Source organism: Phaeoacremonium minimum (assembly GCF_000392275.1).
Source record: "Phaeoacremonium minimum UCRPA7 unplaced genomic scaffold PA7_03_scaffold_454, whole genome shotgun sequence".
In the NCBI taxonomy this organism is placed as follows: domain Eukaryota; kingdom Fungi; phylum Ascomycota; class Sordariomycetes; order Togniniales; family Togniniaceae; genus Phaeoacremonium; species Phaeoacremonium minimum.
The window spans coordinates 1-112,531 of record NW_006921356.1 but is presented as its reverse complement, the minus strand read 5'-3'; the positions used below and the strand labels follow the sequence as shown (position 1 = coordinate 112,531).

General features: G+C 51.8%; 27 protein-coding genes across 27 annotated transcripts; 13 read left to right on the top strand and 14 right to left on the bottom strand.

Annotated features, from left to right (window-relative positions):
• Window positions 1-10,317: 10,317 nt before the first annotated feature.
• Window positions 10,318-10,608, top strand: UCRPA7_6151 (hypothetical protein; the record flags this gene model as incomplete). Its single annotated transcript, XM_007918691.1, has 1 exon — window positions 10,318-10,608. The coding sequence occupies one exon, from the start codon at window positions 10,318-10,320 to the stop codon at window positions 10,606-10,608; it is 291 nt and encodes a 96-aa protein (XP_007916882.1).
• Window positions 10,609-12,211: 1,603 nt separating this feature from the next.
• On the bottom strand, window positions 12,212-13,057 carry UCRPA7_6150 (hypothetical protein; the record flags this gene model as incomplete). Its single annotated transcript, XM_007918690.1, has 1 exon — window positions 12,212-13,057. One exon carries the CDS (start codon window positions 13,055-13,057, stop codon window positions 12,212-12,214), a length of 846 nt encoding a protein of 281 aa, XP_007916881.1.
• Window positions 13,058-13,936: 879 nt separating this feature from the next.
• Window positions 13,937-15,999, bottom strand: UCRPA7_6149 (putative heat shock protein ssb1 protein; the record flags this gene model as incomplete). The annotated part of the gene is made up of 4 exons (XM_007918689.1): window positions 13,937-15,394; window positions 15,453-15,618; window positions 15,676-15,853; window positions 15,957-15,999. The coding sequence occupies 4 exons, from the start codon at window positions 15,997-15,999 to the stop codon at window positions 13,937-13,939; spliced, it is 1,845 nt and encodes a 614-aa protein (XP_007916880.1).
• Window positions 16,000-16,743: 744 nt separating this feature from the next.
• On the bottom strand, window positions 16,744-19,430 carry UCRPA7_6148 (putative bromodomain containing protein; the record flags this gene model as incomplete). Its single annotated transcript, XM_007918688.1, has 7 exons — window positions 16,744-17,168; window positions 17,222-17,280; window positions 17,671-17,744; window positions 17,794-18,055; window positions 18,105-18,791; window positions 18,969-19,060; window positions 19,341-19,430. 7 exons carry the CDS (start codon window positions 19,428-19,430, stop codon window positions 16,744-16,746), a joined length of 1,689 nt encoding a protein of 562 aa, XP_007916879.1.
• A 1,104-nt stretch (window positions 19,431-20,534) lies between these two features.
• On the top strand, window positions 20,535-21,014 carry UCRPA7_6147 (putative cyclin-dependent kinase regulatory subunit protein; the record flags this gene model as incomplete). The annotated part of the gene is made up of 3 exons (XM_007918687.1): window positions 20,535-20,653; window positions 20,712-20,856; window positions 20,913-21,014. The coding sequence occupies 3 exons, from the start codon at window positions 20,535-20,537 to the stop codon at window positions 21,012-21,014; spliced, it is 366 nt and encodes a 121-aa protein (XP_007916878.1).
• Window positions 21,015-22,928: 1,914 nt separating this feature from the next.
• UCRPA7_6146 (putative endoplasmic oxidoreductin-1 protein) lies at window positions 22,929-24,803 on the top strand (the record flags this gene model as incomplete). Its single annotated transcript, XM_007918686.1, has 2 exons — window positions 22,929-24,637; window positions 24,695-24,803. 2 exons carry the CDS (start codon window positions 22,929-22,931, stop codon window positions 24,801-24,803), a joined length of 1,818 nt encoding a protein of 605 aa, XP_007916877.1.
• Window positions 24,804-25,010: 207 nt separating this feature from the next.
• Window positions 25,011-26,051, bottom strand: UCRPA7_6145 (hypothetical protein; the record flags this gene model as incomplete). The annotated part of the gene is made up of 1 exon (XM_007918685.1): window positions 25,011-26,051. The coding sequence occupies one exon, from the start codon at window positions 26,049-26,051 to the stop codon at window positions 25,011-25,013; it is 1,041 nt and encodes a 346-aa protein (XP_007916876.1).
• A 2,370-nt stretch (window positions 26,052-28,421) lies between these two features.
• Window positions 28,422-29,251, top strand: UCRPA7_6144 (putative protein kinase protein; the record flags this gene model as incomplete). Its single annotated transcript, XM_007918684.1, has 2 exons — window positions 28,422-28,835; window positions 28,892-29,251. The coding sequence occupies 2 exons, from the start codon at window positions 28,422-28,424 to the stop codon at window positions 29,249-29,251; spliced, it is 774 nt and encodes a 257-aa protein (XP_007916875.1).
• A 599-nt stretch (window positions 29,252-29,850) lies between these two features.
• Window positions 29,851-30,737, bottom strand: UCRPA7_6143 (putative methyltransferase type 11 protein; the record flags this gene model as incomplete). Its single annotated transcript, XM_007918683.1, has 3 exons — window positions 29,851-30,407; window positions 30,518-30,650; window positions 30,711-30,737. 3 exons carry the CDS (start codon window positions 30,735-30,737, stop codon window positions 29,851-29,853), a joined length of 717 nt encoding a protein of 238 aa, XP_007916874.1.
• A 630-nt stretch (window positions 30,738-31,367) lies between these two features.
• Window positions 31,368-33,183, bottom strand: UCRPA7_6142 (putative amidase protein; the record flags this gene model as incomplete). Its single annotated transcript, XM_007918682.1, has 3 exons — window positions 31,368-31,628; window positions 31,683-33,066; window positions 33,143-33,183. 3 exons carry the CDS (start codon window positions 33,181-33,183, stop codon window positions 31,368-31,370), a joined length of 1,686 nt encoding a protein of 561 aa, XP_007916873.1.
• A 2,385-nt stretch (window positions 33,184-35,568) lies between these two features.
• Window positions 35,569-36,435, top strand: UCRPA7_6141 (hypothetical protein; the record flags this gene model as incomplete). Its single annotated transcript, XM_007918681.1, has 1 exon — window positions 35,569-36,435. One exon carries the CDS (start codon window positions 35,569-35,571, stop codon window positions 36,433-36,435), a length of 867 nt encoding a protein of 288 aa, XP_007916872.1.
• Window positions 36,436-37,027: 592 nt separating this feature from the next.
• On the top strand, window positions 37,028-38,532 carry UCRPA7_6140 (putative duf1776-domain-containing protein; the record flags this gene model as incomplete). The annotated part of the gene is made up of 2 exons (XM_007918680.1): window positions 37,028-37,060; window positions 37,117-38,532. 2 exons carry the CDS (start codon window positions 37,028-37,030, stop codon window positions 38,530-38,532), a joined length of 1,449 nt encoding a protein of 482 aa, XP_007916871.1.
• Window positions 38,533-38,774: 242 nt separating this feature from the next.
• On the bottom strand, window positions 38,775-39,581 carry UCRPA7_6139 (putative mrna 3 -end-processing protein yth-1 protein; the record flags this gene model as incomplete). The annotated part of the gene is made up of 1 exon (XM_007918679.1): window positions 38,775-39,581. One exon carries the CDS (start codon window positions 39,579-39,581, stop codon window positions 38,775-38,777), a length of 807 nt encoding a protein of 268 aa, XP_007916870.1.
• Window positions 39,582-40,327: 746 nt separating this feature from the next.
• UCRPA7_6138 (putative thioredoxin reductase protein) lies at window positions 40,328-41,458 on the top strand (the record flags this gene model as incomplete). The annotated part of the gene is made up of 3 exons (XM_007918678.1): window positions 40,328-40,346; window positions 40,434-41,315; window positions 41,367-41,458. 3 exons carry the CDS (start codon window positions 40,328-40,330, stop codon window positions 41,456-41,458), a joined length of 993 nt encoding a protein of 330 aa, XP_007916869.1.
• A 669-nt stretch (window positions 41,459-42,127) lies between these two features.
• On the top strand, window positions 42,128-42,537 carry UCRPA7_6137 (hypothetical protein; the record flags this gene model as incomplete). The annotated part of the gene is made up of 3 exons (XM_007918677.1): window positions 42,128-42,184; window positions 42,242-42,303; window positions 42,393-42,537. 3 exons carry the CDS (start codon window positions 42,128-42,130, stop codon window positions 42,535-42,537), a joined length of 264 nt encoding a protein of 87 aa, XP_007916868.1.
• A 795-nt stretch (window positions 42,538-43,332) lies between these two features.
• Window positions 43,333-44,233, top strand: UCRPA7_6136 (hypothetical protein; the record flags this gene model as incomplete). Its single annotated transcript, XM_007918676.1, has 3 exons — window positions 43,333-43,386; window positions 43,442-43,503; window positions 43,582-44,233. 3 exons carry the CDS (start codon window positions 43,333-43,335, stop codon window positions 44,231-44,233), a joined length of 768 nt encoding a protein of 255 aa, XP_007916867.1.
• A 370-nt stretch (window positions 44,234-44,603) lies between these two features.
• On the bottom strand, window positions 44,604-47,787 carry UCRPA7_6135 (putative importin-beta domain-containing protein; the record flags this gene model as incomplete). Its single annotated transcript, XM_007918675.1, has 2 exons — window positions 44,604-47,561; window positions 47,623-47,787. The coding sequence occupies 2 exons, from the start codon at window positions 47,785-47,787 to the stop codon at window positions 44,604-44,606; spliced, it is 3,123 nt and encodes a 1,040-aa protein (XP_007916866.1).
• Window positions 47,788-59,491: 11,704 nt separating this feature from the next.
• On the top strand, window positions 59,492-61,523 carry UCRPA7_6134 (hypothetical protein; the record flags this gene model as incomplete). The annotated part of the gene is made up of 4 exons (XM_007918674.1): window positions 59,492-59,898; window positions 59,998-60,071; window positions 60,686-60,863; window positions 60,935-61,523. 4 exons carry the CDS (start codon window positions 59,492-59,494, stop codon window positions 61,521-61,523), a joined length of 1,248 nt encoding a protein of 415 aa, XP_007916865.1.
• A 5,394-nt stretch (window positions 61,524-66,917) lies between these two features.
• On the top strand, window positions 66,918-67,768 carry UCRPA7_6133 (putative adenine phosphoribosyltransferase protein; the record flags this gene model as incomplete). Its single annotated transcript, XM_007918673.1, has 2 exons — window positions 66,918-67,443; window positions 67,620-67,768. The coding sequence occupies 2 exons, from the start codon at window positions 66,918-66,920 to the stop codon at window positions 67,766-67,768; spliced, it is 675 nt and encodes a 224-aa protein (XP_007916864.1).
• Window positions 67,769-68,479: 711 nt separating this feature from the next.
• On the bottom strand, window positions 68,480-71,167 carry UCRPA7_6132 (putative glycoside hydrolase family 47 protein; the record flags this gene model as incomplete). Its single annotated transcript, XM_007918672.1, has 1 exon — window positions 68,480-71,167. One exon carries the CDS (start codon window positions 71,165-71,167, stop codon window positions 68,480-68,482), a length of 2,688 nt encoding a protein of 895 aa, XP_007916863.1.
• A 20,199-nt stretch (window positions 71,168-91,366) lies between these two features.
• UCRPA7_6131 (putative salicylaldehyde dehydrogenase protein) lies at window positions 91,367-92,083 on the top strand (the record flags this gene model as incomplete). The annotated part of the gene is made up of 1 exon (XM_007918671.1): window positions 91,367-92,083. The coding sequence occupies one exon, from the start codon at window positions 91,367-91,369 to the stop codon at window positions 92,081-92,083; it is 717 nt and encodes a 238-aa protein (XP_007916862.1).
• Window positions 92,084-96,780: 4,697 nt separating this feature from the next.
• On the bottom strand, window positions 96,781-97,600 carry UCRPA7_6130 (putative heterokaryon incompatibility protein; the record flags this gene model as incomplete). Its single annotated transcript, XM_007918670.1, has 2 exons — window positions 96,781-96,792; window positions 96,908-97,600. The coding sequence occupies 2 exons, from the start codon at window positions 97,598-97,600 to the stop codon at window positions 96,781-96,783; spliced, it is 705 nt and encodes a 234-aa protein (XP_007916861.1).
• Window positions 97,601-98,331: 731 nt separating this feature from the next.
• UCRPA7_6129 (putative duf1772 domain containing protein) lies at window positions 98,332-98,826 on the bottom strand (the record flags this gene model as incomplete). The annotated part of the gene is made up of 1 exon (XM_007918669.1): window positions 98,332-98,826. One exon carries the CDS (start codon window positions 98,824-98,826, stop codon window positions 98,332-98,334), a length of 495 nt encoding a protein of 164 aa, XP_007916860.1.
• Window positions 98,827-99,204: 378 nt separating this feature from the next.
• On the bottom strand, window positions 99,205-101,517 carry UCRPA7_6128 (putative nucleolar complex protein 2 protein; the record flags this gene model as incomplete). Its single annotated transcript, XM_007918668.1, has 1 exon — window positions 99,205-101,517. One exon carries the CDS (start codon window positions 101,515-101,517, stop codon window positions 99,205-99,207), a length of 2,313 nt encoding a protein of 770 aa, XP_007916859.1.
• A 272-nt stretch (window positions 101,518-101,789) lies between these two features.
• On the top strand, window positions 101,790-102,649 carry UCRPA7_6127 (putative vacuolar protein sorting-associated protein 28 protein; the record flags this gene model as incomplete). Its single annotated transcript, XM_007918667.1, has 3 exons — window positions 101,790-101,801; window positions 101,964-102,200; window positions 102,260-102,649. The coding sequence occupies 3 exons, from the start codon at window positions 101,790-101,792 to the stop codon at window positions 102,647-102,649; spliced, it is 639 nt and encodes a 212-aa protein (XP_007916858.1).
• An 84-nt stretch (window positions 102,650-102,733) lies between these two features.
• UCRPA7_6126 (putative mitochondrial inheritance component mdm12 protein) lies at window positions 102,734-104,059 on the bottom strand (the record flags this gene model as incomplete). The annotated part of the gene is made up of 1 exon (XM_007918666.1): window positions 102,734-104,059. One exon carries the CDS (start codon window positions 104,057-104,059, stop codon window positions 102,734-102,736), a length of 1,326 nt encoding a protein of 441 aa, XP_007916857.1.
• A 488-nt stretch (window positions 104,060-104,547) lies between these two features.
• UCRPA7_6125 (putative 1-phosphatidylinositol-3-phosphate 5-kinase fab1 protein) lies at window positions 104,548-109,359 on the bottom strand (the record flags this gene model as incomplete). The annotated part of the gene is made up of 3 exons (XM_007918665.1): window positions 104,548-104,886; window positions 104,938-106,427; window positions 106,950-109,359. 3 exons carry the CDS (start codon window positions 109,357-109,359, stop codon window positions 104,548-104,550), a joined length of 4,239 nt encoding a protein of 1,412 aa, XP_007916856.1.
• Between the last annotated feature and the right edge of the window lie 3,172 nt (window positions 109,360-112,531).

Sequence of the window (112,531 nt, the reverse complement as noted above, 5' to 3'; positions counted from 1 at the left end):
TCCAGGACTAGACGACAAGGAGAAACGAAAAGAAAACCCAAAAAGACAAAAAGTTAAAGGATCAGAGAAACTGATTTTGTACAATTAGCGAAGCTAGCAGCAGCATGAGGGGCATTGGTTTGGTGGACAGTTGACAGTTACACCGATGCAGTACGGCAATGGAGCCATCGCAGAACCAGAATGAAATGTGGTTAATTTGTAAGAGAAGAGACCAACTTATTCGTTCATGGTGATGCAATATGCCTTTCGTTTCCGGATTTCGCCGTGTCCCTGTCGTGTTTCTCCAGACTCTACGAGTACGAGACCCAAGTGGGTTTCTTTACCTACCTGCCTAAACATCGTAAAAGGGGAAAGAGGTAGAAAAAAAGGAGGCGTAACGCAGTTCTGGCTTGGACATGTATTTTGATGTACAAATATGTCTTGAGTACATGGTGGTCACCCTTGAAGAAGGCTTAGATCTGGTTCTAGGTATAATTGAAGTACCAAATGAGTTAAACGGCAGCAGTCCAATAGCCTAGTGGGAAACATCATGACTTGGAAGATGCTAGTTCAACGCGTCGACCTGCTATGCCTCGTAATTCAGCCTAACGTATACGGGCGAATTGCCTGAGCCGCTCACGATGACCGTATGAAGCCATACGGCCGGCTTGCAATGGCAGTTGGTACCCCTCGAGCTCGGCAGAGGTGGCCGCATTGGGGGCGGCCTTGATGCGGCCACCAACACTTCAAAACCGCGATCACGAATCTCGCCGCAGCTGCCTGCCTGCCTGCCTGCCTGCCGGATGGCTGTGCTACTTGGTGACTCTGTAGGAGAAGCGCATCCGCCCGGCCCTTTTGACGAGGTCCAGGCAGGCAGGGAACAAGACATTTGCAGATGCAGTTGGGATGTGGTAATGGGACTCACTAGTCAGCGTGGCCTGCATTAACGAGTTCTTTGAAGTCACACGCAACGCTCGCTCTTCGAACAGGCGCGATACTCTGTTCGTGCGAAGAGGCGTTGAGCCCTGCCCGTGTGCGGCGGCCCCATTGGAGGTTATCCCTGCGATTAGCCGCCCGGCTGTGATGCCCGCGATCTGCACCCTGGCGTGTGTGGGCGGGATGCTTGCCGTGCGCCAGGGCCGCGGCCCCCCTTTCACTAAGCCCTTTTCCTTCCCCTTGCTAAACTCCGTGGTCGACGACATGTTCAGCTAGAGGCATCTCTGATAACCTGTGCCACTAAGATGCACGGGATCAACGGGCGCGCACTGGCTATCTTCCGTTGACGGAGAAGTGATTCGCCTGGTTGCGATGGTGTGAAAGCCTTGATACCTGGATAGGGGCCGAAAAAGAGAGAAACAAGGTGACAGAGTTGGGCCATTTCAATCCTGATATCTTGGCTTAACTGTTGGCAACTAAGTAGCTTCACTGATGGTGTTCTCGGTGGATCATCGTCGGGGTGAATGATGTTCATGCCTCACCGCGGCTATCCCGCTGCACAAGGAAGGCAATCGACGCATGGCGTTCATCTTGACGTATTTCGACTACTCCAACCGAACAGGGCTAGGCATGTGGACACAGACATCCGCAGAAGCGGCGTTTGTAGTACACATGTTTAACCTTCTTTGCGGCTTTTACCACCCTACGCCAACAATACGACGTTGTGTTATGTCGCTCTTGGGCATGAACGGCGTGATCTAGGCGTTATCGAACTTCGTCAAACGGCCAATTGCAGGATCAATGCAGCCGTCGTTGGACACCACCCTCGTACATCTTGCCTGCCGAGCCCGGGCTCAGTCCAAAAGGGGCCTGGCGACTATGTCTCTCGTTGCTACTCTCCTTGTGTCAACGAGATGGGGCATGGGTTGACAGCTGTCTTCTTGGGGCGCACAAGGTTACCTGCATCAGTCTCGTACACCGTGACATAGCTTATGCATGTTGGCATTTCTTGTTATTTCAACATCACATCGTGGAAGCGCAGCCGAGAGAGCAACAGGGGGCTACTCTAGGCAAAACTGGCCGGTAAGTAATGTTGAAGTCAGGATCCTAATGTAGGTACCTGCCTGGATACGGCATCGGTGGTAGTATCTGCAGAAAGAGCTATCTCGTCACAATCTAGTAAGTTAGACGAGATTTGTGTTGCCTTGAAGGAATCCCGCAGTGTCTAGCTCATACAGGTTTCGATGCTCCGGGTTGTCCGGGCTGAAGATGGCAGATACAAGTCGTCTTCATCTGTGATCCTCCTCCCCAACCGCATCACCTACACGACTGAGGTTGGTAGCCCTATAGTAGGACGGCCGCTTGTTGTTTCTGGAGGACTCAGTGAAGGCTTGGACTCTGCCGTTAGGAGCTACAGTCATGTGATGAGCCCATCATGCGAGTTAATCGCATTAATTGGTCGTTTAGACAGAGCCTCTTTCATTTTCTCACAAACATTTATCTCGAGCTTGAAGAAATGGAACTGTCTCAGTGATATTTCGTCTCTTTCAGGGACAGGGAAGTCCATGTCAATGCGGCCCGTCTAGGGATAGTCCCGTATGTGATCTAATTTTCAGGGGGGGACAGACTTCCGCCTTATGGGGAAACCCAGCACACGTAATGCACACAGCAACTGACTTGCATGGGGTGTTAGCTATCAGTAATGCTAATGAAAGTTCTCCCTCAACAAAGCAGCTTTAACATGCATCTGACCCTGAATAAGTGACGAAAGGGGGAGATAACTTACGCTATGTCTTTCGCCTAGTGTCTTTACGACTTGGGACCTCGAACGACTATCCACTCTCCAAGTGCTTCAGTGTGACAATAAAGAGCTAGGATTTACTTAAGTCACGGTCTAAGGCTGCCAACCCTTGTCCGGGTCACAGTGAGGCTTCGAGTTACGCTACCTTGTTGGTGTTGGCGGGCCGCCCCCAGCGTGGCCATCCACGCCGTACTTTGAATCATTAGTACAGCTCGACTAATTGCGGGCCGTGATATCACTTGCAGGTTGGAACCGATCATTGGACATATTGAGGACATCTAGGCTGAGGGATTCAGCCTATCCGATATTGGCTGAGTGAAGTTGGTCGGTAATCACTTGTGGGATCTGTAACCACAATTGAATCGCGGCGGACGCAGACACTATCTGCGAGTCCAAATCTGGATTGAAGCATTCATATGAATTTGGGAAAAGAATCAAGGGCGAAGAATGGGGCTTTGCTTGAACAATTGATTTGTATGCCTTGTTAAAAGGAGTGATAACAAGATCCGCGCAGCTGAATAGAGAAGAACACTCTACAATAAATCGAAATGAACACAATCCACCCATATAACTGTCGTACAGATTCCTTTGATGCAACGGGTTCAACAAATGAACGTATGAGCCTACTCATAAAACCGAACTGTTGGCCCAGGCCTCCTCCAAGTCAGACCAACAGCGACCGCAGTTTGTAAGACATGCCACCAGGCCCCACCCTCGCCGCTCACACCAACTACCTATCGCGATACCTAGGTACGTAGAAATGATCAAGACCTCTATGAGGTATACTGAAGTACGAGTGGTGTGCCACGGAGCTGTCGAGACTTCGGTTTTGATTCAAGAAGGTCTGTTCGCCATGTTCTGTGATCAGCTTGAACTCCTGACTAACGGAGGAATAAGAAAGAGATATATACGAGAATTGCCTTACCAACATTGCTTTACTTTTTTGTATGATACTGCTGATGGTCCGGGTAGGGGCACATATTCGTAAGGACGTTATAATTAGTCGGTGCGGCTGGCCTGGGGCAAACTTCCAGATGGCCAGCACGAACAGCCAACCACCTCTCTGGGGGCTCTATGTAACCGCATGCCCAGGCAGTCGCATACCAAAGACACATGTTGAATTGTGGTGTTGGATATTCTCGTGATCTTGTATTAAGGACGTTGTCGATAAGACGCGTGCGGTCTATATCCTGCTCGTGCACGGAATGCCAGCTGGTGTGTAGATTGTATGAAAAATTTATTTGATTGGAGAAACAGCTTTTTCGTGACCTCAAGTCAGAGGAGCAGTGTAAATCAAAGTCTCTCAGTATTGCGCGAAGGATGCCCTTTATATAGACATCGTTATACGTGGAAGACGTGATTCTTTCAACGGAGAAGTCACAGCGTGTTCGTAATGCACACTAAACTCACCAATCTCCAATTTGGAACTAGAAAGATGTTGGTTGGACACAAACTAGTAGTCATTTGTGCGGTTGGTTGCGCGTCCGTTTTGATTTGAGTAACTGGAGATTGTGACGACTAGGTCAAGCATGCGTCCTTTAGGTAACGTGAGGCAGCCTGCATCATGGGCAAGGCGAGTGAGTACTTAGGAAGTACATGAATTGTCTGATGTGCTGATGTGCATTGAGGACTCTCACCACTGTATAATTAGGAAGTCGTCGCCGATGGGGCGGGATAGATGCAGGTGGTGCGGAGCTAATGTGATGAAATGACCTTCAGATGCTAATCTTCCACATCCAACAAGCATATGCAAATAGAGCAAGTCATGGGGTGTTTCGAGGAAAGGCTTTTAACACTGGAGAATGGTGCCTGTAAGTCCTTACGTCCGACATCCCCTTGCTCCAACACACCATGTTCAACTGTCCTCGAGGCGGCATCTGTCTTTGATAGGCTCTCTGCAGTGCTATCTACCGTGATGGGTGGCGTTTTAGGCGTTGTTGATTCACGCAGAGAGATGCAAAGACAGTGTTTTCGTATTGATTGGACGAGCGCTGTGGAAGTCTCGTCGCCTTTTCCTGCCTCATAGCACACAGTCTACCGCTTTCGGCTGGAAAGCGTCGCCTGTTCACACCCTCAACTTCATCCGCAACGGTCATGGGCCACCAACTAGGTCACTTGATGATGTGACTCCAGAAAGTGCCGTGAGGTCTTGATGTGCTGAAGCCGAAAATTGAGTATACATGTGAGTGGGTTCAGGGGACATGAACACAAGAGGGGGAATCAGCGCGGAAAGTTGCTCCGGCGTGATTTGACCACGAAATACAGATCAATGCATATCCTGCTTGTACTCTTGGACTAGGAACCCCTCAATTTCCAGATCGCAAAGATATCGCACTCTGGCATATCCCTAGGCGGTATAGAATAGGGGTTAACCAATTCAAGGCTTCGGCATGCTCCCAGGTGCGACCCCAACAGCTTGGACACACATGCTGAGATTAAACGGTGGAAGACATACAGTAATCTTGAAATATCTTCCAATATCTGATATTCGTGGCTTAGAGAATACGTGTGCATCCGTCTGACGCATCAAGTACTTCCCGCAGGGGCCCTCGTGTGATAAGAATGCATGAAAATTGATAGCACCCTGAAGAATGGTCTCGAAAGCGTTCCAACGGAGTTGTGAGCATCAGTGACCACAATCCTACCCTCATACCCGTGACCTTTTCTCAAGTTGGACCTTGCCTGAAGGGTGATAAACGAGCTATGATAGCTACCTGTTCACCGACTAAGGAAAACAAAGAAGTCAGTATTTATGCCACAGTCTTCTCACATGTGTGCATGAATATAGAAAGGAAGTAATTGATCTCGTGATCAAGGTGCGGCGATGGTTTACGCATGGTGAGCATCTGTGAGCCGCCGCATACACGCATGCTCCGCTCATAGCGAGAGATCTGTCCTAGAATCAAACTCAGATCATACAAGTTTCACAGACGATCATGAGTCAGAATGGGAACTGGGGCGCATAGATAGCGATACCTGCGTAAATTGGGAACAATACGGTCTTGGTTCTGATCAAGGCGAATCGCCGCCTGACTGTCAACCCTGCCAAAAACCGTTGGATTCGCCAGAAGGGGGTTATGTATCGAAGACTTGTTTTTGGGCAGTCTGATTACAGGTTGAATCAGACTCATAAGTCAGATTAGGATGACTAGTTGCCAGACTAATCACCAACATGGCCCTTTGTGTACCGAAACAATGGTACGGAAATGATGAATTTGGTGACGTCTGGCAGAAGGGTAATCGATATTGGTTTGACCAGGGTACCATTATCTACTCAACGAGGGATTACTACCTTGATAGAAGGTGAGAATACAAGGTAATAGACCGAATCTTCGAGATTTTGATGTGTATTGCAACTCTCAACATTTGTTATATCCTCTCAGCTAGGAAAAAAGACCGTCAGAATTGTCGTGGCCGTACTCATGGAAACGCAGATCGAGAGATTTGTACCTACCAACGCCACTAAGTGGACAAGTCCAGGCGAGGAGTGTTCTGGTCTCATATTGTGGCGCCCGAAGATCGCAGCTAGATCTCCCATCATCTCTTCCCGCTTCCATGATAGCCATCTATTCGATTCGCCTTACTATTACTTACATCTGTCCTAATGTTATGAAATTCCTTTTCTGGATCTCCATCTATCTAAGCTTTCAGGAAGACTGAAACCACGGAACACTATAATCAGAATGCAAGGAAAACGTTCTTCCCTCATTAACACTTTGGGCACGGATAATTGGCGTCAGTAACTTATTGCTAATACATTCTGGCTATGCTCTATTACTTTACGAGCAATCAAGGCACTACATCTTTCTTCGAGGCAGACAGGGGGCCATGGGGCTCTGTAGGCTGCCAACTACCCGGTACGACCAACACGCCTCTCATGCGGCCGTTCAGGCGGCCATCCCCTCCTCGGCTGTCCCCGTCCGGCATTCAGCTTCATGTCACCACCTGTGACTAGATTTCCCTGATGTCTCTATGCTTTCGCATCATATTACGAATGGTTTACGTGTTGGTGTTTCTCCTCTTGCACGTTGGGCTAGCTGATGCCTCCTTGATTGCAATTTAGCCCTGCCATGCTCACTTAGATTCGCCTTACTGCAAGCCCGACATTACCAGCCTTGGTAGCTCCACATTCTATGGCACCTTCTTGTCATCTATGCCAGAGGAGTCATTCGAAGGCTGTCTCCGCTTAAGCCTATACCTAGCTGTCAACGGCCTTGGTTCCACTACTGTTGATTTTCCCACGACCTTGGCTTGACTAGGCTTTCCGGGCATATATCCCCAACATCTTATAGGCTGGTTTGACGGCAATAACCTTGAATACGGATACAACGTGCAACCTACTTTGGTAAGGCCGAGAGTGAAACCGTTAATGAGACGTTTTTGTTGTGCGCCTCGGTTGAAACAGACACGAGTGATCCTCTAGTTGTGACTTGCTGACATGGTTCAAAGCGTTCTACACAGACTCCGAAGTTGATGCTATTGAACAATGGCCTGAGCGCCTAAGCCTTCCCTATCGTGGCGTCACAACCGTATCTTTCGGTAATTTGCGCGAGAATACTTTACAGTGAAGCTCTGATTACTGACCATGGGAATCAGCCAAGTTGTCGAAAGCACCAGGACTTTGCATAGATCATGATGAGAAATCATTACCGAGTTTCCCAATGCCAGGGTTGGGGCGTTAACGAGACGCCTCTTGAGCATCGCCCTGCGTCAAGCGACAACTCCAGCCAATCACAGGCCGCTGTCAACCGCCCCCGGATTCTCTCCCACCCATTCTTGGATCGGATACATAGTAAGCTTCACCTTCACGGCCGGCGATTCTTTTGTTCAATAGGTCTTGATGTGGATCTCGCAAGCTCTTGACAGGACTTCCCGTGTGTTCAGCTTGTTAGAACTCGGCTTACTTCCGCGGTAAGCCCCTGTCGAGAATCCCATATGCTAGCATTTCCACGTCGACATGGTATCATTGTAGGCAAAGATATGCCCTTGAGCTGCCTAAATACTCTTGGAGACATATCCCCGTCATGACAGAGCACTTTAACCCATGAAACCCACCCAGATACCAGTCTGAGATCCCGGCCGCAGTAGTATTAGCAGCAAAGGCTAAGCATGGATTCTGCAACTCGATTCACATCTGGGCCTGACACCTTGTCCACCGCCTCTATACTTTCAATATGCAGCATGTCTGCCGCCCCAAGACGGACCGGCTCTCCTGGAATCAATGAGGTGGAGACAGGGGCCTCAGTGAATTGCTGGACGCAACACCTGCCTGAGCTGGTGGGTGCCCCCTCGTCACCCTCCCTTACCCACAGGCAGCTCACCGACCACATTGCCAACAAACGAACCTCCTCCAGTCAACCATCCGGTACCGATATTAGCGGGATATTTCCTTCTTGTCTGAAAGGAAATGACCCGCTGATCGTACATCATGTCCCACTTTGGACACTCTTGTTATGCCGTCTCATCACAGTGACCCAACTTGCAGACCGCCAACTTCTCCAAAACATGCCCATCGTCTAGATGCCCGAATGGAGCATCTCATCAGCTGCTCTCCGCCATGAAGTCTCCCTGAAGTACTCATCTTGTGCAGCATCTCCCTGCAGAGTTGTGACCGGAGACCGTGCATGAGCGTTCTTGGTGAAAACCCATGCTCCACGCTGCGGTGAAGAGATTGCACGGGTGTGCTGGCAAACATGCTAATCTCGAGACGGATCTGTCCATGATGCTAGTCAGTGGATGCGACGGCCCGCGAGAAACTGCCTCGGGCGGGACAGTGCCACAGGAGAACCATGGCCATCCACTCTTTCACGATTTTGAACCTCGGAGAGCGGAGCGAGTCCGATGAGTATTCATCACCAATCAACTCCATGCACAGACAGGCAGAACTACTGCGATCCGCACCGTAGGCAACCAAAGTGACTTTGTCTTCTTGAGTTAAGAAATCACCTGTCGTATGGCTCTGTGACTGACGAGACTTTCACAGACACGGGCGCCAGATGTTCGATGAAACATCTGAAAGACGTCATCAGATTTGACGGCTCTCTAGGTGTTGATATCTCCTCCCGAAAGTATGGACCACAATGATTCCACGTCGGTCGCCGGGTTGAAGACATTGAAATCATACTCGTGGGTGAGATTGGCTTGTACTGTGTTCATGTATGATTGTGGCGGCAATACAAGCTTACTCTTTCTGTATAGCTGCCTATGTTGGATAGCAATACTCCTTCGCCAGGGTAATGAATGGCAGTTCCGCACCGACAGCATTACCTCCTCAACGAGAGGTTACCACCATTGTAGAAGTTGAAAGACCTGGAGTAATAAACAGAACCTTCGAGATCTGATGGAGTGTTACGACTTGTAATATTGAGTATCTTCACCCTTTAATAGATAAGGTTTGATATCCTGGCGGAGAAGTAGATGTCAGTAATCTGGTCATTTGCAATTCTCTACTAAGGGCAAGCGTCAAAATCGCAAAGCGCACGAACGATCTCGTGCTCTTCAGCCCTCTGGGTCCGCCACCAATGCAGCATCATGGGAGTGTCCGTGCCGCCAGAAACCTCCTCTGGTAGAGTTTCCACCTTACGAAGGTAAAATGCGCCGTGCGGCTAGCCTCGGTCTGCGACAACAGGCACATATAGACCTCCGAATAAGACGATTATGCGCCATGGTGTTAAGATTGGAGAAACCTGAACAGATGCTGCGGAGAGCTCCCCCGCACTCCACATGTCATGGTGTGTGTGCCTGATTGTGGTGTGGTATGCTCTTCGTTGTATCTGTCGACGAGGTAGCTCCCGAGAAATCCTCTTGTGCTTCCCGGACCACCCAATCAACGTTTCCCGAGGCCCGAAGGGACCCTGGAAAACCGCGTCCTGTGGACGGCCCCGGGTTTGGCACGGAGCCGCAGGCGGTCCCCACAGTCTCCGTCGATATCAAAGTGAATCTCTTGTTGATGCTTCATTTGACACCTCTTCCATCGTGAGATGGCGTTGCTTGCTTCCCAGCTGTCGCACAAATGACACTCGGTTTTGACACGCCGCTTGCACCCCGCGGACAGCGCGGATAGCAAAGGCATTTCTTACTCACGGGACCTTTTCTTTTTCGTCCTAACCAATGGCAGCCCCACGTGCGAGGTGCCGGGGGGCTGTACCTGATAGAAGAGTACAACTCCAATCACGGAGGTGCAATCCCCACCATGTCTGGGTCGCTAGGTCATATCATGGTACATTCCCTGAAACTGGCGCGGCCAGCGGCTCAGGGATATTGGGGTCGTCACACATGTGAAATTGTAAATCGAAACTTGGAGGGGGGCCAGGTCTCATGTTATTGCAGCCCAGTAGGCTGGCGTCTAGGCTCGGGTGGAACCGACGCTTGGGATGAGTACGACTGCTCTTCTTGGAAGTTTATAAGCACGCTTCTTCCTCTCCCATGTCTGACTCGCTCCTTGGTTCTCTGTCTTATTACATCAAACGGCTTCCTCGGATCACTTATTCTCTGGCTATCCAGAAAGTGTTATATTCCCATCTTCATCTTACAAGTCTCAACCAAACCTTGTGCTTGACTTAGACAACTCTCCACTCTACAAACGAACAACCAAAGCCAATATGTCGTCTACTGCAACAACTCCAAGCGTCGAGGAGCTCCGTGAGCTCGATGTTCGTGCTCAGGCTTTCATCCCCGAGGCCGCTGAGCACACACCTCACACCTTCCTGTCTCTGGCGCCTCTCACATCAAACTCCTACCCCAAGGCGCCTCAGCCGACCAAGCGACGCACCTCCTCTCAGAGCAGCAACGGAGGTGCAGCACGGATGCGCGTCCTGAAGCTCGCTCCCGTTCACTACGGCGAGCACGCTGGTGATCACAAGGGCGACTGGCACGAGGTTGCCATCGAGTAGAACACACCTCGATGAATAATCACGATATCAAAGGCTGGCGTGCAAAGGGACACTTCATTTCTGCTGCAGGGTTGTGTTACTTATTACGATGCGACGAACCGAAAAGTGACAAAATACCACCACAACGTTATCTTTATTTCACGTTATGAACGGATATGGCGAATATCAGCTTTATTGGTGAACAGGAGTTACGAAGCAAATTGGGAGAAAGGTATGAACGGATAACTATAGACGGAACAGAGCCAAGCTCGGCTGAAACGGCGCAATGATTATCACTTTTTTGCTTTTCTATTTCGAGGACTATCAATAGTATGCTCTGAGACGTATTGTACAAGGAATCAATCTATCTACAAGTTGCCAAGAGCCTTTGCGAAGTTGCCGTGCGACCGTGTACCTTTGTGGATGTGCGGTGTGAATGAGATCGTCGGTGGCACTGGAGACTGGCTGACGCGGTTTGAAACTGTCTATCAAGGTTATCAATTGTGGAATTCCACTGACAAATGACGAATGGATAATAATTCAGCAACCAGGCAGATGCTGGGTCAAAACGCCTGTGAAATTACACACTGATTCAGTTGAGAGGGGAAACCGATTTCCACCCGTAGCCTTCTCTCCTTTTGCCCGGCTTAGAAGTCGTCTTAGTGAGATCCGTGAGATCCCGCGCTCCCAAGCTAAGTTTACAAGCGCAGAAATCCAAAAGCATCTGCAGGAGAGCAGAATGCATGTGTACAAATGCAAAAATTCATGATGCCCAGCTTGACCAGTAAAGTGCGAAATGCACCCATCTATGCATTAGCTCGGCCGTTTGATAGGGAGCCTTCGGATGCAAGATGGATGCACTTGTATCTGGAGAGCCACGGCACACTTCTCAGCCCTCTTTGAGCTCTGGATGCACCTGCCTAAAACAGTTGCCCAAATTATTCTTGTCATCTCTTCTAATACATGTGAAGAGGCAACCTAATTATCGTGAAAAGTCTTTTGCGAGCCCGATGCTGTAGTGAAGCTTGTGTTGAGCTGGCAGCATCCGCAGACAGGGGAGTCGTTGCTGTGAATCTTGCCAAGTAATGATCGGCTGTCATAGCGGCGATCGTCCATAGCGCCAGATATGTTTGAGAATGTAAAGATAGCGACGAGACATCTCAAAACAATAGCGGAGTATATTTCTAGGGGAAATGTTTTTTTAGGAGAACGACACCCGGATCTCTCTTCCGGAACTTTGATGCCCCACTATTGGAGATGGTATCCAAGAAGCCTAGAGCGACTCCAAATGCCACCCCAGGACTGAGAGCTGGAGAACTTCTCTGGGATGCAATGACAGACATTGTCTAGAACTTCATAGACCGTATGTCGAGAGCAAACAGCAGTCTCTCGAGCCATCTCGTCCGGGGCTTGCCCCCATGAATCGAGCCAGCCAGTTTGCGGGGCGACCCGGGGACTCGGTGGTCTGATATAATGCACCACACCCCAGATCGCAGCACCACGGCTTTCAACGGCAGATGGCCGTCGTAGTGAGATGCTCGTAGTTGCTCCTGCTGACGCGTGGCAACATTGTCTGTACGTGCCCAGACACAGGTCCAATGGGACCTAGCAGACGTAGACGCGTCTAGTCCCCAACTTCGAAAATGCGCAACTGGTCGCCTATCTCTCCGTACTGTGCTATTAGCTGGCCGACGTCAACGTCAAGCATCTCGTCCTCGGAGGCTCCCCGGCGCCCGACTGCACCCCACGTGCTTAGGCAAGGCTGCTCGTGCCCACGTGAGTTGCACGGCTTCGCATGTAGCGAGCACCACAGCCTCCAGTGCCGGGCGGCGGAGACAGCGACCCCGGCCCGCTCCAGATCCGGGTCGGTGAGCAGGCGCATCAGCTCAATGAATGGCCTGCTCTGGGCTAGATAGGCCGGTGACGGGTCTGTCACGCCGACTGTTGATGCGTGTAGATTCCAGCTACTGCTGAACGGCGGCGCGAAGTGAAACTCGAGGATGCGCAGGTTGCCGTTGAGAATCATGTCGAACAGCGCCGGGGCGACGTCCGTCTGAAACTGCCCACTCAGCCGCCGTAGATGGAGCACGGCGTGCCGGATGCGCCGCCTTGATGGCCTGAATGCCTCGGCGGCGAGCAGGCCGGCCGTAGGATCCAGCAACTGCGAGCCCTTGTTGCGGCGGCCAACGGCATGGAGATGAAAGACGTTTTGGCCGAAGTAGATCGCCGATGCCTCACGGTAGAACTGGAGGTTCACGAGGAATAAATCCAGCACATACTGGATGATCGTGGGCGCCCTGGGCTCATACCACTCGGCCCACGCGCTGAGCGGCTGGGGCTTGTCTGCATCGCGATCAGAGGCGGCGTGGCCAACTTCGATGCCTTTGGGATAGATGCATAGATACTGGAGGATCTGTTCACGAATCTCTGGCGGTAGATCGAAGAAGTAGGAGAATGTGCAAAGTGACATGATTTACTCTGATCGATGTGAATTGGGCCAGAAATGGCAGCTAATGGTCTCTGGAAAATAGACCATCCGTTCTTGAAAGACGATGTGATGCCGATGCCGGTCAGACAGCCAATGCGTACGGTAATTGGTGTTGTAGAGTGAGAGTTAAGCAGAGTGGCAAGACTGCACGTCCTAACGCTGTATTGGGATTCGCCCAAGCCACGGAAACTGACCCATTTTTGCCAGCGACGACAAACTTACACCGACAATTAACAACTTCATATTCCATTCACGTAGAACTGCGGCTCAATTACTCAACTTCGAGACAACCTCAATGATTAATGATTCATCAACTAACATGATGGCCCTGGATTCGCGAAGGATGCCCAAGGCACTTCAGACACTCATCACAATGCAGCAATTTTTCAATGTTACAACACAGCATATCACAATAGCAACAAGATAAAAAAGATGTCTTGGCAACTTCCTTTATTCAGACCAGTATACCATTTTGAGGGCCGTCCTCCCTACCTAGTCTACATGCATTGCGCCGAGTGGGTTTCGTGTGTAGGGAGTGAGAGCAGGAGAGAGATCGTGGGTGAGGGCGGAATTAGGAGAGAAAGGAAGCAATGCATCGTCAATCTTGGGGATTCTGTCCCCTCCATGTCGTGACTGCCAAGTGAACAAACGATAAGAAGAAATGACCAAAGACAACCAGCCAGTTTCAAGTCCAGCTGCCTCCAACTTTTTAGGTCCCAGATCACACTGCGTCATGATGCGTTTCGTTTCCTGGCAATTCAAACCAGTCATGCCAAAATCATTTCGTAGGCTGTTCAGACTACATCGTGATTCGTCGATGGAAATGGTCGATGACAGCAAGCAAACTCAAGAAGAGCTCGCTTATCTTGAGGACATGGCCTTGGTTACAAGTCTCTTGAGGGCCAGCTCCTTCTTCTTCAAGTCATCAGCGCTGGACTCCTCGAGCTCAAGCTGGGACATGGCATCGCTGAGAGTCTGCTCAATCTTCTCCTTCTGTCCGCGCTTAAGCTTGAGGGACAGAGTCGGGTCGGAGATAATCTCCTCGACACGGGAGATGTAGGATTCAAGCTGCTGCTTGGCCTCGAATCTCTTGCTGAAGGCCTCATCGTTGGTCTTGAACTTCTCGGCATCGCTGATCATGTTCTCAATCTCGCTGGATGAGAGCTTGCCAACAGAATTGCTAATGGTGATGTTGGCGCTGCGGCCAGAGGTCTTCTCAGTGGCAGTGACCTTGAGGATACCGTTGACGTCGACCTCGAAGACGACCTCAAGAACGGGCTCACCAGCCTTCATGGGAGGAATGGGAGCAAGAGTGAACTCTCCCAGAGAGGTGTTGTCCTCGCAGTTGACACGCTCACCCTGGTAAACGGGGAACTGGACGGTCTGCTGGTTATCAGCGACGGTGGTAAAGGTTCGTTTTTTCAGGGTCGGCACTGTCTGCCCACGAGCAACGACAGGGGCGAAGATGTTGCCCTCCATGGCGACACCAAGAGACAGAGGAACGACATCCAAGAGAAGGAGGTCAGAGGTGTCGGCAGAGGTGGCCTTTCCGGAGAGGATACCGGCCTGGACGGCGGCACCGTAGGCAACAGCCTCATCGGGGTTAATGCTCTTCTCGAGCTTCTTGCCATCGAAGAAGTCGCTCAGAAGCTTCTGGATCTTGGGGATACGGGTGGAACCACCAACGAGCACAATCTCGTCAACTGCGCTCTTCTCGATGCTAGCATCCTTAAGAACCTGCTCAACGGGGTTGATGGTGCCAGCGAAGGCCTTCTGGTTGAGGTCCTCGAAACGGGCACGAGTGACAGAGATGTTGAAGTCCTCGCCATCGAAGAGGGAGTCAATCTCGATCTGAGCCTGAGCACCGCTGGAGAGGGTACGCTTGGCACGCTCGCAAGCAGTTCGGAGTCTTCGCAGAGCACGGGCATCTCCGCTGAGATCCTTCTTGGTCTTCCTGGTGAACTCCTTCTTGCAGTAGTCCAGCAGGTTAGTATCGAAGTCCTGACCACCCAAGTGAGTATCACCAGCAGTAGCCTTGACGGTGAAGACACCACCCTGAATGTTGAGCAGGGAGACATCGAAAGTACCACCACCAAGATCGTAGATGAGAACGTTGCGCTCCTTGTTGGACTTGCCAGAGCCCAGACCATAGGCAATGGCAGCAGCGGTAGGCTCGTTGATGATACGGAGGACGTTGAGACCGGCAATAGCACCGGCGTCCTTGGTGGCCTGACGCTGGTTGTCGTTGAAGTAGGCCGGGACAGTGATGACAGCCTTCTCGACCTTCTTGCCGAGCTTGGTCTCGGCAATCTCCTTCATCTAAAGAAGTCGTTAGAATTATAGAAAATTTTACAATAGTACCGGCGAAGGTTCTTACCTTGGTGAGGACCATGGCGGAGATCTCCTGGGGGGAGAAGGTGTGCGTGCCACCGAGGTACTCAACCTGGACCTTGGGGTTGCCATCCTCGTCGACAACCTTGAAGGGCCATGACTCCATGTCCTTCTTGACGGTAGGGTCGTCGAAACGACGGCCAATCAGTCGCCTGGATGAATGCAGGTCAGCGAGAGATCATTTTGATATATAAGCTGGGTCTACTGACTTGACATCGAAGACGGTGTTGACCGGGTTCATGGCAGCCTGGTTCTTGGCAGCCTCACCGATCAATCGCTCCTCCTCTGTGAAGGAGACGAACGAGGGGGTAGTGAAGCTACCCTGCTCGTTGGCGATGATCTCGACATTGTTACCCTCGTATGTGGCAACGCAGGAGTAGGTGGTACCTGTAGAGCGAAAAAGGCGGACAATCGGTCAGCGAGGCGCATTCCCGACAGCAAGATGGAGGATGTCATTGCAATTGCTGGATGGAGGAGAAAATATACATACCCAGATCGATGCCGATGGCACCATCATACACTTCTTCGGCCATGGTTGCGACGATGTGATCTTTCTCAGGGAGGAGAGGAAAGGTTGTGAAGAGGAGAAAGAAGAGAGACCCAAAATCAACGTGGGGCAGATTTGAGAGTTCACAATTTTTGAAATTTTTGGCGGTGGAACTTTTTTTTCGGTCCAGTCCCTCGCCTTCCCAGGTTCCCCACTGCCGTCCTGAAACGGATTAGCGCAAGATATCTCCCACCACCTGCACACAAGCTTAACGTTATCTTATCGTGACCAGACTGACCTCTCCAGCTCCAGGTTGGGGATGCTCTTTACCTTATGGGGCAACCTGATTGTACAGCCAATCTCGACTTGTTTATGAGATAAGTTGACTTCTTGCATGCTTCTTGTATTACTTAGGTTAGGCTGAAATGCAAATAGATGGATCAGGAGCCTCTAACAAAATCATCGATGTTTATTGATACATCCTTTGTACTCCGACATGTCAAGATCTTAATTACATCGAAGCCTTTCCTTTCCACATTCGAGGACGCTGCGTTGTGCAAGCCAGCGGGCCAGACTGCCCTCATCCTGACCTTCAAATTCCTTTCGAAAGACTCCTTACACCCACAGATTTATTATAAGCAAAGCGGAGCTGGTACATGAGACCTAAACAAGGAGCTTTTGCCATGATCGTCAAGACTCGACCTTTATTCCAGAAACGCCACCTACCGAACCGCCATCAAATGCAGGAGAAAAGCTATACACACAGAGATAGCCTGATCTGCTATTACCACTAGTACTTAATCAGATTGGCCAAGACCGTAATCTTCTCCAGCTCTGCGTCTGCTCCATTGGGTAGCTTCTGGCCCTTCGGCACAGCTGCAATCATTTGGACCATGATGGTGTTCACACCGGCATGGAGCTGCACATCAAATAGCTGACAACCAGGATCAACTGGGTCTTGAGGCGACGGTATCTGCCGACCCATAGTTTGTCCGTTGACAATCACAAACAGCTTGTATGGCCGCCCTTGAGCCTCCAGGGACTGATTGATGCGAGGGATGACCTGGATCTTCCACTGAGTGATGGGCAGGTTGATAGTGACTGATTGCTGGGCCTCTTTTGGATGCGCAGGCAGGTTGAAAACAAACCGCCGGTCCTGGTTCAGGCTCATCTGAGTTCGAATGCATAGATTGGTAATCAGAGCATCTGCAGCAGCTGAGAGATGGTTAGCATGTAGAAGTGTTAAATGAAGCAGAGGGAAATCATACTTCTACCGGGCAATCGGTACTTGATGTCGTACGGCAAGCCGGGGCTCGGTGCTGCTTGACTGTGTCCATTAGGCAAACCCGGATGTTGCGGCTGACCATTGTAACCAGCTGGGGCTACACCAGGTGGGAGAGGTACGCCGTTAACAGGACGCATTCCAACAGCTGGCGATTGGCGATTCGCATCTTCGCGCTTAACGCCTGCGGAAGGACTTGGAGAAGCGCCTGAAATGGACAAGCTTCGTGCCTGGTCAAGTGGTCCGAGGCTCATGGTTGCTTGTGTGAACGGAGCTCGTACTGCAGCGCCGTTCGGAATGGCATCAGAGTGCGCCGAGCCGCTTCGTCCTGTAGCAGGTGCAGGAGATCCTACAGAGCTATCCCGCCCGCCAACGTGAATGGTGATCTTTTTCGGCTTGGGTGGTTCTGATGTTGAAGCTGAAGCTGAAACTGACTTGAGTTTGATCTTGGGTTGAGGGGGTTCATCAACAGCTTCCTTGGCATCTTGAAGTTCCTCATAGAAAGCATCCTATATGAGTGAGTGAGCTGGCCACGCAACGACAAAGGAGTGAACTGACCTTCAGCTCTTTGGCCATTTCTGAAATCTCGCTGCCTTCCTCATTGTAGTAGAAGGCATTTTCCCAGAGCAAACTAGCTTTCTCTTCAAAGGCAGCCCAGCTTTTGAAGTCACTCACACCAGTCGCATCCCCTCTGCCATGAACTCCTTTGACGAGCTTCTGCAGCTTCTTTAAGGAGATAGGCTCTTCAATGAGCTGGTAGTAGTCTTTCAAAGCGCGGGGAGGAAGATTCATAAAGGGCTCGAAATATGCCCACTCGTCCCTGGGACAATGGTTAGTCAAGCACAGAACGGAGTTCAGGGAGTCCATACTCTTCCTCCTTCCGGCGAATAAGCTCCTCGACAATCTTTTCCTGGGCTTGTTGGAATGTGAGGCCGTTATAGGCCACATTCTCGTATTGAGTGTCCGCCTTCCCTCCACCAATTGATGATCTGTCAGCTACTTTTGGTGTGCTGGTAATATCGCCCCTGGGTGGCCGTCCGGGGCCTCTGCGCCTTGGCGCAACTGGCTCATCTGCGTCATCATCGGCCTCGCCATCGGCATCTTCATCCTCCTCACCATCAGCATCCTCGTCTTCGTCTTCACCCTCGGCATCCTCTTCTACCTCTTCTACTTCCTTTTTGGCCCTGGCTGATGATCGCGCTGGCCGAACGTCATTTTGTTCTTCCTGATCGCCATCTGCAGGTATAGGGGTCGCGATAGCCGAGTAGTTGGGAATTAGCTTGTAGGCAGGATTGTTCTTAGTCATGTAATTGCTAGTAGCTTTCCGCACACGCTCGGCATCGTCGTAGATATCGGAATTTCTTGTATAGTACTCTTTGGCATTGGTGACCATTCGCTTCATGTAGCTCTCCAACTCTGACATTGTAGCAAATTCATGATTGTTCAGCTTGCGCTCAATTGTCTCCAACGAGATTGGCAAGCGGATCTTTTGGTAGTAGTCTTCGTTCCCATCCCTGGGAAGAAGCTTCTCAAAATAGCCCGCGACGGGTCGGCCACTGTTATAGCGATGATAATTAGCATGCTGCCACTCAAGTGTCGAGGAGAAGATGCGCGTTGTAGATGCACGCGGGGATAATGAAGGGGCATTTTCAAAAGAGTACACCGTTGACAGTGCTGTTATGCTGATCGTTGAAGAAGTAAGAGGCGGAGTGGAGGCATTGATGGGGACTTACTGCTTGTCTGCGGTCTTCCTGATTTGCTCGAGAAAGGCAAGACCTTTTACGGAGGTGGACTCAGGGGTTTCGCCTTTGCTGAGGTCGCCGTCCTGTGATGCGTAGCGGCTGGTTAGCTTTGTGGGTTCTTGAGGATAGAATGAGCAGGCGTTTGTGAAGAGTCTTGACGGGGAGACGGCGCAAACGAGGATGACTGGGCATAGTCGAGGTGCAAGATGGCCGCCTTGCCCGCTCGGCATCAACCCTGCATTTGATTCCCGCCACGGGCGAGCCAAAGCCAGAGCAACCACACCCATTTCCTCGACCTTCAACAATCGCAGTGCAGGCTCGAAGCTTCGAATACCACATCCAGCACGCAGGGAAGAAACTTACACTCGCGCCCTTCTGTCGCTTTGCCGCTCTGTCATCGCCGTTACCGACACCAGTTCCGTTCGAGCCGTTGGCCTTGCGCTTGTGGTCCATCGTGCAGGGATGCAATCGAGTCGCAATGTGCAGCGCAATGCACTGATCCGGCAAAAAATGGCCTCTGCCTGTTGCAGCCCGTACAATGGGTGATAGAACGGTTTGCGCTGGGTGCAGGATGGATTCGCGTGGTCGCGTTGTGGTCTTTCGCAAGTGCCCGCAGAAAGACAGATTTTTAGTGGAATCGCGCTGGGCTAGTCCTCAACAATACAGCGGCTAGAGAGTTACAGCCCGCACTTCAGATGGGAACTCGGCTGTGAAACACTGGAGAAAGCCGAGAGCGAGTTTTTGAGGACGAAACGACCGAGAATGAGGGGAAAGAGCACAGGAAGAGCCTCTCAAGCAGGTTTGGGACACCAATCTAAGTTTGCACAAGAGGTACTCTCCAGAGGCGTGACGGTTCTGGTCGAAAACATCAAGCCTCGAATCTCAGGCCGAAAACGGTGATTAGATAACCCCCTAGAGGTGAAGGTGAAGCTTGGACCACCTGTGCCCAGCACATTCGCTACCGTACCTACTGTATGTAGGTGGATGCTACAGAGTGCAGTCCCACACGACCGACGACTTATAAGCCGCCGAGAATTGGGTAGAAACAACCTTTGACAACCCAAACACAGGGTTCGGAGTCATTCTTTGATAGTGACGCTCAGTCATGTATGATGTTATGCTTGATTCCTGAACGATCGTGTCTGTTATATACCAGATGTATGCTGTGTCATATTGTATGCCACTGGCGGTATTCTCTTGTTGTGAATGGGGCCTGCGGGAGCAATCAAGGCATCGGCAGCGTTAGCGTGCTGTACAGAGCCCCTGGCAAAGGTCCAAGCTCGCTACGGCTCGGGAACGTGACCATTCTGGCCCGCACTAGAACATTGGATTTGTTTACCAGTGTCCTCCCACCAATTATTTCTGCCCCTCAACTCCATCAAAAGCTCGACTGTCCCTTCCCCCACGCTCCCTCCTCCGATCTTTTTACACCAGCAAAGACAACGCGACATTTTGGAGTTCTGTCCTCCAACACTAAGAAAATATTCCGGTATTGTCAAGCCATATTCGTTTCCGCAGTCAAGCACACACAGGTATTCAATCAATACAGCTGTTAAGATGTCTAACGGCGAGCACGGCATCGACTCGACGCGTCGCAACATCAAGCCTCGGCTGTTGAGCGACAACGAGCGCGCTCGTCTCGAGGAATACATCGACTCAATCCACTACTCTGCCAGGTGCGTTTTGTCTGCTTCGCGATCCTTCATGTTCCGGCTGTCTAACTGTTTGCCTCAGATATTCTGACAGCGAATATGAGTACCGACACGTGCAGCTGCCCAAGGCCATGCTCAAGGCCATTCCGAAGGAGTACCATGACAGTTCCAAAGGCACGCTGAAGTTGCTATGGGAGGACGAGTGGCGATCAATGGGCATCACACAGGTGAGCAACCACCAATACGCCTAATTGTGGTGACAGACCGCTAAACTAGATTTTAGAGTCTCGGATGGGAGCACTACGAGGTCCACGAGCCAGAGCCGCATATCCTACTCTTCAAGTGGGTTTACTCCTACAACGTGTTCATTACACTTGGGTACTGACACCATACACAGACGTCCGCTCAACTACCAGCCTCCCGCACAGTGATGAGACGACGACGCATTTTGAGCTGGGATGTTCGGACCACTGTATCTTATCATATCATACGACTGCATAGCGATATCTGCCTCTCACTGTAAGGGTATAATGCTTCGACGACTTAAAGGCCATATCTCCGACACTCGGCTCTACGCCTCACAACCTCCGGCTTGAGCTCTCCTCACTGTCAAGAGGCCTGTCCGACCGCGGATCTACGGCTCCGCGAGGAGCAGATCGGACCGTAACGAGGGTTGCTAGTGGAGTCGGTAGGAAGAATAAGTCAGCATTTGTGGATTTTTTTCGGCGTCTCGGGAGACCGGGGGGACACGGATTGCGGTGAGCTTCTGGGAGTTCACGTGAGCAAGTTGGACGCTCTTTTGTCGTCCATAGATACGGTTGTCAAGACCCGTTGGTTAATGTAGACACAATGGAAATAAATCAGGTCTCTGCAAACTGAAACAGGAGATGAAAGACGACAGGGCCTTGTAAATAGGCGTTTGGGAGTGCCGATAACAAATCGTCCCATTTTGCTAGTAACAGAATTCAACCTCATGGAATCAACAGGAGACCATGACAGATGCTATCAAACGAGAAACAGCCGCCCTAAGTGCCTTGTTTGGAGAAAACAATCCTCGAACCGGTCCTGATTAATATTCGCTCCGTCAAGAATGGTTAACAGCATTGTGTTCCGCCGTAGCCGGACACGCGTTTGACATACACTGCAAATCACAGCCACACCGCAATCGATATTTGAAGATAGTATGCGGTCTTCTAAATTTACCTGTATAATGACCAAATGTACTCGTGTCTGTGAGAGTGTGGGCTGCCATTGCACCCAAGTTATACTTTTGGCCATACCCTGGCTTGCGAGAGACTCTATGATCTCCAGCAAGCCATGCCTTTAATGATGACGCGGGGCAATGACGTCCGTGGGATCGCTCCAGAAAGGGAACGTGCTGCGGTCCTGTTTGGAGCATCTAGAACATTGGTCTCGATCCTTCACTCATACCTAGGTAGTGACAATGAGACAGAACAAATAGGCCAGGGTGGTGAAGACGTTAACAGCTCCCTAACTAGTCACTGAACAGATATGTTTGCCACTGGGTTTAGTAGATTCAAAAGAGATTTCTGCGAGAACAACTAGGTATAGTAGACGGTAAGTCTCCAATGAAATAGGTAGGTTGCAGAGGAGCGGGTGACATCAAGGTAGTACCTTGCATTCTCCGACTGGCTGCGGGCGAATCCGAAGGCTCGATCTAAATTTGACTCGCGCGACATCTGCTGATTTTCCGTCAGGACACATGTCAATTAACTGCATCGCCTTGCTCACATAATACTTCCATGCTAGCAGCGCCAATGACCGCCATATACATTTGACACAGGACAAACGGCCGCTTTCTCTTTTGCGACATGCTTTTCGAGACCTCGCATGCATTTCTAGCTTTTCCAAAGTTCTCTTTTTGACTCATTTTAGGTGCTTGACGTCTTCGACTCGTCTTGATTTCTTTCAAGCATTTGTACCTGTTACAGTGGAGGGTTGCTCTGCACCGCTGACACTTGAAGGTACCCGGGAGCTCCGCCAGATAGAGTTGCCACCTATCTTATCGCCCGCATACAGGCAGAATAAGCTGCATATGATTTTTAAGCACTGACACCGGATCGACTGAAGTTACAGTTTCAGGAAGGTAACTACCGGCCACATCTTCCAAGTGGCCTCGAAAGCCGCCCAGCAATCGATCCGCTCCTCCCAATCTATTTTGTACATAAGAAACCCCGGCAAAGCCCTCGACCGGCCATGAAGGCCGCTGCGAAGCTCTTCTACCTGTCTGTCTTCAGTCTCTGGGGGCCCCAAGTTCAATGTCAAAACGCCGCCCAAGATGCTTGCGCGGTATGCTTCTTCTCCTCTTCTCGCCGTAGCATGCTTGCTGGTCACAGCTGCTGCTGCTGCTGCTGATTATAATTACACTCTGTCTAACACCTCTCGTTTTCAGATCTCCCCCAAGGCCATTGTATCTGATGCCTGCGCCTCCTACTCGACACTTGAACGGCTCAACCTGAAAGTCAAGCCGGTGGTTGATGACCTCACACGCACCACAGATTTCTTTTCTCACTACCGCCTAAACCTATTCCACAAGAAATGTCCATTCTGGGACGACGAAAATGGCATGTGCGGCAACATTGCCTGCGCAGTAGAGACGTTGGACAACGAGGAGGACATCCCAGAGGTATGGCGAGCCAGCGAGCTCGGTAAATTGGAGGGACCCCTGGCGAAGCATCCCGGGAAAGCCATACAAAAGGAAGAGCCCAACAGACCCCTCCAGGGCAAATTGGGTGAACACGTTGGCGAAAGCTGTGTGGTGGAGTACGACGACGAATGCGACGAACGGGACTATTGTGTACCCGAGGACGAGTCTGCCAGTTTCAAGGGCGACTACGTCTCTCTATTGAAGAACCCAGAACGCTTCACCGGCTACGCCGGCCAGGGTGCGGCGCAAGTGTGGAATGCCGTCTACCGAGAGAACTGCTTCAAGAAGGACTCCTTTCCACATACTGCTGCCTTGGGCCAGTCTGCTCCGGCAAAGGGACCTGCAGCGCTCGACTTCAAGAGCGTTCTTGAGGCGGCTGGTCGACAGCAGGTGCTCGAGCAGGAGCGTGAGCATACCCCAAACACTCCCTTTGTTGCATCGACTGGTCTCGAGGTTGAGGATGAGTGCATTGAGAAGAGAGTATTTTACAGGGTCATGTCCGGCATGCACTCCAGCATCAATACGCATCTATGCTGGGACTTCCTGAACAGGACCACTGGAGAATGGACGCCCAATCTCGAGTGCTATGTCAGCAGACTGCACACGTTCCCTGACCGGATCAGCAACCTATACTTTAACTATGCTCTGTTGACCCGAGCCATTACCAAGCTAGGCCCACATCTTCAATCGTACACTTTCTGCACCGGAGATCAGGACCAGGACTCAGCAACAAAAGCCAAGGTTCTAGCCGTCACTAAAGCAGCGTCAAGCGTTCCCCAGATATTCGACGAGAGCCTCATGTTCAAGAACGGCGAAGGCCCAAGCTTGAAGGAAGACTTCAAGAACCGCTTCCGGAACGTGAGCAGGCTCATGGACTGCGTCGGCTGTGACAAGTGCCGTCTGTGGGGAAAGCTGCAGACAGCCGGGTACGGTACCGCCCTGAAGGTCCTCTTCGAGTTCGACAACGACAGCCAGGAGATACCCATTCTGAAGCGGACCGAACTCGTCGCCTTGTTCAACACCTACGCGAGGCTGAGCAGCTCCATGAACGCTATCCAGAACTTCCGGGCTATGGCTGCTGAAAAGGAGGCCGCTGAGGCTCTCGAGCGGGCCGAGAAGGCCAACGTCATTCCTGACCGGGCGAAAAAGCCACACGCGGTTGGGACGGCTCAAGAAAGCGATAAACCTTCGAAGCCGCTCATGGATTATGAGTATGACGACGATCCAATCGACGAGGAGCATGGACCCACTGTCAAGGAACAGTTCGACGAGGAGATTGCGAGGGTCATCAAGGCTTTCAAAATCGTGATTAGAGGGTGGATTCGTTTCCCGTTTACATTGTAAGCTTATGACGTTCTACTTGTCTCATCAGTGGACGTGGAGCTAACCTTGCCCAGGTACGAGATAGCAACAACAGAAGCATTGAGGCTATGGCAGTATTTCATCGGCCTGCCTGTCAGCGAACGCACGTGGAAGTTTGAGCGGCCGAGCTTAGATGAACTCTAAGTACCCTATCATCATTGGAGTTACGGCGCGATATACATTGTGAGATGAAGCATCGGAACATAGTATCAATGGAGCAATGCCGGTTTGAGAATGAATTGTATATAGTCCCTCGTACGTCACGAGTCTTGTTCTCAAAAGTAAGCAACGAAAATAACCTGGTATCTTTTGCATATATCCTTTGTCTATCGAGTGACCAATGCCCCTTGCCTAAACGCCGAATAAACTCTTCCTTTGCCCGCTTTTGTCGCCTCCTTTACTGTAACCTTTTAATGTGACATTCGTAACGACATTACCAATTTTGACCTTGATTTCATTCACCGAGACGGGGATTTCAGGTATGGCGTCTCTGAACTCATCCCTCGCAAAGACAGCCGCGGTTCGGTCCCTCAGCTCGGCCGTGGGCTCCGCAAACGACCATGCGATGGAAATGTGGAACGCATCGGTAGCTGAACCACTGCCGTCACCACCCTCCGCCCCCGGCTTCTGCTGATACAGCGTCGGCTGCCCGTAGGAGGCGACCAGCTTGTTGCAGCGCTCCAGCAGCGTGGCCAGCTCCCTGTTGTGCGGCCCGGGCGCCTGTCCATCTGGCCTCGACCCGCCGCGGTTGCCGCTACTGCTGCTGCTCCGCACGCGCAGCACGAGGAACGAGCGATTCGAGTCCGGGCTGCGATGCCACGCCAGCGCCGGCGCGCGCAGCTCGAACGGCGCGACGCCGCTCCCGCGGACGGCCTCGCCCAGCTGCTCCAGGAAGGCGTCCTTCTCGTCGGTGCGCAGCACGAAGGGCCGCGAGAGGCTGACATGCAGGGGCAGCGGGGCGCCGAGGTCTGAGGTCAGGAAGGTGCTCAGCTCGATGGGTGATGATGATTCTGCTGATGGCGACCTGAGCTCGGCGCCCAGGGCAGAGAGCAGGCCGTGCAGCAGGGCGTGGGCGCCGGCCGGCGGGTGCCACTCGACGTAGATGTGCGAGGGCCAGTTGCCGGCGACGTGGGGGATCTGGCGGCGGCGGCCCTGGTGCAGGGAGGGGTCGTCCACGGGGGAAGGGCGCACGGTGGAGGCGTACAGGTCGTGGAAGGCGGAGGGGAGCGGTGGGAGCGCCGAAGACGCCGTGTCCGGGCCCGGGACGGCGGCGTCCGGTGCTGTGGTTGTCCTCCCTGTTGTCCGCCGCTTCCTGGAGGGAGGTTCAGCCGCTGGTGCTTCTGCGGGTGGCTCCGCCTCCGAGTCGGAAGACGAGTAGTCGACCAGCCCCATCGTGAGAGGGCTTGTCTCACTTACACGACGCGGACGTGTACGAGTAGGCTTGTGAGAGTACCTACATAGTAGGTGGTAGTGTTTGTCTTGTTGTTCGGCATTTCTATGCAGGGGCTGCTGGCGCTGCCATGGATCGCCCTTGCTCGTTACATTTCGGTGGGGCAGCTGGCCCAACCTACCTACATGTAGGTAAGCCTTCTGGAAGGTGTAATAACTATGATATCATTGGAGTTTACACACCACAGCACGAAGATACCAAAATGGAGAAAATCGGAGAGCAGTACAGGACGGCCTTCAATACCCCCTGCTACTTTTCACCTGGAGACAGCGCACCGGTATAATATTGCCTCTGACTAAGCAAGCGTTTTTAGAGCAAGTACCCAGGTGGTTCAATGTCTAGTGTCAAGGTATATCTCTATCTCTATGTTTGTCGCGTACCTGACGCTATCTACCCGTCTCCCGACTTGCCTAAGAAAAGCAACTACTGTTGTGCTGGTGTTTGATCTAGCTTCAGGTACGATGCAGCGGTAAGGTGTAGGTGTGGATGGGCTGATGCAAATCGGGTACCTGCCTCAACTTCCCATAGCTAATTTTAATCTCCCGACTTACCTGAATATCGTCATCGGAGGTTCTCTTCCTATGGATGAGTGAACTGATGGGGGGAGGGCAGCCCCGCATTGGGTAAAGTTAAATGGTGAAGGTTGATGACGTATGGTTGGTTGGTTGGTTGGTCCAGGCATGTGAGCCCGTTAGACTGGTTCCTGTGCCTGACATGACTGACAGCAGACAGCACACATCGGACAGAATGGAAGAGAACTGACTGACTGACTGACTGGAGGGCAGTCTCTGTTTGTCCGCCTGACGCATGGCCCCTTCCCCCTCCTTCTCCGTCCCCGGACTTTCCTTTCCTTCTTATCCGCCCAATGCCCCCCCTCCCGTGTCTCCTCTCGAATGCTGAAGGTTTGCCCGATCTCTTCATCCGGACACACAACTTTTCTCTGCCTTAGGAGAGAAATCGTCTCTGGTTCTCTGCAAAACACAAACACCCATCCGAAACATTGTTTCTCTTTGCTCTCATTCCATCGCTTCGCTGTGCCTGATTATCGCGCTTCCGTCTCCAGCAGATACGATACCCTACCGGTACTTCACCAATTGTCTCTCCACCAGCGCAGCGCCAAAACGCCGCCCCGCTAAAATGGACGCCTCCGAGGACAAACAGTGGGTAAGTCCCAGTCCCCTTCCCTGCTAGGCGTGCCCTCGCAGCGTGGCAGAACCCTACTGCGTACACACACAGCGCCGGGACTGCTGTCATCCCAGGTGGGAATCACGTCCCTTAGGGACCTAGCAGCCTGGGTACCCTGATGCCATCATCTGTTCCACTCTTCAATTTCATCATACCCAGCTCCTACTGCACCGCAAGCGCCAGAGCTCCCGATGATCATTTCCGGATGGCGGGAACAAGCATGGCTCTTCAGATTACTGCCTAGTAATGGCTGTTCTCGCGGTCGGCTTATTAGCCAAGCCTTTAGCTGTCCTGCCCGTCCCGTATTGTACAGTGTATTACAGCTGGCGGTGGACCCACCCGCTTCCAGCGATCCCGGCTGCTGTGGCTTGGATGCTTGCGACTGCCAGGGACGAAAGCTGTTGCGTCACTGCCCCCGAGTCGTGCACACCAGGGACTTACACCACCGTACACCCTACGCAATCCTCCAAGCTAAGAATCAACCGGCGGCTCACTCATCACTCTTCTTTTCCTTCAACCTGCCTGATATTTAATCAATTGCTCTTCTACTCCCTCAGGACCACGGCAATTTTGCTAACAAACTCTCTTCAACTTCTCACCAGGCGCAGAGATATATCCTCGATCCACTCACTGCTCCCGAACCAAGCCAGGAAACAGGCCCCGGAAGCTCATTCATTAACCCTCTCCGGCGCACTACTTCGACCAGGGCTCAAGAGTCTCCAGTCTCCAACCACGGGAAGACAAATAGCACGAGTAGCTATCCAACTCCTCCAGCTTCTGCTAGTCCCACTCAATCTAGCTTTCACTCATCCAATCCGTTTGGATCTCCGCATCGCTATCAGCCATTGTCGCCCAGATCTCCCCCAGCTGATCGGATCTCGCTGGGCAGAAGCAACAGTATCAGTCGACAGGGTTACCAGCTGCAAGAGACTTATCACCCACAAGGCTCCAATCTTGGACGCAGCAAGACTGTCCACCACCATTCCAGTCACCCCCCGCAGACGCATCACACCCAGGGTTCAGGTGCTGCAATATCCCGCAGCGTCAGCGTTAATACCGGCAGCGGTCTTGACAAGGGTAAAGGCCTTCGACGAAGCGGATCACTTAGCGGGCGATACCCCGGCGACATGTCGCATAGACCCCTAGATATGCTCAAGCGGGACCAGCGTGCAGCGGACCGCGCCCCCCACCGCGCACGCAAGTTCCCCAACACCGACACCATTGATTCGCTGGATAGCACTTCATTCGGTGGTGCTTACCATCATGGGGGTCCCTATGATGCGACTCTGGCGTCACGCAACGGTAATAAGATGTACTCGCCCGTGGAGGCCGTCAAGGAGTCCAACATTGAGGCCCTGAAAGCCACCCCACGAGAGTACATCCAGGATTCTCTAGAGAAGCATGTCCCTCTACAAGGAACAGCAACAATTCCGCCAGGCATGTCGGATATGAGAGGTGACAAGATGAACTATGAAGAGGGCGCTGATCTGATGCGCGAGAGAGATGCCCCAGGCGGTGCTTATAAGCGCTATGATTTCATTGTGAGTTTTGTCATCGAAAATGTGGAACATGGAACCATTTACTAATTAATATCCAGCCTTATCGGGACGATGACCTCAAGGGCAAGGGTGAGCCGTCCTTCACAATCGAGAGAGATGCCAAGGAGCATAAGGCGAGACTTCGCAAGCACGGCGCTTCCAACAGCGTCGGCGAGTACGAGATGCAACCAAATGTCAACAGCTATAATAGATCTAGCAACACGACAACACGCCAGCGGAGTGTCAGCGCTGCTGGAGGTGGCCAGCCATCTCAAGGACTCCTGAGCCCCACATCCGCAACTGGCATGTCAAATTCAAATGATATTCGCCGGAGCAACACAACAGGCAAGAAGTTCAGCGATGGTTTGAAGCGACGATTCGGTAGCTTGCGTCGTAAGAAGAACGCAGACGAGGATTGAATTATCGGTTGATTGCATTTCTACGAAACCGGTGCACATCGCACTCTAGGTCCATGTTACGGACCAGCCTGATTTCACTTACGATGGCATGACATTTTCATTGTATCGAATAACAAAATTTTCTCAGAGGACATTTGGTGTTTTGGCCGACATATTTCCTTACTGGGAGTCGGGAGACGAAACACATCCCTCAAGATGAGAAGCCCTCCAAGTATATAAGGGACACCACTCGAGGGGGCAGGGCATGTAACAAGAGCAAGATGCTCATGTATGGGCGGTGTAACGACACCGGATTTGGAGCTCCTCGTGTGTGGTGCTTACATTTGTATATGGGTTACGGTAGAATCAGGCTTCCACATGGTTATACGCGGATTCGGTAGAGAAATAGACCACACCGGAAGAGAATGGACTAATTCATACTGAATGCTTCACACATGACTACGCTGCTTTTGGAACTTCACAAATATGTCTTTCATGTGACATGTATGCCAGGCTTGGCAAATCTTCAACAAGCGACTTAGTTTATTTATTCCTTATGGGAGTTTCGATCTCTCCAAGGACATGAAGACAATAGATAAGTTCATGGTATTCTCTCAGCCTCAGATCTTCCGCACAATAGCTCTGAGGCGTACATAGCTGAACATGTAGCCACCGCCGGGCTTGGCGCAGACAATCTCCAGCACGTCGAGCACCTCCCTGATGCACGGCTCGCGCTCCTCCTCGGGCAGCGCCTCGAAGAACTGCGCGGCCATCAGGCGCACCCAGCCCTCGACGCCGCCGGCGTCGGCCGTCGTGGGCCGCCACTCGCGCTCGATGCGCTCGACCTTGAGGCCGCCGACCTCGTCCTCCATGGTCGCGCGCGCCCACTCCTCGTCCGGGAAGAACCACGGGCTGACCTCGTCCTCGGTCCTGCGGACGCCGAGGCGCCGGCCCACGGCGGACAGCAGCGCCGCGCGGATCTCGGACACGTTGCCCAGGCCGCCCATCTCGAAGACGAAGACGCCGCCGGGGGCGAGGGCGTCGCGCACGCCGCGGAAGAGGTCGGCGCGGCGGCCGGCCGGCCGCAGGATCCAGTGCATGGCGGCGTTGGAGAAGACTTTGGTGAATTGCTGCTTCTGCAGCTCGGGCTTGTTGGGGAGGTCGAGGGCGTCGACGACTGCGGGGAGGGTTTAGTTCTTGCTGTATACATTGCGACATATTACGGTTGTGGCATGACGGTAGTGTAGAATTGTAGTGGTCAGGGCTTGTGGTCTGGCTTGAACTTACCCTCAAAGGTCGCGCACTTGATGCCGGCCTCCTCATGAGCCTTCTGCGCCGCTTTGATCATGGCGGGCGAGCTGTCGATGCCGTGCAGGCTGCCCTTGCCTTGTGACAGCACCTGGCATATCTCCGGGCCCTGCTTGCAGTCTCGCAGACATGTCAGCGGATTGTGGTAAAAGTAGATGAGCTGACGACTTACCACCGCAGCCAATGTCGAGAATGACATCGTCTTTCTGGGGGTCTAGCCAGCTCAGAACTTTGGTTGCGAGCTTTGGCACGAATGATGCCGAGTGTTGATAGGCCTAAACTCCGTGTAAGTCGTCTTGCCTGCCAGCTACCAAACGATACGCCGGGATGTTGCACCCACCTCGGAAGACCAGTGATCTTTTGAATTAGCAGCCATGTCTGAGCAAGTTTCAACCTTCTTATTTAAATTCAAGCAGAGCAATATCAACACTGCAGCGTCTCACCATCGGTTATCGAGCGAACATGGAGTTTTTATAGTCGTCAACTAAACATCCCCGCATGGGGCCTTTAGTACCTCTGGTTGGCAGGTGCATCCTGCGCAGCCCAAGGTACCGCACAGTGATGGGCCGATCTCGGAGCCGTGTTTGCGATTTGCAAACTCGTTGAACGCCATTCGCGGAGGTGCTATTACAGGATTTGACATTTCATAAAGTCATATTCAAGCTGGAGATGCAAGCTATTTACGGATGGGAAGGCCGCATGTCTGTGTGGTTGGATTGACATTTAGAGGTGGGTGTGGCCATTGTCCAGATATCTCCCCTGATCGGAGTAGACCAGAACCCTGCTCTGCCAAGGGAAATCTCCCTACTATATCGGCGCCCCTTAGAACTTAGTCAAGCTCGAGCAACTTGTATTTCTGTTCACCAAGTGCATCTTCTATCCGCTTCATTATGGCCAGCACCTTCTCCTCTTCAAGTCTCCTACCGACGACCTGTACTGCCACCGGGAGGCCGTGCATCGCATCCGCATCATATAGCTTATACGCTCCCTGAGCTACGCCATTGAGCTTCTTGATATCGAAACTGGCAGGTAGTTGGTCCAGAGCCTTGTCTACATGAGTCACAGGCATGACTCCGGCAGTGTAATCCAGCTGCTACAATTAGCCTTTTCTGCACCTGGAAATGCGAGGGGCATCAAGACTTACCAGGTTGAACAAGAACGTGTAGCCACAGCTACTAACAGCATCCTTCATGCCATCATGAGGAACAGCGGGTGTAGCATTGGGAGGTGTAAGGACGAAGTCCAGTTTCTGCTCGTTCCACCACTCGTACCACTCCGCCCTGTAGCCCTCTCGCTTGGAAACCAGCTGGAAGTTCTCGAAGGCTGTCTTTGCGCGGAAGTCGCGAATAAGACCAGCCCAGATTTCATCTCTTCGCACATACTTGACCCAGAGATAATAGATATATCTGAGCGGACTTGGGAGATTTGCCATGAAGCCAAGCTGAGCAGCCCCAGCATCGTTCCATTCACCTGTTCTCATAAATGTCCTCCACATCTGCGCGCCGTCGGCATTGAGGAGATATGAAGCAAGTTGTAGACCGTAGTACATATTCGGAGGGTTAATTTCGACAATTTCATGACCGTCTTCTTTGAGAGCTGCTTCCGCCATCTCCAAAGCTCGGCGACAGGCCGGGCTCGGATCAACAACCCCGTCAGTTCGTAGCACACCAACTCGTAGCTGCTTCTTTGAGCTATACTCTTCGACTACATCCGTTCTCCAGGGGATGGGATGGGCCTGATAGTCATATTTCCACGGCTGCATCCCGACAATCGCACTAGTGAAGTAGGTAAGGTCGTTCAGCGTCCTCGCCATTGGGCTGTAAATGCTCGGCACACCCTCCTGTCCAGGCACGCTGGTGCAGATGCCGAACTTCGGCCACCTGCCCGTCGAGCACCGCAAGCTGTAGCAGCCGGCAAAATGGGCAGGGGCACGCACGCTGCCCGCAACATCGCTCCCAATGCCGATCCGGCCGCCCAGGGCCAGCAGTGCAGACTCGCCGCCGCTGGATCCGCCGGGCGAGTACTTACTGTTGTGCGGGTTGGTGGTGCGCCCCCACACGTCGTTGGTGGACTCGAAGCTCAGCAGCGTGATCGGCAGGTTGGTCTTGACGTACGGCACCGCGCCGGCGTCCTTGAGCAGCCGCACGATGGCGCCGTCCTTGGGCACCGCGTTGCCCACGAAGCTGCTGTACCCGACGGTGGTGTCGTAGCCGCCCACCACGATCGTGTCTTTGAGACTGACGGGGATCCCGGCCAGGGGCCCATCCAGGTTGATCGAGCCGTCTTGCAGCCAGCCCTCTGCGGAGGAGAGCAGGACTTCCGTCACGCAGTTGGTCTTCTCGTGAGCCTTGACTGCGACTTTGCCGTAGGTCCGTAGAATGTCTAGTGGCTGGATGACCCCTTTGCGGACACCTTGGACAAGCTCCTCAATAGGCTTGTCAACCGTCTCGCGGTCGGACGACGTGAATGGCCCATGGTAACTGGTAAGTGCAGCAATCCGATCTGCACGTTGTGCTTGCTTGAATTGGCTTTGATGATGTTAGTCTAGAGAGTACTCCCACCCCTCGTTCAGGAGGTAGACGAGGTGGGGGGATTGAAACTTACCAATCGCGGCGGTGTTGGAAATAATCTAGAAAGAACACCATTGTGGTCTTTTCTTATTGGACAATGGGCTTTATGAGGCTATCTAGATATAGGTATACATCGGTAATCAACAATCAGACAAGGTATGCAACGGAAGCAGAAAGGACTTATACTGGTCTCGGTTGCACCTCCCTGATTCACTTTACCTCATCGTTATCTTATAGCTCGGATTTCCCCGCACCGCTATCTTCAGTGGGGGAGCAGTGGTAGGGTCTCTACCAGCCTCCACTGGATTGTCTGCTAGACTAACCTAGGAAGTGTTCTCATGAACGGCACCTGTTTGGGCAGTCACTAGTAGATAAGCCGTCGTAAGCCGCATTTTCCAACGACATGTCTTGGCTTCAGGGGCCGTCACCCCCTTTCTCTTCCACACCACGACAGCGGCGAAAAAAGCCGTCCCTCGATTACATACACGAAGGAGAGGAAGTACATAATCCGCTTCTTCGGTCTTGTACAGCTTGATTTTGGTTATATCTGCCGATTTCCTGACTTATATCACTTGATTTCCAATTGCTCTCTCAACAAAAAGGCAATTGCGACTCCAAAGTTGGAGCAATCTATCACCGCTCACTGGAGCAGAAACAACAACGATATTTCGTCTCATTCTTTTTTTGGGGATTTGAGTTAGGCTATGACCAGTCTTTGCAACAGTACTGCTCGTGTGCACTGCCATCCCCATGTTTTCCATTGCTTGAATCCGTTGACTTGTCACTGGCTGGGGTCTGTCCATGGGATCTCATTTGCAAGGACGTTTGTATCTTCTGACTGGTATAGTTACCTGTCAGAAATGATCTTCAGTCTTTCCTTGCGTCTCTTTCCAAGCTACTGGATATGCTATATACACCATTAGAACGCTCTGGATGATCGATATCTGGGCGCTGGAGGACACTATTTCATTCGTGTTGGAATGGAGGGTATGTATGGAATGTGTGTGGGAGTATTGACTCTCCTACTAGTCGCAAGAATATCGCCTCGCTCAGTGGCGAGATCTCAATGCAATGAATGGGGATCGGCATGTGTCGTCGGTTCAAACCTCATGCGGTAGACACAACGCGGCATGAGCGGGCGATACTGGCTTGCAAGGTAATCGCTTGCGCTTGAGGTCAATTTGATAGCTGGGATGGCAGGACTGACCCTGTCCACCTGGCGCCTTTGTACCAGGCAGCACTCGGGCCTGGGGGGGGGCACCCCGAACTTGAGTTCCCCTTATAAGGTTAAAATTGAGGCCAAATATTCAACAGCGGGGAGCTAGATAGCCGGGTCGTTAAATAAAGAGCGCTATCTTTAATGCTATGATCCTCAGACACGTCGCAGCCGTACCAGACCTAGGCTGAGCACCGGCGCAAAGAAAATTCCTATATCGAAAGAAGGACTCGCAGTAGTCAGGCCGTTGTATAAAAAGAGCCTGAGCTGGGGGGCACCAGACTTTTTTATACCTCTTTTCCTTTTTTTCTTCTCCTCTGGAATCACATCTTGATTGTGTTGTGGCGATCGTGATTTGTGCCTTCTCAATGCAACTCATAGGGTCGGTACATCGCGAGATTTCTAGGGTGGTGTTTATTTTTTACCCAAAACAATTTCATACCCAAAACGGCACAGAATTTCATCACAACACCAGCAAGAGGCTGCTGGTTCAATCCCTCCTCGTACAATCTATTCATTTGTTTTTTGCTTCCTTCCGCCTCTTTTGTAGCAGAACGTATTACCCTTTACTAGGTTTCATCTCAGCCCTCCCCAAGCCTCCCCCTCACTACCATCACCACAACCCCAATCTTTACTATCCCTGCCTGTCACTTGTGATAGCTTTCCTGAAATCATCGCCCTATCTGGAGCCTTCCGCAAAGTACTCGTCATCGGCTTATGCTCAACAACATCGCCATTTCTGTACGAGACTTGATCCGCTTCCAATATCAGGAAGCCCCCGCCAAACCGATATCATTTGGCTCACTCTAATCATTGCCTTTATGGCCCCAGAGTGCTAAGCGACATCCTTCTGCAAGAACGCGTAGTTTTTGCCACGCATTTCAGTGAGCACCAGGCGCAAGCAACGATATCGACGCCAAAGCTTTTTAGATTCCGCGCCCCCCATCGTCTGATGACCGCCCTTTCACAATCCACCAGATTCTCGGGAACTCAGCACAATGGGCACCAACGTTGCGAATGAGCGCCCTGCGAAGGGAAACTGCCCCACATGCTTCAAGGAAGCCGACCTCTTCATGTGCTCCCGCTGTGAAGATATCTTCTATTGCTCTAGGCAGTGTCAGACGGCTGACTGGCCCATTCACAAACTTCTTTGCGAAAAACTGTCAAGATACCAGCAGAGACCCCGAGCCGATCACATTCGCGCCATTGTTTTCCCAGCAGAACGAGCGTGTGCCCCTGCAGAGATGCAGCGACCCCGATTCGCTTGGATAAAGAAGCTTGGACAAGATCAGTGGGACTTCTCCCATTACTTTGAGAAGACCGCTGAGCTCCAGGAATACACACTCGACATGTCGGGTCAAACCAAACCCATCGCCACTCAGAAGATGTTCATAGCTCAGAGCTGCCCCTGGATGACGTTGCCGGTACCCAACAAATCCATCCAGAATCTCGGAACCCCTGGCGTCTGCTACCAATGGATCGGCGATATTGTCATTGTTGGTGCAGATGGAGACCTCAACATGCGCGACTTTCGCGCAGTCGTGGACTGGTTCCAGTGTTATGAATACAATAAGGCACTTCTTGACCCCAGTCGCTTCGTTGGTCACACCTACACCGGTGTCAAAGCATATTGCAAAGGCGATATGGACAGATACAAGGCTCCTGAGCTACAGCAGGTACAAATCACTCCAAGCATTGCTATGAGACTCGGATTGCGTTCACTAGGCTACTTCGACAAGGTCATTTCATTGGCCTGTACCAACCCTGATCCTCACGCTCTCGGCATGCCTCCGACCTGCAACTACTACCACTTCAACAAGAACAGTCTCATGCTCATGCTTGACTCGGTCTTCTTCACTGACTACAACTATCTGAAAAATTGGCTGGAGAAGCCAGCGCTGCCTACTGGCTCCTTAATTTTCCTCCGTGTCGACATGACCCCGCTTCAGATTCAGGAGTTTCGAGACATGCAGGACTTTCTCCTCGAGCAGGTCAAGAATCATGCCAGTCCTATTGATGAGAAGAAGGAAAAGGCATTAGCGGCGAGTTTAACATGGGAGAAATGGCGAGAGTTTTTGGCACATCGTCAAGCAACAGCCGACCTGGATTGATACTCATTATTCGCTCAGCGAAGATAAATCCGTTTTGAGAACATCACTCCGGGCTTTCATATGTTATGTCTCTTCTGTGGTCCAAAAATTCCTACTACCAGACATTGCAGATGGATTTTCAGGTGGCTATTACATGTTGTACTGTAAATACAGCCTAGCTAGGATAATTTCATCAGTTATCAGAGCCCAAATACTGTCATATTGGCCTGCCAACCAGAGACCACAAACGGACACATGAAGCTTGAAGTCCACGCACTGTAGTTATTTCAAAGGTACAGCTGGTAAAATGCCTTGCTTTGGTCTTTTAACGTATTTCCTTCTCTTATGTAAGGTGGTCGTCAAACGGCTTACACGATTCTAGCCAATCGGGTGGTCTCATGTTGAACCCTGGATCGCTATGCGCCAGGCCTCGGGAAATGACGTTTTCCCCACAGTAGGAAGCGGGTGGAGACGTGATAACTCTGATTAGGGAGCCCGTCTTTTACGACCCGGCTGATCAGGCGACACCACCGATAAAATCAAAAGTCGCCCATCCTCTCCATTCCCTAGCACAATAGAGGTTCTGGAAGCTTGAGGGGCCATCCTTATCAAGATGTCGGCAGACGATCAACAATTTCTGGACGTGGTGAGTTACACTGATGCTCTAAAGTGCTTGCGCCGCTGCTAACAAAGACGCGACAGCTCTCGTCGTTGCCCAACGATATCAGACGCTATTCCAGCGACGTCGCCGAGTTCATCGATAAGCATGTCGACAAGCTTGCCGATCAAGTTCGAGAATCGCTTGCCTCATCGCCATGGGTTCCAGATTCGATGCGCCCACACATACCTCCGCCGCCCCCGAAGGTTATAGTATCCTCCTCGTCGCTGTACGAGAGAGCGCAAGACTGGGTATCAAGACACAAGATTTTGACTGGCGTCATCATCTTCACAACCAGTGTTGTCGTTTATAGGGGATACAGGAAAAGCCGATGGTGCCGGAAAACGCGACGGGCGAAGCGCGCTCGCAATGGTGGACGATTGGAAGTGGTAGTCATTGCCGGCTCTCCGACGTTGCCGCTGACCAGGTCGCTTTCGCTGGACTTGGAGAGAAAAGGCTTCATCGTCTACATCGCTTGCAACACTATCGAGGATGAGGTCATGGTGCAGAATCTGTCACGCCCTGATATCCGACCGCTTACAATTGATATAACGGACCCGCCCAGCGCCGGCAGCTCGATCGAGCGATTCGCACATTACCTACAAACTCCTCATTCAGCTGTGCCCAGGGCCAAGGCGAACTATTTGGCCTTGAAGTCCGTCATCCTCATACCATCTCTAAACTACCAAACCTCACCGATTGCTACCATCCCTCCATCGAGCTTTGCGGATCTCTTCAACACTCATCTACTCCACCCCATCCTCACTATCCAAGCGTTCTTGCCTCTTTTGACGGCGCGGCTTAGCCCGTCAGGAGAGAAGTCGAACCCCAAAGTCCTCGTTTTCACACCTTCTATCATCTCGTCAATCAACCCACCTTTCCATGCACCGGAGGCGACGGTCTGCTCAGCGCTTTCGGCTTTCACAGAAGTGCTGACGGCGGAGCTGCGACCCCTTGCCATCCCGGTAACGCATATCCAGCTGGGCACTTTTGACTTTGCTGGCTTCACCCCTGCGAACCTACGAAGCTCGTCGGCCGCGCAGCCGGGCCTTCTACCCGCCCCCGACCATGCGGAGACCTTGGCATGGCCCGAGGCGGCTCGACATGCCTATGGACGGAATTTCGTCAACACATCTACATCTGCCATCTCTGCAGGCCGTGTCCGAGGGATGAGGGGCAGCTCATTGCGCGACCTGCACAATGCGGTATTCGATGTGATCGATGGGTCTAACTCTAGTGGGGTGGTGCGTGTTGGGCTCGGAGCGAATCTCTACGGTTTCGTCGGGCGTTGGGTTCCGCGAGGTCTAGTGGGCTGGATAATGGGCATGCGCAAGGTTGACGAACTCTCGGCGTGGCAGTACAATAGCCCACGGTCTGGTAGTGAAAATGGCGAGGGCTCCGAGTATATTTCTGTACATCCGGAGCACTCGGCGGATACGAATGTCTGGAAGGAGGGTTAAACTGACTGGCCAATCTGCGATTTGTGCAGTTTTCTTGGTCAGTAGATGATACGACACACACCTATCCATACATAGACACGTCACGACTCTATAAATAATGAAATAAATGTACGATGATCAATATAATGACCTGAATATTCCGATCTTGGTATCTTGCCTCGTCCGAGCCCACCAACGCCAATGTTCGTACACGTATCAGTAATGATACAACCTCACGGATTGGACCCAGAAGAGCGCCACGTCTAATGCCTGCCCCTGAACTTGTGTCCTCCTCCTGGCTTTCCTCTCCAGCGACCACCTCCACCTCGGCCGCCACCAAATCTGTCTTTGTGGCCCCCCCGATCATGTCCACCGCGGTCCCGGTCTCCCCGTTCTCTAAACATTCCCTCATCTTCGTCATCCATATGCTCTCGCTTGCCCAAGACACTCTCGTCATCCTCTTTCTTCTCCACCTTCGCAGTTGGCTTCTCCAGGTCCTTCTCCCACCGCGGATGTGCGCCCTCCTTGCATGTCTTTCCGTCAGGGCAGAAGCCGGCAAGGTAGTAGGGACACAGCTTCTTGCGGACGTGCTTCTTTGAGCAGCGCGGGCCAAGCGGACAGAAGCCCTGCTCGTAGTGCGGACAGGGCGGCAGCTTGGACTGTGGGTCGATATGCAGGTACAGACACTCATCACCGTTGCTGCAGTAGCCGTTGCGCACGAAAAAGTTGCACTCGGGCATCTTGCGCAGGTTGTACTCGTGCAAAAACTCGCAGCTCTCGCCCTTCTTGCACAGCCCACGCAGCCAGTGCTTGCACACCAGCGAGTTGTATGCCGAGCCGCCGCCGCCCTCCTGCTTGGTGGCCGACGACGACACGTGCCGCTCGGGGCAGCGCGTGCCCAGCGGACAGTGTCCGGCCGCGTATGCCTTACATATCGGCCGGTCTGGGGGTAGCCCGTGGTGATATGTGTTCTGGAGGAAGGGTGTGAAGGAGAAGGTCGGTCGTGGGGCACGGTGCTCGAGCATCTGCTGCGCAAGCTGCGCCGTTGTGGTTGTCGTTGCAGTGGCCATATTTGGTCCAGCAAACTTGCTAGTGACCCAAAGACCGCAAGACTGATGACCTCAGATACTGCGCCTTCGACGTATTATAGATTGAATGGGGTCGAAGTCGAAATCGTGGGGGATGCTCGCCGGAGCGCGGGGAAGCCTTCGTGTCTGTCGTCAAAGCTGGTGATGAAAGGTGAAGTTGATAGCTCGAGAGCTAAAAAGCTCCGCCCTCTGGATTGACAAATCATGGCCACCATGTAAGATCAGGGTTAGGGTTATAGCAGGGCTGAATAATTACGCGCGTGGGCAGCCGTAGTGGGGGTTTCTAGATGCTGCTCCTCCTCCGCAGCCGGCGGGATCGTGGCGGGTCCCTCCAAAATTGTGGAATCAAACCTCCTCGGCTTCGACTTTTTGGAATCGAGAAAAAGCCCACTTGACTGCGGCATTAGAAATCGCTCCTTATCACCCAACTAGAGTACCGCCCTTGGGCCCGCCGAGAATATTCCCTTTGCTAGCGGATCTTTAGACTGTACCATCCTGTTCTTTTCGCCTCGAGTACTTAAGCACTAGCGCCTGCTGTCCCTTCAACGCATCCCACCTTCGATCCTTTCCCCAAAGACACGACCCCAGCCGTCAAGCTGTTTTCCAGACTCTTCCCCCGTACTTTGCGATCCAGCGCCACTGGCCTTTCGGTCCTTGCAGTCACTGCCGCTGGTCTGAAGAACAACAGTCGAAGATCTAGTGAATTGAGTAGTGCCAGCGTGAGGAGGATGCACAGCAAGGTAGTCAGTAAGTCTCCGTCTCGACGCGTGCGCGGGGCAGCACCCCGATGACACGCTACCGTGTAAGTCGATCATTACTGACAGGACGGAACAGTCATCGGCTCAGGGCCGGCCGCCCACACTGCCGCGGTGTATCTGGCGCGGGCCAACCTGAAGCCCGTCCTCTATGAGGGCTTCATGGCCAACGGCATCGCCGCCGGCGGCCAGCTGACGACCACCACCGACGTCGAGAACTTCCCCGGTTTTCCCGATGGCATCATGGGTCAGGAGCTGATGGACAAGATGCGCGCCCAGTCCGAGCGGTTCGGCACCGAGATCATCTCTGAGACCATCGCCACACTCGACCTTTCCTCCCGTCCGTTCAAGTACACCACCGAGTGGTCCCCCGAGGACACTCGCACTGCCGATTCCGTGATCATCGCTACTGGCGCATCCGCAAGACGGCTTGGTCTGCCCGGCGAGGACAAGTACTGGCAAAACGGCATCTCTGCCTGCGCTGTCTGCGACGGTGCGGTGCCAATTTACCGCAACAAGCCTCTGATTGTCATTGGTGGTGGTGATTCTGCGGCCGAGGAGGCTATGTTCCTGACCAAGTACGGTAGCCACGTCACAGTTCTCGTACGGAGAGATCAGCTGCGTGCCAGTGCTATCATGGCCAAGCGGCTGCTGGAGAACAAGAAGATCACCGTGCGGTGGAATACCGTCGGTGTGGAGGTCAAGGGTGACGACAAAGGCTTGATGAGCCACATGGTTATCAAGAACATCAAGACCGGCGAGGAGGAGACTATGGAGGCAAATGGTCTCTTCTATGCCATTGGCCACGATCCGGCCACATCGCTGGTTAAGGGACAGGTTGAGACAGATGAGGATGGATACATCAAGACCCAGCCAGGCACCCCACTTACCAGCATAGAAGGTGTCTTTGCTGCGGGTGATGTTCAGGACAAGAGATATAGACAAGCTATTACCAGTGCAGGTACGTGTTATATGCCCGTTTCAGCTTGAATTATATGCTAACTACTATCAGGTACCGGATGCATGGCTGCTCTAGAAGCCGAGAAATACCTGGCTGAGCACGGCTTAGACGAGGAGACGGAGGAAGTCCGATCTGGTAATTAGAGCAACTCATTTTCGTTATATTAGGTTCGCATTTAGAAGGCCATAGAAAAATGACTTGCAACAATTAGACAAACCCTCGAATCATTCCACCGCGTCTTATCGATTGTGATCCCAACAAAGCAATGTTTGTTCTGGGCGATGCGATGCAGGAGGCCGACGGGGCTGGACCCATGCATTTGAGGCGTTCTGACGGGCTTGACCCCATTGGAGGATTCCATGCCCTCCGGCTTGCTCATCGCGACTGGTTGAGCAGCGAGTTATCAGACGGGCCTGATGCTCGCGATGGTTCGCTTTGCTTCTTTTTCAAAGATCCTGGGGTAGCCACCATTTGTTATCGTCTGCAAGCCAGGTATGCCGGCACAACCAACATCGACCATTGATCCCACAATCTAGTCATCTGCCCATATCTACACTTCCTTATCTGTTCTAGCCCTGGTAAGAGGAAGCCCCACCAACAGGGATATCGTGACATTAGTGTTTCCCGGTGACCAGAGACGAGGTCAGTGCACTTGCTTATCGCGTCAGCTAGGGTCACTGGCGGTGAATGACGAAGCTCTCTCCTCTCGCATCGATTTCCAGAGTTCATTTCTCTTCCTCTCACCAACCTGCCTCAGAGAGAGCACCTTCAGGAACATCATATCTAAAATCTGCGTCACGAAACAAGGCACCATGTCTGACAAGCAAGGCGGCAGCTTCACCTATCAGAGCCATGGTGTTAATGACCAGGTATGCAGCCTTTCCCAGATCGAACGTGCCGATTGCAATTCTGACATTAGGCTACAGGGCAACCACTACTGCTCTCGAGACTACGGCAATGCTGTGAACTCGTACCACTATTCCAACACGTAAGTCTTATTTATTGCTGAACACTCCATCCACATTCATCTTGGTGGGCCACTCATGTCCTATGCTCATCGAGCTCACATGCTGACAGTAATGGATCATATTACTACTCCAATCCCAATGGGAGCACTTACTACAACAATGGCGCCGGCGGGTCTACATATACTGCCCCCAGTGGTGCGAAGTACTCCTCTGGATATGGCAACAGCGCCAGTGGTAGCGGAGCCAAGAAATAAAGGCAGAGTAGGCACAGCTTCAGCAGCATGTAAGGATCTATATGAGCAGCGATCTCGAGTCAGATGCGGCATGCTGAGGCTGCTCTGTAGACAGCACATAGTGCAATTCATGGTTAGCAAAACAATCGGAAAACGTTTTTAGAAGCTGCAATCCTAGGAAAGCCTGGCCGGTCAGCTTCTATTATTCTGTGACTTTGTTTGTAGATAAGGGAGTCTGTCTACAGTATGATCTCTTGCCCATTCCTTGTCATCAGTTGCCAGAGAGCTGAGATTACTTAGCCCAGCCAAAATGTCACTCATGACACCTGAGAAGTTGCGAAAACCGGATAACCTAGGACTTAAGTAGACGCAACGTAGTAGGCTTGGTATTGCTCGTGATGATCGCTGCTCCCTAGTCTTTCTTAGACATTTGGAAGGAACGAGCCTATCACATCTACATCCTTAACATCTGCCTTAGGAGGCAGGAGTTAACTTTCTTGGTCGGTTGACCTTTCCAACAAGGTTCATCCGAAGGTTTAATTGATGCCTAGTCTTTCAGCAATCGTTGACTGCTCTCTGACTTGCTCCCCTGTCCATACTCATTACTCATAACAACGTCGGAAATCAGTGGCCTCGATGCTCAACATCAGAGCCGACGCCACTGTAGCCCTTACTATAACGAGTTCACCGTAGCGTTGTTTGGCGTGACGTTGCGATCTTTCCATTCCAAGTCGGACCTTTTTCTCCCTAAGATCTTGCCTCATGGACGAATTAACTCTTCGCCTCTCCACACGGAGCACATCCAGGTCTCTCAGCATGTCTAACAAGCACGGTGGTTTCAACTACAGAAACCACGGCGTCAACAGCCGGGTAAGCCAGAAGATGTGCGAAGAATGTTGGGAGGGGCACTAACCTATGTACCCAGGGCAATCACTACTGTGTTCGAGACTACGGCAATGGGTCCAACTCATATCACTACTCTAACCGGTGAGGAGTCCTATTTCTCTACACTAAGCTGCTTCCGCCTACTTCCCAACGTCTCTGCCCAACGCTAACATTTCACAGTGATCGATCTTACTATTACCAGAATCCCGACGGTAGTAAATACTACAATAATGGGCTCGGCGGATCCACCTACACGGCGCCAAACGGCAAGAAGTACTCGTCTGGCTACGGGAATGGCGTCCCCCAGGAGGATGAAGGCCATGATGGCTTGGAACGACCTCAATATCTGAACGATGAATCCCACCAGAACTCGTTCAGTCACGGAGGTAGTAGCTCAGGAGGTTGCGCAGAAAACAATCGCGAGACTGAAGGCCAATTTCAGGCAGATTATCACAATGAGTACTCTCCGAGCTGCGAATCCACCAACCTGTCTAGCGATCCTCATTACTACAGCGAGAGCCAGAATCCGTGCCAGGACCATGCTTATGAACACGACGCACGGCACTCTGTGAGGGATGATCGCAATGATATTTCGCAGGAATCGCAGTTCGACGGCGGTGATCACAACCAAGCTTTGAGCGATGCTGATGGCGACCAATCATCTTGCTATGACTATGACGATTTGCAGCCTGATGAGAGACATGATAGTGGGGATGGCTATGATGATGGTGACTATAACGGCGGTGGCTACGACGATGGAGGCTACGATGATGGCGGTTTTGATGGAGGATATGATGACGACGATTATGGTTACTATGATTATGACGACTAGAGCCGAAAATGGGTGAAGGTGAAACGACGACGAAGAGGCTATCAACTAGCAATCTGGCTATTTAGAAGTCGCTGTAAGATTCACAAGTATAGCTTTACTCTAGTTCCGGACTAAAATGAGCTTTCACTCGATAACAATATAGTAATCAGGGTCCTAGTGCAGGAACCCAGTTCTATCTCTCGAGTTCTCTAATTACGTGATAATTGTTCATAGCTAAGGTATCGGGGTTTGGCTCCATTCTACATGACACATGACTGCATTCTCCCAAAATCGCATATAACGAGGCTATTCGCCTCTTTTATGAGCAACCCTCCCTCTGATGTCCCAAATTGATCCAACATGAACGCCGGCCCGCTCATGGCCAGAACTTCTAGTCCGCTCTCGGCGGGGGATTCGACAAGTTGCGGAATCCCACCAAGATTTCCTTGTCGATGTTCACGGCCCAGTTCGCCTCAAACTGTGCCTCTCCACCAGTCCTCTGGATCAGGTTTTGTAGCCGTTCCATGACATAGGTATAAGTGTGCACCTGGTGGACGGGGTCCTTCATCGTCCACTGCTTCTCGACGATCTCCATCGGCATGTCCCACTGGGACGGCGGCATCTCCCTCCAGATCTGGGTGTCATCTCCATTCGCGTCGCGGATGTTCTCCACCACGCTCGTCCACATGGCGAAGTAGTCCTGCAGCCTCTCGAGGACGAGCCCCTCAATTGGCTGCGGCAGCTCGAGCAGCCGCGTCAGCGCCATGCAGGAGAGCTTCTGCCGCTCGAAGTCGGCCATGGCGTCGAAGCTCGAGAACCACTCCTCGCCCAGCCACTTCCACACTCCGCCCAGCTCGCCGGCTGCCTCCATCACCTTGACGAATATGGTGGGGTCTGCGACGGCCACCCGCGCCAGAATGGCAAAGTAGTCTGCCTCGAGAATGGAGCTGATGGGGCTCTTCTTCCTGTTCGGTCCTGTCGTCTGATGTGACTCCCACGCCGTCTGCAGGCTCGTTAGGATGTGCTGGAGAAATCCTATCTGTGACAAGTCCTCTACTATGATTGTGATGCCGTTGGAGCCCGCGAGGTCCGCTGCAGCGCGAAGCAGGAATTCTAGACATTTCACGCTGTGGAAGACTTGCTCCCGTTGCTTTGACATTGTAGATGTCGCCAGCGCCTTGAGCGTCTCTTGCCGGACATTGTCCAGCAGCACAGCCTCCGGCGCAAGAGTAATGTATGATTTGATGATTTCCAAGCCGTCATCGGCAAGGTTGGAGACATACTCCATGAGCGGAAGAGCTTGTGGGATCATGCCTATCAGCTCCTGCGTCAATGGTGAGGAACTTTGGCTTAGGATTGCCTTCCACAAGTCCACAGCCTCATCAATGAGGAATAGATGGATCCCAGAACGCGGATCTTGTGCCTTCAGGATCAGAGGTAACATGAACTGTTGATAGGGCTGTGCCGCACCCCTCATCGACAGAACAAGGCAAGAAAGGAATGCTAAGATCGACTGCTTGATCATATACTTGTCGTCATACTCGTCCCACAGAGAACTCACGGATGCAACGACTTTGTCCGCGAATGGTATGACGTGCTCTTCCATGCGAGCAACAAGGACGCGCAGCGTCTCAAGTATTGCGAGCCTGGTCTCGGTTACCGCTGTCTCCCCGAGAAGGTGGGCAAACTCTTGGAATATGTCGGCTGCATAGTTTGCAAATATGTCCCCTGGGAAGCTGAAATCATCGGCTATATACTTAAGCTGTCTGGCCGCCGTGAGCCGGACAACCTCGTCGTTAGCCTCGTCATTGTGATTCATGAGATGGCGGTAGACATCGAATACCAGGGCCCGATTAGAGTCCTCGATCTTGACCGGGACCCACTGGCTGAGCAGGATAGCGATACGGCGTCGCAATACCTTGGCCAGCGGCCCCTGAGATTGTGCGTCCTGCACAATAGTGGACTTGAGAAACCCGTCGAAATCAAACACTTCAAATAAGTTTGCTGCTGCTGAGCCCATTGCGGTGTAGATTGCCTCTTTCGTAATAACATCTGAGTTGGCGCTCGCAGCAGACTGGAAATATGATAGCAGGGGTGGACTTAAGAGCTCCTTGTAGTGCGTCAAGAGGTCAAGATATAGTCTCTCAGCGCAAGGACGGACCTCCCACTCCCACGCATCACCCAAGTGGCGTTCCTGGGATTCGAATTCCTCAGGATCTTGTTCCCAAGCATCGAGATCAGCTTTACGGAAAATCAGAAGCTTCGTTATGATGACATTAACGATTTGCAGCACGAAATCGTTTTTCAGCAGTTGGGCCTTGATGATGCTGATTGCCTCCTGCTGCTGTTTCTTCACTTCCTGGCTGCGATACTTGAAAGTCTGCTGTGGTCTGAAGATCATCGAGATGCAATTTCTAATTAGCAGCAGGCCTTTGAGAGCCAGTTTCTCAAGCAACGGGCCTTCCACCTTGGACTTGGATTCAGATCCATTTGCTGTCGTGCTCTGGCGTAAGCCACCTGATTTGTCAAAGACCTCGGCGAACTTGGCGACGAGGTCCCAATAAGCATGCACAAGGGGTATCGAATTTGGGAGAAGAGCGAAACTGGCAGGTTGTACATCGGACATTTCCAGATGTAGCTTTGTGAATTGGAGAAGATGCTTCCCTACCGTGTCCTGGTAGGGGGCTGGCACAGCCGAGTCGTGGCTGATAAAGCCAAGAAATTCGCCCAGATGACTTTGGGATACCGACCAGAACTCCTGTGCATACTTGTCCTGGTGCGGTACCTCAAAACCCATGATCATGAGCCGCCGTAGGATCTTGACAGCAACTAAGCTGTTCTCCATAGCAAGGTCTGCATCATCCTCGTCCCCTCGGCCAGTGGTGAGCCAGCTTACCCAGATTTGAGTCTTCTCAGCATAGATCTCTCCGAGAACAAAGAAGAGCTCGGGGGTGATAGCCTGGAGCGCAGTCTGAGATGATCGAAGCCGGGCCGTACCCAGCTCCTTGACCACCCGGATCAAGATGGCCAAGGCACCGTTGAGCTGCTCTTGGTTACCACTCTTGGTTGCCCTCAGGGTATCGAGTATGGTGGGCAGGGCCTCGGGCCATTGCTCGGGGTAGTCTCTCCGCACGACCTTGGCCAGGACAAGGGCGTTATGCAGTGCAAGGCTCTTGTTCTCTTCGCCCAGGGTTCCCTGAAACAACCTCGATCTGATGACGCTTTTCTCGTGTGGTTTGATCCCGGTTTTGGCTGCAGCATGGCGCCAGTGTTTGTCGATGCCATTCTTCAGTACGATGACGGCAAGGAAGCGGAGATCGTGGGGTATTGTCTTGTCGAGAAAGATGGTCTGCAGTGTCGCGGATTGTCAGTATTGTCTTTTGGAAGCGGAACAAGGCAGCCCGACACACCTGTAGAGAAGGATAGAAGTCCTGGTGCGACTCCCACTCGGTGAGCTGCTTGCCGGCAGCCTGCCTCTGGGCGTTGTCGAGGGAATTCGCGCCCTGTAGGGCCTTGTAGAGCTCCTGCAAGTTCAGCGGGTTGGCCTCGCCGGGGACTTCGATGGCGAAGCTCATGGCGAGAGCGCGCGTCTCCTCCAACGACGTGCCCGAGGCTGCTGGTGCTGCTGCTGGTGCTGCTGGTGCTGCTGGTGCTGTTGGGATTAGAGAGATCCGGTGGCTGTGTCGATCCTGCCGACCTCGGTGCAGATAGATGTTGGGCGCCGAAGGGGATTCTGGTTTTGAGGCTTCCAAAAGAAAACAAAAGTCCAAGTTGGGCAGGCCGGCGAGGGGCACGGCACAAGTTGATTGACGTGTGCAGGTGGGTGGGTGTGGGGGAGAAATGGTGGTGGGGCACCCTCACCGCAAGCCCGACTGCCTGCCTGCCTGCTTGTGCGCGCCCGCTGAGGGGGGGCCAAAGAAAGCCTCTACAGGGATCGCCTGCTTAACGGGCTGGCGGTAAGGCGCCCCCAAGGTACACTCGCCACCTAGAGGTGCCTCACTGTATGCTTCGTACCCACCCCAAGCACTCTATTCCAACGACATCCATTACATCAGCCAGCTCGACTTCACTATGTAAACAGTTGCAAACATATGTCTTGTTCGAACAGGTCTCTTCTGAGAGCAAAACACAATGCATTTGGAAGAAGGAGTCACAATCATCTTCCTTCCGATGTTGTTTGAACCCAGCCAAACTCAGGGGCAGGAGCCCCTGACTTAGCAATTGGTTGAAGAGATAACAGCCCGCCTAACTGGCGAAAGTATATCAACAATAACTAGAGTTCCTTTTTCTATTACCGGTTTTACTACCAGTAACCTGTCAGACGTTTTGGTGTCAGTGTATTTCATTTGGAAGATGGGACGATCGCTTGGTCAGGGACCTTGGGCAGTGAAGTGTGGGTTGTGTTCACATATAAGACTGCCTTGCAGCTGTCTCTGCCACTTTATGCCCGGGTGAAGTAATCCATAATAATTAATGTGTATCTTTTCATGACGTCAATGATGATAATAAGGATCAGAATTGCTGCCCTCGAGCTCAGTCATTCATCATACCTGGCCGAAAAAGATGATGGCCAAAAAAGATGATGGCCAAGAAACGAGAGGGAGTCAAAGTGTCTATCCCAAACGGGAAATTTCACTGAATACATACCACGAAGTTCCCTTGATCTCTTTTCACTAGTGTCCTAAGTGGAATCAACTCATCTTCATATTTTGGATTTGGGGAAGTTTGCGAATCAGGCTTTGAGAGCCCCTGATTGAGCTTGTAATCCTGGAATAGCCTATCTTATAGTGATGATCGCCTCCCTTGACCAAGGACTCTCAGGGCCGGCTGTAACCGCGCCATAATTTAGCTTGCCTTGAAAATATTGATATTGAATCAAGTGCGAATTTTCTTCGTCTGACGCGAAGACTTCAGATGAGAAGTATACTTCAGCCCTAGAGCAATGTCATGGAGGCACCTTGCTCAGCCCGTGGCCTTAGCCACAATGTTGGATCTGCGGCCCGATTCCACGTTTATTCCATAGATAACATCATTTTACCATCTTGAACATAAGCGCTTGTTTCATCTTTCTTTTCAGCTCAACCTTGCAGTGCTGGCGGGTTATCAAAAACGCTGTCCACAATGTCCAAAGCTGAGGAGCTTCACATGGGCTCTCGACGCTCTGTCATTCTAGATTTCTTCAAGTCATTACACCAATCAATCTATATGGCCGACTTTTGGACATTGAGCACAGCCGCATCGTAGTTCGAGGATCGCTCGCAAATGCGCCAAGTCCGACGTGTGCTGTTTTGTGCCCCTAGCTGCCCCTGAGAGGAGTGCGTGATGCGTTTTTGATACTCGCCGATACAGCGCGTCGATTATGACCCGCAACTAATCTCTCATTTTATGAGATAGTCTCTGCCTGTGTATTGTCAAGAGCCATTCGCTGTTGTATTGTCGTGAGGAGTCTGTCGAGTGCATCTGGAGGTTTGCTCCGAAGCGCCTTGGGTAACCAGGATAGGTGGTGTGCGGATATATTTCCTCAAACGCGTTGGGAATCGTTCCCGGTCCTTTATCGCTAGGAGTAAATTGTCCCCAGATCTCCATGTCTCCGCTGACCTATTCCTGGGGCCAGACAAGAAAATCGGGCCGCACCACGGTGAAGTATTTGGGGCAGGGCTGGAAGAGCAGGGCCTATATTTGGAAATATTCAAATACGAGCCAAGGACAGCTAGGGGTGGGAATCTCCCAGAAGAAGTAGGGAATCAGGGATGTAAAGCAGAGTATTCCCGCAGGGACTCGGGTCCTGCCGAAGGAGCAACAGACGTCGATGGCGTCGGCAATAGGCTATTGCAACGGCCGTACCACACCATTCACAACAGCGTTACGAGATGCCACTCGCGTAACTCATAGCCTATTGCGCTAGATAAACAACTGCCACACATCGTGGAGTCACAAAGCTCTGTTTATTGCTCTAGGAGACGCCGTCCCCTGCACCGCCGTTGCATGGGAACCGTGGCCTTACAAGGCTGACGGTTCCAAAGAATTCAATTTACCCCAAGCACATTCGGAACTAAATAAGCTTATATCATGATGCAACCATGGCTTTGGGTGTGGATGCATCGTACTTTCATGTGGGTTTTGTGTCTTGTTAGTTTGACCGCTTCAGACACCCCCAAATGTCGGGGGTCCAGGGGTAAGATCTAAATAGGTGGATGTGGCACGAGGCTTAGCCATGAGCCATGAGAAATAATAAGAGTACTAATTGATGATAATGGTACTCTGTCCACGATATCAACATCAGGCTCATAAGCAATATGTCTTGACACAAACAGGTAGTCAAGGTCATGCCTATAGCTTCCTACATTCCCCCGGACGTCTCCATGAGACAAAATGATGATTGTCTAAGCAAACCTAATCCGGAGTCAAGAATCTCTAGAGCCCCTGGCTTCTGGGGCCTTTAATCTGATGGTTGTATCCGTGCGGAAAGTGGGCGCAGGAGCATCAGGCCCCATGCCCCCTACATTCCCTTACCCCTGAATGAAGCAACCCAGTGGACCTCGATGGCTGAGTATGCAGTCCACAGCCCGCAGACGGCCAAGTGTCTCCCGCCTCTTCCTTGTCCAATAGTCTCCTATTGTGAATCTCATGCATCCTGCCGCCCAAAGCAACCAGACAGGCAACCGCGATTCGCGATGCCATGCCACCTGTTCACTCGCACTGTAGCCTGGATGTACCCAGTGAAACACACGAGCGTCACCCCACGGTGTCCTTGTCAGTTAGTCATGAGCCATCGTGCAATAACTATCCACCTTTCCCCGACCTAGGAACCTAGTGACTCGAGCGTTTAGGTCAAGGAATAGGCGCCCAAGCCCCGATGGCGAGCTAGCAAGGGCTGCGGATCGCCTCCAGTCTAGGAACGAAGTTTTCGGCCCAATATGCCGACATCACCACCACTTGGAAGAACAATCTGCCGTGGCTCTAGTTGAGCTTGGGTGTCGAAAGTATTGGACCGCATTGCTCAGGTATCTCGGCCCACATGTTCCGGCACCGTGGTCTCCCGGATGCTTGACGGGTCCGATGCCTGCCAGCCACCCACACACCATGCACGTAGATAAGTTCTTACTAAGACACAAAACTTAGTGTCCAGGATTTGGGCAAATCTGAAATAGATTGAGGGCCTTCTGACACGAAAGCAAGTGCCAAAGTTCATCGATGTTGCTGGTGTGCCGTCATAGGACGTGAGAGACGGATCATTCAGTCTCGGTTCTCGGGGAGGGGCCACGAAACTCGATTTGATCTGCTGAAAACGGTCGTCTGTAAGAAATAAGACAGAAGACTGCTAATGTTCCCGAGGAGGTGGAAATTGTGTGAGGTGAGGGACCCAGTGGCTTGGGCACGCGTCCTAGGATAGGACGCCTTTCGGTGATCAAGTCTCACACGCATCTTTGCTCTTACAGCTTATTGCATAAACACATGGCAAAGGGGTAAACCAAACCGTTGGCTCCTAGTCTAAAATGCTATACTCCAGGCATATCGGCATCGCAGTGTACACTACTTTAGGTGAAGTCTCATATTCCCGTAAGCCAAACCCGTGAAATGCCAAGACATTTACATCGTCATCACAAACTATCTTCTCGACTGCATGCTCGACAGCAAGGCCGACATATCCTCTCACCTACCGAACGCAATCAGTGCGTTGCATGCTGTAATCAGCAATCTACCAAGTCCTGTACACTCCTCCTACTTCTCGCTTGTGCTCACTGCCCAACGAACCACTCATCTAAAGAAGTCATATCTGGTGGGGGAAATTGCTGGAAAAAGTTGTCATCAAGAGAAATAGTATTAGTCTCGTCCATAATCTGCCAGAGCTGGTTGGTGCTCTCAGGTATGAGACCGGCAGCTGCATTTCGAGGCGTTGACGGCAAATATGTCCTGGCCACGTCTCTGATCCCGGCCGCGATCTGGGTGGCAACTGGCCATACCTGGCCGTGCCGCTTCAGAACGGCAAATATGAAGCTCAATTTTTCTCGCGTGGCGGGTGTATCGCATCCAAGGAAGACGCATGCGTCAAGGAGTGCGAGAGCTATTCTTTCAAGCCCAATGACAGTCACGGGACACCATTGGGTCAAAGCTATCGAGTGGTGTTTGACGAGACTGCAGAGTGCATTGGCGGCTGCTACCTCTGGTGGACAGTAGTTCCAGCTGAGTTTGGGGTCAGTTGGTGCCGCTGGTCTGTCCAAAGGCCCCATCGCGAAGCCTTCTTTAAGACTAACTCTCAGTCGCTCCTCGGGTTGTCTCAATCTCACTCTAACGCTGAGATAGTCATCAGTATGATGGAACATTTCAAATGTGACGCAGTTCACTCACACATGAGCAATGCCTAGAGCCATGTAAAGCACCCAGTCTGCGGCACCATTTGGCCCAACGACATCGCACTTCCATTTCGGGATGCGAACCAGCCAGTTCATAATCCTGAACTCGGCTCTACTCACGTCTTCCACCCATGGCGTTTCGTGAGATAATTTCAGGGGTAGATAGACCTGTCCAAATATCTTGCAAAGCTCAATCATGTATGCCCATGAAGAAAACTCAGGCTCTCCCACTGGATCACGATTATCATATTCTGCCAGAGTTATTGGCTGTGGAATAACCTATGCCATCTATTAGTATTTCGTTCTGCAAAGTGAATACCTCTCGACTAGCGAGATGTGTGTTGAGAAATATAACAGCGGGTTTTGCTTACCCCTGACTGGTACTCCCATTCCTCACAAGGGATGTCTGCCGTGACTGGAACATTGTATAATCGAAAGCCTGGTAGCTGACGCGAAACAGCACGCCAGCAGTCGTAAAGGTACAACGCCCAATAAGTTCTCCTGTGGCTTTCACCAACAACAGGATCCGGCTCAGCATCCGCGAATGAGCGATGCTGCATGCCAAGATCGAGGGCAGTCTGAACAGCTCTGTCGTGCCATGCGTTGTAAAGATCCTTTCTACCCTCACCACCAGCGGCTAGTGCAAGAATCAGGAGGCCTTGCACATTGTACACGGTTGGCGGTAGTGGTCCACATGCTTGGTTAAACGCCGAATCTCGTAGCTCGTCTGAAGAAATGCCGGCTTCGAACAAAGAGCCAATGTAGCAAAAGACACTTATCAGAAATTGCACATCGTTTGGAGCTGTAGAGATATGTGCAATCATATAATGCTTGGGCAAGGTGAAAGGATGTGAGTCATAGAAATTGGTATAGTATGTATCCAGTAGCGTTATGGTCGCTGAAACGGAAGAAGTATCCGCCAGTTGCTTTCTGGACAGCGACCAACCTGCAGGCAAGTCGTTGAGGAACCTGATAGGAACGTGGAAGTTTGACATTTGGGATGTTGGCCAGAAGGTCCGAGCCGGCTCTATGGCGGTGGTCCTCTCGGCCATCATGCTCCTCCTCTTGGGATCGCGAATACCACGCCGTGATTTGGCGTAGTGACACGGCTTCTGCTCTGATAGGCATCTTTGACATACCGGCAGGGTGGCGTCACACTTGATGTGCTTTGAGCGGCATGGCACACAGGCTAACGATACCCGAATTCCGGCCTTTGACCTGTTTGATTGCTGCTCGGAGCCCGGCGAGGAGTCTCTGCTCTTGTCTCCGGGAGGGGACGAGTTGCTGCTTGAGATGGAGAGCACCATATTTTTTAATTTTGGGAATAGCCTCTCGAGGAATTAGTGAAAGAATAAGATGAATGAATAATCTTGGAGATATTGCCTTGCCTGAATGATGATACCGATGATGAAGAGGCATGGAGTGGGGAAAATCAACCTATTTTATAGAGGTGACTAATCTAGCAAAGCTCGTGTAAGTGATCACTCCAAAGACATCAACCCTCAAAGCAATAGCAACATATCGAAGGCCAATTCCAAATTGAACGGCAAACTCCCTGGGTGTCGGAGCCCCCGCACAGTATCGCATGCCCAAAGAACATCTGTACGGTACGGGGGGCTGTAGCTTACACTGTATCTCCCCATCACCGATGAGGAGGGTCGTACCGGGTGGTGCAACTTAATTGACGCTGCAGGGCAGTCCCTACCGAGTGGCTGTTAGTGTGGTCTACTTTGATAGGAGTCTTGGCGTGCCTTATTCCATGAATGGAATCTCGCATCGACTGACACCTAGATCCCCCTTCGCCGGATAGCAAATGATGGCCCGGGAGAGCTTTGCTGTGTTACGTCAAGGGGGTGGCAGGACGACACTATCGTCCGGGCATTTTGTCGGTCGCTTTCTGGCAGAGCTGGCAAGGGCGCGAATTCAAAAGTCTGCTGTAAGCGGAATGGATATGCAAGGTGAGCATGGTAGCATGGCAGCATGGCATGGAAGACGATGGGGCCTGTCCTTGGCCCGGGACCGAAATGAAGGAATCGGTGATGAAAGGGTCTGGTTGGGTGTTAGTCCCCAGCACTTGGGCCTCAGCCCTATGACTTATGCAGCCACGAGTAAGCCGGCTAAGTTGCATGGGTCCTGGGCGCACTAATGCACGTTTTCCTGCGAGTTTCGTACTTGAATAGCCTATTGACGATCTGCCTTGCCCTACCTGATGTTGCGCTGTCTCCCGCCCCAGTGGTGCCCCAGAGCTAGATGGCCTATGCCGCTTGCAGAATCTTGCCTGCGTGCCCTACTCGCTGGCTCCATGTGTGTCTGTGTCGATGGACAACAAAGTGCTGATATAAGCGGATATCAAGAAACAAGCTGTACGCCTCCAAGGCGTTGGTACACGGGGCCCTCCTCTATCTCCAAGATCGGCAAGCTCTCCTCGAGCGTCACTCACAAGGACATTTGTAAGCATCAACGGGAATAAGCTCTGTTACAACTTCGTTCCCATGACGAGGCTGAGATCCTAATAGGCCGCCATGAAACGGGGTAAATTTGATTCGACCATCACGAAAAGCTTGTTGAGAGAAAGTTGCCATTCTCCTGAAAAGAGTAGGCGTTCCGAAAGTTGGCAATCGCTTGACTAGCTACAAAATCGTGTATCACACGATTGACCTTCCGATGTCTGGTATTTTCGACCTCTATTTTACCTAGCATAGGTGCTATTCTCGGGGCCGTCTTCTAGAACCACGTTGCATTCAGCTCCAGTGACCATGATCCGTTCTCGGTTGGCCAAGTGCACTGTAATGCCGGTGCCTATTGTGCCTCTTAGAATAGTGCACCAGATGGCAATTACGGACCTTTGCCTGTGAGAGTGTGTCATCACGGCGCCTAGCCTGGCCAGGTAAAGGCTCTTTTTGGAGTAATAGTAGCGAATTATACGCACTTTGCGTCTGTGTGGCCGTGAAAGAAGACACCGATGTTTGACGATTTGGGGCAAACGCCATCACGAAAGGGGCGGTGGGACCGTGTAGCAATTGGTAGCGCGTCCAGGCGCAGCAATTGGGTCCAGAGTACCCCGGCTTCAGTGAGTTTGACGTGGGGCCAATGCTGCAAGTTTCGTTTACGCAGAAGAAAAAGCTTGGCACTGCAACAATCTCCGGACACTTCCTGGGCGGAAGTCGGTTTTGTGTTCGGGTATGCCGTTGCTAGGAAGCCGGGCACAGTATCTGGAACGGAGCGGAAGGCGATGTCGCCTACGATAGGCCTGGTTATGGCATCATAATATGGATGAGGTTGCCCACGGTCTGTGTTGCTTACCACAGCAAATGCGGAGTCAGCAGATAAATGGCAGCGTTTTGCGAGGTTCGGTAAAGCTTCGCTCTGCCGCTGCCATTGGCCGTATTAGGTCCCGCGCAGCTCTTTCAGCTGGAAAGCTTGGCCATGCCTCCTGTAGCTCCTGATAATGTGCGTGTGCCTCGATCCTATGTTGAATGAGGGGCCTGCGTGGGGATGAACTGCGCCAAGCTCAACAGCGTGGCAGAGGGCTGAATCTGACAGCTTCCCCTTAGGATCGATGGCCAGGGTTGCAACACCGAGGCTCGTGCAGAAGGACGGCGGAGAAAGATGTGCAAAGGGACTGTTTTCGGCAGAATTGCGCGAATGTACGGCGGAAAACCAGGGCGCATTTGCGGACAGCCGCGCAATAAGTTAACTTCGAGTCCATACACCTCGCCCTCATGCTAATGCTCAGCCAAGTGCGATTCGATCATTTTCAGCAACATTATTCCTTGTCAGGCCTTGCACCGTCGTTGATGTTTGTAACAGCAAGTCAGGCTCACCAGAGTTTCGTAGAGCACGACAAATTGGTGTGGAGATTGCCAAATCATACAGCTTGTTGGGCATATACGGAATCCTGGGAAGGAGAGTTGCGCCTCACTTCTTCAGATCAGATGCTAAATTGTGCAGGAGCAGTCGAATTAGAATTCTCCGTTTGGAACAACTACCTTACGTACATGAAACAGCTGAGTAAAATATAACAACCTGGAAGGAGCGCTTTAAAGCTCGGGCAGCTTCCGTTTGAAGATATTGCATTACGGTAGTGTTAGTTACACTTTCCAGGCGGAAGGTCATTCATTCATTACAAAGTGTTTACACATACAGTACATATCTTCTTGGAGTCGCATGAAATATGCACCAGCGTATCAGAACAGCCGCAATCGTATAATAACATGGAATTTGGGTTAAACGCGGGCAATGGGCTGTCATGATCCCACATGCATCCAGATCATCTTCACGAGTTCTTTGTGGGATTACCTAAGGTAAGTCAGATCACATTCCAGGCGTAAGGTAAGGTTCCACGGCTAGTCCAATTTAGCCCAGCAAGCCCAGCCCAGAATACCGACCACTACCGATCTGGGTACGTACCTCTACTGCTGAGCCCACTGACTCGGCAAGCATAGCTCACGTACCTCGGCTCTTGCTCCTCACCACATTGCTGCCAAGACGAAGCTCATGAAAGACTCGACATCAAACTCTGGCGATCTGACCATTCCTCGCCCATGAACCGCATGCCACCACTCGACCCTTTCCCTACGTCTCACGCACCCGAATTCCCACCAATGCTGCCCAGATGAGCGCTCCAAATTTTGTGCAAGCGCAGCAGCGCCTGGCCGAGCGTCGAGCAGCTCGAGAGGCCGAAGCCCAGGCGCGCCTCGCCGCACAGCAATCAGTTTCACAACTGCGCGCGCGCATCGCGTCCCATCCGTCGCCGCTGCTTCGACGGTTAGGACTTTCTGCGCTCTCCACTTGGGACAGCATCTCCGGTCCTGAGGGCACGCGGCCCGCGTTTCGTGTCGGACAAGTTGATGCCGAGTTGCTCGACGAGGAGCTGGTCGACCTCCTACGCGGACAAGTTGGCGACGGACTCAAGTATCTGGGCGGCCACGGCAGCAACTTGAAGGATGAGTGGTCACCGGAAATTCTGCTGGTGCTGAGGGGCATATTGTTCAAACTCAGTATCTGGGACCATGACGCCACTTACGGCGCTGCCCTCCAGAACTTGAAGTACACCGATGCGAGACATGACGGGCCCGTTCTGGTCGCTCCATCCAGGTGGCAGAAATCACTCTACGGGCTGATTACAGTGGGAGGGAAATATGCCTGGACGAAGTGGGAAAATTGGTTATTAGACCAAGATAACGGGTATGACCAGCCCAGTATGCGCATTCAGAGGCTGTCGCGTATCACATCAGCAGCGTCTACCGTGCATGCAACCGCTGCGTTTGCGTCATTCCTCGTGTTTCTTCTGCATGGGAGGTATAGGACTCTTCTTGACAGGATATTACGCATGAGACTAGCACCACCAACAAGCCAGGTGAGCCGGGAGGTATCTTTCGAATATCTCAATCGACAGCTTGTATGGCATGCATTCACCGAGTTCCTCCTATTTGTCTTGCCTCTGGTGGGCATTAATAGATGGAGGAGGTGGATCACGCGAACTTGGAGGAAGACCAAAGGATTCATTCAGGGCACCTCCGACGCGGACAGCGAGGAGAAGAAGGGTGAATACGCTTTCTTGCCGGAGCGAACATGTGCCATATGCTACCAGGATCAGAATACGGCGTCCACCGAGCAGGAAATCATGGCGGCGGCTGCAGCGTCCGGCGGTGTTATTGGCTCTGCGCAGACCGACATCACCAATCCCTACGAAACAATCCCGTGTGGCTGTGTGTATTGCTTCGTTTGTCTTACTACGCGCATAGAAAGGGTAGAAGGGGAAGGTTGGACGTGTTTGAGATGCGGAGAGGTCGTCAAGGAGTGCAAGCCCTGGAGCGGAGATGTTCTCGAGCCGCCGAGCAAGTCTCCGTCTTCCAAAGCAGTGGCTTTTGCAGACGACGTCAAAGATGCACCCTCGGAAAGAGGCTCGGAGCCAGAGGTCATCGCACCTATTCCGATCGGTGAAACAGCGGATGCAAACAATTCTTCGTCATCTGACAGCGATAGATCTGACACAGATTCGGAGATATACGAGGAAGAAGAGGATGAGATCGGCGAAGACTTAGATCAATGACCTGATCATGTTTAGATTTGGCACTTGTCACGCATTATGAATATACGCTCAATAGCTGCGTTTCTGTACTGTATTAAATACAAGCCGTTTCTGCATGCATGCGTGCGCAGCTGCAGTCAGGCAGGACGAAGATGTTGTCCTACACAAGATCTGAGAGCATACTTCAAAACATTGATGCCTAACCCGTCAATTTCGTCTGCAACGCCCAAAATGGCTTTCTTGACGATAAAACGTATTCGACATTCGTTACACAACAGCCGTGTCAATTCCACCTTTTGGCACGGAGGGCGAAGCTATCGTGAGCGCTTGTGTCACATGTCAACTCGGATTTACCATTCTAGTGACGTAGGCCTACCTAGAGACCTACCTATCCTGGAACGTTGAGACAGGGCGTGGCCCCCCCCCAACTTCAGCCAGTTTCAGGCTTTCAGCATTCCAGGCAAGGCGGATTAGCGGACCTGTCAGCGCTGCACGGCCACCGCTAACCGCGCTCCAACTTACCTAAGGTAGGGGCCGTCCCACGGCACGAGCCACTCGTTTGGCGCAATGTTGCATTTTCGGCTGGTCCGAGCCCTCCCCCGGCCCGTTCGACTCCAAACAATGGGTTGCGGCGTCTGACCCAAGAAAGCCCTCTCCAACGTCATCACAACTTGCCATCCCACCGCGATAAGCGGTAGCTGTAGTAGTGCCGCCAGCAGCAGCATCGCCATCAGGCTGCCAGATTAACAGCTGTACGATTCGAAGGATGCCGAGCGAAACAAACGCACCGAGACCGAGCGCTAGTAGGACATCCTCAGCTACGAGATAGCTGGAACGCGCGGAAGCCCGCTAAGCTTAGTCCGCGGCGCCCAACGACGGCGCGGGTGCGCGATGCCGCCCTTCTTCTCCTTCGACCAGGGCAATGAGTCTGCTCCGCGTCACAGCTACGCCAACGATGCGTCACCGCTCCTGGGACGCTTCCGTGCCGTCCCGCGGACAGACCAGAACAGCAACTATGCTCGTCGCATTGGCGGCGGCGGAGGCGGCGTCGGGGGACAGCTCGCCGGCTTGATTCCCTGGCGAGGCAGCGTGCATATCGGTTACGGTGCGCTTCTTGCGCAGCAACTTGAGGATGCGGATGACGAAGACGACTCAGACGGCGAAGAGCTTGACGGAGATGAGAGCTGGCTAGTGCGATGGACGCACCGAATATGGCGTAGGATGGAGGATCTGTGGGTGACGCCAAAGCAGGCTGCTGTGAGAAAGGTTGCAGACGTTTGGTGGAGTCGTTGGTTTGTGTTGGTGGTGCTACCGGCCGCGCTGGTGAGGCTCTCCTTTGAATACTCGTGTTCCGATTTACTGGGAGCGGGCTATTAGACTAACATGACATCGTTCAGGCCGTTGGCTGGTGTGCTCTACCATTCCCGCAATATCCGCTACCGGAGGATAACCAAGATCATGCATTCAGTGAGTCCGGGTCGAGGCGTAAGGCGCCTGGTCACGGTGAGGCTCGAGTGCAGGTGAACTTCTGGTTCTTCCTTTTCGTCTATTATGGCTTCTATAATATGACTGCCCTGATTTGGATCACCAAGGTCTTCAACCTGTACAGCCTGAACTGGTGGCCATCATCACTTGGCTTTCCTGTGACAGTTACCGCCATTGCCATAATGTCCATAGCGATTCCTGTGCCGATCTATTTCATCCCGGAAACTCGCTTCTTGACCGTTCATAACACGGCCTGGATCAGCTGGACGTTTATTATCATGGCTATGCCCGTCGCTATTGCCTTTTGTATTCTCATGAATAATGAACGGCACCTGAGCCTACGGCACTCACTTTCCGAGACCCAGCGCATCTTTACCTCGTCATGGTGGACAGGCGAGCCTGACACGTTGACACGAAGAGATGCTCGCCGGTCACGACCCGCTGTGAACTGGGACGACATGGATGCCGCCCTACATGTCACAGAACAGTCAGCTCCATCTCTGCCTGTTCGCATGCGCCGGCGGTGGCTACCAGCTAGCTTCGTGCGCTTCATCTGGTTTTGTCTCGCCCTTTTCATAGGACTCATGGCGTACGTGATAGGAGAGGCGTACGCTGAGATTTATTTGCGCACATTGCCGCATAAGAATTTTGACACCGTCGTATACGTCTACGGATGGATTCTAACCGTGCATCTCTTGGATGGCCTCACAGGCTGGATCTTGGGAGGCAACGAAGGAGAGCGGGTGGGAAGCTATCCTCTGAGTTGGATATTCAAACTGTGCGTGCTCCTAAAAAGTTGACATCAAGATTGTTTTGCTCCGAAGCATCAATACTGACCAATTGGCACAGATATTTCATGCTGACATATCAAACCTACGTCCGCGCTCTGTACGCCCGCCTGCGGTCGCCCTCCCAGTTCGTGTTGCTGCAAGTCCTCTCCTCCACCAGCCTCATCGTCATCACGCCCATCCTCATGTCCGCGCCTTTCCACTGGCTCCTCACCGTGCTCAAGTTCAACGGCCAGTCCTACGGCGCCTACCAGAAGCTCGCGATCCGCAACGTCTTCATACGCTTCCTCGCGGAGAACGCCAGCATGCTCACCTTCCTCGGCTCCGTCGTGGTGCTACACTTTGGCGCCAACCGGGACGTCTACCCGTACTTTTCCTTCGACGACGCCGCCGAGGACCAGCCCGCCAGCAACCCGGACGAGTACACGTTCCAGCTGACCTTCTACGCCTCCAGCATCACGTGGGCGTGCGAGCTCGTCGCGAGCTTCGTCGTCGCCGGCCTGATCCGCTGGATCTTCGGCGTCAACGTCGTCACCGAGGGCAAGCTCGACCTCGCCGTGTGGCCGGAGCTGCTGCCCACCAGCGTGGCGGTCATGTTGCATGTGCTGCAGAACATGCTGTTCTCAATCATCCGGTTACAGTTCCGCTAGGCAGAGCTGCTTCACGTTTCGTGTTAAAACAGTTGCACATGGGTCTGTGTTGACCGTATAAAACTCTATCCCCCCGAGGCCTTCATTATAGCATATAGGAGCTCGCTTGTTCAACAAGTGGGGATGTGTTCATTAATTGTTTGTTACTTGCATTTAGTTTCGTCTCCTCTAGGAGAGAGTCATGGATGGTTCGAATACTGGCATAGCTCAGAGTTTCACTTTACGTTTCATGCATTAGATGGCGGGCAAGATGATAATGATACCCTTCTAGATCGTTTTCGAGTCATCAGAGTAGTAGAGATATCCCCTGTAATTGATCAAGTTTCTTCATTGTGGGCCGGAGCACTGCCGGATCGTGTTCTCTAGTACTAAATCTATCAAAATCAAACATCAAGTTTGTACGGGTAATTGTCAGACATCGGGCTCTTGCTGTCGGGATTGCGAGAAAAGGCAGCTTGCCGCGATATGGGGAAGGAAAAGCGCGCCGATGCTGGCGGGTAGGTGCTTTTGACAGGTCCGGAAGACACACAGGCGGCCTGGTATTCTTATCCGTGGACGTACCGCAGATCCCCTTGCCGCATCCATCCCCGTAAACGCGGGAAGGCTGCCGATATCAAATTCCATCAGATTGCCTCCATTGCAGATCCGGCCAGGTGCAGCTGCTGTCCCACCCTCCAACCTCCGAACACGACCCCGGAACCCGTCATTGACAGGTTTGTATCAGGGCAAAGGGGGTGGTGTATACTCATCCATCACCGAGCCTTACCTAGACACACTCCCGGCAGGCGTCGTTGGGCTCCAACAGCAGCGACAACAGCGATAATGACTAAGTATCGGGAGATTGAACCACACATATATCGGGCGATTTGTGGATGCGCGCTGAATCCTAAGTGTTCCACTTCCGTTCCAATCAACGGGACGATCTCGGCGTGTAAGACGATAACTTCTGGGTTGGCGTTGATAAGGCTCCGTAATCCGCACTCCGGATCGGGTTCCACCAAGACACTCGCTGTAAAGCCCACAGCCGGGTTTTTCTCATCTCGATGGTTTGGCCGAGCCTTTCCCGCCCCCTACCGCGTTCAATTTGAGCCATTTAAGCATATATCTGGGCTTTTAACTTCGATCGGGCCAATCGCTTGAATGGCTCGAATTGGCGGTGAAGAGCGTTCTGAGAACCAGGTTGTGATTCACTGACACACACCTGATTAGGAGATGACCGGCGCGATATTGAATTGCATCGCGGTTTCATTGTCCTGCTCTAAAAAGAGTGCAGTATTGGTGCTGAGCGGCAGCTAACTAGAGCTGTAATCGGCGCACAGGTAGTCCTCGGAGAATGAATCAAGCGCTAATGCAGAGAATCGACGACTGATGTTGATGCAACAATGGAGGTCAGATCTAGCCCAAAAACCATATTGTCGCTGCGAGTTTGTAAAATGCCAGGGTATCCAAGCCGCCACAACGCATGCGCTCGCTTGAATCCTCGGCTTACACCCGTAAAGAAAGATACTAGGTCTTGAAAGGCAGCCAGAAAGAGAAGGTTGCACAGATGATGAGAGAACCTGGTTCGCCAGGTCCGCTCTGCCCGACGATAAATGAAACGGCAAATCAAATGGATATGACCAGACACGGTTTGACAAACTCAACGGCTGGATGAATCAAAACACATGTGACGATATCTGAGGGTATCGCCTTTGCGACAATTATCGACTTAGCGGCGTAAGCAACAATAGTAGGTGTTCAATCACAGCGATCTTTATTATCGTTAGGAGAGCAACGATATGCTTTAATCGAAGCCACGCCTTTTCACTTGATCGTAATTGTAGTAACCTTGCCGCCGCTTTGTGCCGCCTGAAGTTACTTGCTGCGGGCCAGTGGAGGAGCTTTGGCCAATGTGAATGAAATGGACACTGTAGAGGGATAAGAGTGGATTTATATGAATCATGAAGTCGCAGATGAGCAGGTATGAGGTGTCACACGTAACATCTTCTGCATAAGAATAGACTTCAGTCAATGCCCCGGCACTGGCCAACGGCGAGAGCAATCGAGATAGAACTTAGAAGAGATTTCTCAAAATCTAGTACACATGATGCAGCCTAGCTGGCGGCGGTGGCATGTTTCTAAGCGAAGAGCGTCATAAGACAGATAGCCCGTAGAGATATAAACTCGTCCTTGTGTCGTCGTTGTTGTTGCCAGGGAGGTGTGCTATGGATGGATGTCATTCTCAGAAGCGGGAAGCTGTTTTCGGTATTCAAATCGGTTCTGTCAACGGTCACGGTCCGTCAGGGGGGTGCCCTAGAACTGACAGAAGAGTCATGATGGAGGGCAGCGACAAGGGAGAACCCCGGTGACGGGAATATGACAAGTGAGCGCGCTATCGGGTTGGGCGCTGCTGTGCAGTCGGGTTGGACGGGAGGAGGCCGTGATGGAGGGTGACCAGAGCAGGACTGCTTGCAATACATAGATGGTACATTCCGTCATCCCATCGCGGTGCTTGCGAATCGCAGGCTGCTATTGCACAATGACAGTGGTGAGCTTGTATCGGCAAAAATGCTCAGAGTGTGGGGGCCATCTGGCCGCGAGAGCCTTGATTCGATGCGAGGAGATGCTGGTTAGAGGTGGTAGTTGGCGATGAGACCGTCTGATGAGATGATGAGACGATGCTGTCCGTTGAGCCCCACACTGCGAGTTTCGTCTGTTAGAGATTGATTCGGATGCCGTGATGCTGTCATCAGGAACTGCTGGCATCTGGACAAGGCCAGTGTTAGAGCATGAATGGGGGATCCATCAAGGTGGGTTATTGGCGTAGCATCGTGCACTCTGGCTCGAGTGGGCACTGCTGTAAATAGTCATGAAATGGAGACATGAGAATGTTGCAGCAATGCAAGAATAAGGTGTAGTTAGCAGATTAGGTACTTCGAGAAGACCCCGGATGTTTAAGATGTGTCTTCCGGGTTCTACAGAGGAGAGCACCACCTTGATTAGAAAGAGATAGTACAGGAAAGTGGCAGTTTGGGGGTTTCCCTATCAGGATGGGACTTGGTGGCTACTGGGTCGTACCTACCCCTCCATGGTGGCACATCCTGTTCACGGACGCTCCTACCAAGGCAAGTACTTCACTGTATCATGCTGTACCTTCCATGGATGGTGGACAAAATGGCAAGAGCAACCCCTTGTATAGTGTCATTCCCGGCCATTCGCGGAAGCGAAGAGACGTCTCAACCTCGAATGCAGTGCTGGAATTATACGGAAAGAGCAAGCTTGTTTTGCTGAGCGGCTGGCCATTTGTTGGGGGAATAAGAAGCTGGCCCAAATCCACGTGTAGGAAGGAGCACCCCTCGAGGCCATACTACTTGAGCATTACGGATTAGAAGGCAGCCATTCTCCTGACGTTTAGGTAAAACAAAAACAACAACGTGCAGACAGATAAGCTACCATTTGCCCTAAGGTAGATGTCTACCTGGGTAAAGGTTTGCTAGCATCTCATCAACACATCCACCCCGGTCCTGAAGCCGGCCGGCCGACATGGCATTCATGGAGGTTGCTATGCAGCACGTTGCTGATCTTAGCCCGTCTGCATCTGCAATAAGATACGCAGAGACGTCTACGGCCCTGGGGCGTGGAACTTGCTTCAGCCGCTCTATGTGCTTGTCTTCAAGACCTCACGAGGTGCCTCTCTCTATCTGTCAAGGCGAGAACAACCGGCGCCCATACCACCGCCGCTGCATTTGCGATTGACACTTCTAGGAGGCACAAAAGGACTTGCATTTGCCTTACAGGATGCATGCAGCAGAGACCCCAGTCAACGCCGCCGCCTGCTGCTGGTGCTGCTACTGGTGCTGCTGGAGGACCAGTCAGGCATAGATCTGGTGTATTTTCATGGGGTGCAGGTGTGCATTGGCTTCTCTGCGTCGAACGGCGTAGAACCAAAGCAAGCTCGAAGTCGTCATTTGCAGACAGGTGGCAGCAGAAGGCTGGCTGTGCTGTGTTTCTTGCCTACTCATACTTGGACTTACTGACTCACAGATTGACTTGCATGCTTCACCTTGTCTGACCTCTAATTATCTGATGGCAAGGCAGCTATCAAGGGGTACATATCTATCTCCTTCCTATCAGCTGGGGACAAGGCTTGCCTGAGATAAGGCAAGTTGACTATCTACCGACCTAGGTACCTTGGGCGAAATTCTAACTTTACCTCTACTAGTTCAAGCCCGCTCACTGATGGTGAAGTGTCGCGCGCCGGCTGGAACCTAACACATTACTGTCTGCTAATCCTGAGTCTATCGTCAAGCCTCCGGTCGAGACTAACTCGAGTAAGGTACTTACAGCACCGAACCGTACAGCATAGACAGGGAGCGATATGGAAGGATGCCGTGCCCTGCCCTGGCCTGAGCGTCGGGAGAAAATGGCTGATCTTAGCGCTAATGTCGGGATGGTCGTATGGTGGGGTTTGGCGGGGGTTGTCTTTTTTTTCTGTGCCTCTGCGACTTACATCCCACCTCCGACAGCCCAAGCTTACTCTTTGCTATTACGCTTCTGCTATTCTTGCTGACCGACTTCTTGTTAGTCAGTGTATATGTGCTGGGCCGGACGGATAGCGAAGCCGACAGACAGTGGTACAACCCGCGAGCTGTGCGCTCAAGCACGGAGGCCGCAGTGTCCCTCGTCTCGCAGCAGAAGCAAAGGCAACGGAGGGCAGACAGCCAGCCAGCATCGCACCGCAGCCAAGGTGGGGAGCCGTGAGAGCAGGAATCTCCGAATACCTGCACTACGGCACTGCTCAAGCACGACAGACGTCTCTGCGAGTCTCTAGCAGGTCTCCTGTTCTCCATCTTTATCATCCACCACCACCACTACGGGCCAGAGACCACCAACCAGCTGGCCTAATCGGGCCCTCGTTTGCCTGTGGACCTGCTCTACTCGGGCCACACCGACCGGCCTCCCTGCTCGTTACACTCCACTCCCGCCTCTGCTAGCTTCGTTTTCCTTCTTATCCTGGACAAGGGCCGTTGGGTTTTTTTCTCTGCGCGCGCGCACGCTCTCTCATGCTGTCTCTCCGTCCGCCGTCCGTCTCCAGTGCTTGCTCGCTCCTGCGGTTGTTACGGTTTATTGCGTCCGTCCGTCTCCTGAGGCTGCCTGGTCCTGTTCATTGCTCTGCAGCAGATACTCCAAGTCTACCTGGCTGCTACAGTACCCTCCCTGTCTCTCTACACCACGGATGTTCCTCCTGTCTTACCTACCACCTCGATAATCTCTTACCCACTTACACCCAAGCCTTTCGTGACTACACCCCCTCCAACCTGGGGCCGCCAACAAATTTCTCTTAGATACGATTCCTCTCTACCGCTTCTTCCTGCCTCTCCTTCCTCTTCCTCTTCTCTCTTCTCTCTCCCCAACATGACCTCGCCGGCTGAAGCCCAAAGCAAGCTGGCCACCAGTTCAGATCCTGCCATCGCAAATCCCGCCGAAGATGCCTCGGGACGACAGCCCACCGCCTCCTCCCCCGCCGCCGCCGAACTCGCCAGTACAAAGATAAGCCTACACAATGCGCTGCGTCGCTTCCCCGACTTCCCGATCCCGGGCATCAACTTCATTGATATCATGCCGTGGTTCTTGGACCCCTCCATCCATGCCACCCTCTTGCGCTCGCTGGAACTGCAGCTCCTGCACTTCGGCGAGTCCAACGCTGCTGTCAAGCCCGATGTTGTTGTTGGCCTAGATGCTCGAGGCTTCCTCTTTGGTCCGTCCCTGGCCCTCAAGCTTGATGCTAGCTTCGTTCCTGTCCGGAAGAAGGGCAAGCTGCCCGGTCCCTGTGTGACCGCGGCGTATGAGAAGGAATATGGCGCAGATTACTTCCAAATGCAGGAAGGTTCAATCAAGCCAGGCCAGAAGGTCCTGGTGGTTGATGATATCATTGCAACTGGTAAGTTTGAGGATCTCTCTTGCTGTTTAAAGTGTGCCATGATTCTGGGCGAGGTTCGAGCCCTCATCATCTTTTCTAAACTGTCTGGGACAAGAACACCCTATCTTGATTGGATTGCCCATCACCTTCTCTTCATCCAATGTGAACACGATGGCCCATACTAATATGACGATTAGGTGGATCTGCCGCTGCCGCTGGTGATCTCGTCAAGCAGCTTGGAGGTACCTTGGTAGGCTACCTATTCATTGTGGAAATTTCCTTCCTCAAGGGCCGAGAGAAGCTGGGCGATGTACCTATCGTCACACTTCTGGAGGAGGCGGATTGAAGCGGGAGAAGTCCTGACCAGGAGGCTTTTTCTTTCCAGTTCAAAGTGCCTCAGCATCGTACACTCTGTCCTAATACCCTGCATGAGCATGGGTGTGTTTTTGTTCCAAGGATGTAATACGGGAAGATTTGGGTAATGGGCGGCTTACATGGGAAGGATTTCCGTGGTCTTCGAGAACCCGTTTCATTTTGGCAGCGCACGGCACGAGGTGGTCTTTGCCACGAACACACAGATCTGGCGTTTTTGGTATCAAAAGTTGGCTGCTTGCTCTTTTTCTGGGACTGGGGAAGAACGGATGAGCATTATAGATTTTGGGGCGAGATTCTCATGTGTGGGCGATTGAGAGATTTGAGAAATCAGCCCCATTCTACAAGGTCACAATATACAACCAAGGGGGCCAATCAGCTCCTGACATGGCACTGAATGTCTTCACCTTTTGCACGATATTCCAAGGCACCAGGTATGCGGTATACAAAGAATTCTATTCATGTCTCATGACATCCTCAAGCGCGATTCGTTCTTTATCAATATGTACATTGTGTTGACGTGCTCGTCAACCGTATATTACTCATGCATCTCTACGGGCATTGCACCCCTTTACTTAGCCATATAAGTCATAATAAGTATGTTTGGTATCACCACCTCAACGCCTCATAGGCGATCATCGATACAACCCTGTTTACTTCGCATGGCATGAGCCCTCTTGATCTTCTAGATCCTCGGAAGCGACAGCGCGTCCCCGTCGTCCACTATGATGTTCTTCACGCGGACGCCCTGACTCTCAACGTAGTACCTCCTCGTGATGCCGATCTTGACCGCGTGCGACAGGTGCTGGTACGTGGCGTCGCCGCCGCCCACCATGAGCATGGCGATGGGGTTGCGCCGAGGGATCCCCGCGGGCGTTAGTTGCACTGTCTCTAGCAGCGGTCGGATATAGCTGCCGTCATCGCCGTGTATTGCACCCCCTTGGGGATCATCGTCATCTGAGACGACGATCACCAACTGCAGGCTGGACGAGGATGGTGTGTAGGCGGGAACATTGGCGAGCTTTTCGCTAAATGAGCACCCGCCCCGCCGGATCACGATGACCTGGTGCTCCCTGGGAGCTTCGTCCGGTAAGATGCCAGAGCAGGCCTCGCCGGCTGCGAAGACGCTTGACCAAGGCAAGAAGCTTTCGTAGACGGGGCCAAAGGATGGAATGTTCGTTCCGCTAGGTATGTCGACGGGAGGCAGGGGCGCTGCGCCGAGTCCCGTGGGAGTGATGCCAGTCGCGTTGAGAATGAGATTGAAAGGGCGACCGTTGGCAAGATCCACGCTTGCGTGGTGATTAGGGTCCTGGTCTGATGTGTCGAGCATCTGGAGAATCCAAGATTTGAAGAAGGAGCCAATCTCTGCTGCCATCGTCGTGGGATGGCGAGACTCAGGCAGGTCTTCAACAGCAATGTGAGTTTCTTCCGCATCGCGATGTTGTTCGGATGTTAGTTGAGCATCTCCTGTTGTAACGTTGTTCGGTGTTAGGTCGATATGATGCAAATGATGGACCTTGACTGCGACCTGATCCCGTGCAAGATTGAATCTCGGATCTGAGACCTCTTCAAGAATCGATCGGTCAAATACGATGTTCTCATCACGACCGAGATACATGCCATTCACCCGGGTTACCCGCCAACCCTGCTCCATGCCCTCCTCGAGCCGCATTGTCAGCTTCAGCCCCGATAGACTCAAGACCCTAGTCTTGTCGGCGGTAAGCCTCTCTAGATTTTGAGGTGCGACCATGAAGTTGAACGCACTACCAGCGACACCTTGCTGGGTATTTGAAGCAAACTCGAGCATGAGTTCAAGAGGCTGAGAAACTACCGAGCAAGTACCATTATCAGGGAGCATGACCGGTGGTAAAGTCCAGGGAAAGTAGGTATAATTGGTCTTGGCTTTGACGTCCCCTTCTTTCTCACTAGCTTCTATGCCAGCGTGATAATTAGGTATCAGGTGCAGATCGAGCATCTTAGCGGCGTGGTATATGTCTGGCCGTGCCGCGACATTCGACCCAGATAGCAGAGTTGGCTTCGGCGGCACCGGGCAGGCATCTTTGAAGCCTTGATCATGAAAGACGGCAACCTCCTTGGTACTCGCAGGCGCGGCAGGGCGCGTTCTTGGTCGCTTCCTCTGCCTCTTGGGAATGATGAGGGGATGCCCTTCTGTGGTGAAGACGTACGCAGCATCCAGTGAATTCAATGGATGTCGGTCGTCGTAGAGTAAGTACATGTACTTTGCAGTTTCTCCAAGGAAGAAGCTTTCCATGCGATCGCTCTTCTCACCACTAATGACATTTTGAAGACCGGCCCAGCCGCACTCAGTCCTGCAACGGCGCGTGATATCTCTCAGAACCATCTCCCCGACGTAGAGGTACCAAGGATCTTTAGTTGCACGGTAGAGATGATACGTAGACTCGATAAATTCGGGACGTCCAGGCCACCAGCCAAGACCCCCTTCGACTGTCTTCTCTCTAACGGACCATCGTTCTGGCAAGGCAGCGTATCTGGTCCATAAAGCGGCATAAAGCAAATTGGTCTCGATGGCCTCATCCACCTCCCCAGCCAGTGTGAGCAGACCAGAATAATACGCTCCAAGGCTATCGATCCAGTTAGAAGCGATAGATCCGGTCCATAGATTGACATTGACATAATGTGGGTGGTCCTTGTCGCTATAGAGATGCCTTTTGATCGCAGCGTGCGCATGATGCCATGCTTCCAGGAATGAATCGGGAGAGTTCTCCTCGTCACTCAATGGCTCATAGATGATATTTGGGTCCATCCAATAGTCATCGTCGCTTGGTCTTATCACAGTACGGTTCGGTAGCGCATGGCCAGATAGGAGAATGTGCGTTTTCAGAGCATATTCAAAGAAACTGTCGGCGCCTGCGCCAATGACGGCGTATGGACCTACCCACTTGCCATGCTCGGCATCGACGCCTGCCCCGATGAGCCCAATCTCGCTTCTCCTGTACCACACAGCCCAAAAAGCTCGTTTGGCCAGCTGCTCAAACCGCGGGTCGCCGGTTAGACGACTGAGCACGGTAAATTCGAGGACAAGGCTTCCAGCTCCTGCACTGCATGTCTCGGTGATCTCAGGAGGGCCACTCTCTCCCGTCGGAGCACCAGCCTGAGTAACGTCGTGCATAGGAGAGTTGACGTAGAAGGGGATGCCGTAGCGTAGATTGACTCTCGGATACGGCATGCCGGTCGTGGTATAGAAAGCAGGGAGAAGACGCTGTGCGAGATCCAATGCGAGACGGAGCAGTTGACCATTGTACGTAAACCCATTGGGCCATTTGATAGGCCGAACCTCCAGGTAGTCTTCGGCCTTGGGTGGATTGTAGCCGGTAATGGGAAGTTCTCCCATGGCAAAGAGATGTGCACTCAGTAGCCCGCCCACTCCACGGATTACGGTCTCGAAGACTTGCACCTTGCTATCGACATCGAACCCCCTGGCTCGTCGACCCTGGCCAGAAGGGCCTGATGTGCCATCTCCGTACTGCTCAACCAAGGCAGCCACGCCATCTTGAAAGTCGCGCAGCGCTTTTTTGCCTATATTGCCATCTTCTGGAGGGGCGGACGCAAGTATGGCTAGCGTGGAGAGACTGTCGATGAGGGTTAGGGAGTAATTCCCCAGAACATCGTTAAGTTCCACATTTCGAGGGTTTTTGGAATCTCGCGTCAAAGGAATACATGATACCGGTCGTAACTAAAGTCAAATATAATCAGTACGATTATGCATTACAAGAGCGCCACCGGAAGCTACCCACCTCATCCTCGGGGAAAGCAATGTTCATGTAGTTGTCATAACCATGATAAAACATTTCTACTGTCTCCTGGCGCAGACGAGCAATTTGATCTGCTGACATGGCATGGCTCTCGCCAGCCCACAGCAAAACCACAACGAGTATGACGACACATGATGTGGAGCGTAGAATACCAGAGCTTGCTCTCGACATGGAGCTGCCGCTTACCAATGCGCGGAACCACTCCATGCCTAGCAGAGGCTTCACCTGAAGCTAGAACTGGGAAGACTCATGTGGGAATTCGAGGCCGCAGGATCCAAAAAGAGAATATACAGTCACCTCAGAAGAAGGAAAAGAGTCGCATAGCGGCATCGAATGGCTCTGTTGCCGGAATTGTACGTGATTCCGTGATCAAGGGCAGCTCAATCAGGAAAGTCGCGATGCTGTCATCTTGCTTGATTGAGCTCTGTGAAACCTGGCCTATCGGAGCTGTGGCTTACCAACTGTGGCTCAGCATCGAACGATAACCTTGATGAGCCAAGCACGTGACTCGCTTTTGCTGAACTCGTTTGCCCCAATTATTTACATTTAGCCCTTTTAGCATGCCCTGTGCTCTTGAGTAACAATAAGGTCAGAATATGGCACAGCAGGTCAAAAGTCATCGGCTATTGCTGTGTCGTCCTCACTCGGGCCGCGAAGTTCTCGACGAGTCCACCAGCCGGCTAAACTACTCTCGCAAGCTTCGAGCCGAGCAGGTCATCCGCAGCGGCAGAGTCATTCTAGATCCGGAGTGTTGAGCCACAAGCGCCATGTCTACACACGACGCCCTTGTGGCATCGCAGATCCTTGGTCTCTCTTCAGATTTCAGTGGGAATTTGAGAAACAGTCCTTTCAAACGTACCGCTACATCGTCCGTCGATCGCCGCAAACGATGTGCTCCTCCAATGTAGAGATACACACTGTACGCCAAGTTTCGCCATTTGTCAAGAGGTCAAGCTTCCAGTCGAACACACGATCTGCTTGTCAAACAGGGCAATCCTTACAATCGTCCTAGCTCTGTATCCTGTGACAGTCGTCGATCATTACCAGTGATACCCCTGCCACACAGGGCCTGCCCAGCTACTGTATAAGCTAGTTGTCGCTGCTATCCAGAGCTCTTCACCGCGCTAAAGCAAGTGGCGTACTCACCTGCAATGTGACCTCGAGTTATGGCGCCAGATTCCACCGATTCAATACTCTTATCGAGAGTTTGAACGTTTGAAGGGAGTGCCCTAGTAGACGGTTCCCTGGTGATCCGTTCCTGAATGTTCTGAAGCGTCGCACGACAGGAGTCTTGGGGTCTGAACACGGACACTCTGTTCCACTACGCAATGGGGCGTATCACCGTAACACAGAGGGAGAGTTACACCTAGCTGAAACGGCTCTCGAATTCGGCCCCAGGGACCACATCGAACCTTTCATCCAGCCTCGTAGGGATGAAGGATCGCAGATGTTGTCATCCTGCCTCCTCCTCTATTGGGGGCGATCAGGTCTGCTGCCTTCACCATCATACATGCACACACCGTCTGCCTCCCACACACTCAATTACACATGCATGCCACATGCTTTGCGTGCGCCATGTTCGGCAGCTGAACTAGCCGTCCTATCATTGTTGATTGACGTCTTCATTCGCCTGTCTGGCCTCTGGGCACTGCACTAATTTAGGCCACGATAGTGGATTACGGGGAAAGATAGCGCGAAAGAGAGCCTCTTGCGGCCGTTACCACTTGCTAGAGTCATCTAGTGAGGTTAATGATCCGTCTAAAACTTGAGTTAACGCCCGGCCGGCCAGTCCGACCAAAAGTCTTAGCGGTGAACTCTAACCACTTCGATCGTAGGACCGCCGACCGCACTGTCCTCTGATGTACGACATAGCAAGCATCATCTAGCAGGCCAGGGACGTGGCCGCATCCAGGCATCCCTGGTAGCTGTCGCCATACTGGAGTGTATTGGCAGAAGAGCGCAGGCGACCATTGTCCACGGTAGTTTTGAACAAGGGCTGAACACACAAGTGCAGCAGAAGTGGGTTCAGTATAGGCCTGATACGAGTGGGCAACAGCGCTAGCAAGTGGCGACTTGGCTTAGAGACAAGATGGCTACAGAGCGGAATTCAAGCAAGCGACAAGCACCGAGGCCATACCTGCCTACTGCCAATGCAAGAGAAGCTGTTCGAAGACGGACGTCTTTCGTTCGGCCCTTTTGCCGGTGCTCAACACCCAAAACCTCAACGGTCTTTAACCTATGCAGTAGCCGCAGCGCGAAGGAAGAGAACCCGCCGCTGGCATGTATGCAGATGCCTTAACTTGGTCAAAGACAATCAACGCCCAATAAACCTGCCAATTCTCTACCAGACTGCCGGACCCCGGTGTAGATATTAAAGGCGGCTGGGCAGGGCACATCCTCTTCAGCAAGGCGAGAAGCGGCTTGTCGCAGAGCTGGAGCCGGGAGGATGTGATGGGTGTATCTTTGTGTCAACCACGGTCTGTCGGATCTACGGTTGAATTCACCTCAAGCATGGCATGGCATGGTCACCGGAACTAAAGAATCAATCCCCCCTGCAAGTCCCGCTCGCCGTCTCCCCCGCCGCATGTCGTTTGCAAATAATGCCTATTTGTCATTTTCACGTCCGTCGGTCACGCATTTCCCGCGACCGAGAACATAGTGATTCCCATGAGCCATGGGAAGGGTAAGGATAGGAGATCGCTAGCAGAGACAATAGAGTCTGTCCTTGCCCTGTCTAGCCAGGCAGGGCCAGGCAGGCGATCTTATGGTTCGATACATGTGTCAGAGACGAAGCCGACCTCGATTGCGTGTTTAAAGAACTGGACCCAATTCAAGGTGCTGACCGTGCCCTGCCTCGTGTGTGCCCTGCAAACCCAGCGCGCGCCAATTTGCGCCGGAAACATTCTCCAGCTGCGTGCAGAAATGGTGCGGGCATAGCACTGCAAGTCTTCCATTTGTGGCAGGTATTGTCAACTGGCTGCCCCCTTACAATGAAAGCATCCCCTGTTGTTCCCCATCCGCTGGGGCTTTCCAGCAGGAGACTCCAGCCATGTGAAGCGCTAGGTAGAGTAGCATTGCGACGTGGACCCGGCTGTTCCCAAGCAACAGCAGAAGGAGCAAGAAGCAGCAGCAGCAGCAGGAGAGAGGGTACTTTTACGAACCAGAAGGATTGCAAATCTTGTTCCCACAAAGCCGGTAGCGATGCAGTATCTGCCCCCGTCTGTAAATGCGGTGATCCTGCGCCACGTCCCAGCAAGGCTGGATGGATGGCATGTCTTAAGCAAGGGCAACAAAAGAAAATAGATACTGATACTATGGGGCGCTCGTACAGCAACTGCACCCTGCGCACAATCGTCCTGCCACGTGCGGACGTGGCCGCAAGCGGTGGCATTTTCCGTCTTGGATGGTGATCAAAGGCAATCCTTCTGTCCGGGGCACGCTGTGCCGCCTTCCGGGGACCTGCGCGGTGCTGGGAGTCCCTGTCTTTGCCTAGGGGGCAGGATCCAGAATACCCCAGTGGCAGTGCAAGGGTGCCTAGGCGCAAAGGTTGCATTGCGAGAAATTTCGGGGCCGTGTCCGATGACGATGATGTTCAAGCTGGATAATTCAGATCCGGGCAGCGCCGCAGAGACTACAAGGCAGCAATCGGCGACTGACGACTTGACAATCGACAATCCCCTTTCCTGTGTGGTGACGATAACGAGATGCCATGCACTGGTGATTGTCTAAGCTATCTGCCTGGACCTGAAGATGTCAGGCCCAAATCGCGACCCAGGCTACCTCCCTATGTCCCTATGTAGAGAAAGGGGTAGATGGCACGAAATGTGAGGGAAAACGAGAGAAGTATCTTGCATGGTATCATAATGTATGTAAGGTAAATAGTAAAATGCAAAAAGCGCATTGGGGGAGAATCCCTGGTGTGAAGAAGCGAACTAAAGCGAATCAAGACAAATCCAAGTAGACACACTGTCATCCGTATGGTATGTAGTCATACCGTAAAGGAGAGGCTCTTTTGAAAGACACAACAATCTAACACCAAATTCGCAAAATTCCTCCTACAATGTACCATCAAAAAGCCTGTTGAAATCATGAGTGCAGATAAGTAGTTAGGTAATGACAGTGTTGTAAGCATGCGTGAGCATAAAGATCTCCTCTCGTCCTCATGTCCGATCTCGATGTTGAAATCGCCGGCTCGAGCCGCCAGGCAAGTTTAGCGTCCGTGAGGCAGTGATGCTGCTAATGATGGCGGTTTTGCTGCTGTAGCATACGATCACGAGCCTGGCGAGCTATCCTCTGGCTCCCCTGAGTATTGATATCCGAAATCTCGTCCATGTTGGACTCTAGTTTCATGTCTGCTTGAGTGTACTCGTGTTCCATGTTGGATCCTGGCTCAGGAGTTTCTTCTATCTCCAAGGGACGATCTTTGAAGATGCTTTCTATAATTTCGCTTTTTTGCTCATCCGTGAATTGTGGTGGCGGCTCCACGAAGTCTTCGAGTGGCATTTCGTAGGATGGCCGCCGAGTTCCCTGGAAAACAGGGTGTGCACCATATGAAGGAATTTGTGCTCCGAGCCCATTGGCATAATCAATCACATGGAGCTCATGTGCTTGTGCCTGGGCGCTGACTTTTCGTTGACCCGGAACTCGTTGTCGGCGCTTCCGAATCTTGGTCTTGTCATCAACGACGGGCTCCACGAGGCCCAGGAACACAGCTCTGGACTCGATATTTTGCTCTTTCCAGTTCCAAACTTTACAGCCCCCAAATTCTTTCATATGTAGGAGCACTCTAGACCAGATTTCGTTGTGAGCTTTTTCGAACCCTTTCCTCAGCGCTTCGTTCTTTTTAGTGTTAGTTATTGCACAGCTATGGTACTCGCGTTTGGTGACCTACCTCAAATTCTGGCCAGGCAGCGTACTTTGATACACCTCTGGTGACTTTCATCTGTAGTGCCGCTTTCTCTACCCTTTGGTACTTCTTCTCGAAGTCGCCAATTATTGCATCCCACATTCCTTTGCCCTTCTTATCTGTATATTGCTTTCGCAATTCGAAGACATACTTCTCATCCTCAGGAGCGGAATCTACATAGAAAAGCTCCTCTTCTGGTTCGCGTCCCAGAGTCTGGGGGGGTGAGGTCTGGCTCCCTTGTGTCACACTTGCCTGGGAATCTTGGCGGTCGTACCTAGCACTGGAAGGCGTGGTTCTCTTGGCGCCTCGTCGTTGTTTTGGCGGCTGGTTTCTTCGTGCCCCTTTCTGCTTTGGACCAGATGCAGACCGTGCCCTGTCATAGAGGCCATTTTGCTGGAGCTCCCTCATGCGGGCAGTCATTGCAGGATCTCGGAGGTCTTCAATGTTTTGGGAGCGGTGTCCTCTAAATACTGAGGGGTCCGGTTGGGCCAGGATCGGTGTTTGCGAAGGAGCAATTGGACGTGGGTAGTTGGCCGCGTTGACATTCATATTTGCATGTCGCATCCACACTGGGGCAGGATCCACGTCCATAATGTTAGGCAGGAATGGATGCTGAGCATACTCAGGAATATTGTGCTCAGGAGCGCTGGACTCCGAGACGCCATACGATCCATAGTAAGGCACAAAGTCCGGCACTGAGCCATCTCTTGGGGAGCTGTTCGCGTAGTTGTTCACGTCCAACCCCGGCTGGGTCCCTTGAGGATGCACTGTCATTGGCGACGAAGCTTGGCTTGACGGGTTGATGTCATAAGAGTAATACATTCTGGATGTCTGAGGCGGCGTAGGTTGTTGGGCTATAGATGTTTGAGACGGGTAGTAACCACACGTCGTCTTTGGTAGTCTCTGGTGTAGTGGCGGAGAACCAGCACTGGATACTGGCGTCAGGAGAGTCGAGTCTGTTGTTGCGGGTATGTTGAAAGACGAGACCTATGATAGAGTGAGTCATTCAAAACTGATAACGAAAAGGTCCTGGCATTGTATATGCCAAAGAAGTCAAGTTGGGACATACAGCGCTCGAGGGAGTTAGATCGGTAGTTGAGTAGGCAACAGCAGGCGGCGGTCCGCTTGAAGAGGTCCTACGGTAAGGCAAGCTGCTGTCGACCTGGATGCTGTCTTGTTGTTGTTGTTGTTGTTGTTGTTGTGCACCCGAGGTCAGATATTGGGAGCCTGTCATGTCGATGTGAATATGCATGCGGTGCGGTATGCCGTTCTCTTTATTGTTTCGCGTGGAGGTGGTGCTTGTTTTCTATAAGGGTCTGTCTGTAAGGGATGGCTTCAAGAAAGATGCTTTCATGTGCACACATCTACTCTTTCCTTGGAGAGAAATCTGGATGAAAGCGATAGTTATATGGAATATACTGCCTGGGGAAGCTGGATGGACAGGCAATCTGCCTTCTGGGGTCTATGAATGGGTCGAGCAACGCAGGGGAGTAGTCCAGGTTTAAAAAGAGCCTTACCCTCGGCAGACGGTCGAGGGTGTTTGGACCATGAGGTAGGGTAGTCGAGCTTTGTATAGAGGAAGTGGATCCGATCAACGGCTTTTGGTGGTGTGTTTGCGTGAAAGCTCTCTGGTAAAGCTAGGACAGATTCGATTGCCTTCATGCAGGCCGCTCAGAGTCTTTGATGAACCTGACTAGCGGGATATCTCCCCATGTCCATCCAGTTAAGCAGCGTATCCTTGCGCAGTATGCGGGGGCAGGGTAGTTAGGGGAAGGTAGAGTACATCAGCGAAACGGCATGAAGATAGCCGCCGACTGTGTTAAAAACTGTGTCTCTAGAGGGGGGGTGAGGTGGTGCCAGTGCGGCCGTTGGAAACTAAGTCAAGGTAGGGAGGTTTTTTGGGGGGAGCAGAGTTATCTTGGGTCTCCTGAGTTCAGACGACAGGCAGGTACCGTTGGTACCATCGACATGAGTTGGACCTGCCACGAAGGGCAAGATTGGGTTCTTCATCTGGCGTCTTAAAGCGCCTAAAGGTGGAAGTGCAGGAGTGGGCCTTGATTGCTGGACTGCGTGCTGCGCTGCAACTAGGAAGCAGACAGGGGGGAACGAGGGTAGGGTACAACAAGGCTCATCCGCAATAAGGTCTGGTTGAGCTAGGCACCGTCACAGCTTCGCGACCACCGATCAGGTCAAGCCCTTGCTTTAGAGTTCCTTGACCCTTGGCATGGTATGGCACGGGACATGACATGGACGGGGAGAGGACAGAAGACGACAAGGCAGCCTGGCGTAAATGACAATTTCTGTTACCGTCAAGGATAGCAAGCAAATCTCTCAGTTCACATATCCCTGCTGGGTTGTTTGATTAAACGAACGTGTCTGAGTGGTGCAAAAGACGACATATGAGCTCAGAAGGGTTGAAAAGACGGTGGCACGTACATACATGGACTACTGTGCGTGCAGGGGTTGTTTGTCGAGATAGTTCGGAGACAAAAACGGTTCCGAGAGACAGACAAGGAGTCACAAAGATATCTGGACAACATCTTGATTCAATCAAGCCAGCCTTGGGTGTGGCTCTGCTCTGATCAGGCCCCGTAGCTAAATTAATGCACCTACGAGGTAGACGAAGATGGAGGGGCATGCTCAGGTGTGATATGCTATGGAGAACCGGGAAAAGAAAAAGGAAAGGCTCTCTTGAAAGCGACTGGTGGAGGCGGGGCCTTGTAGCTGAATGGCGGAGAGAAAGAGTTGACGGGAGGCACCGGCAGCATACATGCCTTGCTGTTTAACGGGGGTACGTACTGGCAGCCGAGGAAACAGGCAGAGGAAGCTACCGGCCTATTGCTCACCTGACATGGGGAAGGGAAAAGTTTAAGGACGGGGCGTTGCGGGAGGTCCGCGACGGCAAGTCTGAAAGGACGGGAGCTCAGGGTCTGGATCGTCGCATTGAGAATTGTGTAGGGGTACCTGGTATGTACCAGTGAACGGAAGTGCGGAACAAAAGTCGCGGTACCCAGGTCAGTTAGAACACTGGAACTAACAGGGGCCATTGGATAGGGCGATAGCATAAGGTATGTACCCCCTACGATGTGAGCGTGATCGCTTTTGGCTTTGCGCGTCTGTCTTGTCTGATGAATTGAAATTAGGTAGGTGGGCCCCGAGAACAGCCGTGAGGTTACTACGGGCGCGATGAAACACAGTGAGAGGAGGGTATGTCCTGATGACTTGACTTCCAACACAATTAGCGACGAGATCGCCCTGGCAGTTGCATGCAGGCCTGGTTGCAGCATTGCTTGAAGCAGGAAGCGGCGCCACAAAAGAGCAGGAGCCGGAGGTCGGCAATATCCAGAATAGTAAGAAAGGATTTGGACTCGTCGGCATAGGAAGAAGAACGAAGCGGCGCAAACTGTGTGGTGGAGGAGGACGAGGTCGCATCGATCAGTTTGGGGGATTTTTGGGGGAGAATCTGCACACAGCCCGAGGCAACGGCGTATGACGGCCAATCGCTCCCAAGAGGCGACAGGGGTCCGGGCTGCGCTGCATGAATGAGCGGCCCCGGGATTGGGCGCATTTGTCAAATGCGCGGAAATCCCCTGCTGAAGAGAAGAACAAGAAGCGCGGCAGGTATAGCTACCTGCACTCTGCCTGAACCAGAACCAAACTTGCTCCTGAGCCCCGTCCTGCGCCGTAATGGGCCGATGCGCACGACGACCTTGTCGATCATTGATGTTGGGATGGGACGTGCGATATGAGGGCGGGAAGATCTGACGCAATGATTGCTGGGGAAACGAGCACCGACCACAGTAAAACACAACATTATAGGTAGGGGAGGGGTAACCCAATCTCAAATTATATTCGACATCACAAATCCCGAGACAGGACGGCGTCCTTGCCAAGCTCCAGACAGTGCGAGCATAAACGCTTGAAAAGGGTGATGCCAGAGGCCACAAGATGATGAGTGAACCAGAAATCCAGAAACTCAAAGTGCACAGCAAGACTGCAGAGCTTCGAAACAGGCACTTGTCGCATCTGTCCCCGAGTTGTCCGTGGCCCCGCGGCCACGACGGCACAGCCTGATAGTGGGCAAAAAAAGAAAAAAAGGGAGAGAAGTGGGTAAAATATAGAACGAAGTGGGGCGGGCGACGGAAGCGAATGGTAACTGCATGGGGTACCGGCTCCTCGGGACACGCTAAGGAGCCCAGCTGCCTTCTGACTGGACCACCGAGCGAGCGAAGCGCTCTGCCAGCGCTTCGATGCGTGACTTGGCCCCAATTGGCCCACATCGCGACTGTCGAAATTCATTCAGCCAACAGCCAACGGCCAGATGGCCACGGAGATAGAACCAAGACCCGAATAATGGTCGCTTCTAGAGAGATAATGCAACCGGAACGGCGAGGCGAGGAACAGTGCTCCATTATACACGCTCACACCTTGATATCGTGAAAGGGTGGGGAGGACGACAGCTAGCCCCTGCCAGATTGGTTGTTCCCACATTCGTCCAGGGTAGCCCTTGTTCGCCTGCGCCACTGATCTGCCAATTGAAGACGGCGTTGCTTGGTCTAGCGTGTGTTATACCCACTTTTGTGTTGCAGTGGCAGCCCTATCCTGGTCTAGCCAGGCTGGGTGACCTCCATCTCAACCCTCAAGGCTCACTTCTACTCTTTGTCTCCTTTCCTATCACAGACCGCTCCCTCAGACTATCACTGCAAGCGACGGGAGCCTCCTTAAATGGTCTCCCTGCCGTTTACCGTGGCATGTCTTCTCCACTCTCTAAGAACGCCTGATAGGGACGTCATTTCTGGCCGCATACTCCAGTGTCTGAAGAGCTGCAGCGAAGCGCCTGGGTCGCATACGGGCCGTCTCCCATTGGCGTTCCCCTTTCTTGCGCACCCGGGGTTCCACTGTCGCGCTTTTTTCTCTTCTGGTAAGCATCGACCGCGTCTGCTCCTTGCAAGTTGCAACGTTGAGTGTTATCAGAACCAACATCAATCTGTCGATTGTTCCTGAAAACGACAATTCATTGCGAATTTTGCCGCTGTCTCGCGCACTCGAGCGCTTCCGCCGCCCCGGGATGTTCTTCTAGAGGTCGAACATCACTCAGAGCAGGTCGTGGGTCCCCTGATGACCGTGACTATGCCCTGATGGGCCGATTCCTTTCTCAATCGGCACAGGTTTTCGGTATTGTAACCTCACATTGTACTCCTTTAATCTTTCTTCGCTATTCTTGCATACCGATACGAGACCAGGAGAAACAGGCAAACAGTTCGTCAGAAAGGTTGTAGAGGCGCCGCGTGGCCAAAATCAGTTAGGTGCACCGCCCTCCGTCTTGTCCGTCAAGTGTGAATGGAGTGGGCGTGCCGGTAAAAGTCACGGAGACATTCACTGCCTCCAACAGGCATGAGCTGACATGGTGACTGGAATCTGGCGGAGATCATATGCAGTCCCGCTAACACTCGATCCCGCCCCCCGTCCCCCTGACCTCTCAGGTCCCGTAATGGACGCCACCTATTCACTTCCTGACCAGCCCTCCCATGCTGTCAGCTTAGACACTCGTGGGCTCGAAAGACGGCACGCTCGAGCCATCGCTAACGGATGAGATTGTCGCATCCTGTTTGACCAAGACCCTTGAGTTGTGATAGGATGCTGTGATCGTTCCAGACTTTAACAGAAATTTGACGACTAAACTTTTCATACTGGGCCTCCACATGCTCCGAAACTTTATCATTGAGTCAGGTATATCGGGACTCTCGGCTCGTCGGGATGTCTTCTCCATGGTAGGTGTGAGAGTGTGACCTCACTGCTCCCATGTCTACCTGGACACTAGAAGCAGACCTTCTGCCTGTTGGCTAGAAGGGGTGGATATGGTCTGGTGCAGTGGCTGCGGGTGCTGCCGCACCCGATCGACAGCCCAAAGTATCCGAATTCTTGAATTCTTGTTGCACTTTCGAACTCGACGATGAGTAGTTGGTGTCTCTGGCATCCACATTGGTCGATGCCCTCTTATTCTGCAGGTATACATCTCAGCTGACGTGTCTGCATGCCATACACGTCCTTGTGGCATCAACGAGCCTATCCTTTGGCGTGATCAATTTAGACAACCCCCCCAATCGTGACACACACACACTCTTCTCAAGGGTGGCGGCTGTAGTCTCTCAGGAAGCAACAGGAACAGTACTAGACAGTAATGTTCCGATCAGTTGCGTCTTCGGCAAGCCGATCTACCCTCTTGATCCTTCCTCTTTCCGGCGGACCTTCGGCACTTCTTCACTGCCCCCACAGCCTTGTCCGCATTGCTTCCCGGAGGATATAACACCCAAATGGCCATATTATACGGCTCATCAGTCATTTGCGAGGTGGTGTAACACACTAGCTCTGGGACCGTGACATGGTGTGGCAACAGCTGGGGGTAGACCAGTTCGGCGCTCTGCAAAGTCCGAATCGAGGTCGCTTGGAGCTCGAGGAATCTGGCTCTTGCAGAAAGAATGCCTACTCCGCGCTTGGAGCTCACCTGAAGCATGAAATATATAGAACGATTGGGACGTGTTGTTTTGTTTTGGGAGGCAATGTTGAGGTCGCGCTTAGAGCGGCCAGGCCTGCTTCTGTAGCCGGCCGTCTCGCGCCTTCCTCAAGCTCACACAAACAACACTGCAGAGCTCGCAATAGCAGGAACGATTTCCCTCACGCGCTTCTGCTATTACGATTCCAAACAAAAAATGATCTACCGAATGTGACGCCTCTCAATGTCGATAGGGCAGACTTCAAGAAATCTAAGCTTGGAAGTCTGCCTCACCCGTATAGTCAATTAATCTGACCGTTCACAGCCGCACAGCCGCACTACTCCCGGTTCTTGCTTTCCCATAAAGTCCTCCCCTGCTGACTCCGGTCTCTGCAAAGCCACAATTACACTGACTCTTCCCCAGCTTCGTAAATCGATCATTCACAAGATCTGGCATGCGAATCTGATGTGTATCGACTACTTGTATTCCTTCTTCACATAATCACAAAATGACTGCGAATGTCAAACTCTCATTTCACGTGTGGTATGCTTGTCTTCACCTGCACTGATTCTGCATCTTGTCACACTCGTTGGTTATGCTTCCCGTGTAATGAGCTTTGTACTGTACGTCCGTAAGTGACTCCATCCTCAAAGCTTTCGGGCATATAATCCCTCCGCTGTGATTCTCCTTGCATCGAGTGCGTCAGGTAAGGAGGAGACGCTTGCGCACAGGGGTCGTGAACCACTCGATCAGTAATCTCGCAAGCCACCCTTCCTCTCTCATTCTTGGGGCTCAAAAATCCATAAAGATGCCCATCCAAAAGAAATGGAAAACACAAAGTTCAGTGCAGCGTCCCACACCAACCAGCCCTAAGGTAGGCATCAGGTGTGAACCTTTACTAAGAGCACAGTTATCCATGCAGTAGTGAAAATGCAAACAGTACCTTTCTTGATTACTGAAATATCGGCACTTGGGGCAGCCATTGGTGAATGGCGCACGCATGTACGCCTCCATCATGGCAACAAGCGTTAGTTCCTCAAGGGGGGTTAAATGTTCTAAACAACGAGAGTCAAGATGTGCAGCCTACGAAGTAACTGTTTATTACTGTTTATTAGTATAGCTCCAAAACCCCCTGACTAGGTAATATCCCCTCGTTGAAGACATTGTTTTACCCTGGCCGGTTTGACATTTATCACTCTGGCTGAGGACTAGCATATACCCTAGGATGCTCTTGTTCATGCGACTATAGCAATCTCGCCAGGCTTGAATTGTCGAGGATAGCCATCCCCAAAGTAGATCGAGGAGTGTAATGCCGGTTCATCTTCATCAATGAATGACAAATAAATTACTGAATAACCTCAACGAAGGCTTTTCTATGGAATTGATCAGTAACAGTAACCGCTAGTTCTTCCTATTTTGCTCGTCAACAACTAAAGCTCGCAGGATCAATCACATTGGCAATGTATGTGGCACTGCGTAATATGCTTGTGTCTTTCTGTATCATTTGGATTGGCCCTCCTCGTTTTCCAAATAAACCAAGCAGCTGACGGGAGAACCCCTTGGATCTGCTTTGCCCAGTGCTACGCAGTTGCAAGCTTCAATCTTCGGACGGTGAACACACACCTTAATGCACCAAGCCACCCCTGAGTTTTGTTTCCGCAGCTCAAAAGTGCTCCGTTTGTGTATCCCAGGTGCCGTATCGCCTTCCTTTTCCAGACTTGGACATAGGTAAACTTTTCGCACCCAGAGGCACACACCGCACTTCACCTCCCACGTGTAGGATGTCTCAGACCATTACGCGCCATCTAATCAGCGATCTGCCCGCCCCAAGCCTCCCCAAGCCCACCAAGAGCCACACCGAACTAAGACATCGCCTCGTCACAGGCTGCTGTTAAGACATGTCTTTGTGATCTGGCCCTGGCCTTGGCGTAAGTCGTGATCAGTGGGACTAGACCGAAGCCGGAGCTTCGAGGGCGTCATTTGATGGCTTTTCCATGAGACCTTCTAGAAGTGCGGAGTGCGCCACAAAGACGCCTCCTCGCTCACAATAGAAATTCACCATAGCAAACATCCAGGCATCGAGCCCGTGTCCGGAGACGCCGACCAAAGGGAGCCTGACTATTGACCTATTCTCATTGTCCTACTCTTGGGATCATAGATGGATCGCAAATGTCCAGGTACTTAATCATGTCACAGTACAAGGCATGATCAAGGAGAAAATCTCATTTGGGCGAACAGACTTTTCCATTTTTGATTGCTATGGTCTCCGGTATGTGCTAATGATTAGACGGGGATTAATACACAAGCCAAGAGACAAAACCCACCAGCCATTTAATGGTATATAGGGAGGTATTTCTCATCACTTTGAAGGGCAATCTTACGGTGTATATAGCCAAGCCAACGTGTCAAAGCATGCAGTGGATCTCCCAATAAATGCAGTTGCCATTTTCCCGAACCTCCCAAACCTGTTTGTGATAATGGTGCCAGTACGGTGCTACACCCTTTTTTAATGCACCCTTCTCATGCACCCATCTCCGGTACGTAGGTATAATTGAAATCCAGCAACCCATCCAACATCCAGTGTTGAGGGTCAAAAAAGTCGTAGTTTGTGTTGTTGTTGTCGTAGTTCATGCCACTTAGCATTGCATTTTGCGGGCCACCAAGCCCAGACGCACCACTTGGTGTGAGCGCTCCGTTCGAGGTTCCTAATAGGCTGGCGGGGATGGTGTGTGTCGGCGGCATCAGTGTGCTATCCAGGTGCGTAGAAGATGCTGAAGATTCGTTGGCAGAATCTGGGTTTGTCGGGTGTTTGAGAGCTGCGTTCGTCGCATTAGCACGTTCGTGCGCGAGAAGCGGTGCGTGCTCACCGTCCAGAGTACCTCGTCCTCTGGCTTGGTACTCTTCCCTCCAGTGCCAAATCGAGTCATAGACCAAACTCATGCTGTGCCTACATCGCACCTTCAGCTGCAAACTATCGTCAATGTCTGATAGAGGATCGTCGTCATGATACGCTTGATTGTTGGTCTCTAGTCGAGCCCCGTTCCACATCTGAACCATGAGCTCTGCCAGTCTCCAGTTGAGATCATTATTCACAACACTGGCAGTTCTAATAGCTTGAATAGTCCGATGGAACAGTGTTCGACCACGCTCAAAATCGATTGACTTTGAAAAGAACGATCTCAACAACTTGAGCAGAGCAAAGCCCGCAGCGACTAACATTTGTTGGATGTAATTCGAAGCATATCTCAGGATATCTCCTCCGATGTGTTCATGCGGAGATGAGACATTATCACTCTCGATGATGTAGTCGAGAAAGCTGACAGTCGCTCGCCACAATCCCATTAGATCATCCATATAACCAGGCGTTGTGCTGGAATCGAAGAAGCCAGCGAGACGAAGATGAAGGCCCGCAGCCCTGAGGTGAAGATTGACGACATGAGACAGGTTGCGAGATAGGATAGCTCCTGTAAGCTCACCATACTCGCGTCTGTACACTCGCATCAACATCGCTCGATGCTCGTCACCTGCGACGCCTCTGGGGTCGCTGGCATTACTGTACATCTCCTTAGAGACCTTGTCACAGAACCGCTCTATCTGGAGCCTGGCCTCCAAGTCGGGCGATAGTTGAAACGGTCCAGACTCGCCAGGACGAATTGCCAAGGTCCAATCATATAGTGTCGAAGCTGGCTGTCCATAACCAGTGCCGATTGTCTGGGCCACGATGTTACAGACAGCCCATGTCGTCACACGGTCATGAAGCTGTTCCTTGTTCAGATCGAGAGGTATGCGGGAGAAATCATTGATATGGTTCGGCCGATGCAGACCAATGCCAGTAGCGGTCTTCATCATGACTCCGCAGAGAATATGGGTAGGATCAGCCGTTGAGGTGCTTGTAGGGAGGGGCCATGTACATAGCAGACATAGTGCCTTGACAACGAAGTGACTGCTGGGAACATCGCCGATTGTTTGCCAGAGTAGCCGTGTAAGCGGCCCACCCAGCGTATTGAGTAGTGTTGGGTCAGGAGCATAGCGACGAGCGGCAACTGACACTATGCTCCAGTACAGCAAGGAGTTTTGCTGATAGTATTGGTCAGGGGTTTGAGAGGGGTTGAGGAAGGGAAGGAATTGATGATAATAGGCGAAGAACTCATTGAACAACTGCGACTCAGCATCTTCAGTCAAACGAACATCCTCGAGCTCACGACAAATGCGGGGCATGCTGTAGGAGCCGCCCCGCTTGAGATGCAGAAGGGATGACACAGCCTCGTCAGATCCCATCAATGAGGGGTTGCGGGTATGGCTGTAGACGCTGTTGACGACGGGAGATTGCAATTGCGACTGCAATGGGTCTTCCTCTTCGGCCTCAGCAACAAAGCCTTGGGCCCGCGCCCGCTGTACACTCCGGCGCAACTTCTCAATTTCTTTTTCCATTTCGGCGTGTTTGGAGCGCTTGCCGATGCGCTTGAAGTTTGACTCAATCTTGCACTCCAGCTTGAGGCGGTTACATCTGGAGCAGCTCTGGAAGGGGTCTTGTACGACATCGCAGCGCAACTACGTTTAAAAGAAGCAGTCATCAGTATCAATTGCGCACAGTTTGCAGGTGGGCTTTGTGGTTGCGGTGATGGTATAAACACTGAATGCTGACAACCACTTTGTGGTGACTCACTTTCTGCTGGCGACACTCATTACAGGCCCTCTTCACTCCAGGCTGTCTCTTCTTCTCTGAATGATCCAAGTCATCGTCACCCATGATGCTTCCCGGGCTGCTTTCCATGCCTCCGATGCCTCCAGCGCTGCGTTTTCTCTTCGGACCACCGTTGAGGCCGGCATGATGACTCCGAACGCTCACGGGGGAGGTCGGGCTTAGCGAAGCCGCTCCTCCGGCTCCGTGCATTGCGGAACCATCCATGCACGCCCGGATTTGTAAAAAGAATTAAATGTATGGATGGCAGCGAATTGCTTCGCCGTTACCGCAACGGAAAAAGAGTGACAAGCAAAAACCGATAATAGACGCTTTGCTGGCGGGCCGGTGTCGCGACTGGTCTTGAGGAGGGTTGAGAACAGAAGCAAAGTCCGAAATGCGGAGGCGGGGTGAGTGATTGACTGAGTGGTCATGGCTCAGAGAGAGTGTTTGTTAGGAGCGCTATGCGCAAGAAGCAAAAAATTTAATCGCGCCATTCTTAGCGGCGGGGTCCAGCCTATCAGTCGCTCGAAATGGAAGGAACGTCCCCATCACGTGCCTTCCACGCTTGGCCGCCGCTTGCCGTCGGCGTGTTGGCCGCACTTTCCCCCGCCCTCTCTAGCAGAACAAAACAAAGCTGCGAGGACCCTGACGGCCTCCTTCCTTTTCGAGCAACTCATCGTTCAAGTGAGGAGCTCCTCTTGCACGTGGCTCATTACATCGAAGCCGGGAGGCTGACAAAGGCAAACATCTCTTATTAACATAAGTCTCTTCAATTGAAGGTGCATTGAACCTCGTCTGTCCTCTCCGATTCCCAGCCATTCCATTTCGCCTCTGAGTGGGGCGCTTAGCCATGCCGGATGCGGACAGCTCAGGGTCTCGCCTCATCAGAGGGCCTTTGCGTCCGGCTGCTCCTCCACCATGTCCCGTGTCATACGCGCAGCCGCCGCTTCCAAAGAATGAGATCTCCATCGACAAGCCTGAAGACGCGACAAGTCAAAGTACATCCTCCTTGGGATGGGGTTCCTTGGCCAAAACACAGTGCTAATCTCACGTCTTAGATGGTCGTGTTAACATCATCCATGTGTCGTCTACATCAGTCCCTCAGCCCTTCGTAAATCCAGAATGCACATTTGAAGGCCCAAATCCCGGCGGTAGACCGTGAATCAGCCTAGCGTGCCGCCGACTTGCGTGGTGAGTACGGGGAGACTGCCTAGTCGACACACGTGGTAGGTCCCCGGAAAGCCCGAATCTGTGGTTCAGCCCTTGAAGGAGCATCTTGTCATGCGCAAGAGTCCCGCTGCAGGGGCGAAGGGAGATGAGCTTCAGCGCGGGCTATAGAAGCCTACCTGCCGGTACGGTCCCGTATTGGGGAGGTTGACATGGGCTTTCCATGGTCGCATATCAGTCTCTCGCCAGCGGAAAAGCCACGAGGCGCGCGTGAAGGAGCCGGCATGTCTTCCAGGAAATTACGTGTTTAGGCTGAGCAGCACTATATATTTCCGACGCTGTGCCACATTCCGGATGATTGTGAGAGCACCCCTGTGCGGCGTAACACATTCGTATGGAACAACATGTTGGTAGCGCCCAGGTCACCGATGGCTGTACTGATCACATCGGTGTGGAAAGTGACATGACGGCCGGTACTCCCGGGACCGAAGTATCAGCGAGATCAGCTTCACCTTCCGCTTTCGAGCGTTGATTTGTCGGCGCATCGGACCGCAGAGGACAGATGGCTGTACTGGCATAGGCTGGCAGCTCATCGCATGAAACTGTTGGTGACCGAACACTTGCGCGTGCATTGGGTTGTCGTGACGACATTAGACACCCGGAGCGATGAGAATATTGGAGTTATGCAGAAGGTTGATGGCTTGTCGAAATGTCCGTTGCGAGCTTTACTCACAACTTCCGGCCGGCCTCCTTGCCGACACGGATCAGATTTTAGTGCCTCCGGCCCCACCTAAGGAAGACCTCAGGAGGTGACGGGTCACAACGCTGCTCTACATTGCCTAGCTAAGCTAGTCTCTGGGAACTCTCATCGCTCTCTACCTAGTATTGATTCATAAGAAGTATCAAATTTTGTTGCTGTTGACAAACAGTCTCTCAGTGTCTATACACCTGCAATAGGAGGCGGTTTAGGGACACCATTTGTTCCAGTTACAAGTGCAACTCTGTGATATGCGGCTATTAGACGTTTCAGGCTGTGCAAATCTTTTGGACGAGGTAGTTGCATGTTTGTTCGGAAAGATTCAAGCCCTCAGAGCTACAGCAGAATCCGAGACACAAATATTTCCATTCTAAGAACAATTGTGTGGATTCTGGATCAAAGATTCACCAATACTATTAGCTACCAGGCTTGACTGCCCCGCAACAACTGCCGGGAGACATCCCCACCTCCTGGAACAACACTCTTAGATCCCACGTGCATTGCCAATAAACCAGAGGACTGAGACATTCGCTACAGTATTTTTTCAAGACATGCATCTTCATTGAAACAAGGACACAATGTAATGCAGAGTCTTGACTGCAATGGGAACACTGCATACAGGCTTGTTATATCCGTAGAGGCTTGCCGGCTTGCGCCAAGGATCCTAAAAAGATAGCTTGGAGCCGTTATACGTGCAGACTGAGCATATCGACGCTATTTCTGCTGCGAAATATCCCCGCCGACACCCATGCCCACTTACCGAGATGCGGGGTGTGACGAGCTCCCGGTAGTCTTGATGTAATGCTCAAAGTGGTGGAGCTGTAGATCAATTATATATAAACGCTTGTTTAGTGCCTGGAGTCTGTGGATTCTGGGTTACGTCTAAGTTCAATTACGCGGCAAAAGTAAGGAGTTGTGGAGCGAGAAACCTTTGAGACGTGCGAACGTAGACAAGACTTTACCCAACCACAAAGACATCGCTGTCTCAAAGAATTTCGATCATGGGAGCGAGCGATACACATACCGTGCCTTTCTTCATAGGCGGCGAGGAGATTGTGACCGAGAAGACATTCGAAATTGTCAATCCCGCAACGGGGAAGGCCATCCACAAATGCAGCAGCGCCTCCGATGCGGACGCCCTGGCAGCGGTCGAGGCGGCCGCAAAGGCATTTCCAGCATGGAGGGACCTTGTACCACGGAAACGCCGCGATATACTTCTCAAAGCAGCCGAAGTGCTTGAGAGGAGGCGAGATGAGCTCGCTGGTTACATGATCGAGGAGACCGGTGTCCCACGCGGCTGGGCAGACTTCAATCTCGATGTCGCGAAGGACTTTATCATTGATGTTGCTGGTCGCATCTCTGGCCTTGAGGGGACGATACCAACGACGCAAGATCCTGGCGTCGGCGCATTGGTATTGAAGGAACCTTTTGGAGTGATCCTAGCGATTGCCCCCTGGTAAGTACAATTTCACCCACAGGACAGATGCCTTGCGACTTACGCTCCAAAGGAATGCACCGTACATTCTGGGTGTGAGATCGGTGGTATTTCCTATCGCCGCAGGCAATACCGCCTTACTCAAAGGCTCGGAGCTTTGCCCACGGACAGTATGGGCGATTTGCTCCATCTTCCACGAAGCTGGCCTTCCCAAGGGAGTCCTCAACTTCATCATCCATGAACCCTCCAATGCTGCATCTATAACAGCCAAGTTAGTGGCAAATCCACATATAAAGAAGATCAATTTCACTGGCAGTACTGCTGTTGGGCGAATCATGGGCAAGCTTGCGGGCGAACACTTGAAGCCGATACTTCTCGAACTGGGCGGTAAAGCACCTGCAATTGTGTGGGAGGATGCAGATCTGGACATCGCAGCGGACGAGTGTGCGCTCGGAGCTTTTCTCAACGCTGGCCAGATCTGCATGAGCACTGAGCGCATCATTGTCCACAAAAACGTTGCGGAGGCATTCGAGCGAAAATTCCTCGGCTCAATTCAGAAGTTTTTCTCCTCAAGCGGCGAGGCTCCTGTGCTCATCCACAGTCCAGCCGTCGAGAAGAATAAGAAGCTGCTCAAGGACGCAGTCAGCAAGGGTGCAACTCTGCTGAATGGCGATATTGACACCGAGGAAGCTAGCTCAAACCGCATGCGGCCAATTGTAGTCAAAGGAGTGACCACGGAGATGGAAATCTACAAAACAGAGTCCTTTGGACCAAGTGTGTCGCTATTAGAGGTCGAGACAGAGGAGGAGGCGTTGCGCATTGCGAACGATACCGAGTATGGCTTAACGTCAGCAGTTTTCACTGAGGACCTACGACGAGCGCTCCGCCTTGCGAAGGGTATTGAGACGGGCGCCGTTCATATCAACAGCATGTCGGTGCATGACGAAAGTGCCCTTCCTCATGGTGGCGCAAAAGCTAGCGGGTACGGAAGGTTCAATTCGATCGGATTGGACGAATGGGTGCGCACGAAGAATGTCACGTTCAAGTTTTAAGTGAAGAGAGGCATCATCTGAGAAGATCAATCTGTCATGCAGCGGTTAGCCATGAGTAGGCTCTGTGTAGTGGTTCGGTTTTGACCGAGCAATATCTTGGAAGTAGCGAGGGGTAACGATTTTGTATGAGGGACTTCACATAATCTCTTGTATCTCATGTAAGCACCCGCAGATCTATGGTGGTGGTCGATTCTACCAACCAATACTCGAAACGTATTCAGCCCATGGTTATCAACGCACTGGCCAAAGATCTGGGTCTCCTGCCCACCTCCTCTCCAAGCTAGGTTACTTGCATCATGATCCAATCGCGAGATTCGTGCGAGAGATGTTGTCCAACCACAAGTTAATCGTGATTCGTCCGACCAACTTCTCGGAACGCAACTAAATATTCAGCCGCTCAAGTCTCTCTCATTGGAGAACTTACATTCCTGCCCATGAACATATCCTGCTTTGTATCCAGGCTCTGCAATATGACAGTCTTGGTCTTCAAGCCACAGCAAAGAGATATCGCTTCGTTTACAACGGTTACGAATCAATTTCCTTGATGTTGATGGTACAGCACTAGAGAACGAATATGACCGTCCCAACATCTCGGAGTTTCAACATGATAGACGATAGTATCTAGAAGTTCCTGGAACGAGATGTAGTGTTCTGTTGGGGCATGGCGCCTGGTCTAGTTTCAAGATTGTATGTGCAGAATTGCATAATTTCATGGAACACAGCATTGAGCTAATGAGATCGTAAATGCACCATGAGACGCCTCATCACACTCACTCTAGGGAGATCATTCGAAGCTAATCCATAGCCAACCTGTGTGAGGGGTTTTTGTTGCTGAATATGCTTTGTAATGGCAGATGGCTTGTTCATGACTATGTCTTGGGATTGCAATGCGGCAGGTAGACCTCAAACCAGGGCGCGAAATGATTTCCGTTGATATGGCTTGGTAGCCAACTCAAATTCAACCGAAAGGCAATCTTCTTGTCGGTGTCAAAGTGACAATCTCTATCGTCTGGTTGGCTATGAATTATCATATCTAGGACGAATGAAAGGTTTCTTGGGTTCCATGTGTCTAGCCTCATTGAGATGCAGGTGTTTTTGTATTTGATATCAAGTATGCGAGCGGAGCAGATCTCGACGTATAGGGATAGAGGTTCAATTGTCCAGACGCAGCACGCTGCATTCATACTTACCTTTTATGGCATCGTCTTGCTTCGTCTCTCCGCACGAAAATCGAAAGATGTTCTTCCCATATTTGAAAACAACCATTTCAAATCCACAGAGAGTTTTCTCCCAACAACCTCGCCTATCGCGCCGACCTGTCCCTGTACTCGTGAGATTTCTCTATATTGTGTCCTAAGTCAACCATGGCTATCATCAATCTAGTGGCTGCCACTTGTCTTTGGGTAAGTTCGTAAAATCTCATGAGTTCTCAAAGTTCTTAAATTGATCCTGCTATTCTGCCGACTCCGATTTTGTCGAATGCTGACTTGAGTAAAAAGATTCTCGTCATGATCATTGTCCGTTTAATATATAATGCCTTCTTCCATCCACTCTCTTCTTATCCCGGTCCCCTCCTTTGGGGAGCGTCAGATGTTCCCAAGGTTGTCCAACAAATGAAGGGCACGATTCATGACGCCGTGCTTGAACTCCACGAAAAATACGGGGCGGTCGTTCGTATTGCCCCTGGAGAATTGAGTTATATTACTGCTGGCGCTTGGAAAGATATCTATGGGAATAGGCAAGGTCTGAAGCCAATGCCACCCAATCCTATCTACGGCATCAGAGAGAAGGAATTCTTCGGCGCTCTTGGACTTCTATGGCTCGAAGATTTCGATAGCCACCTTAGGCACCGCCGTGTCATATCACCAGCATTCTCAGACAAATCTCTGTCGCAACAAGAAGCCCTCATTACGAAACATGTTGATCTTCTCATGCTGCGCCTTCGAGAACGTACTAGTCAAGCAGTAGACATGTGGGCTTGGTTCAATTATACGACTTTTGATATCATTGGGGACTTGACTTTCGGTGAGCCTTTCGGCTGTCTTGAAAATTCGCAGATGCACCCATGGATATCGTTCATCTTTTCGAGGCTCAACATGATGATGTACGGGCAAATTATTGATACTTTAGGCTTCTGGGGTAAGATAATCGAGGCAATGGTTCCACGGCGGATCAAAGACCAAGCATTGCACCATGTGCGATCCACGAAGTCTAAGGTCGACAAGCGCAGGTCCCGCCTCACCGGTCGACCAGACTTTATGACCCATATTCTCAGCCATGTGGGCAAGGCTTCTGGCATTTCTCTAAGTGAGCTTTATGCCGATTCACAAATTCTTGTGATGGCTGGCTCGGAGACTTCGGCAACTCTGTTGGCTGTTGCAGTCTTTTACCTCCTCAAAAATCCTGCGACTATGGAGCGACTCAAAGCGGAAGTCCGAAGCACATTCTCTTCTGAAAATGAGATCACTTTCGCCACAATCTCGAAACTCCTGTACCTACTTGCTGTCATCAATGAGAGCTTACGCATTCATCCACCGCTGCCTGCCGGCGTGAATCGTCGCGTTCCCAAAGACGGCGCTGTTGTCATGGATCGTTTTGTCCCAGCTGGTACAAACTTGCAAGTTCCGCACTGGGCAGCATACCATTCGCGAACCAACTTCAAGCACCCATGGGCTTTCATCCCTGAGCGCTGGCTGGAGGGAGATAACACGTTCGCGGACGACAACAAAGATGTATTTCAACCATTTAGTTTTGGTCCCAGGGCTTGCATTGGAAGAAGCCTTGCATATATGGAAATGCGTATTATACTGGCTCGACTCGTCTGGAACTTTGACCTCGCGTTAAGGTCAGAGAGCGCGAAGTGGAACCAGCAAAGAGTATTTCTTTTATACGAGAAGAAACCATTGATGGTGAATATTCTACCCGTGAATGGGCGAGATTAGATTGGTATCTCCCTCTTTCTTTTATGTCCACGATATTGGACATTTCCCCACCAGCACACCTGCAAGCTGGGTTTAGTCTGATTATACACCCCAAAGATAGTATTGACTTCCACCTAAGAGCACAAATACTTGAATACAGATAATTCTGTGATGAAAGTATTCATGATCTGAAACTTTTTTACGTTTATTGAGCGATGGTTTCGTATTCCGCCAAGTCATACATGTCAAGCCAACTCTGCCAACGAGACTGCTAATATCAAATCAATACACGGTCTAGATTCCCAGGTTTGCTGTAGGATCCAAATATTTGTGCTATACTAAAACCTCTAGTCTTCCTGATTACCGTTAATCAGCACTCTGTAGGTTTCAGCTCCTTAGTAATACGGCCCATCAACTCCGGTTGGCATCTATACGCCTCGGCATACCTTGGCACGTCCTATTTCGACAACGCGAACCTATAACATGGGCAACATGAGTGTTGGTATGGTCTTTTCCACTCGAGATTTCCAAAAGCATGATCGCAAAGCACAGTATCGCGACGGATTTGACAAGCAAGCCGTTCTCAAATCCGTCTCGGATGTCACAAATAGTTCTCACATCAAGCACCGTAGCTGCCGTTTTCCAAACCCCCGTCTTCGATTCATGGTGTTTAGCGATTTGTTGATGTCGGGGAAAGGGAGAAAATCGCATATCTGCACTCATATCATATGATATGGAATGATTGCTTGTGTAATTTGCCCTGCGAGCACAAGCGTCGGGCTTCACCATCCATGAAACCATACAGCAGCGCTGGGCCAACTAGGTGAAAACTGTCACCTCGTTTGCGCAGGATCATTGGGTATATTGCGCCCTCGAGTACGACGCAAAGGTCACCTTCGCGCATGATTCGTGGGCCAAGTCCAATGTGACCGTTGGCAGTTCGAAACACCTTTCGGCACATGCAAGTCCATGTAATATCTTGTATGTATTGAGAAGCCGAGCCTTGCGATGCCATCTCTCGGATGAGGGCCTGTTCTTCTTCTGAAAGACTGGAAAAGAATCCCGGGGTGTAGTCGTTTGGTTTGATCTTTTCAAACTCGAGGATATATGCCGACAGTCCGTTCTGAGTCTGTCTAATGATGTCGACCTCAACTGCCTTTTCACCATTCCAGAAGCCTCCAGGCAGCAGGAACGACAAGGCTGCGATAAGAAGTATTGGCGAATTGAGCGGAATTTCTGGGTTTACTGAGATTTTAATGAAAATATGGTCTATCAGGAATGGCATTTGCTTCCTCAACTCTCTCTCGATGGTAGTTACTGTGAGCTCGCTGGGGTCAAACATTCCGGACATTGCCTGAACAGTGTCAATGGAGAACCCGTTGCACTCCAGCATCATACTGTCGTTGGATTGTTTGACCACTATATTATGGTCTGCTTCAGCTGCAGCGTTTGTAGGTGAGCGTAAAGGCGCAACAAGATTTGGCGCATGCCAGTCTGGTACCCAAGTTGGTAAATTGGTGGAGTCCAATTCTTCACCATGATCGACGAACGACAAGATATGAAGGCTCTTAGTCCTTTCAATAACGTTGAGAGCCAAATCGGTATACGCTTGCGCTGTAGATATTCTGTAGTCAGGCTGGACTAAGAGTGTACCATCGACTGTTGCACTGGGATGTGAGAGTAAAGCGTAGATATAATCCCGGGGATCAGTGCTCTGGTGGACGCGCGCCCAGTGAAGCACTTCAACAAAGTTGAAGCGCGGTTTGCCGTCCGAATTCATCTCCCATACTAGGTTGATGTGATTACAAACCCACGATTTTAGCTGAAAATAGTTAACCAACGCAGCACCGTTGTCATCCATGAATCTCGCAAAGTCAGCTACCTCAGACCAGTCCAGCCATACGTTCTTATGACCCCAGAAGAGGCGAGCCTGACGGCCCAAACCCACTTCCTGGATGATCCAGGCACGATGGAAGTAGTCAAGGTCAAAGAGCTCTTTAACTGCAAGCCAGGATCTGTAGCTGGGGCTTGCCTTGTCATATTCGGCTTTGCCATTGATGTGGAGATGTTGCTGGGCATTTTGCAGCTCTTCTTGCGGGTTCTTATTGAAAACCCTCAGATAGTCGATTGCTAAGCGAGCCGTTAACTCTCCGGTGTACGGATCTTTGAAGGTACCCAACCATGCCAGCACCATCTGCGCATTGCGGAACACATCGCCCATTAATCGCACCTGAGCTTGGCGCTCTATGACATCGTTTTGATTGATACTGAGAGCATCTACCCATATGCGACGGGGGCTGCCGGTGAGCCGGAATGCGGTGAGAGCTTTGGCCAGATTGGCTCCGATGCCAAGAAAGCCGTCTACGGAGCCGCCGCCGGTTGCCCCGTCGTAACATCGGATGCGGTCGGTCGGGGTTGGATCGCCCCACACATAAGACAGCGCCTCGTAGGGCTGGTGGTGATCTGCTGCGACATGCTGGATGACGATCCGGCATTCTAGCGGCGCAGTATTGGCCGGATCCCCGGGCAGCAGCTCCAAGATGCGAATTGACTGCGCCGGCAGTGCCGTGTAGATGTAAGTCGACGCCGGCGCCATCTGGCTTGAGGCTTTGTGGCGCTCGCTCTGACACGTTCGCCAAGCCCTCCGTTCGCTAATTGAGCGTGGTCTGCCTGCTTCAAACCAGCGGTTCCAGCCAAGAGTTTAGCACAACATACCACTACCGCTCAGCACATGTCGCGATAGCTTCATATTGATGGACTCTTTTCTCATACACGGACGATTGAGGCTGAAGGAAACTCGAAGGCCGACATGACACGATATCAAGACCGCCACGAAATCCCTGAGAGGCGTAATTACCCCTCTCGGATGCCGACTCTTCACATTTTCAGCTTAGGTCTAGGTCTTGGGTGACAGCTGTATGGTCCGTGCACGGGTATCATGATCCTGTCCAGCATTGATACTAAGTGTGCTAACGGTTTGTGGATCGGAGAATGCTAGACTACCTAGGGAAATAAGCTCATGAGGTAGTAATGGGGCACTTTCTATTGTGACGGCTGAATCAAGGGGATGTCGCAAACTCCGTGAAACGATATGAGCCTCAAAAATGGTAGACACCCGTGTTGGACTTTAAAAGACCATGACAATAAATGTAGAGTGCCGTATGTGCTGATTGCGATTGCATTATGGCCCAACCTGAGAGCCCATCGTCGAATCCTCCTCCTTCCTATGAGACCGCCATGACCAAATGAGAACCGAAACCTCATGGCTTAGTAAACACCAAAGAAACATAATAAACAAGTCTTGCACATCAGCCACAGGATATCAGCTCATAGCGAAGCATAGAGCCCAACTGCACCGGCTGCCGCAAGTAACAACCCTCTTGGAAGGTTAAGGATGCCCCAGTGATCAACGAGATATTTGGCCGTCTCCTCTCTCGCACCGATTTCCACCACCTCATCAGTAGCGCCCATGCTTCTCATTTCATCGACCTTAGCAAACAGCTTGCGGTTCGTCGGCATCAGCACGGCCAGGGTGTAGGGTGTATTGCTTGCGCACAGCAAGCCAGCCGTCAGGAACAGGCGCGATTTTGTCTTGTAGGCCAGGTAGAAGAAGTTCAGTCCCGCCAGATGTCCCAGAACGGGAAATACCTTCTTCGTGACATTGAAGCTGTTGGCCCACTGACGAAGCATCAGCGGAGTGGGTGACTCAAGAAGGCGCGGGATGACGAAGAATGATAGAGCAAGGTTGGCACCACCGGCTAACGTTGAGACCAAGATGGACGCCGTCTGCGCGGCGCGAACGGTCGCGCTTTCGCTAGGCATCTTGAGACTCTGTGCCGCTCTAGATGCTCGAATGGAAAGTGATAGTTTTACGGACGTAACCAAGCAGTATGATGATTGCTGTCTTGTACGCGCGGGGTTGGTGTTGTTTTGTTGAAGGAGGTTGACGTTCTGATATCGCGGGGTATGATTTTGAGGTGGGACAAATTTGCCTATAACACATTCTGGTAATAAAACCTGGGCACTCCACAATGCAGAGCACAACAGAGCTGCAAGTCAATTGAACATTCGAAGAATTGATTTCATTGGACGGCATCATGTGGCCATTCGATATTTGGTAAAGCGGAAACCGTGCAGTCTGACTGATGTGAGACTAAAGAGTTATATACAAGTGAGACATGAGCTAAAATGCTAGACTCTTCACTCCTCAAATTCCATCTCACTCTCTTCCAGGTCTTCAGCGTCGTTGTCTCCAGATACACTACCATCTTCAATCTCCCCATTCAACTCCTGTTTCTCATCCTCCTTCCGCTTTCGCTCGTCTTCTTTCCTAGCCTCGTCCAACATTTTCTGCTTCTCCGTACGGATCTTTCGTTGAACAACTACAAAAGCTCCGACAGGTGTTTTCTCCCAGTCGAAGTCCTTCAAGAATGCATCAACCTGTGTCCTGTTCTTTGGAGCAAAGTCTACTCTAGCCCTCTTCTCCTCGATGAACTTCCCGTTCGCCTCGAGTTTCTGCACCAACAGCATAACATTCGAGGCTAGCTTCCCGTTCTTGTTACCACCGCCCTTGTTGCCTCGCACCTCCTTCAGCCATCGCTTCAACATGATGATGACAGGCAAAGAGAACTCAGGGAAAGCAATGTTCGTTGACCAGAGGACAAAGTACTCGGAAAGTAGCTCCACTATCTGGTCGCCGACACCATCCTGGTAGACGCGAGTCCGAAGGTATGATTTGGGTGCTCTATAAGCAACATTAAAGTCGAGCGCCTTAAGAGTAGTAGCTTTCGGCGGCTTCTTCATCTCGGCAGAGTTCAGCACCTCCAGCAGAGCAGATGCTAGGGGAATATAGGTGCCTGTGGCGCGAGAAAGACGAAGTAGAGATCGAGTGAGTTGGAATCGTAAGGGGAAGTATACGGAGGTGGGTATCAATCGCATAGCGCCAAGAGTGACCTGAACAAGAGGGTAGATGAGGAGCTTCAGCTGGCTTTCCTTCCCAGCTTCTGCCTCCTTCAGGGGACTGCAATGCTCTGACAGCACACATGACCAAAAGTCGAGAGAGTGGACGTATTGCCAATTGTAGACTGCCCTGTACGAGTCATTTTGGTTGTGCGCGATACTGTTGCGGAGATGAATGGCCAGTTGTCGAATGAAGGTGAATGCAGTCGTGTACCCAATCCCCTGGTCAATGCCCCACAGCTCTGCTGCTGAGTTCTTCATCAGGTTGATGCCCTGAATTGTGTTTGCATTCGTCGATCGGCTGCCTTGAATCAGACCTTGATAGGTGACTTTGAGTACAGCTTCTCGTACACCCTTGTCACCAATGACCACTAGCCGCCGAAGAACTAGGAAAGCTGTAATTCGTGTCGCTTCACTGCTAGAGGATTGAGACCAAAAATGCACTACGGTCTTGATGAGATTCTTGAGGACCTTTCGGAATGAGAGCATGTATGGAAGAAGAGGCGTGAGCGCGGAAATAGTAAGTTTGAGGGTGGCATCGTCCGACAGGGTGCTTAGAAGGTGAAGAATGGAAGCCGTATAACTCCGGATAAGAATAGATAATGTCTTGAACTTTTTCGAATCGGTCGGCACATAGACCTTCCCGGCAGCCGACTCCTTGACAGGGACATGGTGTTGCAAAACCTCGGGTATGTGCTTCAATGCAACAACCAAAATGTCGTGGAAAGCCTCGGGATTCGATATGGTGTATCGCTGATTATTCTCCTCATCCGCCTCGTTTAAGTGAGCCGCAGATCTGAATGCGAGCACAACTTGCCTTGCGGCACGGAGTGAGTGCTTCTCGGTCATGGATGCCTTCCACTTGGCAACCATATCTTTCGTCAACTCGTTGCTCTGTGTGAACTCATCATCTGAATCCTCCTCTTCTTCCGCAGCCTTCTTGCTCTTCTTGCGCTTCTTCTTGGGCTGCTCATCCTCACTTGCGCTAAGCTCGTCGATCTCCTTCAAATCCTGATTCTCGTCAAAGTCTAATGCTTCGGGATCGTTCTCCTTGAGGAACTCGTAGAACTCGGGGTCGTCTTTGGCCAAGGCATCCATCGCGCTCTTGCTCATGCCGACATCCTCATCTGCGGAGTCCTCTTCACTATCGTCTGCCCGAGCAGGGGTATCAAGGGCCAATTCTGCATCGCTCGATTCGTCGGAAGAGGCATCATCGGTCGCTGGCGCATCACGCTTTCTCTTGCCTAGCTTTCCGCTGGCGTCCTTCTTCGCCGACTTGCCCTTGTCGATGATCTCGAACCCGCCCTTAAAAAAGTCATCGACGCTCATGTCGCTGACCTTGGCGCCGGGCTTCTTGCTGCTGCTGGGTGCGCCATTCGCCGGCTTAACGCCCTTGTAGAACTCGTCATCTTTGGACCGCTTCGCTTGCTTTTTCTCCTTGATCTGCTGGCGCTGCTTGATCTTTGCGCCAGCCTTTCGTTTTTCGAGGACGCCCTTCAGGTGCTTCTTCTCGAACTTCTTGGTCGCCTTGAGGTTCTTCTTTGAGGTGGCCATTCTGAGCTTCAATTGCGATCCCGAACCTCGGGGACAATGTGCAGAGTTACCAATGTGCCCGCAATTGAAAGATGCAGATTCCACCTCCAAGGAATTTTCCTAAATTTTTCTTATCGAAGAAGCTTATCGTTCTTGGCGCTAGGCCTTTCATAGTGGAGTGGAAGGCGGTGTGGCTGGGATCTGCCGCATTGCGCGTCACTGTTAGCGGGGAGTTGGCGGGGCATTCAACTCAGTGCATGTAGGCTCTCTCAGCGCATGCATCACACACTGGGATGCTCACTACAGTATAGATAGTGAAGGCATCACCATGTTACCACGGCAAGCTTATGCGCCAACGCCTCACAGTTACATCCCAAACACTTCCCTATCTGCGACAATCAATTTGGATGAGGTATAATTGAACTCCAACTCGAGTTTGCGTGACCCAAGTGCTAACATTCGTGCAGGAAGTCAAGCTAGCTGAATCTCGAGCAGAGCGTGATCTGCAAGATTCTCTCGCAGAGATATTCAGCATCATAGTCACTCTTGATGAGCTAGAAAAAGCATTCCTAAAAGATGCGATTCCAGAGGCAGACTACACGGAGATTTGTGAACGTTCGTTGAAGCAATATAAGTCCATACTTGCGGATGAGACTGTCGCCAAAGCATTCGGCGACTTGGAGGAGTTTAAGGCAGAATGGGACGTGCGTAGCAGTTGACTCTTCATCTTCTTGCCGTGTACACTCTACTAACAATCTTCCAGCTTGAAGTCCCTCGAGCTACAGAGCGCATCCGAGTGGGCATGCCCTCGACAGCAGTGACAGCATCTGCCGGAAGCGCTCCCACTCCTTCGTCAGCAGGGAACACCAGCGGAGCTTTGATCTTGGAAGCGACCCAGGACTTCATTACGTTTCTGGATGCTCTGAGGCTAGGGCTTCTAGCTAAAGATCAACTACATCCGTTATTAACCGATGTCATCCAGTCAGTCAACAAGGTTACTGATAGGGATTTTGAGAACAGGGGCAAGATTGTGCAATGGCTCATCACACTAAACCAGATGAAGGCGACAGAAGAGCTGAGCGAAGCACAGGCGAGAGAGTTAGAGTTGGACATCAACTCGGCTTACCAAGGATTTAAGAGCACCCTTTCATAGCATCTGTAATTTAGCCTAGCATGTGACTTTGTTAATGATACAATAAACGCCAAAGAAGACTTCCATGATCTGTAAAAAACAACTCTATACCAAGAATGTCCAGAAGCTAGGATAGACGAATTCCTCTTCGAATATCCTCCTCACTTGTTCCAGGACGAAGCGCTCGACTTTGCCTACATTCTTCAGACTCTGCTTCGTGCCTTCCCTTTGCCCAATCTCACTCTCTACTCTGATTTCCTGTAACAAGCCGCCGAACTTCGCAGCTCCTCTGGCTGGGGAGTTCTCGCCAGTCAAGCCGTCCTCATTAGTGTCTGCGCCAACAGCGGCAAGGGCATCTTCGGGGCTGAGGAAACAGAAGTGTACCCGCTTCCGGATGTAAGCCGCGACGCCGATTCCGTCAAATGTCAAGCCAGTGATGCTTAATCGAAGCGGAATCCCGACGAAGCTGGGCATGGGGTAATCAAGTAGGATATCTGCAGTCAATAGCAACTTGACATCGCCTGCATACTTGATCCTGAAGACAGCTTGGATATCCTCGATCCGAGGTTCGCGGAACCGGCGATGTGCCTTGTCTTGGCCATCGTCGTCGTCGCCATCCTCATCCTCGTCAATGGCCGACTCCACCAAGGTAGATGCGTCCCGAGTCGGTGGTCTCGAGGAAGCGCCTGTCGAGGTGGGCGCCAGTGTAGAGACGCTCGACTTTTCTCGTAGTGCCTGCTGTAAAGGCTGTAGCGGAGTCATTCCACTGAGAGCGTTGATGTCCGCCTCTGAGTTGACTGAGCTCTGACTTGGATGACGGTTATGGCTTGGCGCATGATTATCGATGCTCTGGTGCCTGAGCTGATGGTGTGGTGAGTCGTGTCCTGCATCGAGCCAACCACTGCCCAAATGAGCTCCAGCGACCGCGGCCAGCGGCGTCTGGGTTCCCGAGAGGCCTGTAGCGAGGTGGGAGTGGAAGTAGCTGAGATTGGATGTGCCTCCGGGAATACCTGGCGTGGAAACACCCAGAAAAGGGCTGCCGAGGTCCTGCGCTTGCGAATAAGGGTGATGGAGCCCGGCGGTGGTGATGTGCGGCGGCAGAGCCGTCTTGCCTTCTTCGGTCCTCTTGCGGCGCTCAGCCGCGGCTCTCAGCTCATAGGGAACATCTTCCTCCTCAAAACCCTCATCACTATCCTCGTCATCAGCGGCAGGGTTCTCCTCGTAGAAGTCGGGCAGTGGATCAGTAATGTCCTTCAGCTCCAGCTGTGGCGGGATGCTGCCAAACTCGAAGTCATGCACCGTCACGGACTTGATGAAGCGAGGGAGCGGCACCGACTGGAACTTTGTGTGGATGAAGTCACGAATGCGATGTGCCAGCTCCAGTCCGTCAGGGCCAGTCGTGAGCGTCTCCCAATTGAGATCGATCGACATGAAGGATATCGGGCGGCCTCATTTGGCACAGAAACGTTTGAGTACAGCGAGCTGCTTTGTCGATTGTAAAGAGTCCCGTCAGGCACTTAGTTTAGGGGTGGATGCAGCTGATCATAGTCGCAGATGATCCCAGAATTAGCGGCTAGCGTCCACTACTCTAACACAACCCTGACCACAAGGCATGTACTGTAGGCTCTTCTCCGCCTTTGTTGTAACACTGACACAAAAAATGAGCATTTCACAACGCAGTGTCTACACTCACGAGGCTGAAAACAAGGACATTGAAACACGGCTATTTCATCTAAAATTTAGGGTATCTATTAATCGATTTCGCAGACCTTGGACCTTGACCACGGAATTGTGCATGCCTAGAAACCCCGTTGGCTTGAATATTTGAACCCTCAAAAACTCCTCCAATGCAAGCCATAGACTGGCGCTTTTATAGTCGACTCAAAGATCTGTTGACTGCAGCGCTTTGGTGATGACTTTTAGTCATTTCGAACGTCGCCCTCAAACCGGGCCCGAGTAATGGCTCCCTGTGGGACGCCGAACTGGTGCCAGCAATTAGGGGCTTGTAATATGTATCTCGCCATGGCTTCACGGAAGCGAGACTTGTACTCCTTAGGACTGGTCACAGTGGGCCTATTGCGGCCACCACCCGCGAAGCCGCGGTCTTTGATCCAGCTCTCGAGCCGTTTGTCCCAGGTATAAGTTCTGATACAGTCAATGATCCCGACAACGAGCTCCTTCTTGGCCTCGTCAACCGCAATCATCAAAGAGTAGTCCATGACATTCTGCCGAGCTAGGAATAGGGTGTCGTTCCAGACCTATAATGAGTTAGTATTATCATATGAAGCAGGGAGTTGATATGAACTTACAGATGCTCTTAGAAGTTTCTTGGAGTGCTCCCGGGCAAAGAGAGGCGATTCGTAGATATATTCAACCATATTCTCGTCAAGAAGAACCTCATTCTGCTCGCCTGTTGACTGGATTTTGCGGTTGCGCATCGAGCCCTTCAGATCAAAGATCCTATTTGGAGATCGGTCGTAGAATAAATTCTCCATGACCAACAGATCTAACTTGATCTCGGTATTGGTGACCGGATTCTTGATGCTCACCTGGAAGAACCCGAGCATCTTGGCAATCACAGAGGGAAGATCATGAAATAGGGCCTCGGACATAATGCTAAAGTATGCAGGAGCAAACCTGAGGAAAGCAGCCGTCTCAATTGGTGACAACGATTTCATGACAAGTCGATCGTCTAGAGTCTTCAGGAAAACGGACTTGGTCTTGCCTCCTTTCGAATCCCATTTGAGGCAGCGAGAAAGTGATTCGATGATTCGATCAGCCACACCACACTTCCGCCGAAGAGCATCAAATTGCTCAGCATAAAAGATCTTGCAAAGCATCTTTGCTGAGCCCTCCACGAACTGGTATTTGAGATGCGTGCCGGTGGTCCGAAGCAGACTCTTCTCAAGCTCTTCACCATTGACCAATCCGTCGCCAGACTCGGAGTTGGCAATCGACTTTGTCTCCCCGTCAGCACTATCCTCTACGTCTCTTTGATTTGACATCTTCCATTGATGACGGATGTCAGCAAGTTTAGCTTGGTAATCCTCGGAGCTGAGAGCGAACGCGATTAAAGAGCTTGGTTCATCTTCCCGGACGATGACATCGGAGTCAATGAATATGTGATCGGTAGCGTTGAGGGGGTATTCTAGTGGAGTCCACCAACTGGCCGATCGTTCTGCCCAGAAGTTTGAGAGCATCTTCATGAGGCTGGACTTCTGATGCTTCGGAAGCTCTAGAGGTATCTCTTCGCTCGACTCTAAGGAATCGGCGATTTCTTGCACGCCGGGCAGGATTTCTTCGAGCAGTGACTGATCGGCATCACTCCCACCCGCTTCTTCGTCAGATCCAGCATGGCTTTCGTGTTTCTGATCATCGGTTTCGCCGTCTCCAGCGCCATCATCGTTTTGAGACGGAGCCTCCGTTGACGTTGCAGTATCTTTTAATGTACCAGAAGCATCCGCTGGTTGCATCTCACCACCTTCAGTGGTGGTGTTAGGTCCTGCTGTCTTTGGATCATCGTCCGACGGACCAGGTTCCAAGACTGCTTGATCCACGTCTTCGTATACTTCGACTATGGCTTTAGTCGATGATCGAGGAAGGAACGCTCGAGAGTTGTGCATTTTTGCAGCTCGCTGCTTTCGATCACGTAATCTTTCTTTCTCGAACTCTCGACTCAATTGCTCAAAGTGCCGAGCGAGCGTCGAAACTTTCGACTCTCTCTTCTTTCCATGAACGTAGCGAGGAATAGACGACTGGCCAGCTTTCTTGGTCTTCAATGCGCCGAGGCCGAAACGTTCTGAAAGCTTCTTATCACTCTTGGAAGATTCATTTGTGGGGACGCGATGAAGTTCACCAGGTTCAGGGATCTTCGACTCTTTGCCCAACAGCGGCTTGACCAAGGTTGCATGTGTCCGCGGCAATGTCCCCGCTGGTGTTGAGATCGCTCGTATCATTGGTGGCGATACATTCATGCCAGCCCTACGAGAAGACCCTCGCTCAGGAATTGCTCGTGGCGGTTCCAAGTTGGAGTCAAGATTAGCCGTCACATTTCCCAGTTCTGCTGTCATAGCTTGATGTTGCCGCCGAAGTTGTTCAACTTTCTCTGTTAAGGAGAGCGAGGTATTTAGCGGCGGTGCTACTGGCGTAGCCTGAGTAGTAGGCAGTAGAAGAGGAGAAGGTGTCATCAGTGCGTCTGGATTTGGTGCCTTATTCGGGTCTGGAGGCACAAGCCCTGACTTGTGTAGCGTCGGAGACGAAGGTGTAGCAAGGTCTAGTGGTTCGACACGCTCTGATAACGGCTCAGAGATAAGCGTCTTACTCGGCGAGCTTAGCGCGTCGTCTGTAGTCGTGATTATGGGCACAGGGGCCAAGCTAGCCTCGCTCTCTGATGGTTGTGACGCGGTCTTTTCATCTGGATCAGAGACAGATGTCTGTGTGGTGTGGGGGGTAGTTTTGTCTTCCGTGTCAGTCGATGTAATCGATGTGCCGTCTGTAGTCGTAGTCGGTAAAGATTCCTTGGACTCATTGTCCGTAAACATCTTCTTTAGTTGGATGATTGTCAATTGTCTGACATCTTTGTCCGAGAGAAAGTCGGCTTCAAATTTGGTGAAAGCAGAATCCCAATCTGCTACCTTTTCTAGCATGCCTCGAATAATGGCGTTTAAGGGAATAACTTCATAATATTTGGAGTTCATGTATGCCCCTTGGAGATTGCTTATTAAGCTTGCTTGATCTTCCTGTGCCTTCTTGGTGAGTCGATCAACCTCAGACTTGCAAGCTTCTGCTTTGTCTGGGAGTACGCTGTCAATGCGAATGCTTTTGAGTCTAGCCCTGACCGAGTTCATATAGCGATTCCAACGGTCTTCTGATTTAGTGAAGATTTCATTTTTAAGACGAAGATCGTGATCCACCTTCCAAGTGATACGCGCTCGCGGGACAATGATCTCAAGAAGATCAATCGGGTCATAATGAAGCCGAACAGAAGTTCCTCCATGCCAGAAATAGCGAATATGTTCTTTCTGGTAGTCGTGCGGGCAATTCATCTCGTGATGCATCTTGAGCCCACGACTCCAGAACGACAACTCGAGGTATTTACCAAAGGAATATTTCCAGGTAGCGTCGGACATGACCATGAAGCCCATGTCTCTCTTACACTCCTTGCAGTAACTCCACATATATATCTCCTCGGCTTTTGTATCATCCACGGCCATGGGGATAGACGCGCTCTTTTCGACAAAGATAGTGATCCTAGCTTCGTCATGCACATACGTGCGATGGTGCGCACACATTTGCCTGTCACATCCATTCGCGTGACAAATATTCTCACTGCTGTCACATAGATCCTCAATGTATTGACCCAGAGTGATATCAGGATCCATACTATCCGTAGGTCCCTCTTGATAGAACCCGATAGCAATCAGACTAGGTTCAGTGCATGGGATCTTTGTCTCGGTGCAAATGACGGAATAGAGAACGACGATGTTCTGGTGCGAATAGGGGTCAAACAGATCCAGATTCCCCTGGATATAGTTCTCCCACTGCCTCGTCTGAGTCTGGTAGTTGTAAAGCGCCTTGTCGTATTCTGCATCGTGAACTGCGTGTAGAACTTCCATGATTTGACGCGGAGCTTTTTGACCGATTTCATGAACCATCTCGGGCTTGATGAGCTGGAAAGGTTGCGGTTTCGCTTTTTCATTTTCGCCCTGGTCTTCGAAGATGTCTTGATCGCGGAGACGCTTCAAGTAGACTAAGCGTCGCTCCTGCTCTCGTGATTTCATCAGGAGATATGGCTGCATGAACTTGACAAACGGCGAAGCCGAGAGAATCTTGGTCTCATATTTTGCAACCATATCGCTATAGAAGGTGGGCATCGGCACATCCTCGGGGACCTGGGTGTCATGGGATGCCTTCGAATGAGATTCATGGAGAGAAACCAGCGTTTTAGAGCGGCTGACGGATGACAAAGATGCTTGCTCTTGTATTTGATTTTCGTCTGCCGTGGAGGATGGTGCATCAGCAGGCTGACTGTCCTTGTTGACCTCACTGTTCTGACTAGGTGCGGTCGTTGCGGCAGGCGTAGCCCCTTGATCCGAGCCATTCACAGATTTAGCAGAATCCTCGGTAGGTTGTGTCGACGGGGTGGTAGCACCGTCTATGGTCGCCGGAACATTGATCCATTGGTCTCGCAGGAGACATGACTCCAACTTCAGATTGTAGACGACATAAACCATGAACTCGGTAATAGTCTTCAGGTGTGAGAGCAGATCTGTGGTAGCGCCACGCAGTGCGATGGTACATCCTAGCTTTTCATTGCATCCTGAGATGAAGATGTACGTCTTCTTGCGGCCTGGGAAGTCATTATTGACGTATGTCTTGACTTCAAAGCCCCCCGCTAGGCCAACAGGGATTTTGAGTGCCAACATGTCGAGTGATGAGATGATCTCTGTCTCCGCACATCTCGACACCGCCTCAATGACGGTTTGTTTGACGTTGTATACAACGGATATGCCAGCTTCAGACAGATATTGTAGTGCCACGCCTGCCACACTCTTCTCGCATAAGAGTACCTGTGGACGTAGTGCTATAATCCTGTTCACAACAACACGAAGAAATTCTTTCTCCTGCTCGATGACTGGCTGCAAGCTCATGAAATGCTGCTGCTGTTGTCTCTGGTACTCGATTGGGAAGGAGACGATGATAATGCGAGGGTTGAGAATCCGCCGAGGCATGCTCTTCAAGGCGAGGTTTTTTGTGAATATTACTCCAGAGACGTAACTAGTGTCACCAGGTTTGCCGCCAGGTATCCTTTTCAACTTGACGTAATGTCTGACATCCATGACATCTCCCCTCTGAGCATCTGGGTCGAGATCATTGGAGCATCGGATTAGGATTGGAACCAAAGCTTTCTCCCAAGCAGGCGTATTTGGAATGCCTGCTTCTTGGAGAAGCTGCCGCAACAATTTCTTGACATGTGATAGACTGGGAGCGCTAAGCTCTGTCTCGGGCGGCTTCTCATCTCTAATTGAATCACTTCTTGTAAGCCTTGTGGCCTCGATGGCAGAGGAGTTATCGAAGAGTGATAAGTTGTCGTTTGCGCCCTTGAATACGGCGGATTTTGGACGAGGAGATCGCAAGTGATGTCCACTGGCACTCGTTGTGCTCATATTCCGACGACGGGAAGAACGTCCATGATTAATGGCGGAAGGCAGGTTTAAGTCATCTACGCCGCGACTTGTGAAACTGAGCCCACTAACACTCTTTTCTCCTTGTCGAAATCTGTGCTTCCGCCCGGCGTTGAGAAAGGGACCAAAATTCGATTTCTCAGGATCAAGACTTGACGGTACGATATCACTACTAGCCATTGTTGCAAAAATGCTCATTTGTTCATCACCGCTCGACTCTTCAGACATGTACGCAGCCAATTCCGGGTCAATGATGTTGTCGTCGTGGAAGGCAGGCAATTTGGACTTTTTCCTCAGCTCTTCATCAGCCGACTTTCGAAATGGTGCCGAATCTTCAGGTGCTGTTTTGAATCTGCCGAGGAAATTATGCTTGGAGTGATGGCGCTTGTGGCCTGAAGATTGTGGTCTACCAGCCAGGGATCTCAAGGAGCGAGAAGAACTGGGGCGGCTGAGTTGCGGAGCATCAATCTCCAAGACGGCAGAGTGCCGATTCGATTCCCCCATCCGCCTAGTTGCTGGAATCGCCATCATGGGCGTTGTGATCGATCTGTTGTCATCTACGTCCTCTGTTCTCTCAGACAAGCTCAACTCATCCTCTGCTCTGGATTTTAATGCTAACTGAGTAGTCCTCAGCGGCTTGGGCCGAAATATAGCCGGCAAGTACGAGTCGTCTTCTCCCGAATCATCTGACCCACTGTCATATCTTCGATTGATGATGTTGAGACAAGTTTTGCAGACCCTCAAGGTGCCGCTGACGCCAAATTTTTGCCCAGGAATAGTTGAGGTGCATTTACCATCAAAAATACAGCCGCACGTTCGGCAGTGGTGCTTTCTGCGGAATGCAGAAAAAGGGTCTCCGCAGAGAAAGCATTCTTTGCATGTTTCATCAGCCATCCAAAACTCCTTGCTTAGTACCTGCTTACGCATAACTTCGAGTCGAGCATTGACCATGGCAGGAGCCCCCTCGTTCGTGGTCGTACCGGTAATCCTCATCGCACCTGAGCGTAGTTGTTCCGGCTTCTCGTCGTGTGTAAAAGACTCATGGTAGACAGTGCTGTGAGCGGACATGTTGATCGGGCTTGGCTCTGCAGTCCGGGTATCAATCGATGATGACCGGGATCGCAGCTGACCAGAGCTGCCTGATTGACTGATTCTGTCAATGACAGCGGGTTTTCGAAGAGTCTCTCTCGACGACAAGCGTTGGCCAGAACCTGTTGCGGAGTTCGAGCCGTCGCCAGGGCTGAGGGGCAAATCAATGCTTCCATCAAGACTCATACTCTCATCACGCCTTGACCCACTTGGTATCACTATCCTGTCCCCGGTCGATGGGTTTCTTCGTGAAGAGCCATCGTAAATGCCTGAGTTGCCTGGTGCAACTGCATTTTGTGGAATGTCTGGTAACTTTCCAGTACTCCGTCTACTGTGACTTCTACCTTCATCTGTTCGGAGTGTGACGCCTCGAATGGACTCGTTATCCCTGAAGGCGCTGACGGTGATAGGTACGACAGCCGGATCAACGATGCTCGGGACAGCCGTTTTCGCTATCCGAGGAAGATTCTGTGTACTGGAAGAGGTCGACTTAGACCCGCTTATTGAGATCGAGGGAGCTTTGGAGGACTGTAGCCGACCCTCCGTGGTTGGTGTTCCAGCCGAAGAGGCCGCCGGTATCGTAGCGTCTCCAGAAAGGGCTGAGGTTGAAGTCGAAGCAGTTGCACCACTTTCCCCTCGAGCGAGGGATGAGATAGATGCTTTAGAAGCTGTATGACCGCTATTGGCACTCTTTCTGGATGCCGCATCTGGAATATCTACGTCATCCGTTTCCTGTGTGGCTCCTTTGCCTGCGACTCCTACCGCCTCTTTAAATCTGCTGTATAAGCCGCTCAGTCCTTGCTGCACGATGTCTCCGGCCGTCCCTTTGCTCTCGGTCGGGGGTGCACCACCCGGGGGTGAGGCAAAGTCGTTGAAGGTCGTCAAGATACCGGACTGGCTGGCGGAGGTGTGAATTTTGTCTAGGGCTTGTGCCAGTTGCTCTTTGTCCACTTGCGACGATACGGATATGGAAGTGGTCGAGTCACGGCGAGATCGGCGGTCCACGGGCGAGGATACCGATGTTGGCGAGAGGGCGGACCGCGCCCCATTAACACTCGCCATTATGTCGGCAGGCAGCGACGTTCCTCGTCTTTAGGACGTTGTGGTTATTGTTGTTGACTTGTCGAGTGAGTTCCAGTAGATGCCAGAGACCGCGTGGGCATGTTAGGTATGAAGAAATGGTGTCTGTCGACCTAGAGTCGGATGACGCTGGAATGCATATTGGAGAGAGAAGAGTGTCTTGTTAAGGAAGAAGAGCTGGATGTTAGTCCTTGTAACACGAGATAGAGATGGGCGAAGGGAGTTCAGTTCGCAAGACTGTTGGGCACGACTTACAGCAGATTGAGACTGTAGCTTGGGAAAGGGTACTAGCTTGTCAGTCACATCCTTCAAGAGCCTCAGGCATACTGGATAAGATGACGACGACGCCGACCAAGTCGAGAATGCAGTGTACAGGAAGGGAGGAGAAGGCGGGTTGTTGCGGCGCCACATGCAAAGGTGGGATTCCAGTTTCCAGGAATATCTTGCGTACCTGTGGGATGGGAGGACGGCAAGTACCTGGATGCAACCTATTATTCCCTGCCGTAGTCGACTTGCACGCTACGCAACGGCAACGGCAGCTTGGGACGCG